Source organism: Carex rostrata, chromosome 7 (assembly GCF_964058835.1).
Source record: "Carex rostrata chromosome 7, lpCarRost1.2, whole genome shotgun sequence".
Taxonomy (NCBI): Eukaryota; Viridiplantae; Streptophyta; class Magnoliopsida; order Poales; family Cyperaceae; genus Carex; species Carex rostrata.
Genome location: NC_135924.1, coordinates 241,266 through 385,444, shown reverse-complemented (window position 1 = coordinate 385,444; position 144,179 = coordinate 241,266). Strand labels below are relative to the sequence as shown.

The window sequence follows — 144,179 nt, the reverse complement described above, 5'->3', positions numbered from 1 at the left end:
ATTACACCCTTACCTTTATATAAATACTATTTTATTAATATGCCAATAGATCATTTTTATTTATAGAAAAGTTTAGAGCTTTTATATATACAAAGTTTGATTTTTAATATTTTATTTATTTTCAATATATACAAATAATTTTTTTGTAATATATACATACTAAAAAAATTTTGGGGCCCTTTGAATCCTGGGGCTCGGGGCCATCGCCCTGGGTGCCCTGCCCCAGGACCGGCCATGGGTGCAATTATGGAGAAGCCACTGCAGGAGTTGCGATAGCAGGTTCCATAGCAGAATTTGCATATTGGTGTGGGGTAAGGCGTCGCTGGTGGGGAAGAGTATTGTGCAATGCGTTGTTGCTTGTATTGTTATTTAAATTTTAATTCACCATTTGAAGGGTGTGATTGTACTACAGCAAAACGATCCATCTGTGACTGATTTTTGGGACCAGTCTGATCGTCAGTCACAGAAGATTCAAAAAAATCAAAAAAGAGAAAACAAAAATAGCAACGGGGACAGATTTAACTGACAGCCTTCTGGGACCGGTGCCCACACCCTTGTGGGACCGATTTGGCCGGTCCCAAAGGTGACCTAAAATACATCTATGGAGATGCGTTATTCTCCTCTCCCACACTGTGTTAGGTTAGCCGCGAAAAAAAAAAAAAAAAAAAAAAAAAAACGGCGCCACGAAATCGACGCGCGCCTCCTTCTGATCGACGACCGATCATCTCCTCCTCTCCACCGACCACCTCATCTCCGTTCTCCACCAACCTTCTCCTCTCCGTTCGAGCACCGACCACCTCCTCTCCGTTCTCGATCTCCTCCTCTCCATCGACCACCGACCACTGGCTCTGATCCCCTTTTCCCAAAGGTAATATTTTTAATTTTTTATCTTCTTTTTTTTTTCTTAGTACTGAGGGGACTGAGAGGAGATTACTGTGATTTTGTGATTTTTTTTTTCCTGTGATTTAGGGGTTCTGTGTACTCTGTCCGGTACCGAGATGCTTGTACCAGTACCAGTCTGGTACCGAATTGATAATTTAGTATCTGTTCATAACGGTGTAATATTCATGCTGATCAATATATAAACTTTTTGAGCGCCTAAAATCAGTGTTTTTTTTTATCCATCTTGATCTTTTTTTCATCTTTCAATGAATGATGTAAAAGGTAGTCATCTGGATTTTGTATTGCTGTACCAATTGTTAACTGTACAAGACTGAAAGTGTTAGTTTATAATAATCTAGAAGTTAATAATACGATAATTTATTATAAAGCTTTGTTCCTGAATTGAATGTTTATTTATATATCATTTTGTTGCCTTGAGTATTATTGAATTTATGGATCATTTCGAGTTCATGACTGAAATTGTGAAACTCCATAATATAGATGATATATACTCTTAAAAGGTCACTGACCAAGGTAATTAGCAGGAACACTAATTACCGCAATAAGGTTAGTATGTGGATTAAAAGATGGTTAAGTTTTACAAACCACCTGACACGAGATGTCATTTTAATCACATAGATACGTGTTCTAGAAACATGGTATTTGATAGACCCCGAATGAAACATTAAATAGAATTGTGTTCGTGTCATTTATGTTTTCATTCAGTGTCAAGTTCTACAGTATGAGGTATTTATCGTTCCCACTAAGAAATATGTATGTGTAATTGTTATCTACCGCTGTCCGTAAAAAGCAGTCATAACGGTAGCTTTTCCATATGTATAGCTTAGCTGAGGAAGTGATAGTTTACCAAGAATACTATTTGTCCCTCGTATCTCTATACGAGCTATAGCATCACTGGGCCCCTTGGTAGAGTTAGATTATCTGCTAGCGGTATAATTACAAGAGTAATTATATTTGATAATCTGCTCAAGATCAAGAAAAGATTCAGTTAGCAAGGATGACACACATCTACCTTGAAACTGATCTGATAGCTATGAGACAGAAGAACAGACACAAGTAAATTGTTTACTGGATCGTGATATTGTACAGTACAGCATCATCTGTGTAATTGGATGGTCATGATGTGTTGCCAGATGCCACCCATGATTATAGAAGTTAAAACAGTTTTAACTCTATTTACCAACATAACACAGATCCTATTGGGTCACACCATATAGGAGTTAATCGGAGAATCTTATTGTAATTGATTATAAATTGGTTATGATCAATAGTAAGATGGTTATAATTAATTATACGTGTTATAATTAAATTATAAATGTTATGTAAAAATAACAAGCAAAAACATTGGTTAATTTATAAACGTGTGTGACACGTTGTATAAAAGTTAACCGGTTAATTTATAAATGTGCAGGACACGTTGTATAAATTACCGAAACAATAAACCGCAAGAAAAATATATATATAATTATTCAGAATAATTATACGAATATTATTTGTGTTCGGGCCGAGGGCATTCGGGTCTTTTCAGATTCGTCCTTATCCGCATGACATGTCATTGATCCTATCCAGATGACATGTCATCAATCCTATCCAGATGACATGTCATCAATCCTATCCACAAGGGAAAAATGGTCATTTTACACCTATGCCACCTTGCATGTGTAGAAACATGGAGAAGAGTGTGGAAGGGTGTGGAAGGGGTATTTTGGTCATTTCACATATAAAAGGATGAGGTGTCAATGGCATACCTTGTAAATAGGCCGAACTTGGAGGGCATTTTGGTCTTTTGCAACCGACCCTAAACACTATAAATAGGGGTGGAGGGGTAGAGAGAAAATAGCTAATTTCATTCGTACCGTTTCGTGTCGAAACGGATCGGTATTTTCTCTCTTTCTCGGTTTCTCTCCCAAATAGTGTTTCGATTGAGAAAAGAAAGTTATACGTAGTTGACGTATAATCTTGCGGGTTGTTGTGGAGTATATTTATGGGATCGATGAATAGTGTTTTACCGAATTTAGCGGTATGTCAGTTTTGCATATTGATGAAACTGAGCAACCGAAAAATTCGTGTTTACGGGTTTTCGTCTTTTCCCCGTGAATAGTGTTTTTACATAATTCCGCGGTTTACGGTATTTCTGGCAGAAGAAATAAACCGCTCTCCGGTTAGTCCTGGTGGATAACCGATAGAGGTATCACACGTGTGATACTCCGAGTCGATTCCTTCCCTGGTGAGGCTCTACTCGCTCGGTCTGCATTCCAACTGTGATTTGGAAACAAGGTATAAATATGCTATATTAATCTATTTAATTGGTAAGTAGATTAAAGTTTTAGAAATCAATAATGGAGTAGATCTGTAAAAAGGATTAAATTGGATTTTGATGCCAAAGAAATACTGAAGGTGGACCGCCTTGGAAAGTTTCCTGACATACCCCGTTTAATCCTGAGCTTAAGTTAGCCGTAGAAATTTTTGTTCTACGGTCATTCCGCAACTTAAGCCTAGACAGGTTTTGGTTACAGCACCCCGAAACCCCAACAGAAAGATGGTACAATTAGGGTAGAGAAGTTTTTATGTTTTTGTGACATATTTTATGTGCTCTATTAAATCAAACAATAAAAGGCTAATATTTCTTCTTTAAAAAAAAAAATTCAGCTATTGAATGGGTCAAAGGAAAACAGATGGAAGAGGTGCTAACCATTAAGAACACGTAAGTGTATACCTTTTTATGCAACATTTTTGTCTTTGTATTTATAATTTGTTTGTCCTTTACTTTTTTACAGTATGATAGTCTAATGGTACTTGTCTCACTCAATTTGTAATTAATGTTTTTGTTTAGCCAATTCGGGAGTTTATTTTTTTTGCCAGAAGCTTGGAGTGGGGACCTGATACCTCGTAGTTTAATTACTGGAGTGTGGTACCAGTAAATAATTTCAGTTGTTTTGGTACTAGTAGTGTTAGATATGGTACCATTCAATTAGTTTTAGAAAAAAGGTATGGTTCTGGTACGAGGGATGGTACATTTATGTCACCTTGTATGTATGTACCGGTCATGATTTTTATGTCACCTTGTATCTATTATTATTTTCTCAATAATCGGTTAGATTTTTATGCCATAGCTATCTGCTATCTTTAGCATAGTTGAGGGTCAGTTAGGTTCTTTAGCATAGTTGACAACTTATACAATTCTGCACTTGTAACTTTTTTAATTTTAAATAGGTATTTCGGTATCTATTAATATTAGTGACTATACACCTTTTTCTTTTTTTTTTGAATTTGTAGACCTGACAATCCAGATCTCTGAAGCAAACAAGTATTAGAGACTGAACCTCTTGTGCAAATTCTTCTTCTGGTTAGAGGTACTCGAAGTTTCTCCTAGTAAATCTTAATTTTTGTTTTCTCATATGGAAGAGATGTAGAAGTTCACTTACTACTGATGAGTCATCAAGTGACTTGATTATTTTAATGATCTATTATGGCAGATCATTATTTCATGGTCCCAACAATTAATGATCTATTATGGAAAGATCAGATTTAAACAATTCTAAGGTTACCCCTTTTACTGTATTGCATTTTTTTTTTTACCAGCAAGTGAACAAGCATGAGATTGAGAATTTTGCATGCATACCCTTTACATTTTTCTCTAGTTGCAATCTTTAGCATAACTTTAAGTTTAGTTTTGACGTCGTGATCTTTAGCATAATCTTTAAGTTGCAATCTTTAGCATAACTTTAAGTTTAGTCAGACAATACCATCAAATGGCTTTTGTATATCAGTTAGGTTTACCAGTACTTTATATTAACATGACTCTGTCATCAAATTGGTACTGTCATCTTGTTCAACTGGTCCATTGCATCAGTCTAAAATTGTTTTGAGTTTCTCATACAATTGAGCCTCTTTTTTTTATTTAGGCTATTGTTTCTCTTTTTTATTTAGAATATTGTTACAGCGAGGCACTTTGAATTTGACTTCTTTGAGAACCAACTGGTACAGATCTAAATGTACCAGTGAATATCCTGACCAGGTTCCCAGGTGCTTTCTTGCTCTTTTATCTATCATCTTCATACAAGTTTGAATGGGAAATAAATTTACTATTTTTGTTCCAATTTGTTATGAACCAGAAAATAAAAATAAATTTATTGTTTATGCTTAGTTGAGATTAATTACTGAAATTTGTTTCCAATTTGTTTGAAATTTGTTTGCAATTTCAGACTTGATGTTGTTAGAGACTAATGAAATTAAGAGATAACTTATGTGTTGTATGAAATTAACTAATTATGGCTTCAAAAGGATTTAAGCAGTGAATGTGATTATGATCTATCACCATATCATAACTTTGAACAAGAAGATGATTAAGCACTTGTTATTTTTGTGCATTGCTATAGCTCTTGTCTTAATTTTAACTTGTATTCTTATCTTAATTTTCAGAAAAAAAAAAACAAACAAACAAACCTGATCATAGACTATTGTTTGGGAGCCCTTATCAACAGTCGGGATAATTGCACGACCTATTTTTCAGGCAAGGTAAGAATGTCATGGAAAAAGATCTTATACAAAAAAGAAAACAATTAATTTGTGTACCATAGAATTAATTTGATTTATTGGTGGATTTGACTTCTGTTTGGTTAATTGTCAAATCACATGCTAGTAAATTGTGTGATATAGAGAAATTAGAGGGACTCATGTGCAAATATTGAGAAACAGAAGGAGTCGTCATTTCTCAACTGGTAATTAACTGCTATTCTTCTAGGATACATGCGTTTGTGTACCGTGCAGTATTCAGTGGTACCAAAGCAAAATATACATACACATGTGCAACTGGTACAAATAGAAATATATTTTTTGTTTTTGCATGTTGACTTTTTGTAAAATTAGAAAAATATTTTCAGCTTTTAAGCACAGATATTTTGTGTTGTTTGACAGTGATGGCACTTCTGTTCAAAATTGTTAATAAAATTTTGATTTAATTTTTTGAATGATTGGTTATTAAGCTAATTAAGGCCAAACTTATAGTTGGTATTATTGTTCCAGCTTTGGATTTGAAAGTATTTCACTTGAAGAGAAACAGAAGGAAATAGCCTTTAGTATAGCTGACAAGTGTTGTTATCACCATAAGCCATAAAAGGATTTGGTTGGTTTTACTTCTGGATTTTATATCATAAATTTGTATGAACATGAACAATTCTCATATAAAGCAAGCTTTAAGTTTTTGTAGGTCACTGCTGGCAAGTAACCATTTCTTTGGAAAAATACTGTTAATTACTTCATTCCCATTTTATGTCAAACTTTGAATATCTTTGAATGTATTCAATAAAGATGAGTTAGTGAATTATTTGATATTTGATGTTAAATTCTTGGTATGTACCAATTACATTGCTTGTGAATTATTTGATATTTAATGTTAAATGCTTGGTATGTATCAATTAAATTGCTTGTGAATCATATGATATTTGATGTTAAATGCTTGTGAATATTACGTTTCGTACCAATTGAGGCGAGAGAAAAATATATGAATTGAATGGGTTTAATATTATATTTGTTTGTTACAGTTCTTACCAATTGGAAATAAAAAAAAAATAAAAAAATAATAATAAGCTTCTGCGACCGATATGGGAATCTTTTGCGACCGCCCAGTCGGTCTCTGATAAGCAGGGGCGGAACCAGAATTTTAGTATAGGGGGTGCTAAATAATATCATTATTATTTTTTGGAATCGATGCTATAATTTATAATATGAAATTGTTGTTTTCAATTTAGGAATTATCTGATTAGTCGGTGCTATAATAAAATACCATTTGTTTATTGTAATTTCTAATTTGGAGAGGATTTTATTTTTGCCATTTTCCAATGCGCAAAGACGAAAAGCTCACTAGTCCAAATAGAAATTAATTTAATTATATTTTTTTTAAATTATATTGAAGCCCTCTAATTTTGAATATTTTTATAGGGGGGGCTTATACATGTAAAATGAACTATATAATATAATCCTATGTACTTGGTAATAAAAAAAATTTAAGTTGGGGTGGCTTAGCACCCCCCAGCTACACCTATGTTTCGCCCCTGCTGATAAGTCTCTAGCCACGTCAGCATGTCACATCAGGGACGGATCTAGTCGGTCGCTGAAGGGGTCATCTGCGACCGGCGTCATAACCTTCAGAGACCGGTGACGTCAGCAGGGCAGTCATCAGTGACGGAGCAACTGCGACCGGGTCATCTGCAACCCATTTTGGTCATCTGGGACCGGTGTCCATCTTCTGCGATCGGCGCAGAAGGATATTTCTGCTGTAGTGTACAATGGATAGGAGAGACGCAGAACTGGGTTTCTAGTTTTATAGAAAAATAAAATATAGTTGAATTGAATAAACACTTGTAAATTATCAAACGCAACCATGCTTGTATAGTAATGATATCTGTTATATTATGTGTCACATGTTGATTGTTTGCTTCTCCATCTTTTAAATAAATCTTTTATATAGTAATAACATTGCATGTATCATTTTTTTTCTCAAGTTCTTACCATTCGAAGAAATTTATATAACATTACTTTTTGTTTGGTCTTTTTCAAAATGTTCATTTGTAAAATAATGACATAAGTATGACTCTATTCTTTTTTTCTTAAGTTGATTGATTTTTATTTTTTATTTTTCTAAAAAGAAAGAAAGTCTTGAGATACTGTTACTAAGAGAATCTCTATTTGTGCAATTAATAAGCAATTTGTAATACATGTGGGAGTAAAAATGATAGACAAATAATATATTAAATACATAGAAACATCCATTACAACATATGAAATGTAGAAAAAAACAACAAAATATAAAAGGCTTCAAATTAAATCACATACAACTAGTCTCAATGAGAAAAAGAAATAAAATAGCAAACAACATACTGCCAAACTCGTACCAGTAATCCTAGTTGCGTACCAGTAGGATCATAACACCATACCAGCCATCACTCCTCTCTACTATTACATCATTTTTCTTTATTTTTGCAATGTCATAACCCTTCTACTTGTCATCAGAACCAGTCAGCCATTGTCTTATGATCACTACTTAAAATTACTGTTCTAAATGAGAGCATGTGAGAAAAGAGTTATACAAAGATACAAGGTCACAATGCAAAAGCAGTATTCTGATAACAGCTGACATCTCCCTTTTGATTTGATGATTTGATCCATGGTCACCAGGTTTGATAAATGGGGTAAACAGTATGCTCCCATGTCAAACAAACCAAGGCCAATCTTGTGCCAGCAAGGAACCCAAACAAAACCAATTGAGGTACCTACTGGTATATATTTATTTCTCCAAGTACTACACCAGCAACTGTCTGCTTCGGGCCCCTATGTGGCAGATCATACCACCTGTATTGAGATTGTATATAGGTAACTGTCCAGAAATGCATGCAATGATGAATTCCTTGCCATTGGATTGAAAAAGAAGAAAATAATCAATGTGGGCAGGAGAATAATACTTCATAAGATCTTATTTATTCTCAATGTTTAAGTCATAAGCTTATATAAAAAAAATTAGAAATTGAAATATCTAACTTTGCATGGTCATTTATTTCTTCTGGTTCATTGCTTCAAAAATTATCAAAGCAAAATTACCCACTAAGCACTAATCAGACTAATGAACCCTTGATCATCCCATTTATAATCCACAAGTACCTATGTGCCATTACGTTTCATCAGATTACCCAATTACTTCAGCCTCCTTACATTTGAGGTACAAAAGAAAACATTTACCAATTAATAAACACAAGCAATACCTCCTTTCTAGAAATCCCTTAATTTCAACTTGAGCAATCTCGTGAGCTCATCGTTGAGCAAATCAAGGACCGCTTGACCCATCAGATCCTTCTCCTAGGGTTTTAGAATCGGAATGCGATATCTGAGTCATCAGTGGCGTTAGTGGTGCTTGGGCTCAGAGAGTGAGACAGCGGGGTAGGTTTGTGCTCAGTGCTTGGGCTAAGAGAGAGAGTGGATTTTGGACATAGTGCTCGGTAGAGAGAGAGAGCGAAAAAAATGGCGGAGAGGGGCAGCGTTTGCTCGGCTGCCCATACAGACAGGAGGAGGGGGTGGGCACGTCCGTTTAAAAACGGCGAAGAGGGAGAGGTGGAGAGGATATGTCTGAGAGTATGAAATACGCGGTTCATTATAAAATGACCAATTTGGCCTTCCGACTAGCATTTCTGTTAAATATAACGAAGAAATACTGTTAAAATTTCTAATAATCACACTTGTTCGATTATAAAATGAAGGGTTATTTTTTTTGCTGTACTACAGCCAAAATCCATATACTGCACTGTAGACAACCCCTTATTTACAAGGTCAAAGCTTTTGATTTTGGAAGCACCTAACTAAGATTTATACTGTTATGTTTTATGTTTTAAGTTTGATTTTTCTTTTTTCTTTTTGGGGTTTCTTTTTCATGAATTCAGATTTCAATCATGAATAAGCACTTTGCATGGCTTGCTGTGTCTGCATGTTGAGTGATGATTGAAGAACAATATTTTATTTTGCTTTTATTATGTTATTTCGATTCACAAAATGTTATCAATCTTTGGTTTATTTTCTTGTTGGATGGAATTATGTAATGATATATTTCCATTTTGTGTTAGCGGATGTGATTGGCGTATTCGTGTAATATGTTTAGTTACTTGTCTATCATTGCACATCACCATTAAAGGTGCGAATCTCTGTTGATGTCCTATTTTATCATTTAATTTCCTATGTAATCAAATTAACTATACACAACTTGAGTAGACGAAGGAGGAGTTTAGACTTTAAACATAGAGATGAAGAAGATGAAATTTCTCTTTTCTTTTTTCTTCTCTTTTATTCAATTTTTCTCATTCACAGGGAGATCTCCATTTAAAATGAAAGGGTCTATTTGTCTAAATTACAAATTTAGTATATTAAAGGGGATAAAAGAAAGGATATTAAGTTTTTATGGGGATATTGGATATTTAGATGTTTTCATGGGAAAATTGGCTATTTTAAAAGTTTACATGGGTACACTAGAAATTTTCTCAAAGAAATATTTTAATTTTTCTTACAGCTGCAAAAAAATCTAGCCTGAAAAAAATGTTGATATGGGTTATTTGTCGCGGTCTTTCTAATAAATTTAATTATATAGTATTTTATATATTATTAAAGAAATATGAAAATATTTTTAATATTTAATAGAAAAATAAAATTATAACATCTTCTATTTAATTAAAATAAAAAAAATAAAAAGATTCTATTTCTGATAAATTATTTACCAGAAATAGGATTTTAAATTTGTTGAATAATTTATCGTACATAGGGCTTATTTCCGGTAAATTAATTACCGAATTGGCAAATTTGAAATTTTATTCAAAACATGTGTAGATTTGAAAATTTTATATTTTTTATATTAAATACAAATTTCGAACAAAACTGCTTTTTTTTCTTGGAGATAAGAATTTGAGGAATATCCGGAAACAACCATTTTCTGATTTATTAATGGACTAGAATTTGCAGGGTAATTTAAGTAATTTTATTTTTAGTTCACATGCAAATCTACTTTGTTAATAAACCTAAAATTAATAGTAAAGCTTACAAAGCCGAGAGGGTGAGGCGAGAGGGAGAGCGGCTTTGAGAGGGAGAGACGGAGACAGAGAGAGAAACACGGAGGAGAGGGAGAGACGGAGATAGAGAAAGAGAGAGACACGGAGGAGAGGGAGGGAGAGAGAGAGAGGGATGAGTTGAGACTCAAATATTTTGGATCAGTACCTCTAGCGCTACATAAGTATTAGGATTGGTTCTCTCTAAAAATCGATCCTGATAGTATCAGGATCGGTTCTAAGCTAAGAACCAATCCTAATTATCATATATTAGGATTGGTTATTAGCTTAGAACCAATCCTAATAGTATCAGGATCGGTTCTCTCTAAACAACCGATCCTAATTCTCAAAAAAAAAAAATTTAGAATCAGTTATTAATAAATAACCGATCCTAAAAGTTTTTTTTTCAGATCCTAATTCTAAAAAAAAAAAATAACTTTTAGGGTCGGTTATTTATTAATAACCGATCCTAAAAGTATATTTTTTTTTTTAGAATTAGGTTATGAAAAAACAAAACTTTTAGGATCGATTATTTTTTAATAACCGATCTTAATTCTAAAAAATAACATTCAATAAAATTCATTTTCCTCAGAATTATATTTCTTAATTTCTCAACACGTACCAGAATTGGCAGACATGTAATTAAGTGCAACTAGTATCAACCAATTAACAGTCGTCAACAATTAATAACTATTGACACTAATAGCAACACTGACATGTATCTGTGTATGATTGGCCATAGCAACCACTATAATAACTACCATGACATGCAACAATTCTAAATAAATCAAGGTTACATTTTGCTTTCTATTTTTATATGTAATTTACTTTTATAACATGAAAAAAAAATTGAAAAATAATATCTGGATCGGTTCTTTATATCATAACCGATCCAGATAACTATCTGGATCAGTTTTTAACAGAGAACCGATCCATATAACTATCTGGATCAGTTTTTAACAGAGAACCGATCCAGATACTTTAAAAAAATAAATTATAAGTTAATTTAGATAATATCATCTGGATCGGTTCTTTATATAATAACCGATCCAGATAACTATTTGGATCGGGTTTTAACAGAAAACCGATCCAGATAGTTATCTGGATCAGTTGTTTAGACAGAACTGATCCAGATACTTTAAAAAAATAAATTCTTCTAATTAATTTTATTATTTCTGTATTGGATGTCCAACTAATGACATCTCCGGTTAATTAAGGTCTCCACCACTAATTTAATATTTTTATTCTCCTTATCCTAACTCGGCTAACCTAATGGTAACTATCTTTCCAGATGCGGCTGTCACATGATAATTCCAGATGCGGCTTAAACTTTTTTTAATTAGTTATAAACAAGCTTCTAAATAGCATTTATAGCGGTGTAGCGGGGAGACAAAAAAAAAAGCTTTAGCGAATAGCGGAGCTATAGCGAAAGCTATTATAAATAGCGTTTTTTTATTTCAAAAATTATATTTTATATTTCTACTAATAGTAAAAACTAAAAAGAGTGATGCTTCTATGGACATAAGGGCCTATTTGTAAAATGAATATATTTTTATTTTCAAAGTTCAAACAGCCGATCCGAACCGTTCATCTTGTTCTCCATATTAATATATCTTTGGAGACCAAATTTTACATTTTTCTGAATTTATTTACTATTTATTAAGATGGGTATAAAAAATATCAAATTCAGACCATTGAATTTTGTACCCATCTTAATAAATAGTAAAAAATATCAGAAAAATGTAAAATTTGGTCTCCAAGCACATATTAATATGGAGAACAAGATGAACGGTTCGGATCGACTGTTTGAACTTTAAAATAAAAATATGTTCATTTTACAAATAGGTCCTTATGTCCATAGAAGGCTTTGCCTAGTAAAAATGTCTCATCAAGAAAAAAAATATCAAATTAATTAAGTTCTGATATTATTCATATTAAACCAATACAAAGTTCAAAATGTCATTCAAAATATCCCTAATTCAAAAACTATCGATATATTTTATATTCAAAATATACCACTACCATATATTAATGCATGATACAAAATTTAATTGATATAGCGGTATAGCCCGCACATGTTCCATTGTATTGATATAGCTTAATAAAGTAAAAAAAAAAACTAATATAGATATTAAGGCCCATTAAAATTGCAAAATCATGTTTTCAGAAAAAAAAATTTGCAAAATCATAACCCATGTAGCATAGCGGACCGCTATTACCGCTATAGCGGTCGTAGCTTGATTAGCGCAGTTTTAGCCCGTAGCTTAGCTTTCTGGGTCCAAAACCGCTATAGCTAGCTATTTAGAAGCTTGGTTATAAACCATTAATAAAGAGCAATTAAAATGTATTCTAATATATAAATATATATGGAAATTCATATCTTAGCACATGATACTTAATTGAAAATTTCAATACACTCGAAACCTTTAATTCAATTGGAAATTGAAAATTTACGTTAATAATTAAATATAATTGATTATAATGAAGAAAATAAATTAACCGACCACACGAACGACAATATTGCCTGATCCACATCTATTCCTTTTATTTCATTTCTAAATTATTTTCCAGTGGACCCTACCTAGGGCTGTAAACCGATCCGAATCCGAATCTGTGTAATTCAATCGGAGTGGATAATTCCTAAATTACGGATCCGGATTTCTGGATATATCCCCCAGTTTCAAGAGTTCAGCTTGGGTCCGATGCCCATTGGATCCAAAGTGGTTTGAATGGGTTCGCTCACCATCGGATCTGCTTTAGCATTCGCGCTCACACTTTTGTATATGCTTTAAAATTCGTGCGCATGAATCTTAAAACAGATCCGATGGTGAGCGAACCACTTTGGGTCCCATGGACCTCGGACCCAAGCTGAAGTCCAGTTTCAAATCAAAAAATTAAATTCCGTTTTATTCTTACTCTACGTACTCGGGTCATTTGATTATTTAGGCCTCGGACCCAAGCTGAAGTCCCATGGGCCTTACTCGGGTCATTTAATTTATCTAAGTTGCGGGCCATCAATTCTCTCTCTACGTACTCGGGTCTATTTAATTATTTAGGCCTCTAAGGCCTTATATACTCTCTATTATTCTTACCGCAAAATTTGTGGGACTAAATTCATTCTGACATCCGGATATTTTTTATGAATCGAACAGCTGTAATTTTTTTCAAAACCGTCAAAACTGCTTCTCGCGGATCCTCACAATCCATATCCAACCAACAGAGATAAGAGACGTATTTGTTCACAAATTACATGAAAGTGAGATGTTTGATAGTTTAAAATCTTGAATTTGTAAATTCTTATAGACATGTTTTTTTATTATTATTATTTTCAAGATTCCATATTTTCTTAATGTTACAGATGTATCCAACTAAATATATATAAATTATGAGGATTCAAATGCTTTCATTTTTTATGCCCTCATCATGCCTTTATTTTTAAAAAACTTTAATAACTCAAAATTTAAAACTTAAAAGTCAAAATAAAACTATTGGATATGATCTACATCATTTTATATATTCACATGTAAAAAATCATGACATTTCAATCTTGTTTTGGTTGTTATCAAGAGCTTGTATAAACGTACTAATGTGGACAATTTCAAGGCGTTGATTTTCATCTTATTGTTTCACATATAAATAACGAAACTCAAATGTAATAATTTTTTATGAGCACATAAAGAAAATAACATAGATCTCATCTAACAGTTTTATTTTGATGTTTGTGATTTAAATTTTGAGTTATGAGCGTCTTAAAAATAAAGGCATAATGGAGGCGCAAAAAATTGAGGCATTTGAACCCTCCTCATAAATTATATGTATTTTTGTTAATATCATATAGACTCTTTTCTTTTGACGCTTTGATCAGACAGTTAGACAACGGAAACAAAAATATTTTAGAAAGTTAAGAGATACGATATGGACTAGCAATTATGTTCAGAAAATTTTAATCATGTGTTGTTGATTGGCTGGATATAATAATAATCTAAATAAAAATTTACCAATTTAGCTTCAAAAGACAGAAATCCATAGTCATGTTAATAATACTCATGAGTGGAAGGCAGAGTCGAAATGTCAAATCAATTTTATTTTAGAATTTGAATGTACTAGAAGGACCACAATAATTTTCTTATTTATTTGGAAGTGACTTTTAAATCGAGATCAATAACTAAAATCCAAAATATTTTAATTTTTTTTTCAGCAATACACAAAGAAATAGGGAAAAATTCTAGGGTACCCATGTAAAATTTTAAAATAGCCAATTTCTCCGTGAAAACAACTTAATATCCAATATCCCCACAGAAATCTAACATCCTTTCTTTTATCCCCTTTTGTTCATTAAATTTGTTATTTAGACAAATATACTCCTTTATTTCAAATGGAGATCTCCCTTAAATGAACAAAATTGAATAAAAGAGAAAAGAAAAACAAAAAGATGCTTCATCTTCTTCATCTCCACATTTAAACTCCTCCTCGATCCGTTGATCTTGCTATGAAATATCTGGACCGGTCCAGTTTTAAACAAACAAAGAGGCTTCTCTATTTTAATTTATTTCAACTAATAGCGATGGTAACAACATAGTGCTTACTCTATTTAAATGACTGAACCATAGTTAGGATAGACTAGTGATTGATGCAATACGCTTTTAAATATGCTCATTGTACAAATCAGAATAGAAATTATTTTCTTCTCCAATTCCTCTTGTCTACTTACTATAGGTTGATGCAAAATGCTGAAATTTGTGAAAATGACAACAATCAGCGAATATCGGAAAGTGCAATGATTATTTACAAGGTCTAAGCTTTTGATTTTGGAAGCACCTAACTAAGGTTTATACTGTTATGTTTTATGTTTTAAGTTTGATTTTTCTTTTTTTCTTTTAAAGGTTTCTTTTTCATGAATTCAGATTTCAATCATGAATAAGCACTCTGCGTGGCTTGCTGTGTTTGCATGTTGAGTGATGATTGAAGATCAATGTTTTGTTTTGTTTTTATTATGTTATTTCCATTCATGAAATGTTATCAATCTTTGGTTTATTTGGTTGTTGGATGGAATTATGTAATGTGATATATTTCCATTTTGTGTTAGCTGATGTGATTGGCGAAGTATTCGTGTAATATGTTTAGTTACTTGTCTATGATTGCACATCACCATCAAAGGTGTGAATCTCTATTGATGTCCTATTTTGTTATTTAATTTCCTATTTAATCAAATTAACCATCCACAACTGGAGTAGACGAGGGAGGAGTTTATACTTTAAACATAGAGATGATGAAGATGAAATCTTTGTTTTCTTTTTGCTTCTCGTTTATTCAATTTTGCTTATTCAAAGGGAGATATCCATTTAAAATGAAGAGGTATATTTGTCTAAATTACAAGTTTAGTGAATTAAAAGGGATAAAAGAAACGATATTAAGTTTTTATGTGGATATTGAATATTAAGATGTTTTCATGGAAAAATTGGCTATTTTAAAAGTTTACATGGGTACACTAGAAATTTTCCCAAAGAAATATTTTAATTTTTCTTACAGGTGCAAAAAATCCGGCCTGAAAAAAATATTGATATGGGTTATTTGTCGCAGTCTTTTTAATAAATTCAATTATATAGTATTTTATCAATTATTAAAGAAATATGAAAATATTTGTAATATTTTAATAGAAAAATAAAATTATAACATCTTCTGTTTAATTGAAATAAAAAAATCAGAAAATTCTATTTCTGATAAAGTATTTACCAGACATAGGATTTTAAATTTGTTAAATAATTTACCGTACATAGGGCTTATTTCAGGTAAATTATTTACCGGAATTGGAAGATTTGAAATTTTATTCAAAATGTGTGTAGATTTGAAAATTTTATATTTTTTATATTAAATAAAAATTTCGGACCAAAATGCTTTTTTTTTTCTTAGAGATAAGAATTTGAGGAATATCTGGAAGCAACCATTTTCTAATTTATTAATGGACTAGAATTTGCAAGGTTATTTAAGTAATTTTATTTTTTAGTAGATAATTAAATGGTCAAATTTAACTTAACTTGTTGTTTTATAATTATATATTGGTCTGGCAATTCATTAATATCTATGGAGGCGCGTATATAAAGATTAAAGGTGACGAAGCAGGAAAACTTTATTTAGAAAAAAGTGAACAACAAGCAATTACAATGAAGATCCAAGTTAGTTATTTTCTTCTATACCTATAAATTAAATCACTCACTCTCCTTCAACCAAACTCCATCAATTTGTTTCTGTTTTTAAAACTTCAAAACAACCACTTGAATTTCTTAAAGCCTTTTAGTTGTTTTAAGATACATTAATATATATATATATATGGCTATCCTTTTCTTCTTCATGCTACAACTGTCGTTCTCTGTGGCTCAACCAATATCTCAACCCCCTGCCGGATGTCCGACACATTGTGGAGACACCGAGGTACGTTCCATATATATTACTAAAGAAAAGGGCATACTCATGATTCATAACTTGTCAATTATATAAAAAAAAAGTGTCAAAATTGCAATCATACATAGAATTACAAAAGGTTAACTGTTATTTACATGATTAACATTAAAAAGTTGCATATAATTACAGGTTACCTATCCATTTGGGATAGGTAAAAATTGTTCCAGATCTGAAGAGTTCGACATATTGTGTAATAAGACGATCGACGGTAGCTACAAGGCAATATCTGTGCCTGCTTCAAACGGATCGGAATCCGTATTACAAAGCATATCCGTGTCCCAAGGCCAAGCTCGGTTTGAGGTCGTTGTTTCTTGGTTGTGTCATATTAACTCAAGCTTTAGTCGTGGGAGTCTGTCTACTGTTGATTTGACCGATTCGCCATTTTGGTTATCAAATACTGAAAATAGGTTCATGGTACTAGGTAGTGAGACATCTGCATATGTCAGACTTACGAGTAAATCTATCTGGGACACAATATTCAACCCACCAAGGAGTCGACCTATCTGGTACGAAACAGGGTGTACATCTGTGAGCTTGAGTGAGCAGGGACTTGTGAATGGCTCATGCTCTGGTATGGGTTGCTGCCAGATTGCCATTCCGTTTGGAATGAAGGGTTATGATATTACATTCGATCTTAGCTTCGACAGTTCTAATACCTCAAGCTTCAGCCCTTGTGGGTATGCGATGCTAATAGAAAAAAATTTCAAATTTAGCACCACATATCTCACCAAACCTGACTCCTTTAACAAGGATGCCAATACATTTTCGGCTAAGGATGCCAAGAAATTTTCGGTTGTTTTTGATTGGGTTGCAGGGAACGAGACATGCAAAATAGCAAAACAAAATAGAACCAATTATGCATGTGTTAGCACTAACAGCCAATGTGTTGACCGCGCCACTGGTCAAGGTTATATATGCAATTGCGCACCAGGGTACCACGGAAACCCCTATCTCCTTAATGGTTGTCAAGGTACGTACGTTTTATATATATATGTACATACTACAAATGATATGCTCCACTTTCTTTGTTATAATATTATGCCTGCTTTTATTGACCTCGGGAATCTTAGAGGAAAAAAAAATTGCTCTTCCTTCAGTTCAAAGAAAAAAGTCTTGTTTATTGTTGTAAATTTAATCAAAATTAAGTATACTCTCACAGTTGATGCATAATATTGTCTAACTCTCCTATATAATTTTTCTTTCTTATTGTAAGGCCCCCTTCGGCATGGTGGATTAAGAGGTTAAGGAGCGCTAAAGAGTTCATGTTCGGCAAATATAACAGATTAAGAAAGTAGCATGTATTTGAATAAAAATATATATGTAATAAGAGAAAGACTATATATGGTGAGCGGATAATAATTCTACACAGCGAGCTTTACTCTAGAAGGCTAATGTAGCTAATAGTGCCAGACCTCCTAGAGTTTTACGATTCAAAAAGTAAATATCCTATTAGAGTTTTTATAGACTGCCCTATGTTAGGGGCATCTGAATCTTTAGTTCTTTCAAATATTTTGAAATGCAGCCCGGGTCTGATATATACCACTCTGATAGGTCCTGTGGGATTAGGAGCCGCTTTTATTCTCGCAGGAGGAACACAGGGGAAACGGGCTGCATTTCCGAACTCTATGATATCTTTTAAGATTTGGAACTTCGTTGATCTAGTTGTTCAAAATCATTCGTCGATTTTGAAAAACTTACGAGATAAACGCAAACTGGTTGATAAATTTTTAAGTGTTTGTGCCAAAAGCACAAGCTACTCGGAACATGAGCTACTATCCTTTATGGAAAGTGAGCCCATACGCTCATATTATTATTGTCATATAACATAATTATAATATAATTGATGAATATAATTGTATTACATCTTTAATTAAATATATTTCATTAGAGTAAATTGTGTTAACAAAGTTTGAACAAGGCACCGAGCATCCAGTTAACTAAGTGTCGTTAACTTAAGTAATTAACAAGTCAATTGGTTAAGCGATTCAGAGTACTTGAAAAGTTTTGAATGCAGTTTGAATTTAAATTGATACCTGCACTGGTACCGACTCAACCAATTAGTGATATTCTATGCAAAATTTTGTATTTCATTTTTAATTGAAACCTATCACAACTTTTCAATCAAAATGAAAAGAAAAATGAGAAAAAGAAAAATTGTGACAATACTATATATAACAAATATGAAAAGGACCTGATATGATTCAAAACAGTTTGAAATAACTAAAATTGGAGAAACGGAAATATAGCTGGCATGAACTATATAATCAATTAAAGCAGCACTACCAAAATGCACAACGATAAATATGCAGCTCCTTCATAAGTATCAAAATGACCAATATAAGTATCGGTACCAGTGGTATCAAGTACCATAACCTTAACAAAATCTCATCTTCACAACTCATTGAGACAAAATGAATCCATATTAGATACTAAAACAAAAGCTTGATATCACTAATTTCACGTCCTCTTTGATTTCACTTTGATTTCTTGCATATTCAACAAGATCTAATTTCACGTCCTCTTTAATTTCTTGCACGGCTTGGCATATTCTCCCACAAATTATTTCTAATGCCCATTCGGAGTAAGGCTCCCACAAAATAATTAGTTTAATTTAACAACCATTCAAATAGGTCGGATTAATCCACACAAATACACATCAAATTATGAAGGTATATTTAACCAGCAATAACACTTCAGTCTAGGTTATTCATAAAATCAGTCACATCATATTCGGAGTGGATAATTGTGTGGATCCGAATCCGAATCCGTGTAATTCGGAGTGGATAATTGCTAAAATACGGATCCGGATTTCTGGATATATCCCCCAGTTTCAAACTAAAAAATTAACTTCCGCTTTCGAATCCATTTATCAAAGTAGCGACGCATCAATTCTCTCTCCACACTCGGCGCTTTCAATTATTTAGGCCTCTTAGGCCTTATATACTCTCGATTATTCTTACCGCAAAGTTTGTGGGACTAAATTCATTCTGACATCCGGACATTCGTTATGAATCAAATAGTTGTATTTTTTTTCAAAACCATCAAAACTTCTACTCACGGATCCGCACAATCTATATCCAACCAATGGAGACAAGAGACATATTTGTTTACAAATTATATGAAAGTGAGATATTTGATAGTTTAAAATCTTGAATTTGTAAATTTTGTTAGACATGTTTTTTTTTTATTATTAATATTTTCAAGATTCCATATTTTCTTAATGTTACAGATGTATCTAACTAAATATATATAAATTATGAGGAGGATTCAAATGCCTCCATATTTTATGCCCTCATCATGCCTCTATTTTTTAAAAACTTTAATAACTCAAAATTTAAAAACTTAAAATTCAAAATAAAACCGTTAGATATGATCTACATCATTTTATATATTAATGTGTAAAAAATTATGACATTTAAATTTTATTTTGGTTGTCATCAAGAGCTTGTATAAACGTACTAATGTGGACAATTTATGGACATTCAATTTTCCTCTAAATGCTTCACATATAAACAAAACCAAAATGTAATAAATTTTTATGAGCACATAAAGAAAATAACATAGATCACATCTAACGGTTTTATTTTGACGTTTATGATTTAAATTTTGAGTTATTAGCATTTTAAAAATAAAGACATGATGGAGGCACAAAAAATTGAGGCATTTGAACTCTCCTCATAAATTATATGTATTTTTGTTAATAGCATATAGACTCTTTTCTTTTGATGATGTGATCAGACAGTCAGACAACGGAAACAAAAATATTTCGAACGTTAAGAGATACGATACGGACTAGCAATTATGTTCAGAAAATTTTAATCATGTGTTGTTGATTTACCGGATATAATAATAAACTAAAAATTTTTTTACCAATTTAGCTTCAAAAGACAGAAATCCGTACTCATGAGTGGAAGGCAGAGTCGAAGTGTCAAATCAATTTTATTTTAGAATTTGAATGTATTAGGACCACAATAATTTTCTTATTTATTCGGAAGTGACTTTTGAATCGAGATCAATAACTGAAATCCAAAACATTTTAATTTTTTTCAATAACACACGAAGAAATAGAGAAAATTTCTAGTGTACCCATGTAAACTTTTAAAATAGCCAATTTCTCCATGAAAACACCTTAATATCTAATATCTCCATAGAAATCTAACATCCTTTCTTTTATTCCCTTTTGTGCATTAAATTTCTTATTTAGACAAATATACCCTTTATTTCAAATGAAGATCTCCCTTTAAATGAGCAAAATTGAATAAAAGAGAAGAGAAAAGAAAAACGATGCTTGATCTTCTTCATCTCCATATCTAAATTCCTCCTCCGATGATCTTGCTATGAAATAACTGGACCGATCCAGTTTTTAGCAAACAAAGAGGCTTCTTGACGTAACTGAGACAGAATGATCCTTTTAATTTGTTTCAACTAATAGTGATGGTAACAACATAGCGCTTACTCTAGTCAAATGACTAAACCATAGTTAGGATAGACTAGTGATTGATGCAATACGCTTATAAATATGCTCATTGTACAAATCAAAATAGAAATTATTTTCTTCTCCAATTCCTCTTGTATACTTACTATAGATGCAAAATGCTGGAATTTGTGAAAATGACAACAATCAGCGAATATCGGAAAGTGCAATGATTATTTACAAGGTCTAAGCTTTTGATTTTGGAAGCACCTAACAAAGATTTATACTTTTATGTTTTATGTTTTAAGTTTGATTTTTCTTTTTCTATTTGGGGTTTCTTTTTCATAAATTCAGATTTCAATCATGAATAAGAACTCTCCGTGGCCTGATGTGTCTGCATGTTGAGTGATGATTGAAGAACAATGTTTTATTTTTCTTTTATTATGTTATTTTGATTCATGAAATGTTATCAATCTTTGGTTTATTTGGTTGTTGGATGGAATTATGTAATGTGATATATTTCCATTTTGTGTTAGCTGATGTGATTGGCGAAGTATTCGTGTAATATATTTAGTTACTTGTCTATGATTGCACATCACCAGCAAAGGTGCGAATCTCTGTTGATGTCCTATTTTGTAATTTAATTTCCTATTTTATCAAATTAATTAACTATACACAATTGGAGTAGACGAAGGAGGAGTTTAGAGTTTAAACATAGAGATGAAGAAGAAGAAGTCTCTCTTTTCTTTTTTCTTCTCTTTTATTCAATTTTGCTCATTCATTGGGAGATCTCCATTTAAAATGAAGGGTTATATTTGTCTAAATTATAAATTAGTGAATTAAAGGGTATAAAGGAAAGGATATTAAGTTTTTATGGGGATATTGGATATTAAAATATTTTCATGGGGAAATTGGCTATTTTAAAAGTTTACATGGGTATACACTAGAAATTTTTTCAAAGAAATATTTTAATTTTTCTTACAGCTGCAAAAAATCCGGCCTAAAAAAATATTGATATAGGTTATTTGTCGCGGCCTTTCTAATAAATTCAATTATATAGTATTTTATCTATTATTATAGAAATATAAAAATATTTCTAATATTTTAATAGAAAAATAAAATTATAAGATCTTCTATTTAATTAAAATAAAAAATCAGAAAATTCTATTTTTGATCAATTATTTACCAGAAATAGGATTTTAAATTTGTTGAATAATTTACAGTACATAGGGCTTATTTCTGGTAAATTATTTACCGGAATTGGCAGATTTAAAACTTTATTCAAAACGTGTGTAGATTTGAAAATTTTATATTTTTTATATTAAATAAAAATTTTGGACCAAAGTACCTTTTTTTTCTTGGAAATAAGAATTTGAGGAATATCTGGAAATTGCCATTTTCTAATTTATTAGTGGACTAGAATTTTGCAGGGTTATTTAAGTAATTTTATTTTTAGTAGATAATTAAATGATCAAATTTAACTTAACTTGTTGTTTTATAATTATATATTGGTCTGGCAATTCATTAATATCTATGGAGGCGCGCATGTAAAGATTAAAGGTGACAAATAACAGGAAAACTTTATTTAGAAAAAAAAAAAAGAGAACAAGATAACACTATAAATATTTGTTCAAACTCACAACAATTTTTGAATTAATAGAGCACAGCAAGCAATTACAATGAAGATTCAAGTTAGTTATTTTTCTTCTATGCCTATAAATTAAGTAAATCACTCACTCTTCTTCAACCAAACTCCATCAATTTGTTTCTGTTTTTCAAATTTCAAAACAACCTCCTGAATTTTTTAAAGCATTTTAGATGTTTTATGATACATTAATATATATATATATATATATATGGCTATCCTTTTCTTCTTCATGCTACTATTGTCGTTCTCTGTGGCTCAACCAATATTTCAACCCCCTGCCGGATGTCCGACACATTGTGGAGACACCAAGGTACGTACTACATTCCATATATATTACTAAAGAAAAGGGCATACTCATGATTCATAAGTTGTAAATCATAATAAAAAAAATTGTTTAAAATTGCAATCATACATAGAATTAAAAAAAGTTAACTGTTATTTACATACAACATCTTAATTATTTAACATTAAAAAGTTGCATATAATTACAGGTTACCTATCCATTTGGGATAGGTAAAAATTGTTCCAGATCTGAAGAGTTCAACCTCCTGTGTAATAAGACGAAAGACGGTAGCACCAAGGCAATATCTCTGCCTGCTGCAGAGGTATCTGAGTTATTAGTATTAAACAGCATATCCGTGTCCCAAGGCCAAGCTCGGATTGAGGTCGTTGTTTCTTGGCTATGTTATCTTAACTCAAGCTTAATTCGTGGGGGTACGTATACTGTTGATTTGACCAATACGCCATTTTGGTTATCAAATACCGAAAATATGTTCATGGTATTAGGTAGTGAGACATCTGCATATGTCAAACTTAAAGGGAGTCAATCTATCTGGTACACAACAGGGTGTACATCTGTGAGCTTGAGTGAGCAAGGACTGGTGAATGGCTCATGCTCTGGTATCGGTTGCTGCCAGACTGCCATTCCGTTTGGAATGAAGTATTATAATATTAAATTTGATAGAAGCTTCAACAGTTCTAATACCATAAGCTTCAGCCCTTGTGGGTATGCGATGCTAATAGAAACAAAAAATTTCAAATTTAGCACCACATATCTCACCACACCTGACTCCTTTAACAAGGATGCCAAGAGATTTTCGACTAAGGATGCCAAGAAATTTTCGGTTGTTCTTGATTGGGTTGTAGGTAACGAGACCTGCAAAATAGCAAAACAAAATAGAACCCATTATGCATGTGTTAGCACTAACAGTAAATGTGTTGACCACGCCACTGGTCAAGGTTATATATGCAATTGCGCACCAGGATACCACGGAAACCCCTATCTCCTTAATGGTTGCCAAGGTACGTTATATATATATGTACATACTACAAATGATATGCTCCACTTTCTTAGTTATAAATATAATTATGCTTGCTTTTATTGACCTCGGCAATCTTAGAGAAAAAAAAATTGCTCCTCTTTCAGTTGAAAGAAAAAGTCTTGTTTATTGTTGTAAATTTAATCAAAATTAAGTATACTCTAACAGTTTATGCATAATATTGTCTAATTCTCCTATATATTTTTCTTTCTTACTATAAGGCCCCCTTCGGCATGGTGGATTAAGAAGTTAAGGGGCGCTAAAGAGTTCATATTCGGCAAATAAAAAAGATTAAGAAAGTAGCATGTATTTGAATAAAATATATATGTAATAAGAGAAAGACTAGAAAGACTATATTACCCTCATATTATTGTTGTCATATAACATAATTATAATATAATTGATGAATCTAAGTTTGAACTAGGCACAGAGCATCCAGTTGACTAAGTGTCGTTAACTTAAACAATTAACAAGTCAACCGTAATCAACTCAATTGGTTAAGCCATTATGAGTACTTGAAAAGTTTTGAATGCAATTTGAATCTAAATTGATACCTGCACTGGTACCAACTCAACCAATTAGTGATATTCTATGCAAAATTTTGTATCTCATTTTTAATTGAAATCTGTCACAACTTTTCAATCAAAATGAAAAGAAAAATGAGAAAAAGAAAAATTGTGACAATACTATATATAAAATAAATGAAAAGGACCTGATATGATTCAAAACAGTTCGAAACAAGTAAAATTGGAGAAACGGAAATATAGCTAGCATGAACTATATAATCAATTAAAGCAGCACTACCAATCAAAAGCACACAGATAAACATGCAGCTCCTTCATAAGCAATATCAAATGACCAAAAAAATTATCGGTACCCGTGGTATCAAGTACCGTAACCTTAACAAAGTCTCATTTTCACAACTCATTGAGACAAAATGTAATCCATATTAGATACTAAAACGAAAACAGGATTTCACTACAGACACAGTTTGGCATATTCAACAAGATCTAATTTCTACGTCCTTTTTGATTTCTTGCACGGCATGGCACATTCTCCCACAAATTATTTCTAATGCCCGTTCGGAATAAGTCCCCAAGCTGTGTTTCATTGAGACCATTGATAATTCCAGATTGCTCAACATCTTCATCATCATCTTCCTCGTCTATTGCCCGCTCCTCATCCAAGAGTTGGTATTTTGTCACTTGTTCTTATGCCCTTTTCTGGTTCTTTTTGAAATCCCTCATTTTACCCTTTCTTTGTGCTAATTGATATGTGCTTTGCTTGGTTCCAGTACCATATAGTGGCTATGAATGCAAGGTATAAGATTCAAATTCAATTGCATAGACAATCAAGCTTATTTCGGTACATGCTGAATATATTGCAAATTAGAGAAAAACTGTACCATACTCTTACTGGTATGGTATTAATTCTGACAGATACAATTAAGTCAGAGACAAAATTACTTCCAAATATCCAACACATGCATTCACTTATATGGACAATTTCTTCCGAAAGTCCAACATAGACTTTATCCAACAGAAGCTTAACTTTGCAATTAAGCATTTATTTAACCAAATTGAGTGCTCTACAGGTGCAATCAAGCATTTAATTACCAATCAATTACAATTTTCCACATAGCTCTCTTAAGAGAAAAATTGCATCTCGAGATATATAATAAAAATTACTCAAGAAAATACATAGTGGTTTGCACCCGTCTATTTACACAGAGCTCTCGAGTAGAATTCTTTTGTACTTGTAGGTCAAAACAAAAGAATGAAAAGAAGTGAAATTTCTTAAGTGTTGTTTGAAAAAATCCAAAGAACGTTGGAAATCATATCAAGGATAACTTATAAGTATGTGATATAGACCACTCCGCAGAGCAGAGTCGCATACCAGTACTATTATTCCCTACGGATGCTTGGATTCGGTTCTATGCGTATTTGAAAGGTTCTCCGACTCTAAGGTCGGCTTGTGGGGGACAATACAGATTATCACATGATATAATGTAATTAAATCACTCACACTAACCTAATTAATTATATTCTTCTATTACTCGCTAAGTAATAACCCTAAACCCTATTTATCACAAGTAATAAATAAATTTCTAATTAAATCTCGAGATGCATCTAATCTATGTCCTGCCAAGGGAGCCCACTGGGTTCTAATCCTAGTCTTTAAACCGCTGCCAAGCCTCGTTAGCCGAAGTGTTTAAAGTACTTACTTGTATCCCCTTTCACACCGAGATACAATGACTTAACACCTATAGGTATGTGGAGGACATTGGCATATAGTAAATAGAACTATGTATGCAATGACATATTTCAATAACATTCTAAGTATAACGAAATATCAAATAAATATAAAAGAAAAATAAATATTATAGTAAAGAGATAAATTAGAATTCATTATATCCATCTCTAGAAAGGAGGAGCTTAGTTACTCAAAGCCATGACTATATAAAAGAAGTAATAAAAGAAATACATAACCTATAACCTAGAACACTTCTTCCGCCTTGGACTTTAAGCGCCTCTTCTTCTCCAAACTCCAGAAATTACATGCAATATTCTGCTCTAAACTATGAATTTACACAACTAAAACATGCACACTAATTCTTATTACATGAGGGGTTTATATAGTCTTCCTAAAGGGTGTGGAATCATGGAGATCATTAGAGAACATGGGTGCCAAATATAGTTTTTCATGCTATATTTTGAGTGTTAAAAATATACTTCAATGCGTAGCAAGGCCTACCACATCTGGAGATTCGTCCTTCTAGAAGGTTGCTCATCAATGGCCGAGATTTCATCCAAACTAGACAATCCACAGATTCAATATGTGTGCCCTTGACGCATAGACCTTTATATCGCATGCGGTATACCTAAGGCCGTAAGGCACTGTACTTAGCCGAATTTTAGTGAATTTTGCCATGTTATGTTGTGCACTTCGTGTGAGGTGTTTGCATACTCCATGTGTTGTCCTATTTTGACACTTCCTTCATAATCGGTCTAAATATGATAATTTTGCCATGTTTTCGGCATAAATTCGCAACTTTCTCCAAAACCTGCCAAAATAGCCTAAAAACATGTTTGCGGTGAATAATTAGGAAAAATAGATACTTTGCATATGCTTTTTTACCAATTTTCATACTTATAAGTAGTGATTTTCGCTATATGTTTTGGCGTTATCATCATACTAGCTGGACTCATTATTTCCTATGCTCTATTGACGTGTTTCTCTCCAATAAACAAATCTATACTAATCTATGATGTCACCTGAACTTTAATTTTTTTTTAATAAAATATGGTTGCAACAAAAACATATCTGTGAGATCATTTTTAGTCTTTTTATTGTAACAAAAAAATATTATGTCAAGTAAAAAAAAATTAGTTTTAGTTCATGAACTATTTTAATCTAAACTAATTTTGTCCGAATATTTTTTTTTTGCTATATATTTTATACATAAAAAAATATCAGTAAATGCCAATATTAAAATTGTTGAATATCTATTAGTTGATGTTTTTAATGATAACAAATGTAAGGTTATTGTAAATAAATATTTAAATTGATCATAATTTAAATACTAAGAATATTTTTTTTGCATTTCAAAATTAATTTATATGCTACTTGACGTGATATCTTTATTTTAAATAAGTGAGAAAATTAAAATAGGAACACATTCTTAAAATAAATCAAAACTTCCAACAACTAATTTCACGATACAACCGAACACTCATTCTATAATCAATTCCATGCATATTCATACCCGTGGGTTTCCACTTTTTTAAAAGTGATTTTCCATTCCCGTCAAATCACATCCCGTATAATCCCGTGACATTTGAACAAGCCTAAGACATGGTGGCACCGGCATGCATGCAGCTCTTTCTTTTTTTTTTTGTGTATGATGGATCGGATGTAATAAGTGGTGGGCCCCCTTAATTGTGACTAGATTGCCAGCTTTAATTATCTAAGCAAATACAGGTGTAATTATTTGAACATGTCCGTTTTACTACCAGCTAGCTAGCTAGCATTTACCTGTGCATGATATGATACCTCATACAGCTCTCCTCTTGTTGCCAGTATATAAAATGTATTGCATGTGCCAGTATATAAAGAGGAAAATTAACTAATTAACAATGTTATTTACTTTTTCTATTTCTGTACATATATATATAATTGCAAACATTTGTAAAAGAGATTTTACAAACATTTGAAAATAGCAGAATTTAATTATTGGTCATCTACATGCTGTTCAAGAAATCGAACAAGTGCGAGACCAGCAGCCCATACGTCATCCTCCATTACAAATTCATCCGGCGAATGACTAATACCACCACGGCACCTTACAAACAGCATACCAATCTTGGTTAATTTAGCCATCGCCATTGCATCATGTCCAGCACCACTCATTAAAACAGGCATCTCACCTAAAACATCACTTGGCAATTCTCTTATACTTGAATCCGCTGCATTCTTCAATTGTGACCTCAACTCTTTGTCACAATGTGTTGCCTCAGCGCTATGCTGAAAACATAAGTATATATATATAATTGCTTCATTCAACAATTCTTGCTCAACTCAACAATCAAACTAATTAATTAATTACCTTTTGTTCAACTGCACAATTCACCAGCCGACCATCACATTTTTCTGAAATTTGCTTGGAGAATTCAGACACAATTGCTTCCTTGGCCTTGTCATCCATTGCTCTTATATCTACTGTAAAATTCACCTGTCCTGGTATGACATTGCTTGCGCTGGGCCAGCAAAATAGCTCACCTACTGTGCATACCAGTCCGGCAAAGTCAAAGGAATTATGCAAATCATCAGTCTTTAAGTACTTGTCAGGATTTCTACAGAGAGATTCCAATGTTACTATGAGATCTGCTGAAGCAACCATTGGGTCCTGATGCAACAGCATTGGTACCGTTCCTGCATGCCCTTGGGTCCCACCCACTGTAACCTACATATCACATATGATATAGTATAGAGTGAATAGGATTTAATATCAGCTATCAATAAATTAAGCACTTAATTAGATATTCTGTGCCTGGCCTGCTGGTTTTGCAGCAGTGCCAGTACTAGGAATGGTTCTTTCTGGTAAGGATGCAATTAATAATGGAAGCATCAAAATTGAAAAATAAAAAATATAAAACACTCACTGTCAACATAGCTGAATAACTAAATAACAATACTACTAAACATGACTGACTGGGTGGGACAGTATGTTGGTACCAGACCTGGCTGGTACAACATAATATATAAGGGTTGATTAAGTGTACCAGACCAGACCTGGTCAGATAAGAAAAGGCTGCCTGTTTTGTTTTGTAGGACCGATATACATACCTTCAATCGTATTTGAGCCACAATTCCTTTCACCACACCTAGAGGATAATTAAGTGTTTCTAGCACTGGACCTTGTTCAATATGTACCTACAAATAAAATTAAAATTCAAAGCATTTTACACAAGTCCTTACATTGGATAATTCACAATTGATCCTGCAAAAGCTTATATATATATTTCATTTTCCTGATATTAAGTCCTCTCAAGAAAAACTACCTCGATATAACCACAAACAGACTCTGGATTTCATCGGTAGCTTCTACAGAGTTCTCCTTTAAAACATCTTGCAACGTAAATCCACTGAAGGAAGAATTTTAGACAACCGAATATATTAATTAGTATCATATATAGTTTAATTTTTTGAACAAATTAAATTAAATAGCTAGGTTAAAATATTAACCTCTTGTCAGATACTTATAGAATAGATGTTGGCAGAATACCATCTATAGCAGCACTACTTCCTAGAAAAGTAGACTGGAACCTAATACCCTCCTCATCACTAAATGCAATTACCTAAATAAAAAACATAAAAAAATTTAACAACTTCTACAGAAAACAAAAATATAGAAGACCAAAAATTGTTTTGTGGTATCATCATCATATCATTTATACAAATATGAAGTAGGTACTTACTGAGGTATCAGTTTTGTCAATTAACAAATATTGCCTTTTGACATATTTACCCATGGGCCACTGTACAAAGAGGAATCGTAATTGCATTACAAATGAACCATGCATGATAAAAGTAATATATACCTCAATTGGTCTTTGCAATTTCTCTAATTTTCCGCTCATCTTTAAAGCCTTCACAGCAGATATTGCACAAATTATACCAAGTGTACCATCATGCATACCGGCATCTACGACTGTATCCTGCATAATCACAGAAAATTAATATACCAGTAGTCAACACCATTTACTTAATAGTCATCTTTATGGCGATTGGTACCAAGTTTTCTCTGGAGCTGGAGACAGGAATGGAAAGGGGTATAATAGTCATCTTTTATTAATTAATACTGTTTAATAAATTTGAAATGTTAAAATTTATTATTTTATTGTTTTTGAGTAAATATGTGAATTTCTATAATTTGGAAGGGTTGAAAACTTTCTACCTATCTTAAAAAGTTTAAAGTGATATTATAATAGTCGTCTTCAGATCAAGTGATTTTTTATCTATATAAAAAAATAGTAAAAAATTTTAAAAAATGTCAAATTTGGTTTGCAAGTACATATTCATATGGAGATCATGTTGAATGGTTCGTATCAACCGTTAGGATTTTGAAAACTAAAATATTGAGTCCTTGCACAAAGGCCCTCTATACTATGCGTAGCGATTTTCAATAAATCTAAAAAAATAGTAAAAACTTTCCAAAAGATATAAAATTTGGTCCAAAAACATTAATATGAAAAATAAGATGAACGGTTTGGATATGTTATTTCGACTTTGAATTCGGTGAGTTATAGTCCAATGTACAAAAATAGCTATACATTGCAATGTACCATAGCCCCCATCTCTCTCTCTCTCTCTCTCTCTCTATATATATATATATATATATATATATATATATATATATATATATATTCTCTCAATCTCCAGAAATTTAATATTGGAATGACAGCAATATATGTTGTGGTTTCAATCCATGCAAGAGGAAAAAATCACCAGCTAATTAACTATATTTAATTCTTGCAGTTATCTTCTTTGCCGGCCTCTTACTAGCTAGATCAAGATTTTTCTTTGTGAACTCAATTTTAAAATTTATCAGATTGACTTCAAATAACGAATCTAAATCGTTGAAACCTATTTACATTATGAGTGATGTGTCTACATATAAAATATTTAAAATTTTGAGTTAATTTGAAATAAAATCAAGTGGTCAAAATTAAAAAGTTTATAAATTAATTTTAATGCATATATATATATATATATATATAGAGGTTGGCTAAGATCAAAGTGGTAGTTTCTGAACTTTGGTGCTACCAATTTATTTTTTAATTTTCAAAGTTCAAAACGCCGATCCGAACCGTTCAAGTTGATCTCTATATTCAAATATGCTTGGAGACCAAATTTTACATTTTTCTGAATTTTTTTACTATTTATTAAGCCACTTTGAAAATCGCTGATCCAACGGTGGCTTAACAAAATAGTAAAATCAGAAGCCACCGTTGGATCATCAATTTTCAAAGTGGCTTAATAAATAGTAAAAAAATTCAGAAAAATGTAAAATTTGTCTCCAAGCACATATTAGTATGGAGAACAAGATGAACGGTTCGGATCAACGTTTTGAACTTTGAAAATTGAAAAATGAATTGGTAGCACCAAAGCTCAGGAACTACCACTTTGATCTTAGCCAACCTCTATATATATATATATATATATATATATATATATATATATATATATGAGGAGGGTTCAAATGCACCCTATCTTTCAAATTCTTTTTCTCCATTTTCAAAGTTCAAATAGTCAATCCGAACCGTTAGATGCGATCTATATATTAAGATGTGCTTGGAGACCAAATTTTACATTTTTTGAAATTTTTTTACTATTTATTAAACCACTTTGAAAATCGTTGATCCAATGTGTTACGTTGCGAAATTTTTACAATTAAATTCAAATGAATTAAAGCAAGAATCAAGTTAATTGTGCTAACAAAATGGAAGTTAAAACCTTAATTTAGGTGCACAAAAATTTGGATGTATTTGAACCCTCCTATATATATATATATATATATATTTCTCTAATATGGTTAGTCATGTACTAGTTGGCAATTAACACAACCCAGTCAGCCCCTGGTGCAAAATGGAGAGCTCACTCGAAGAGAAAGCCAGCTGTTGCATATCACAATTACAACTTCGTAATCATAAAGAGCCTTGCCACCTCCTACGTACTAGAACAGTTACCATATTTGGTGAAAGCCTCTGGAATCTACTACAATCTACTAGAATCTATATGCATGTATAACTTTGAAGCAATTATTTTTCTTTTTTCTTTTTCAAGCTGGATCACTTCAGAGTTCAGATACATCCACAGCTAGGCCAGCATTAGAAATTACTTGTTTATTATTTTTTCAAAAATAATAAATATACATATATCTCAATTTCTCAATTCTATTATTAAGCATGTTGGGTATCCGATCCGTCAACGGCTACGATTGAAAGATGAAACTTCGGATTTGATCTCAGCCCTCCAATTACATAATTTGTCTTTTTTTGATTAAATACATATGTTTTATGTATAGAAGTCTAAATTTAGTTAAAACATACTCACCACATGTGCTGCCACACGATACGTTACAATTAAAATTGAACAAATTCTGAAATTTAGCGATATATTTATCTGTTTCCTTATTTCTTTGTTTCCATATTTCTCCTCTTTAATTGAGAAGACTTCACTTTTTGTTTTTTTTTTATTTCTTTGTTTTCTTAATTCTTCTTCGTTTCTATATGGATCACAATGAAAATTATTATTTTTTATTTCCTTATTTTTCTTTTTCTTTGTTTCTATATATATATATTGGTGTGGACAATTTAGAATATATCAATGTGTGTGTGTGTATTCTAAATTTGAAACAAAGAAGATTATAAACTGGAACGTGTGTGTGAATATATATTTCTTTTATAATATGTGTGTGTCTGTATATATCATATACATACACACGATAACACTTTTTATTTATGTTTTTTGATATCATATTATATGTTGATATTGAATTATTGTATGATATTTGATATTGGATTTGAATTGAGCTATTATTTGATATCATTGGTAATTAAAAATAAAGAATCATCACATCATCAAATTGTTATCAGAGATCACGATTAAAGTTAATTAAAAATACATAATCATATAAATTTTCTATTAACATGTGTCTTAATTTTTAGATAATTATTATTTTCATTGATATATTTGTTTCTTATAATATGTCCCTGTTGCAACGCACGGGTATGATATACATACATACTTTTATATATATATATATATATGAGGTGGGCTACGGTGAGTTGCGAAGTAAAGCGACTATTTTACTTCACGCTCATATTTTGCGATTTTTAAGTTCAAAACGTCGATCCGAACCGTTCATCTTGTTCTTCATATTGAAATGTGCTTGGAGACCAAATTTTATATTTTTTGGAATTTTTTTACTATTTATTAATCAATTTTGAAAGTCGCTGATCTGATGGTCCAGAAAAATTTACTGTTTCTTACTGTTCACAGCAAAACAGCAATTTTCAAAAATGGTTAATAAATAGTAAAAAAATTCCAAAAAATGTAAAATTTGGTCTCCAAGCACATTTCAATATGGATTAAACATCTAACGGTTCGGATCGGTCGTTTGGGCTTTCAAAATAAAATACGGCGTGAAGTAGAAATGTGTTTTACTTCGCAACTCACCGTAGCCCACCTCTATATATATATGAGTTAGGCTGGGGTGCTATGGATAGCATAGTGGCCTCTATGCTACGGCTCAATATTCGAGTTTTCAAAATCCAAACGGTCGATCCGAACCGTTCATCTTATTCTCCATATTAATATCTGCTTGGAGACCAAATTTTATAATTTTCTGAATTTTTTTACTATTTATTAAGCCACTTTGAAAATCGCTAATCCAACGGTTTTACTGTTTTGTGCAGCCACCGTTGGATCAACAATTTTGTAAAATACTTAATAAATAGTAAAAAAATTCAGAAAAATGTAAAATTTGGTCTCCGAGTAGATATTAATATGGAGAATAAGATGAACGGTTCGGATCGACCGTTTGGATTTTGAAAACTCGAATATTGAGCCGTAGCATAGAGGCCACTATGCTATCCATAGCACCCCAGCCTAACTATATATATATATATATATAGAGAGAGAGAGAGAGAGAGAGAGAGAGAGAGAGAGAGAGAGATGGGCTGCTATGGTGAGTTGAGAAGTAAAGCGACTATTTTACTTCACACTCATATTTTACGATTTGAAAATTCAAACGACCGATCTGAACCGCTCAACATGATCTCCATATAGAAATGTACTTAGAGACCAAATTTTATATTTTTTGGAATTTTTTTATTATTTATTAAGCAATTTTGAAAATCGCTGATCCGATGGTCCAGAAATTTTTACTGTTTCTAGTGTTCACAGCAAAACAGCAGGTTGGATTAGCGATTTATTAAGAAATGATTAACCTACAAACTTTTTGAGTCATTGAGAATGCACACATTGTATTAATTATTTATTTTCACTTTAAAACATTAATTGAGAATATAGATATACCGCTCTTGCTCTACAAATAAATAGTAGGTTGTAATTAGTACGTACGGCAAGCTTGAAATTTTTATTCATAGGGCTTGCCATCCCATCCCCCTACTAGATATTGTAAACAATAGGTTCTAATTAGTAAGTGAAGCTTGAATTGTTTCCTGATAGAGTTTTTCATTCCATCACTCTATTACATATTAAAAACAGCAGGTTCTAGTTAGTTATTTTCTTCTATGTCTATAAATTAAGTAAATCACTCACTTTTCTTCAACCAATTAACTCCATCAATCTGTCTCTGTTTTTCAAACTTGAAAACCAACACCTGAATTTCCTAAAGCCTTTTAGTTGTTTTAAGATACATAAATATATATACATGGCTATCATTTTCTTCTTCATGCTACTACTGTCATTATGTGTAGCTCAACTAATATTTCAACCCCCTGCTGGATGTCCGACACATTGTGGAGACACCGAGGTACATTCCATGTATATTACTAAAGAAAAGGGCAAACTCATGATTCATAACTTGTAAATTATAAAAAAGAAAAAGAAAAGGTGTTTAAAATTGCAATCATACATAGAATTAAAAAAAAAGTAAACTGTTATTTACATACAACATCTTAATTATTTAACATTAAAAAGTTGCATATAATTACAGGTCACCTATCCATTTGGGATAGGTAAAAATTGTTCCAGATCTGAAGAGTTCAACCTCATGTGTAATAAGACGATCGACGGTAGCTACAAGGCAATATCTATGCCTGCTTCAAGCGCAGAGGTATCTGTATTACACAGCATATCCGTTTCCCAAAGCCAAGCTCGGATTGAGGTCTTTGTTTCTTGGCTGTGTTATCTTAGCTCAAGCAAACAAATTCGTGGGGCTGAGTATGCTGTTGATTTGACCAATACACCATTTTGGTTATCAAATACCGAAAATAGGTTCATGGTAGTAGGTAGTGAGACATCTGCATATGTCAAACTTTCAAGGAATCAATCTATTTGGTACACAACAGGGTGTACATCTATGAGCTTGAGTGAGCAGGAACTGGTGAATGGCTCATGCTCTGGTATCGGTTGCTGCCAGACTGCCATTCCGTTTGGAATGAAGTATTATGATATTACATTTGATAAAAGGTACAACAGTTCTCATACCGCAAGCTTCAGCCCTTGTGGGTATGCGATGCTAATAGAAACAAAAAACTTCAAATTTAGCACCACATATCTCACCACACCTGACTCCTTCTACAAGGATGCCAAGAAATTTTTGGTTGTTCTTGATTGGGTTGTAGGGAACGAGACCTGCAAAATAGCAAAACAAAATAGAACCCATTATGCATGTGTTAGCACTAACAGCAAATGTGTTGACCACGCCACTGGTCAAGGTTATATATGCAATTGCGCACCAGGGTACCACGGAAACCCCTATCTCCTTAATGGTTGCCAAGGTACGTTATATACATATGTACATACTACAAATGATATGCTCAACTTTTATTGACCTCAGCAATCTTAGAGAGAAAAAAAAAATTGCTCTTCTTTCAGTTGAAAGAAAAAGTCTTGTTTATTATTGTAAATTTAATCAAAATTAACTATACTCTCACAGTTGATGCATAATATTGTCTAACTCTCCTATATATTTTTCTTTCTTACTATATATATAGATACAGATGAGTGCCAGATTAGTTCGAATTGCTATGGTATTTGTACAAACACTCCGGGATCATTCAAATGTGAATGTCCCCCAGGCACACATGGAAATAGTACAGTCCCTGGTGGATGTTACAAGAATGGGCCGAAAATCTTAGCTTAAGGAGCGCTAAGGAGTTCATGTTCGGCAAATAAAAATGAATAAGAAAGTAGCATGTATTTGAATAAAATATATATGTAATAAGAAAAAGACTATATTGCCCTGATATTATTGTTGTCATATAACATAATTATAATATAATTGATGAATCTAATTGTATTACAATTTTAATTAAATATATTTCATTAAAGTAAACTGTGTTAACAAAGTTTGAACAAGGCACCGAGCATCCAGTTAACTAAATGTCGTTAACTTAAACAATTAATAAGTCAACCGTAATCAACTCAATTTGTTAAGCGATTCAGAGTACTTACTTTTGAATGCAATTTGAATATAAATTGATACCTGCACTGGTACCAACTCAACCAATTATTGACATTCTATGCAAAATTTTGTATCTCATTTTTAATTGAAACCTGTCACAACTTTTCAATCAAAATGAAAAGAAAAATGAAAAAATTGTGACAATACTATATATAACAAATATGAAAAGGACCTGATATGATTCAAAACAGTTCGAAATAACTAAAATTGGAGAAACGGAAATATAGCTAGCATGAAATATATAATCAATTAAAGCAGCACTACCAAAAAGCACACAGATAAACATGCAGCTCCTTCATAAGCAATATCAAAATGACCAAAAAAATTTATCGGTACCAGTGGTACCAAGTACCATAACCTTAACAAAGTCTCATCTTCACAACTCATTGAGACAAAATGTAATCCATATTAGATACTAAAACAAAAACAACTAGCTACAGACACAGTTTAGCATATTCAACAAGATCCAATTTCTACATCCTCTTTGATTTCTTGCATGGCTTGCCATATTCTCCCACAAATTATTTCTAATGTCCGTTCGGAGCAAGTCTCCGAGCTGTGTTTCATTAAGACCAGTGATAATTCCATATTGCTCAATGTCTTTATCACCATCTTCCTCGTCTATTGCCCGCTCCTCATCCAAGAGTTGATATTTTGTCACTTGTTCTTATGTCCTTTTCTGGTTTTTTTTTAAATCCTTCATTTTACCCTTTCTTTGTGCTAATTGATATGTGCTTTGCTTGGTTCCAGTACCATATAGTGGCTATGAATGCAAGGTAAAAGATTCAAATTGTTGTTTCCTTGTTTTTGACAAATTCAATTGCATATATAATCAAGCTTATTTCGGTACATGCTAAATATATTGCAAATTAGAGAAAAACTGTACCATACTCTTACTGGTACGGTATTAATTCTGACAGATACAATTAAGTCGGAGACAGAAAATTACTTCCAAATATCCAACACATGCATTCACGGACAATTTCTTTCGAAAGTCCAACATAGACTTTATCCAACAGAAGCTTAACTTTGCAATTAAGCATTTATTTAACCAAATTGAATGCTCTACGGGTGCAATCAAGCATTTAATTGCCAATCAATTACAACTTTCCACATAGCTCTCTTCAGAGAAAAATTGCATCTCGAGATATATAATAAAAATTACTCAAGAAAATACATAGTGGTTTGCACCCGTCTATTTACACATAGCTCTCGAGTAGAATTATTTTGTACTTGTAGGTCAAAACAAAAGAATGAAAAAAAAGTGAAATTTCTTAAGTGCTGTTTGAAAAAATCCAAAGAACGTTGGAAATCATATCAAGGATAACTTATAGGTATGTGATATAGACCACTCCGCAGAGCAGAGTCGCATACCAGTACTATTATTCCCTACGGATGCTTGGATTCGGTTCTATGCGTATTTAAAAGGTTCTCCGACTCTAAGGTCGGCTTGTGGGGGGACAATACAGATTATCACAGGATATAATGTAATTAAATCACTCACACTAACCTAATTAATTATATTCTCCTATTACTCTCTAAGTAATAACCCTAAACCCTATTTATCACAAGTAATAAATAAATTTCTAATTAAATCTCGAGATGCTATCTAATCTATGCTCTGCCAAGGGAGCCCACTAGGTTCTAACCCTAGTCTTTAAACCGCTGCCAAGTCTCATTAGCTAAAGTGTTTAAAGTACTTGTATCCATTTTCACACCGAGATACAATGACTTAACACCTATAGGTATGTGGAGGACATTGGCATATAGTAGACAGAACTATGTATGCAATGGCATATTTCAATAATATTCTAAGTATAACGAAATCTCAAATAGACATAAAAGAAAAATAAATATTATAGTAAAGAGATAAATTAGAATTCATTATATCCATCTTTAGAAAGGATGAGCTTAGCTACTCAAAGCCATGACTAAATAAAAGAAGTAATAAAAGAAATATATAATCTAGAACCTAGAACACTTCTTCCTTAGATAACTCCTTCTTCCGCCTTGGACTTCAAGCGCCTCTTTTTCTCCAAACTACAAAAATTACATGCAATATTCTTCTCTAAACTATGAACTTACACAACTAAAACATGCACACTAATTCTTATTACATGAGGGGTTTATATAGTCTTTCTAAAGGGTGTGGAATCATGGAGATCATTAGAGAACATGGGTGCCGAATATAGCTTTTCATGCTATATTTGGAGCGCTAAAAATAGACTTCAATGCGTAGCAAGGCCTACCACATATGGAGATTCGTCCTTCTAGAAGGTTGCTCTCCAATGGCCGAGATTTTATCCAAACTAGACAATCCACAAATTCAATCCCTGTGCCCTTTAGGCATAGACCTTTATACCGCATGCGGTATAGCTGAGGCCGTAAGGCACTGTACTGAGTCGAATTTTAGTGAATTTTGCCATGTTGCATGTTGTGCACTTCTGTGAGGTGTTTGCATACTCCATGTGTTGCCCTATTTTGATGTTTCCTTCAAAATCGGTCTAAATATGAAAATTTTGCCCTTTTTTTGGCCTAAATTCGCAACTTTCTTCAAAACCTGCCAAAATAACCTAAAAACATCTTTGCGGTGAATAATTCAGAAAAATAGATACTTTGCATATGCTTTTTTACCATTTTCCGTACTAAAAAGTAGTAATTTTCGCTATATATTTTGACGTTATCATCATACTAGCCGGACTCATTATTTCCTATGCTCTATTGACGTGTTTCTCTCCAATAAACAAATCTATACTAATCTATGATGTCACCTGAACTTTATTTTTTTTAAATAAAATATGGTTGCTACAAAAACATATAGTGAGATCATTTTTAGTCTTTTTATTGTAACAAAATAATATTATGTCAAGTAAAAAATATTAGTTTTAGTTCATGAACTATTTTAATCTAAATTAATTTGTCCGAATATTTTTTTTGCTATATATTTTATACATAAAAAATATCAGTAAATGCCAATATTAAAATTGTTGAATATCTATTAGTTGATGTTTTTAATGATAACAAATGTAAGGTTATTGTAAATAAATATTTAAATTGATCATAATTTAAATACTAAGAATAATTTTTTTGCATCTCAAAATTAATTTATATGCTACTTGACGTGATAGTTTTATTTTAAATAAGTGAGAAAATTTAAATAGGAACACATATTCTTAAAATAAATCGAGACTTTCGACAACTAATTTCACGGTACAACCGAACACTCATTCTGTAATCAATTTTATGCATATTCATACCCGTGGGTTTCCACTTTTTTAAAAGTGATTTTCCATTCCCGTCAAATCGCATCTCGTATAATCCCGTAACATCTGAACAAGCCCTAAGACATGGTGGCACCGGCATGCATGCAGCTATTTTTTTAATTTTTGTGTATGATGGATCGGATGTAATAAGTGGTGGGCCCCCTTAATTGTGACTAGATTGCCAGCTTTAATTATCTAAGCAAATACAGGTGTAATTATTTGAACATGTCCGTTTTAGTACCAGCTAGCTAGCTAGCATTTACCTGTGCATGATATGATACCTCATACAGCTCTCCTCTTGTTGCCAGTATATAAAATGTATTGCATGTGCCAGTATATAAAGAGGAAAATGAACTAATTAACAATGTTATTTACTTTTCTATTTCTGTACATATATATATAATTGCAAACATTTGTAAAAGAGATTTTACAAACATTTGAAAATAAGCAGAATTTAATTATTGGTCGTCTACATGCTGCTCAAGAAATCGAACAAGTGCGAGACCAGCAGCCCATACATCATCCTCCATCACAAATTCATCCGGTGAATGACTAATACCGCCACGGCACCGTACAAACAGCATACCAATCTTGGTTAATTTAGCCATGGCCATTGCATCATGTCCAGCACCACTCATTAAAACAGGCATCTCACCTAAAACATCACTTGACAATTGTCTTATACTTGAATCCGCTGCATTCTTCAATTGTGACCTCAACTCTTTGTCACAATGTGTTGCCTCAGCGCTATGCTGAAAACATAAGTATATATATATATAATTGCTTCATTCAACAATTCTTGCTCAACTCAACAATCAAACTAATTAATTAATTACCTTTTGTTCAACTGCACAATTCACCAGCCGACCATCACATTTTTCTGAAATTTGCTTGGAGAATTCAGACACAATTGCTTCCTTGGCCTTGTCATCCATTGCTCTTATATCTACTGTAAAATTCACCTGTCCTGGTATGACATTGCTTGCGCTGGGCCAGCAAAATAGCTCACCTACTGTGCATACCAGTCCGGCAAAGTCAAAGGAATTATGCAAATCATCTGTCTTTAAGTACTTGTCAGGATTTCTACAGAGAGATTCCAATGTTACTATGAGATCTGCTGAAGCAACCATTGGGTCCTGACGCAACAGCATTGGTACCGTTCCTGCATGCCCTTGGGTCCCACTCACTGTAACCTACATATCACATATGATATAGCATAGAGTGAATAGGATTTAATATCAGCTATCAATAAATTAAGCACTTAATTAGATATTCTGTGCCTGGCCTGCTGGTTTTGCAGCAGTGCCAGTACTAGGAATGGTTCTTTCTGGTAAGGATGCAATTAATAATGGAAGCATCAAAATTGAAAAATAAAAAATATAAAACACTCACTATCAACATAGCTGAATAACTAAATAACAATACTACTAAACATGACTGACTGGGTGGGACAGTATGTTGGTACCAGACCAAACCTGGTCAGATAAGAAAAGGCTGCCTGTTTTGTAGGACTCATATACATACCTTCAATCGTGTTTGACCCGCAATTCCTTTCACCACACCTAGAGGATAATTAAGTGTTTCTAGCACTGGACCTTGTTCAATATGTACCTACAAATAAAATTAAAATTCAAAGCATTTCACACAAGTCCTTACATTGGATAATTCACAATTGATCCTGCAAAAGCTTATATATATATTTCATTTTCTGAAAATTAAGAATGCTTATCAAACTCTTCTAATTTCTTAATTCCTGGTCTATAACCAGCTTTCCCATCACCACATTTTAGGAGCATACTTTTTTTCATCTCTATTTTAAAGGGGTAAATATTATCTTTCATAAAATTAAGTCCTCCCAAGAAAAATTACCTCGATATAACCCCAAACAGACTCTGAATTATACCGAACTTGAGAAAGGATTTCATCAGTAGCTTCTACGGAGTTCTCCTTCAAAACATCTTGCAACGTAAATCCACTGAAGGAAGAATTTTAGACAACCAAACATATTAATTAGTATTATATATAGTTTAATTTGTTGAACAAATTAAATTAAATAGCTAGGTTGAAATATTAACCTTTTGTCAGATACTTGTAGAATAGATGTTGGTAGAATACCAGCTATAGCAGCACTTCCTAGAAAAGTAGACTGGAACCTAATACCCTCCTCATCACTAAATGCTATTACCTAAATAAAAATATATATATATATATATTAACTTCTTCTACAGAAAACAAAAATATAGAAGACCAAAAATTGTGATTTGTGATTTCATCACCATATCATATATACAGATATGAAGTAGCTACTTACCGAGGTACCAGTTTTGTCAGTAAATAAATATTGCCTTTTGACCTATTTACCCGTGGGCCACGGTACAAAGAGGAATCGTAATTGCATTAGAAATGAACCATGCATGATAAAACTAATATATACCTCAATTGGTCTTTGCAATTTCTCTAATTTTCCGCTCATCTTTAAAGCCTTCACAGCAGATATTGCACAAATTATACCAAGTGTACCATCATACATACCGGCATCTACGACTGTATCCTGCATAATCACAGAAAATTAATATACCAGTAGTCAACACCATTTACTTAATTTTATTTTTTCTTTAGCATTCTCTAAATTGAACAACAACAAAGAAAAAGAGGTTAATTATAATTAATGAATGGATTACCATATGGGATCCAATAAGCAATGCCATGGGTGATGGTGTTATTGACTCGGTACGGCCATGGATGTTGCCCATTTTATCAATCCATCTGTTTTAACAAAATAACAGATAAATATTTACAATAAAAAGTTTGTAGTATGTCCACTTAGGCTTTTAGCAACTCTAAAGATAATTAATTGTTCCTTAATTAGATACCAACTAATTAAGTTGAGGGGCTTTATATAAGAATCAATTATGCAAAATAATAATTGACAGTTGTCAGGGGCCAGGTTAAATTACGTTTTTAATCCAGCATCATGCATCCAGCTAATGATAAGATCTGCGGCTCTTAGTGAAGCTGGGCTTAAGAAGGTTCTTTCAAGATAGCCTTCGCGATCAGATACCTAATTAAATAAAACAATTAAAATATTAATTTGAGAGAATAATATTACTTGAAAGTGACAATAATTATTTCCCATTAATTATACAATTAAAAATGTTTTGTCTTCTAGATACCTAGCTAGGTTGATGTAACTCTCATTTTAAGTACAAGTGGTCAGGATATAATTAGATCTTACTTGACAAGTGATAATTTATAGCATGCATACATGCATGCATATTATGATATAGCTAGCTTTCTTGTAATTTAAAATTTTGACATGATAATGACCGACTATATAATATAATTGCCAAAATGCACACAGATCTATTATGACAGCTTCAACAAAAAGAGTATAATTAGTTACTGGTTACTGAATCAGAAAAAGTGTGTGTGTGTGTGTGTGTGTGTGTGGTAGATAAAGAAAAGGTTAATTAAAAGTATGCCATCCGAAAAAGTTGCAAAAATGAAGCCATCAGGCTAGAACAGTCTATTATATATATTTAAAATTAACAGGATTTCAATAGTATTTCCAAATTCTTTTTTTAAGCTTAAAAAAACAAAAAAAACAAAAAACAAAAAACAGAGTTTGAGTTCTAATGAATTGAACTACACAGCAATCCTTCTCTTTAATTAGTTAATTAAAACACAAATTAAAATTGGAGAAATGAAATTGGTTGAATTACTTTAGAAAAGAATTAATTAAAGTACTGTGATACTTAATTACCTTGCCCAATTGTTGAAGTCGTAATACAGCCTCATCTCTTAGAATTTCTTTAAAAATCTCATGATTTCCTCCACTTTCTTTACCTCCCACCTCCAAAGCCTCTAGATCAATTGTTCAAAATTATATGAAATATTAATTAATGATCAATCAATTAAAGACTCCATCAGAATTCAAGAATCAGAATTAATTAGAAGAACAAATTAAGTACCCAAAATGTTGATAAGCGCAAGGAGGATTGAAATTGCTAAAATAAGAGGCCTAAAATTAATGGCGTGAAAATGGAGAAAAGCCATGGCCTCTTCTCTTCTCTTCTCTTCTCTTCTCTTCTCTTGTGAATTAATGCTTGCTCCCTTTCTTTCACATGAGGTGAGATGAGATGAGATGAGACTATTATGAGAGGTGGCTGTTTGCTTTATATAGCCTTCACGGGCTTGTATTTTCTTTTCTTTCTTTTCTTTCTCTTCTTTTCTTTTCTTTTCTTTTCTTTTTTATAATTAATTAGTTCCTCTTTTTCCTCCATTTTTCAAAGGAAGAGGAATGTTTGGATACGATGTTCAAGAATGATCGATCAATAACAATATTTAAATAAAATTAGATGCATGTGTCATATGATAATTAGATTCAGTAAAATAAATATTTGGCAACAGTAATTAGATCTTTTGGAAGTTACAGAATTATAGAATTAAATAATAATGATTTAGAAATCTAGATACATGGCATCTTTATTAAATATTCCTAGAATTTTGTAAATACAGATATTTATTTATAAATATATTTACAAATCAACTTTTGGAAATGATCGAGTGAAGTTATGATAATATTCATTACATATTACATTATGGTCTGTGTTATGAACTCATATTTTTATTTTTAAACTTTAAACAGTTGATCTGAATCATTTAACATGATTTTTATATGAAAATTTACCTGCAAACTAATTTTTATATTTTTTTTTATATTTGTTTACTATTTTTTAGATAGGTTGAATATCACTTGATTTAATAATTATGCACCATAAAAAAAAATAACCTTTTACTTATCCAACAAAATAGCAAAAAATATTCTAAAAAATATAAAATTTAATCTAATATAAAAATTATATTTAATGCATGATTAAGATCAACTGTTTGAAGTTTACAAATGAAAATATGAGTCGATAGCACATGTTGATCCGTAACATACATATTAAAATTACTAAACATTAATAGTATGTGGTCGTCGGACGGATAGAGTACCGCCAAACAATTAATCGGTATGCAACCGATTAATCGGAATTTTTCAATTCATGATAATAGATTATGCATGTTACTAAACTTTAAATACTATTTATCTAGATTATGTTGCTTTTTTATATTTACATTAAAACAACCATGCGTGAGAAGCTAAAGTTTTTGTTTGCGATCGACGAGCACTATTTTGGAATTTCTCAATTGATGAAAATAGCTAGAGATGTAGCTAGGACGAGGAGAGAGAACTAAAAAAGTAACGCGTGGCCATAAAATAAAAATGCAACACATTTAAGTTGTGGCCAGTGGTACATAATATTATACCGCATTCATTTCGTTTCCGTGGAAAAATTAAATAAAATACAAGAAGAAGAGAAGAAGAAGAAAAGAAGAAAAGAAGAAGAAGAAGAAGAGTCGCGATGATCAAGTTCGTTCGTTTGTTCGTTCGTTTATGTACGTACTCGCTCTGGCCCCAGATCTATTCTAATCTAATCCAATCAAATCATTTTTTTTAAAACCATCATCAAATTATGAAAAATTCGAAAATCAAATTGATTACAATTTTTTTACAAAACACAACACCACAGAAAATTATTCTCTGTTTTGAATTTTGAAAACCGGACTTCATAATCGGTATAGAATTTGAATTTTTATTTTTTTATTTTTTTTTCTTACTATAATGCCACATAAAATCTAGAAGGAACAAAACTGAATATGAAGTTCAGTTTAAAAATAAAAATAAAAAAACGGACATCAAACTTGGTTTGGGAGAATTAGAAGAGAGAATAAAAAAAACTAATAGCAAAAAGATTGATAGCAAATTCTCAGTATGACAAAAAGTAAAAATAAAAAATCAACAAAACCGTAGACCATTTACGGTTTGACAAAAAGAAGAATAAAAGAAAATAAATTAAACCGAAAATGGCCTTGGGTTTGACAAATAAAACAACCGAATATGGTTGTCGATATGTTTTCAAATTGAAATGATCGAGTTTGTGTCTGTGTGACCATTGTGTAGCATGCAATATTGAGGATAATATTTGGTTTTGAAAATGTAAAAAAAATGTAATCAAGTGGGTTTAGGAATTTTTAATTGTTTAGTGATTAGTGATGATTTAAAAAAAGATTCTGCCAATAGGCTACGTACAGACCGAATCAAGTGGTATCTGGCTCTGGTGGGCCTGAGTCTGAGTCTGAATCTGAGTCTGAGAGAGACCTGGGACCTGTGACCCACAGGTCCTGCGTGTGTATGTGGGAGCTGGAGGGGATCTCTCATCACTCATCACTCATCTCTCTCTTGGGAATATTTCTATATTTTAAAATAATAATAATATTCAGACTTTTGAAATTTGGAATCTAGGAAGTGGATAGTTACGTTACCTATCAAATTGCTGTCACCTATGGAATCCACACTCCCTCTCTCTCCTCTCTCCTCTCTCCTCTCTCCTTTCAAAAAGGGGAACCAATTGCATCACCAATTCCACATTGACTGTTTGCTTTAATTTCTGACAATAATTAGGTAATTAAAGATACCTAGCTAGCTAGTTAATTGATTGCTTTTATTAAGCATGCAAATAACAAAACTTAGAGTGGGAAAAATGGAACGGTGGGGCCGGTTCCGCCACGGAACGGTACGGTTACGACACGGAATAGTACAGCACGTGTTACTGTTTCATACCGTGACTATTCGTGTGTCGTGACCAGCTTATAGAAAATTTGTCATAACATGGCACATCACACGAAAGATCCGATCACAGCACGTAATCACGCTAGTCACGTGTAATTAGGACCGTGGATCTTAATCAAATGGTGAATTTTAAATAAACTAACTTAAATTATGAAAAAATAGTTAAACGTGAGAAACTTGACTAATTACGTTTGAACACGGCACTCGAGTCACTCGCGTGCCTTAACTACCCTCAACATTTTAGTCACGGCACGTTTTTTTCCACTCTAACAAAACTTAGCTAAATTTGCTTCTATATGTTGAAATGTAGTAATGTGGAAAAATTGACAAAGCTAAATGATTCAATTGGCTGAAACTAAATTCCTCTTAAATAGTCATATACTCACTTTTTTCTTCTTCTTGTTGTCACAATCACAAACTTTAGATGCAGATGTTTAGATGAATCTTATTTTATTACGTGTATAACAAGAATATATTATAAATTAATTAGTTATGTGTTCAATTCAAACATATAACCAAATTCATCAACTTAAATATATATATTAATTGGCTAGCTACAATAATATGGAAACTCAAATAAATAATAAATAATCAAACTCAAATACTCACTTTTGGAAGTTATACAGAAATATAGAATTAAATAATAATGATTTAGAATTCTAGATACATAGCATGCATCTTTATTAAATATTCAAAGAATTTTGTAAATACAGATTTATTTATAAGTATATTTACGGATCAACTTTTGAAAATGAGGAAGGTTATGGTATTACACTATGTTCGTGCTATGAATTCATATCTTCATTTTTACACTTTAAACAGTTAATTTGAACCGTTCAACATAATTTGTATATAAAAATATACTTACAAAATCTTTTTTTGGATTTTTTTTGTTTTACTATTTTTTTAGATAGATTGAAAATCACTTAATTTAATAATTTTGGACCATAAAAAAACAACAACTTTCTACTTATCCAACAAAATAGTAAAAGAAATTCTAAAAAATACAAAAATTGATTTGCAAGTATATTTCCATATAAAAATTATATTTAATGCATGGTTAAGATCAACTGTTTGAAGTTTAAAAATAAAGATATGAAGTTTAGAAATAAAGATATAAGTTCATAGCACATATCGATCCGTAATATACAAAGAGTGAAGCTATGGTAATATACATATTAAAATTACTAAACTTTATTATTTATCTAGATTATGTTCCTTTTTTATATTTACATTAAATGACTATGCATGACAAGCCCAATGTTTGTTTGCGATGAGCACTATTTGGAATTTTTCAATTCATGATAATAGAGATAATCAATGCGGATTTAGGATTTTCGTCGAAGGACAAAAAATATCCAATCGAATTTAAATAACTAATAAGGTATAAATTCATTAACTAATTGAATACTCGATAAACAAAATAATATTTTGACTGATACTTTTCAATGCTCTGACTTGTAATTTCTAATTCTTTATTTATAATTCTAATTAGCAATCATAATTTAAAAAAATTATTTTAATTTTAACCGTAAAAATGATACCGCATTCATTCCGTTTCCGTTTGCGTTTGCGTTTGCGTGGAAAAATAAAATAGAAGAAGAAGAAGAAGTGAAGAAGAGTCGCAATGCTCGATCACGTTCGTTGGTTGGTTGATGCACTAGCACTACTGGTCACTAGCAGAGCAGTGGGCCTGAGAGAGACGTGGGACCTATGGCCCACTGGTCCTGCGTGTCATGTGGGAGGATCTCTCATCTCTCTCTTCTCTTGGGAATATTTCTATATTTTAAAATAATAATATTCAGACTTTTGGAATCTACCAAGCATTGCTGTCACCTGTGGAAGCCATACTCTCTCTCTCTCTCTCCCCTTTCTCCTTTCTCCTTTCTCCTTTCAAAAAGGTGAATTAATGTGATGACCAATACGGCAATACCACATCGACTCTTTGCTTTAAATTCATTTCTGATAATAATAATTAGGTAATTAAGGATACCTAGCTATATAGCTAGTGATTGCTTATTAAGCATGCAAATAACAAAATAACTTATAGCTAAATTTGCTTCTGTATGTTGAAATGAAGTAATCTGCAAAAATTGACAAGACTAAATGATTCAATTGGCTGAAACTTCCTCTTAATTAACTAGTCATATTATCATTTTTTTCTTCTTCTTGCTGTCACAATCACAAACTTAATTAGATGCACATGTCTAGATGAATCTAATTTTATTACGTGTATAACAAGAATTAATATATCATAAATTAATTAGTTATCTGTTTAATTCAAATTTTAACAAAATACATCAACTATATATATAGAGAGAGAGAGTAACCATACATTGCAATGTATATGTATTTTTTACATTTGATTATAAATCAACAGATTTAAAGTCCAAATAACTAATCCAAACCATTCATCTTTTTCTCTATATTAATATGTGATAGGAGACCTAATTTTATATTTTTTTGGAAATTTTTTACTATTTTTTTAGATTTACGAAAAACCGTTGTTTATTATGGTCCAGATTTGTCTGAAAAATAACGATTTTCAATAAATCTAAAAAAAAGTAAAAAAATTCCAAAAAAATGTAAAATTTGGTCTCCAAACACATTAATATGGAGAACAAGATAAACGGCTTGGATCGGTTATTTGAACTTTGAATCCGGTGATTTATAGTCCAATGTACAAAAATGCCTATGCATTGCAATGTATGAGAGCCTTACTTTCTCTCTCTCTCTCTCTATATATATATATATAGAGAGAGAGAGAGATGGGCTATGGTGCATTGCAATGCATGGAGGGGTTTGTGCATTGGACCATAAATCTAAAATTCAAAATCCAAATGACTGATCCAAACCGTTCATCTTGTTCTCCATATTAATATGTGCTTGGAGACCAAATTTTACATTTTTCTGAATTTTTTTTACAATTTATTAAGTATTTTACAAAATTGTTGATCTAACGGTGGCTGCTGATTTTACTGTTTTGTTAAGCCACAGTTGGATCAATAATTTTGTAAAATACTTAATAAATAGTAAAAAAATTCAGAAAAATGTAAAATTTGGTCTCCAAGCACATATTAATATAGAGAACAAGATGAACGATTTGGATCGGTCATTTGAATTTTAGATTTATGGTCTAATGCACAAACCCCCTCCATGCATTGCAATGCACCATAGCCCATCTGTATATATATTCTTGTGAAAAACAACAATTTCAAACCATCTTAATAAATAGTAAAAAAAAAATCAAAAAATGTAAAATTTGGTCTCCAAGCACATTTTAATATAAATTGAACATCTAACGGTTTGAGTTGACTGTTTGGACTTTAAAAATTGAAAAATCGAGTAGTTTGTTCCGGAGACTAGAAAAAAATATTTTGAACTTAACCAACACCTCTCTCTATATATATATATTAATTGGTTAGCTATAATAATATGGAAACTCAAATAAATAATAAACAATTATACATGCATCTATGATATGGTATCTTTACTTGTGTCTTCATTTGTTTTAAACTTTAGCATGCATGAAAAGATGCTTTAAGATGCACAGTATGCCTCTTCATAGTTTGAAATAATGCATATACAATGTGTGGGGCCCATGGGGACACACAGATCCAAAGAATCTGAATCTCTTTTAGTAGGCAATGGCAGCTTACAGAATTCATAAATGTATCGCGAATCATGATCCATTAACACTCAGACTCAAATGCAATTAACGCTAGCTGATGATGACTCGTTACAAAGTGTGCGTGGATGCGGCGCGTATTAGAGAATTATAATGGGTGGGATTCCAGATCCAGTGACAAGTGACAAGGCACCAAACCAAAACAAAGCAAGCAAAGAAAGGGAGAAGGAGAAGACAAAGAAAACTTGTTCACTCATCTCATGATCCCTGCGCTTTGCTTTGCTTTGCTTTGGCAGTTGCCACCAAATTAAAAAGCTCGTTGAATTGATGGATAATATGCAGACGTCATTTATTCCTTCCACTTAGCACCACTTACCTACCTTTATTGAATGAATGAGAGATGGAGAACACAAGTCTACAGTGGAATCTTATCATATTACATATACATATAGCTATCTACACACGGAATCCAAAGCTCGTTCAAAGGCTACAAGATTCCGAATCATTTCCCGATTTCCCTGTCTCTCTATATTCCGAATCATTTCCCGATTCTGATCAGCGACAGATGCATCTTCATTAGGATAAGGCAAAACATTATTGAATCAGATTCAAACCTATATATATATTAGATAATCAAATACCGCATTGGGTAAAGTGCCCAGTTAGCACGCTGTCATTTTAGATTCCATTAACCTTCTCATAAAACACTAATTAAAGGTAAGTGGGTCCCTTCATTCCGGCGGAGATCTATATATTTGTGCTCGGTGTCATATGCATATACCCATGATGCCCGATTATTATTTTATTAATAGAAAAAAAAACAAAAAAACAAAAAATAATAATAATAACGACAAAAGAGTACGAATTCATGAAATCTCGAAATATTGAAAATTTGTTATGATTTATAATGTCCAACGGACGTTATGGTTTATAATGTCCAGCTAATTTAATCTTAATTAATTCAGTCTAGTAATTAACTAAAAAAAACAGAACGTGTTCATAATGTCCAGATAGCAAGGGAAAAAAAAATACTATAGCTGAACGTTATGAAATTCATCTGACCTGATATTTTTTTAGTTAATTAGCAAGCTAGGTTAAGATCAAATTAGTTAAACGTTATGTTCCATAACGATTTTTCTATATTCGTTCAGTTTTATTGATATTTTTTTTTAATTTTCCTATTAATTAAAAAATTCCCAGAATTGTAGGTTAGACGTTGACATATATAGCAAAAGTGTGCTTGTTGTTTTGCAGTCATTACCCTCTATATATATTGGGTAGTGGCCAGTGGGACTACATACGTAATCAATCAATAAATAAATTAATTAATTAATTAGAAACAAAATAATGAAGAGAAGTACAGAAGCCATTTTACAAGATATTCTGACAAATTTTAACAAAACAGGTCACCTTTTTTTTCTTTTCAATAATGGGTTCACCTGACCTGAGTGCTACTTTTGTTTTTGTTTTATTAGGCCTTTGCTCCGGCCCATGCAACCACTGTTTAAATGCACTAATAATTTGACTGGGCCCTTAGTTTCATCAGATGATACGGATAACAATTAATTAATTAATTAATTAATTAATTAAGTAGTCTTTTTGAGAGAATTTGGGAGAATTTGGTCTCTATAGATAAATCAATAATCCACTGAAAATTAAGGTGACATGAGCAAATTCCATCCACTTTGAGGACAGGACAACCTTCTATTGCGGAACAAATCATACATCACTAATTATATTTACTATAATTAATTAATTAATTACTTTTGTGATGAACAATTAATTAAGTTTGTTTGCTGCTTCCTTCCTTCCTGTATCAATTGCCTAATGCAAGTGGTTGGTCTCTCCTGGTGCCAAATACTGATCAACTGCCACTGACACGACCCCGTCCACCTCCTCTGTTGCCTCCACTACCACCGTGTTATTCTTGATGGAAGTGATGGCATGTGCTGGCACCGTCACCGTCACGTTATTCTTATTCTTATTCTTCACGTATAATGAGTAATCAACATGAGTAACCAAGTCATGAAACACCAACAACGATTCAAAATCAACTCTCCATTTCTTTCCTTTTCCGGCCACACTTTTCCGTGCTTTTGTTGCCTTCAACACCATCTTGCTTACCACGTTATTATCAATCGTAACTTGTCCCACCTATATATATATTCAATAAATTCATATATATTCTCTTAATTCTCATAATTAATATATCTAGCTAGTTAATTAATTAATTAATATATTACCTTTTGAAACTTTGTGTGCGACTGGTCAAGTTTGACGATGGAGACCTCGGCATCGTTACCAGAGAAGATGTTGTTAACAATTGTGAGCCCGTGCACTTCTCCCTCTACCGCCTTGAGCTTCACATTACCATCACCTAAGAAGAAGGTGTTGGTGATGAGCATCTCCTTTGGGTCTTCTAACACTATGCTGTTGTAATCCATGTAACAGTTGTCGATCCTTGTCTGTGCACACGGTGTCTTTCCCAGGATCCCCACCCCACCAAAAGTTGTTGCTTTGTTGTAGCAGTGCACGCCCGTCAGAATATTCGCCTGCACATTAATTATATATATATTCAAAAATTTACTTGTATCAAACAAAAATGTATAATCTATATATATAGTTATTAATTAGTTACCTGTCCAAGTAAAAGGATACCAACAGCCGCAGAGAAAATTGCGACATCAGTAACAGCATGATCATTACCAGCAAGACTGATGGCGGTGCCAGAGAAGTCCTTCTCCTTTTTGTCACCTCCAATGGTCTCGATTTGTCCCAAAAAAGAAGAGGAGATGAATACCTCATGGCCTCTCTCGACAAGTATTCCAACTGTTGTGAACCCTTTGAAGTAACAATTATCTATGCGTATACGCACAGCATTGACTGCAAGGATACCGCCGCCACGGTGCTTTGAGTCGAAGAGGATGTCACGAAAGGTGATGTCTTCATAGTAAACATCAAGACTATTGTTTTTCGTGACATTCTCGTGACTTTTGCAGGGGCTGTTTTCGTGTCCCTCACGCGGTGTGGCAGGTGACCATAGCTGAACCAAAGAACATTGATTTGGGAATTTATCTGATGCTCTCAGAGACCCTCCCTGTATCTGAATTAATTGATGAAAAAAATAATATTAGGTCGGTTTTTGGCTAGTTAATAATTAATTTGGTCGTGTGTGTGTGTGTGTGTGTGTGTGTGTGTGTGTGTACATACCACAACATTGGCACCACCATTGGCAGGGAATGAAATAGGGTTGTTAATTTTGTAGTCTCCTCCTTGCAAATCAATGATGACACCTCCCAAATCATTTACACCCTGAAGCATGTGCTTGTTGTGTTGCACCTTAAATGCATCTTCAATTGCCTTTCTTATTGCATCACTGCTATCACTTCCTCCTTTTGGGTCTGCTCCATACTTTATTGGGTAGAACACTCTCCCAATCTAATTAATTATATACATATATACATATTACAGCACCACCACAAAAAAATTAAATAAATAAATAATTAGCATGGAACTCTTTTCATGGGCTTTAATTTAATTCTAGGCTCATTTTTTTGGGCTCAGGTTTTTGATGAAAAAAAACCCCTTATTTTTTTTTTTTATAATTTAAGTTTTTGAATAGGCCGTTCACTAACTTAACAGATATAAGAATGTTTCAAACGGCTAAAAAAAAAGTCTCAAACGGTCTCTGGTGCAAGACCAAGCACTAAATTAAGAAGGCCAGCTAAAATGTAACAATACGAGAGAAGAGATTGTTCATGAAACTATCAATCAATCAAGAAAATAGCACCTCTTTTTTTTTAGAAAATTGAAGAAAAAAACACTTCAATTCAAGAAAATAGCACCTCTTTTTTGCTTTAGAAAATTGAAGAAAAAAGCACTATAATTCAAAAAAAATGTTCTTAAAAAAAAGGAAAAACTCACATTTTCTTCGAGTCGTCGAGACGCAGCCCGTTCCTTGAATCTTGCATAATGTTGGTCAGGACTTAGCTTTTGAAAGCCGATTACGTCCTTCGCACAACACAAAATTGTTAGTAGAAGAAAGAGGCCAGCAGTTTTCATGTAGGCACAGGATAGAATCATTAATTCAAAATTGTTCTTCAATGTGAAGAAAAAGGGGATGAATTTGTTCTTCAATTTGAAAAAAAAAGGGTAGGTAATTTGGTCTCTCTTAAAATTAGATTTATAATTTGTAGGTGTTTGTGGTTGTGGTTATATCTATAAATAGGTGAAATCGGAAATGGAACTCTAAATTGGTGTCTCTCAAAACTGGTTTGTGATTCTGATTGACGACAAATGGACATATAAAATTATAAATAGGTGAAATTACATTTTATTAATTTTATATCATACTAAATTTGGAATATGAAAACAATGCCGGTTGTTTTATCATTCTTCTTCTTTTAAGTTAAAAAAATTATGGAAATATCACTTTAATTTCTTTCCTCATTTTACTTTTCTTATAGTTATATATTAAGACAAGTACGAAACCAGTAGTGGTTAATAAAATCTATTACTTATTAATATATATCGATGGCGTTTCAAAAAAAAAGAAAAAAAAAAGAGGATTATTATGGATTTAAAAAATATTAACAAAATTATGTCCCAACTCACGTGTTAAGAAATTTTGATTGAACTTATATATATATAGGTGCTCACATTAATTTTAACAAAAAAGTAATAGAAAAAAATTACTCATGATAAAACACACAATTATTCATGCTACTTAGTTCACACTTAATATATTGATATTTTTGAAACATTTTTTTTCAATATTATTTCTTTATATTTTTTTTTTCTACATATCTTTTCTTAAAAAAAATATTTTTTTAAATAAACTAACTTAAATTACTAAACATTAGTTAAATGTGACTAGTAACGTCACGTGTGCTCATGATGTGACTTGATCACGGCATAAATAATGTATTGTGATCGTTCTCGCACTGTGACCATTCCTTCCTCAATCATTGTAATATGACATATTACGTAAAAATTTGACTTAGTCACGTCACGTCATACGAATCATAGCGGACTAGCCATGTAACGACGAACTAATGTTATAATTAAACCATGGTCCGAATTTCGTGTAGCGATCTGTATAATTTTACCACGTGCAAGTAAATAATAAGAATGACACAAATTGTGTAGACTCACTTTCTCTACAATTACAAATTATATATATTTTGTAGAACATAGAAAATACTATTATAGAAATATGTTTTATTTTTATTGTCAATAACGAAAATTGTACTACTCTACTTAACAATGGTAGCACTCATTAATATTATTAAGTGCAGATAAATATAAGAATATTAATTAAGTTTATACCTGTTCAAGTTAAAAACATGCAGGTGTCAGCATAAATTTATATATATCCTGATGCTGATGCTGATACAGCAGCAGAGGTGGAGGGTAGAGCTCCTTTGACAGTGACAGTAATAGCATACAGACCCAAGAAAAGAATATAATTTACCATGAACAGGATACAACAACATACCATCAACATCCCAACAACTAGCAATAGCATCTATTTTTTATCACAGAAAGATTAATCAAAAGGCAGACAAATTACCATTTTGACCTGCTCTGCTCAAATATTGGTATAATGGTGAATTTGCTCACAAAATCTTGAAATATTTACAGGCTTTACTGGCATAAGCAACAAAATACAAAATCCATAAGATCCAAAGATTGAAACCTAGAATAGAATCACATGGAAGGAACTAAGAAAACAAGAAATGAAGGACATGTGCAGCAGCAAAGTTTAGCCATACATACCAATTACCACTGTGTATTGTATTATTAATAATACATCATAAACTACGTACAGATAGGAATGATGGGCGTTTCAATCAAGGATCACTTCCCTTGATTACTTTCTTTTCTGCATTATCCTCCTTTTCGTTTTCATTTTCGTTTTCATTCTCATATTGTTGTTCATCAGCATCCTCAAATTGATCATCATCGTCGTCGTCATCATCATCATCATCAACATAAGGAACATAATCATAGTCATAATCATCATACTGAATGAGGGTGAATTTACCAGATTGGCCTGTGAAGCTCCCTCGTATTTTCTCTGCTATGGATGTTCCCTAATGTAATGTAATGTAAAAGAAGAAGAACAATGACTGAATGCAATGACAGTGATGAATGAATAAAATTTAACTGAATTGAGTTTAGTTTAGTTAAATATATATACCATTGAATGACATCCCTCTTCAAATTTCTCAAGGAAGCCAGCAACCCAGCGATCAGCATTCTCTACCCATTCCTCTTGCAATTTGGCAACAGTATTCAACTTTTCATTTACTTTTTCCTGATGTTCTTTGACTTTGTTACGCAGATTCTTCAATCCCATGTTAACCATGATTCGTTTCTCCCTGACGTAACTGACGCCAAGTTCTTTACGAGTATAGCCTCTCGCCAAATTGCGCATTACATATTCATTATAGTCCTTGACAATTCTCATAATGATATCAGATGTTGAAATGCCTTCTGTACGCTTTGTCTCTTTGAATTTGCCAACCTTCTTAACAAATTCATACACATCCTTACCAGCTCCACTGGTATCAGCATATCTTCACAAGCAAGCAGTGGCCCAATTAGATATCAGAGCATACAAATTCAGAAATTGAGAACATAAAGAAGAAATTCTTACGGGAGAGAGTCATGCGCGACATAATCGATTTTGTGTTTATCAAGAAATTCTTGGTTAATAACCCAGGGAGCATCTGGTATGACCTCATCAACCCATTTGCAATGGCGTAGAGACTCGTAGCGTTCTTCCGCAGTCATCACAGTCCTACCTTTGTACTTGTGTGTCACTTCATCATTGCAACATCCAACCAACAGGTAAGCATTAGGAAACCTAACAAATTCACAAATTCATTCATGAAGAACTCAAGCAATTCATTATCCAAATCAAATATGCAATGCAATACAATACAATACAATACAATACGAGGAATACATAACATACGATTTCTTTGCTTGTTCAAGAGATCTGGCATGGCCGAAGTGGAAGAGATCGTAAATACCATCCGCATAAACTCTCACAGGTCGATCTAGATCTACTTCTACATCTGATTCCTTCTTCTTCTCCTCTTCCAACTCACCCATCGATTTCAGATCCGCTGCTGCCATCGATTTGATTTGATTTTTGCGATCGATCGATTGATTTGATTCCTTTGTGGAATTTCGTTCTTTTTCCTCTTCAAAGGAAAAAAGGGAAAAGGGATGCTCGAATTGAAGAATTCGTATCCTCTGAGATATCTCAAACTTTGGGTGACTTTATGGAAAATCCAAACCGTTTAAATACGTTCTGCACGAATCTCAAAGCACATAATACTGATCCTTTATCATCCCCGAATAGGAACCTGACACGTCGGTCACGCAAAAGTTGAGTTATCTCAGAGGATGCGCACTCTGAATTGAATTGTGTGACGGTGACAGTGACACAGACACGACACGTAGACACGTGGGATCTGGTTCGAGAGATTCTACTTCATTTGGACTGTCAATCGAACGGCTCAGATCGAGAGATTTAATCTGTGGGGGAAGGGCAGGGGACTGGCCGACCAAAAATAACGGTCCAGATTTACTCTCTCAATGTTAAGACTGTAGGGTCCTGGTGCCATGTTAAAAGAACGGTCCAGATCCACTCATTACAATTGTAATGAGGAGAGTAAGCGTGTCCTCTGAGATATCTCATATTTTGCGTGACCGACGTGTCCGGTGCCTATTCGGGGGTGACGTAGGGGGCCGTATTATTTGAGCTTTGAGATTCGCGCAGAACGTATTGCAACGGTTAAGAGTTTCGAAAAAGTCACGGAAAATATGAGATATCTCAGAGGATGCGAATTGGTAAATTGACGGATGTAATTAATAAACAGGAACAGAACAATAGGACATCTATCTATCTCCATTTCAAATTAAAAAACAAAAGACCAGTCCGTTTGGGATTGGCCCAAGGGCCCATATTGACCCAATGTAGGTACTAGCCTACTAGGTAGGTATCCAAATTTTAATTAGCTACTACATTCATATTCACTCACCTTCATCTTCATGGCATGGGCCTTGTAATTAATTTGTAGCACCACCTAATTCTAAATGCCTTAAAAAAAATATTAATTATTGTCTGTAAACAAATCATTTATCTCGCGCTCACTACCAAAGTTCATTTATTTTGCTTTCAAATTCATCAAGTATTCTTAAAAATATATTTACATAATTCATCCTTTTTCATGCATTACAAATCCTATTATTAGTACAACCAAGTGCCCAATTTTTTGTTTCTTCTCAAAATCATATTTTGGTGAAGGTAAAAAGTTAAAAATGATTTCCGTAGAAATTTTTTGAAAAATATAAGATACTTAATTAAACCACTAAACTAAATGATAGATACTTGTTGAAAAGATATATCGACTATAATTGTATTCTCTTTTTCAGACAAAGCATTTATCTAATTTCTAATTTTTCTAATTTGAACTTGGAATTTGGACGAGAGAATTTTCTTCAGTCAGCGCACTTTTCCAAGCACGGGCACCAACAATCTTAATTATATTCCCAAGATGGAAAGAACAAATTAATTTAGATGAATGGTTAGGAGGAGATAATAAAATAAATAAAATATGTTTGGAGGTTGGTGGTGGATGCCGTTGAGGTTGGGTTTGGTTAAGTCGTCAATTTTTGGAATCATATATAGTTCTGACTGGATCCCCTTTTTGTTTTGTTTCAGCAACAAAAACAAAAAACCAAAGTTTAATTGGTGTACAGTGAAGGAGAGTAAGGAAGGAGAAGGATATATTTGTCAATTTTATTTTTAAAATAATTAAATAAAAAAAAAGTTAAATAAATCAAAGGGTATAGCTAGAAGAAAGAATTGAAATTATAATGAGGATGTTGGATATTATCATGTTTTTATGGGGAAATTGGTTATTTTAAAAATTCAATGGACAGTTGATCCTACTCCGTTACGTTGTCCTCTCTGAGTCCTTTTCACAAGCATTTTATTATATGTATGTGCAGAAACTGCACTTTCAACTAATTAATTAATTTGAAAGTTCAACAAAGCATTTTATTCGTTGTTTGTTTGAAATTAAAGAACTTAATTGGTTGAATTGTTCAGAGCTTGGATGCATGTCAATTCTTTTTTGGACTCCCATATTAATTAATTACTCTGTAATTTATCAAAATATATATTGTTTCTCAAATCTTAATGGGACTGTTCCGCCAAATTTATAATAGATGAAGATTAATGTAAAATTATATTGATACACTAGTCGTTGAACGCAAGTGAAATTGGATGTAATTTGTGAAAAATGTCAAATTGAAATGAAAACATCTACTTAATTAGATCTTTTCCTTTAACTCTTTTTCTTTTTTCTTTTTTCTTTTTTCTTTTAATTTTATTCCACCATTCCGTAGATAGATATATGAGGTCAAATTGTACAAGTGCGACCTTAATTTTGGGATGGAATTAGGCCTCCTTTTTACTAGGACTGTTCATTGGATCGGTTTAATCGGATTTAAACTGAAACGAGAGATCTAGTTCCATAAACGGTTCGGTTTTTCAGTCAAATGGTATATATAGTTTCGTTCATTTCTAAATCGGTATAATAGTTCAGTTTGATTTGTAAATTTTAAAACTGGTTAGATGGAATTGACTGAAATTTTTAAACTCATCCCTATCCGAATCCGATATTTGAAAAAATTTAAAAAATTACAACATAATGTATATTGATTAGTTCGGTTTAAAACTGGTTAAACCGAACCAAACAAAAAATAAATCCATCTTTAAAAAAATAAAAATAAACTAACAAAAATTAATATCTTTTTTTTTTTGTTTCAATCGAACAAACCGAAATTTATTTATGTTTGTTCAGTTCGGTTCTTATCCTATTTCGGTTCGGTTCGATTTGACTTTTAAAAATCAAATAAAACTTTAGTTTATTTATTTTTAATTTGGTTTGGACTGAAACGAACCGCCATGCAAATAGTCCTACATTTTACTCTTTTACAATTTCAAACTTGCTCAAACAAGCAAAATTGTGCAAAATAGAACCATATTTTTCTTTTTGACCTTTTCACTATTTCATGCGTTTGCGGAACACCCCGAAGAGTTAATATAAATTTGTGGTAATGTATCTAGAAAATATTTCCAGCTTAATTTACACTTGAAGAGTTTGTTCATTTCCAAGAAAAAAAGTTATCTTTGCGTTTTATTTATATTAGAAATGAAATATACATTGATTTCTCTATAAATTTGATAATCATAGGGTTCTATTTGCAAAAAAAAATTGTAGGAAAACAGTTCTAGATTCTAGAACCACAAATTAAAGAGTGAAAGCGAAAATAAATAAGATAATTTATGGACCAATCGATTGTGTCACGTTCTCTTGATTGACACTTAGTCAAGATTCTCAACTCCTAAAACGTGCCTATATTAATTTATGCTTGCATAGCGTTAGCTTAGCTTAGGTTAGGTAGTTTACTTTTACGCAGTTATCGGAAAGATCAACTAAATATAATGTTCTCTGTATATATATATATATATATATCAGTTGAGAAGGGATTCACTTGTAACTTTTTTTTAGTGATACTGAATTACACTCTATATTTTCAAAATTTTGAAAGTTTAAACAGTCGATTCAAACCGTTCAACATAATGAATATATTGAAATATGCTTGCAGATCAAATTTTATATTTTTCTTGAATTTTTTTAATATTTATTAAGTATTTTTATAATGAAAAATGCAGAGTCAGAAACAAACTTAGGGTATGTTTAGTTGGATTAAGAATAAGTTATTCTTAGAGTTATACTACTCGTAGTCTATTCGGTGTTTGTTTGTGTTAAAATGGTTAGAATAGTGAATAGTAAATATTTTAATTGAGATTGAACTATTTTAATAAGAGAAACAATTAATAGCTATTATTAATTTTGACTAGTGTAGCTATTTTTAATTTTCAACCAAACATACCCTTAATTAATTAATTAATACCTAGGAACTATTTAAAAAGTACAAGCAAACTAATTTTCTCCATTCTCACACATTAATTGGGGAGATAGTATTTCGCTTAGTACCACTAAAGAATAAAAAGAGAGAGAGTTCTAGAAAAGATATATTGACTATGTATTATCTTTTTCAGACAAATTAAAAGCATTTCATCTCTAATTTCTATTTTGGACCAGAGAATTTTCTTCGGTCAGGTCAGCACTTTTCCAAGTAAGACTGGCACGTGCACCAACAATCTTTATTCCCATTTCCCAACAACGAAACAACAAAATTTAATATTAATTATTAATACATATATGTGTGTATATAATAATAATAATAATAATAATAATAATAAGAGATAGGTTACGGTGAGTTGCGAAGTAAAACGCGTTTCTACTTCATGCCGTATTTTTATTTTGAAAGTCCAAACGACCGATCCGAACCGTTAGATGTTTAATCCATATTGAAATGTGCTTGGAGACCAAATTTTACATTTTTTAGAATTTTTTTACTATTTATTAAGCATTTTTGAAAATTGCTGTTTTGCTGTGAACAGTGAAAAACAGTAAAATTTTCTGGACCATCAGATCAGAGACTTTCAAAATTGATTAATAAATAGTAAAAAAATTCCAAAAAATGTAAAATTTGGTCTCCAAGCACATTTCAATATGAAGAACAAGATGAACGGTTCGGATCGACGTTTTGAAATTTAAAATCGCAAAATATTAGCGTAAAGTAAAATAGTCGCTTTACTTCGCAACTCACCGTAGCCCAGCTCATAATAATAATAATAATATCAGATCAAAATTTTATATACTTGAGAATGAGAGTAGGTGTGATGTCCATTGGATCTATTTTGTTTTGAAGGGCTCAATCACCATCCGATTCACTTTAAAATATGTGAGCTTTGTTTTAAAAATGGTGTATATCTGTTTCAATTTTCGTGCATACAGACCTGAAAGCTTATCAGACAGCTTTGGAACTCATTAGACCTAAAAATAGATCCGAATAAGCCAAATTAAATAAAATTATATACATAAGCAAAATTTGATGATATGTCGGACCATAGCGAAGACTTTAATTGGCCTGTGTGTATATATATATATATATATATATATATATATATATATATATATAGGACGTGGCTACGGTGCTATGGGTAGCTAAGAGGCCTCCGTGCTACGGCTCGGATTTTGAGTTTTCAAAATCCTAACGGTCGATCCGAATCGTTCATCTTGTTCTCCATATTAATATGTGCTTGGAGACCAAATTTTATATTTTTATGAATTTTTTTACTATTTATTAAGCTACTTTGAAAACCCCTGATCCAACGGTGGCTTAACCCAACAGTAAAACCAGAAACTACCGTTGGATCAGCGGTTTTCAAAGTGGCTTAATAAATAGTAAAAAAATTCATAAAAATGTAAAATTTGGTCTCCAAGCACATATTAATATGGAGAACAAGATGAACGGTTCGGATCGACCGTTAGGATTTTGAAAACTCGAAATCCGAGCCGTAGCACAGAGGCCTCTTAGCTACCCATAGCATATTAGCCAAAACCTATATATATATATATATATAGCTTGAATGGCCAACCTCCCATTGAATTTAATTAATTTCAAAGTTCAACAAATATTCGTTATTTTAAAAAATAGGAGGCCGGCTCAAATATCCCGTTGCTTAATTTCATGCGCCATCCCAAAGCAATTAATATTGATTATTTTTTTGTTCATCCAAAGCAAAAGTTACTCGAGAATTTTTTTGTTTTTATGTTAATTACTTGAAATATATATTTGACAGATTTGATAATCTAGACCGCAAAAGTAAATTGTTTTAAGTTTAATTTGTAATGAAAAATGCAGAGTCAGAAACAAACTTACTTAATACCTATATATATATATATATATATATATATATATATATATAGATAGGAACTATTTAAAGAGGTTGACCCGAACTTATTTGACTCTGCTATTAATTTCCTTCAGTTATATATATATAATATATATAGACTAATGTGCATTCGTATGCATATGGCCCGATATGCATACGATCTAAATTTGAAATTTCAAAAATTCAAAACGTCGATCCGAACCGTTCATCTTGTTCTCCATATTAATATGTGCTTGGAGACAAATTTTACATTTTTTTTATTTTTGTTTACTAATTATTAAGCCATTTTGAAAATTGCTGATCCAACGATGGCTGCTGATTTTAGTGTTTTGTTAAGCCACCGTTGGATCAACAATTTTGAAAGTGGCTTAATAAATAGTAAAAAAATTCAGAAAAATATAAAATTTAGTCTTGAAACACATATTAATATGGAGAACAAGATGAATAGTTCGGATCAACGTTTTAGATTTTAAAATTTCAAATTTGCACCGTATGTATACAAATGCACATTAGTCACTCTCTCTCTCTCTCTTTATATATATATATATATTTAAAAACATAAACTACAAAGGAGTCAAGACTTTTTACGCCCCAAACATTAATAATTAGTCAGTAAATTTAAGTGGAATTTTCTGACGGAGTCCGTATCCTATATTATATATATATATATATATGAGATATATATCTCAGACTTTGAGTAGATTCAACAAGCCGGCCGGTGTTAATTTTTTTTTCGGTGTTTGTTTGAAATTAAACAACTTGTTAATTTGAATTAATTGTTCAGATTTTGTACGTACAGAGTCGCTAGCTCCAAGTTTGAGACATCTCAGTTCTCAGATGATGCATGCATGCATGTGAATTCTTTTTTGAACTCCCGTATTAATTACTCTGTAATTAATTTATCAAGATAAATACGCTTAATATTGTGTGTCAAAACTTAATGGGACTATATATGACGACAACAAGTTTCAAATTCTAGTTAGATCAAATTGACTGAAATTTTTAAACCTATCTCCTGCCGAACTAAACATTTTTTAAAATAAAAGATTACAACATAATGTATATTCAACCTATCTCTCTTTAATAAAAACAAAAACAAAAAAAACCTATCTCCTGTCTAACTAAACATTTTTAAAAATAAAAAATTACACCATAATGTATATTGCTTGGTTCGGTTTAAAAATGATTAAGCCGAACTAAAAGAAATTTAAATCCATCTTTAATTTTTTTTTTAAATTAACAATTTTTTTATGATTAATATCCTATTTTTAATTCAATGGAATAAACCAAAATTTACTTCAGTTTGTTCGGTTCGATTCTTATTCTATTTCGGTTCAATTCGATTTGAATTTTGAAAATCAAATAAAAATTTAGTTTGTCTATTTTAATTCGGTTTAGACCGAACCGAACCTACGAACACTCCTACATTAATTTTACTCTTATACTATTTCAAACTTGCTCAATACAAGCGAAATTGTGCAATATAGAACCATATTTTCTTTTTCACTTTTTACTATTTCATGCATTTGCAGAACATCTCGAATAGTCAATATATATATATATATATTTGTGATAATGTATCTTGTATTGTAAAATTAAATAAAGTTACAACAAATGTAAAATAAATAATAAGAGAGATAGAAAGAGCAATAACAAAAAAATTATTCTCTTCTAATTGTGTCAATTGTCTCTATGTACAAAGACTATATTTATAAGCTAGAAATTGTATATAAAGAACCATGCATTACAATAATAAATGAGATAATAAATACCAATAGCAGGAGAATGATGAGGTAATATATTGAGAATTAATATTGAGAGTTAGATAATAAACATCTACATAAATAATATTGTAATTTGAATAATTATAACATTAAAAAATATTTCCAGCTTTACACTTAAAAGAGTTTGTTCATTTGCAAGAAAAAGTTATCTTTTTAAGTTTTGTCGTTATTAGGAATGAAATATATATACATTGATTTCCATATAAAGTTGATAATTAATCATAGGGTTCTATTTGCAAAAGTTGTAGGGAAACAGTTCTACAACACAAATTAAAGAGTCAAATCGAAAATAAATAAGATAATTAATGGACCAATCGTTTGTGTCACGTTATCTTGATTGACTTAGTCAAGATTCTCAACTCCTAAGTCCTAAAACGTGCCTATATTAATTTATGCGTGGGACCAGATCCATTATCATCTATGCATGCATTAGGTTAGGTACAATGATTTAAATAGCGATTATAGCATGACAATTAAAAAGAATAAGCGATTGCACTAAGTAGTTGTTTAGATCAACCAAATATAGTGTTCTAAATATATAGGTTATATATATAGAGAGGGATGAGCTACGGTGAGCCATGAAGTAAAACGTATTGGTGCTCCATGGCACTATATTGTCATTTTGAAAATCCAAACGACCGATTCGAACCGCTCAACACGGCCTCCATATTGAAATGTGCTTGGAGACCAAATTTTACATTTTTTGAAATATTTTTACTATTTATTAAGCAATTTTGAAAATCGCTGATCTGATGGTTCAGAAAATTTTACTGTTTTTTTACTGTTCACTGTAAAACAACAATTTTCAAAAATGCTTAATAAATAGTAAAAAAAATTCAAAAAATGGAAAATTTGGTCTCCAAGCACATTTCAATATGGATTAAACATCTAACTATTCGGATCGGTCGTTTGGATTTTCAAAATGAAAATATGGCGTGGAGTACAAACGCGTTTTACTTCATGGCTCACCATAGCTCATCTCTCTCTCTCTATATATATATATATAGTTGGGCTATAGTGCATTGCAATGTATAGCCTCTTTTGTACATTGAACTATAAATCACCGGATTTAAAGTCCAAATAACCAATCCAAACCGTTCATCTTGTTCTTCATATTAATATGTGTTTGGAGACCAAATTTTATATTTTTTGAATTTTGTTTACTATTTATTAAGATGGTTTGAAAATCTTTTTTTTTTTTCAATGGTACATAATTTTAATAAAAACTACAATTTTCAAATCATCTTAATAAATATTAAAAAAGTTCCAAAAAATATGAAATTTGCTCTCCAAGCACATTTTAGTATATATTAAACATTTAACGGTTTGAATCGACTGTTTGGACTTTCAAAATCAGAAAATCGAATCGTTTGTTCCGAAGGCTAGAAAAAAAAAACGTTTTGAGTTTAGCCCTTCTCTCTCTCTCTCTCTCTCTCTCTCTATATATATATATATATATATATATATATATATATATATATAGAAGTAGGCCAATATACAATCAATTGTTCTTGAGGTCCCGTACAACTAAGTCATTTTCCGATTTTTAAAGTCCAAATGATCGATCCAAACCGTTCATCTTGTTCTCCATATTAATATGTGCTTGGAGACCAAATTTTATATTTTTCTGAATTTTTTTACCATTTATTAAGCCATTTTGAAAACTGCTGATCCAACGGTGGCTTACAAAACAGTAAAACCAGAAGCTACCGTTGGATCAGCGATTTTCAAAGTGGCTTAATAAATAGTAAAAAAATTCAGAAAAATGTAAAATTTGGTCTCCAATCACATATTAATATGGAGAACAAGATGAACGATTTGGATCGATCATTTGGACTTTAAAAATCAGAAAATGACTTGGTTGTACGGGACCTCAGGAACAATCGATTGTATATTAGCCTACCTCTATATATATATAGGGTCTGTCTAAATTGCTGCTGGCAGCATTTCAGCAGAGGTGTTGCTGGGGCTATATTTAGCCGTGTGATGTCCAAACAACAAATCCAAACCGTTAGATGTTTAATCTATATTATAATCTACTTGGAGACCAAATTTTACATTTTTTGGAAATTTTTTACTATATATTAAGCTGGTTTGAAAACCGCTGATTTCAGTAAATTTCTGCAGCATTGAAATCAGCGGTTTTCAAACCAGCTTAATATATAGTAAAAAAATTTCAAAAAATTTAAAATTTTGTCTCCAAGTAGATTATAATATAGATTAAATATCTAATGGTTTGGATTTTTTGTTTGGATATCACAAAATAAAAAAAACAGCGACAGCACTGCCGGCAGCAAATTAGCCACAGCCTATATATATATATATATATATAGAGGTTGGCTAAGATCAAAGTGGTAGTTCCTGAGATTTGGTGCTACCAATTTATTTTTCAATTTTCAAAGTTCAAAACATCGATCCGAACCGTTCAAGTTGTTCTCCATATTAAATTGTGCTTGGAGACCAAATTTTATATTTTTTCTGAATTTTTTTACTATTTATTAAGCCACTTTGAAAAGAGCTGATCCAACGGTGGCTTAACAAAACTGCCATAACTATTTATTAAGCCACATATTATATATATATATATATAGAGAGAGAGAGAGAGAGAAAAGGTAATGTCCCCCGTGCTACAGTCCCCCGAAAATCCCCGTGTATAAAAGTCTTCCTTTTTTAGCTTAGTTCTGATGCGCTTTCAACTGCCACAATTGCCATAATTTGAACTGTCATAATTTCAAGTACAATATGTATGTTTATAGGATAATATGTGTATATTTACAGGATAATATGTGTATGTTCACAGAATAATATGTGTATGTTGACAGAATAATATGTGTATGTTTACAGGATAATATGTGTATGTTCACAGAATAATATGTGTATGTTTACAGGATACTATGTGTATGTTCATAGAAGGCGGTCCTCAACAGCTGTCACACGTTTTCAACAGCTGTCACGCGTTTTTAACAGTTTTCACGCGTTTTTAACAGCTGTCATGCGTTTTTATGTTGACATGATTTGTTGAATTAGTTTATAGGATTTAGTATTGATGTTTACAGAATTAGTTGAAAATATCCGGGAATTTTTAGGGGACTGAAGTTGGGGGACTGTTAGCTGCTTCCATATATATATATATATATATATATATATATATAATGCTGTTAATTTGTTTACATATATAGTGAATTTGATTAATTATTTTATTAATTTCCAGTCCGTCCATCACTAAAAAATAATGATACATCACCTGGTCAAGCTACAATTTTGATTAATTATGTCAATTTTATATACACATATAGTTGATATTAATTTGACACAAACAAATCAGAGACTAAATTAAAAGGTATTCGATCCCCATTCAAAAACATCCTAATTCACAATATTTATAAGAAAATAAACGCGAATTGACAAAAATCTTAATTCAAAATATATATTTATACACGGTTATCTCTACTGAACCATGTACGATATGTATTTGTTTAAAAAAAAAAATTGTTTTCATATTTGCTAGCCATTAATTAAAGAATGTTAAAATAATCAAATGTGTACATATACATATTTTACAGTACATATAGAGATTTACATATATGGAACATATTGAATCAAATAATTAATATATACATACTGATTTAACAAACAATAAACATAATTTATATATATTGTCAATTTATCATTAAAGATATTCACTAGTTAGTGAATTGATGATGGACAAAAAAAAGAAGGAAAAAGACAGTCATTCGCAAATTTAAGCAACTAAATATATGGTGATCTAAACCCTTCTCGACTTCTCGTAGTTGGTCTTAATTTGTGGGTCTTTGGCTCTTTAAACATAGATATCATCGAGATTATTCTTCCTATATATGACTATGGGCACCATCGATCTATATCGATCGTACGTGTTACTTAACCTTGATGGTACCCAGAGTCAAAAGGAGATAAATCTCCCTATCATGAGATATGAGAAGGATATATATATAAGAGAGAAATTAAATACTAGAAAATGAAGAGGGCTTAGTGAGTAATGAACTTAATATTGAGAAAATGAAAAGGACATGACTTAAATTGATTGAAGACGGGAAGGTGATGAAGAGGCATGTACATGTGCGTATAACGAGGGGGTGACTCACTAGTGGAAAATAAGGAATCAGGATCGGTTATATAAGCCTATTAGTATCGGAATATAACCGATCTTGATAAAGGCGATACTGATACTATTAGAATCGGTTTTGTATTTTGTACCCAACCGATCTTAATAAGTACTTATCTAGATCGGTTATATCGGAGAACCGATCCTAATATTTTTTTCCCCGTTTTTTAATACCAATTAAAAAAACACAATTAGTATCGGATTTCATTAAAACCGATCCAGATGAGACTATCAGGATCGGTTCTACATAAAAACCGATCTTGATAGTTAAGTATCTGGATCGGTTTTTCTTGTAAAACCGATCTTGATATAATTCTCTAAAAAAAAAAAAACTTTTAGGATCGGTTATAAAAATAACCAATCCTAAAAGTTTTTTTTATTTTTTTATTTTAGAATTAGGATCTGAAAAAAAAAACTTTTAGGATCGGTTATTTTTTAATAACAGATCCTAAAAGGTTTTTTTTTTTTTTTTAGAATTAGGATCGGTTATTGTAAACAACCGATCCTAATAGTAGTAATCTGGATCGGTTGTTTAAAATAACCGATCCTGATGTTTTATTGAATCTAAAAAAAAATATTTTTATTTATTTGACTAGCTTCCATATATATTTTGCTAGCCAACACCCTAAATTTTTTTTTTTTTTTGCACAATAAGAAGTAATAATCAAATATAATATACACATCCTAAATTAATTATCATACACATCTTAAACTATTACAAAAAATTCATGTTCATACAAAGTTTTGTGAAGCATTACATATTATAACAAGAAATTTAAATCCAAAAAAAAATTAATTAACAAACATACAAGTGACTAATTGGGCTATTTCTTCAATTAACACACATTTATGCAATTAATGTAAAGCACAACAATAAAAAAATCAATAATTACCTCTTTTGCAATCACATCACTTGAGATTAAAAAAAGACCCTAAAAACAAAAATAACAATTAGATGGAAAAACATTTTCCAATAAAAAATACAAAAAAATGTGTTTTAAAAGTATAATAATGAGAAAATTAGATAAAGCTAGTACCATGATAGTTGATCGGCCGGATGATTAAGTAACTTGAGAGAGATGTCCTCAAGACTGTAAAATAATATACAAACACCATTAATTAATTTTTGAAACAATAAAAAAAAATTAAAAACTGACACAATTGAGCCGGAGGTGCGAGATGCTCGGCTTTGAGAGGAAGAGACGGAGAGAAAGAGAGAGAGACACAGAGGAGAGGGAGAGACGGAGACAGAGAGAGAGAGACAAAGAGTACTGAGGATTTGAGAGGGAGATACAGAGACACAGAGATAGAGACGCTAAGTTGAAAATGAGAGACGTGAAATAAAAATAAGAAGAATCCTAAGCAGGTTATATAGGGAGTTATCGTTATGACCGGTTGTTTATAAAAAACCGATCCTGATAATATTTTTTTTTACCAACTTTGAAAAAAATAGTATCAGGATCGGTTTTTTATAAAAAACCGATCCTGATACTATTTTTTTTTCAAAGTTGGTTCTGCCAAAAAAAAAAAGTATTAGGGTCGGTTTTTTATAAAAAAAACCGATCCTAATAGTATTTTTTTTTTGCAGAACCAACTTTGAAAAAAAAATAGTATCAGGATTGGTTTTTTATAAAAAATCGATCATGATACTATTTTTTTTTCAAAGTTGGTTCTGCCAAAAAAAAATTAGTAGCAGGATCGGTTTTTTATAAAAAACCGATCCTGATACTATATATGAGAAAAATCACTGAGGTAAACCCCACTCATATTGATGGTCTATCAACCATCAAACAGCTACCATTTATTTTCTTTTTTGTTTGGTAATGCATGTACACGGATAAATATTAAGAAAAATGTGAAAAATATAAAAATTATTTATTTGTGTTTGTATGGCCAAATCAACTCTACCATGATTAATTTTGTACAATTTTATTATTATTAATGGCATCAAATTGTTAAATGGAATGCAGACCATTCATTTCTGCATGATCATCCAACGGTGGGTCTGTAATTAAATGACATGTAATAATTTTTAAAATGATCAAGATATAACATGGAACATTAATAACGTAAAAGTGCCGAAGGCCCGACAACTATAAGTCTTGATCTAATGTAAACTATTTACGGCCGTGCGATGTTGCTATATTGTTTTGCTTTGATGAACTAGTAAATGAATCCCGAATTGTATCAAATTTTATCAGTGTTCTAAATAGCGCGCTATAGCGTTTTTGGAGACCAAACGCTATGCTATGGCATTAAAACACGCTATTTGCGCTACAGACGCTATAGCGGTAATAGCGGTCCGCTATAGCGTATAGCGTGTAGCGCAAATAGCGCGCGCTATGCAACATTTGTTGTTTTTTTTTTTCAATTTATATGAGCTTTAAAATAAATAAATGGTGAAGATATTGTTTAATTTTGATGAATATTACATTATATCAAATTCAAGTCCGTTATAATAATTTTTTCATTTTGCTCTTGATTTTTTTTAACTGATGATAAATCAAATAAATAATTGCTAAATTATGAAAATTTTAGGGACTAACAAGAATTTCTTCAAGGATCATCTGTTTATTTTACTAGAAGTATGATTTTTTTTTTCTTTTCAATTTCTAGGTTACTTTGAAATTTAAATAGAAAAAAGATAAATTATGTTATGATGTTGAAGATATTTTAAATAGAAAAAGATCGATAGTTTATGATATTAGTATTACTATAGATATTTTGAGTCGCAATTTGGACTTTGTATTGGTTCAATATGAATATTATAATTTTTTAATCAATTTGATATTATTTATTGTTCTATGAGACTAAATAATGTTGATATTTAGTACAAATATATAATATAATTTTTATAAAAATAAAAAATGCTATTTGGAATAGCTTTCGCTATAGCGTCGCTATTCGCTATAGCTTTTTTTGGAGGCTCCCCGCTATGACGCGATAAACGCTATTTAGAACCTTGAATTTTATAATGGTGAAATTAATATGACATTCTTTCATTTTAACGGTTCCGATTGACCAAATGCTGATGTTCATATCCGTTCCTTCACAACCCCACACAACAAGGGTTCAAGTCATATGTATATTATTATATGGCACAAGTCATTGATGCATCAGGCATGATTGTATAAAAAAATTCAATAGTCAAAATGACTTCAAAATGAAATATCAATGTCAAATAATTAATTATATTATCACATAAATTTTAATAATATAAATTACATTAATTTTCATCAAAAAAAATTAATGTAACAATTGATTGGTTCTGCAAAAAAAAAAGAATATAGACTACATACAGCGCACCACACAAAGTTGGTTCTGCCAAAAAAAAAAAAATAGTATTAGGATTGGTTATTTGAAACAAATGATTCTAATACTATTTTTTTTTTCAAAGTTGGTTCTGCAAAAAAAAAAAAAAAATAGTATCAAGATCGGTTTTTTATAAAAAAACCGATCCTGATATAATTTTTTTTTTTTTGCAGAACCAACTTTGAAAAAAAAAGTATCAGGATCGGTTTTTTATAAAAAAACCGATCCTGATACTATTAGGATCGGTTGTTTATAAACAACCGATCCTGATACTATTAGGATCGGTGGTTTATAAACAACCGATCCTAATACTATTTTTTTCCTTTTTTTTTGCTTTGCAGAACCAACTTTGAAAAAAAAAAGTATTAGGATCGGTTGTTTCAAATAACCGATCCTAATAGTATCAGGATCGGTTTTTTATAAACAACCGATCCTAATATATGCTAATTATGATCGGTTGTTTGTTAGAATCGATCCTGATACTATCAGGATCGATTTTTAATAAGAACCGATACTAAAAGTTCATAAATTAGGATCGGTTGACAAAAAAAATCCGATCTTATTAGTTTTTAGGATCGGTTTTATTAATAAAAACGATCCAGATAGGTATTAGTATCAGTTGTTTCTTATAGCCGATCCAGATAGGCCGATCCTGATTCCAGTTTTTCCACTAGTGACTAGATCTCCAAGAAATTATTTTTTTACAAGGGTTAATTTGGTTTGACAAAACGTAAATGATACGTACGTATTTATAATGTAATTTGAATGAGAAATGAAGCTACTGTAATTTAAATTAGAAAAAAAAATTAAGTTGTACTCTTGAGTCATTATTTATCTATTTACTTTGTCACTGTATGCATGCAAATTAAAATACAAAACATGTTACCATATATGCAACCACAAATTAACTTGAGATATCATAACAACCACAATAAATAAAATTAAGAAAAATAATGAAATTAAAAGATATGTGACGGTGACTGGGGATGACCAGTAAATTAAAGGTGCCTTGGTGACCTTCCTTGATGCTTCCATCTCATTCTCAGACACGTTTCAATTTAGCAAAAGACAAAACTAATAAATAAAATAAAATAAAATATATATATTTATATTTATATGCGGCCAGACAGCCAACCTTAGGTAACTTTACTACCTCTCAATTAATTGATTAAAACACAGTGCTTCTAGAAAGATTCCATGTCAATTTTAATTAATTATAAGAAAAAAGTAATTAACAAAAAAAAGGGCCAAAGTAAAACAATATTCACAAGGAAAAAAGTTGCATAATTGCCTCTCTTGAAAGCAAGCAAGGGGCACCTCAAATTCACCCAATTAATTAATTATTAAAGAGTCTGTAGCTACTACTCTCTCTATAGTCTATACCTAATTAATAATTACATCAATGAGTTGGTGTAATTTCCTGTAGCGCTCCAAGTGTGGTAATAATAATATATATTCATAATGGAATAATTAATTATCCAAAATAGCGATGATCATGAGCTCTTAAGTGAATGTTAGTAGCAGAATGAGCAGCATGATTAGTATTGTTATTGTCACCAAAAATGCCTTCATTAATAACATGCATATGATCATGATATCCTCCGGCTCCGGCTCCGGCTCCAGCTCCATCGATAAACATGTTGTTGTTCTTGTTGTTGTTGTTGTTCTCTCCAGCACCATACTCATCATGTTGCTGCTGTCTTGAATGATAAATTTGCTCTTGAAAAGGCGGCTGGCGGCTCTGGTACTGGTACTGGTACTGTTGCGGTTGTCCACCTCCACCAAATGACATCACCCCTCCTCCTCCTCCTCCTCCTCCTCCGCTTGGACGCATAGTATTAATATTAGGAGCGCTGAAAGAGATGGTGGGCCCTCCGCTTCCACTAATTCCACCGGTATATGCACCTGATGATGATGATGATGATGGTATTCCAGTGAACTGTTGCACCATAGCACGGAAGTTACTTGTGTCGGTGTTGAGTAGCGTTACAGGAGCCCGTCTGGAGGCCCTGGATCTACGTCTCGGAGACTTCCCAATTCGGCCTGGGGGACTACCGCTGCCGGAAGTAGCTGTCAAATCTGGCATGGACATGGATGTCATGGATGAGATATTGATACCAGCAGCAGCAGCAGAAGCAGAAGCTTGGTTGTGGCCGTAGAGGTCGGTCCAGCCGGGGAGGCTGGAATTGGGGTCGCTAGTGGCCATATATGAAGGGAAAGGGGAAGGGGAAGAGGTAGAGGTAGAGCTAGTAATGGAATGGAATGGAGGAAGGTTGGAGGAAGAGAGGCAGATATTAGGTAAGAGTTATATAGAAAGACTAATAATATTATGTAGTCAACATTATTGACCAATAAGAGATATTTGACGTACTGTTTGATGCTACGTGTCCTTCTGGAAGGAAGGAAGGAAGGAAGGAAAGGGACCGCATCCACATCCATCCATCATCATTCATCCATGTTATGTGAAAGGAAAGGAAAAGGAAAAGGAAAGTTCCTTCTTCTTTCAGAATGGATATATAATAATAATATATATGACGATGACGTGCTGTTGAGATGATCGATCTTCATATATTATGTGAATTGATTTGATGGAAATTAAGAAATTAACTTCGGGAGGTGAGACGAAACGACTTTTGACTTGTCTTACTTGGCGTACCTAGCTAACATTTCTAGTGACTTTTGTTTAATTAATTCATCGCCATGGCTAATTAATTAATATCATATATATGTTATACATACGAAAGTACGAAACCAATATGTACTTGGACTACGTAACGTTAAGTAGACAGGAAGCTAGGTATAGGTGTACGTCTTCTTAATTAATTCTCTTCCGTATATATATATATATCCATCTGAAGCTTCTAAAACGCCAAAAAAACATTAATCGTTAATAAATTTATTAATATTGCGTGCCAAAGCGACATCGATCGAGAATATATTTAAAAAGGCAGTAAAAAGTTTTCAGGTTTTATCTTAATTCTCTTCCTTGTAATATACTTAATTTAATCTATAGTTTCAAAGTTCAAAACGTCGATTCAAATTGTTCAAGTTGATATCCTTATTAAATTGTGTTTGGAGATCAAATTTTATATATATTTTTTTTAATTTTTTACTATTTTTAAAAAAAAATTCAAAATTAGTGTTTTTCAGAAAATTCTAGACCATCAAAAATAGTGATTTTAAAAAAAATTTAAAAATAATAAAAATTTCCAAAAATTATAAAATTTGGTCTCCAACCACAATTTAATATAGATATCAACTTAAACAGTTCGGATTGACATTTTGAACTTTATAACTAGAGATATAAGCGTAAATTAAAACACACTTTAATTTTCAAAGTATGTAGCGTTACTCTAAATGAGTATATATATATATATATATACATGTCCAATTATATATTTTTGTTGTTCAACCTCTATCAGTGTCAGATGTCCTGAACACAGCTTGGCTTTAATTAATTTCTGATGTGAAAGATCCTAATAAAAGCAGCTACTTATTCTTGCTAAGTTAGGAGAAAATACATCAAGGGACATAATTGTAAAGTAGCCGGTTCGTTGTGTTTTCTTGCATTGTGTTTGTGTAGTCCCTGTCCGGCTGTCCCTGTTCCGCCGCTAGAATACAGAGGTGACGATATGGATGATGTTACGTTACGATAGAGTCAACAATTTGACCCAATTCGATTAATTAATTCCTATATATTTATATTTATATTTATATTTATATTTATATTTATATATGGCCCAAGATGGCACAGTCCATCCCCTGCATTGCTATATATGGGTCATTATTGGGCTTGATTGTCTCAACCTTATCTGAAAAAGAAATTGGATCCCAGATAATAAGGATAAGGAGGCCACATGTTCCCCGTATCTACTTTGGGGAAGAGACTTGACAAGTTACTTTGGGGAAGAGACAACCATTCCTTTATTTTCTTTCTTCTCCCAGGCTAGGCCTCCCCTTCTCTAGATCTCTGCTGTGTTTCTTCTTCAAACTCCACTTACACTTAATTTCCATTGATACCTTCCTGGTTGAGATTGAAGAAAACCGTCACCATCCACAGAATAGAATAGAATAGAATAGAAGATGGTACAGTAAAATTCCGATTCCGATTCCGATGAAGCTGAAGCTTCGAATCGACTTGGGAATTACAGATCTTGGTCAGCCCCAACTGTCTTTTAGGCCGACAAAACCTTTTGATTTTGATGACTCACAAGAGGTTGATAGAAGCATTTCAAGGCGCATGGTGCTCTCGACTGTGGGTACCGGCGGCGTAGGCAAGACCACCCTCGCTCAAAAAATAAAAATATACAAAAGGTACGTACGGCATGGCTATTCTATTGTCGTCGATACTCATTCATTTTGCTAGTACCGATATGCTCGGAAATAGCAATTTTTAGTGGCCTATTCCATTCCATGTTTTTATATCAATTCAGAGAATTATTGCTAAATCTGAAACCAACTGGTTGTTTAGATTTCTTCCTTCTCAACAAGTCATGAAATCTAATCTGGTAAACTTAGGGAGAAATTATCATGAATTCTTCATTACTATTAGCAATCAATACCTTGTATGATGGTAAGAATGGCTCCAATTTTTTTGAGAGCTTCGCAGAAAGCTGAAAAGTCGTGAGAGGGGCTTCAACTCTCGACCTTTGGGTAACCACATTCCTAGGACCTTTTCTTCTAGCCAACTATACTACGGCCCCATCTTATTTCGTAATGACATATAAATAATCAATCAATCAACTTATTATAGATCAGATCTCCAATGAAAATTTCTATTGCTGAATCTTTTTTTTTTTTTTTTTTAACACATTCATTTCTTTTATCCACAGTGTGGAGTTGGAGGGCCAATTCGATTGTCTTGCATGGCTGTCCATTTCCCAAAAGTTCAATTTAAATGATCTCTTCATAGAAATCCTTTACTCAATCGAACCTGAAATGAGAAGACAAAATCCACCTCTGACAGATGATGATATACCGGTGAAAATTAAGAGCACCTTGAGAGACAAAAGGTTCTTAATTATTCTAGATGATGTGTGGACGGCTGATCTTTGGAAGCAACTGAAAATAGCAATACCTGATTCAAATAATATGAGTCGCATAATAATTACCAGCAGATTCAAAGATGTTGCTAATGCGGCAGATTGCAATACAAAACCGTATCAACTCAATTACCTAAATTCCAACGAGAGTCTAGCTCTCCTCTTCAGAAGGCTTTCCAACAACCTATAAAACCTGAGAATTACCCTCTTGTTCTCTTGGAAGTTGCCAAAAAATTAACAAAAAAAAGTGGTGGGCTACCCTTAGCATTAGTTGTGCTAGCCGGTATCCTATCAAGGAGAAAGCGCAACTACATCGCCTAGAGAACAATGAAGGAAACCATGGATTGGCACGACGAAGATGGAAAGAAGTGCTCGCAGGTCCTAGCCATGAGTTGTGAAAACTTGCCTTATGAACTCAAACCATGTTTTCTTTATTTTGCTTCTTTTCCAGAAGATTATAAGATTGCATGACAGCACGTTACAAGAATGTGGATGGCTGAAGGATTTGTACCAAAAGATAGAGCTGGAACAATAGAGGACAGAGCTGAGAAATGCCTTGAAGAACTAGTGCAAAGGTACATCTCATCTCAATTCTATTTTTTTATGGTACTTACCATTCTAAACTCTAAAGGCTCTCCCTAAATTCAATCAATTCCCGGTACAGACATGATCTCCATTTTAAAAAGTAATTTCCAATGATAAGATAAAATTAATTTTGCTTCACATCTATTGTACAAAAAATAATAACTCAATTTATTGCAGTCAATATAATTTTAAAAATGACCATTAAAATATTTTATTTGTAACCAAAGCTAATATTGTAATTTCTTATTATTGCAAATAATGCTTTTGTCGATTTAATTCTCTATCCTCTGCCAACATAGTAAAAAAACTTGTTTTTGCTTTGATTGGATCAGATTATCTTTTTGTTTTTTTTTTTTTTTGTTTGAGTGAACTGGATCAAATTGTCAAACATGTAAATTTAACTATACTTACCTACAAAACTTCAATATATAAAAAAAAAAAAATAATACCTACTTATTAATAAACAAATATTTCCCTTCTTTTTTGATGCCAATTTGTATGAAAAATACAGTTGTAGGTGCTTGATTCAAGTTACTAAAAAATCTTGGAACGTCTATTGCAAATACTGTAGTATGCATGATCTTCTACGGGACCTAGCTATCTACAAAGCTAAGGATGAGAACTTTTTCACTATATTCTCAAAACAAGATGTTAACAACCTAGCTGCCAGCAAGCCACACCGTGCGGCACTGTAATTTTGCACTCCCACGGAGGATGGCATTTATTCAGAAAACACTCGTTCTTTACTCTGTTTTGGTTTTGAGAGAAGTTCATATGATAATAGTGGCTTTAGGTTACTTATAGTGCTAACCTTGGAGAGTATCGATATGGCCACATTTACTCGGAGACAGTGGCTGAAGGGCTTGTTACACTTGAGGTACTTGGGGTAAAGGAGCTGCATTATTCCACAAGATATATTTAAGAACTTTTCCTTCTATAATCTAGAAACCATTGATTTTAATGGTTCAAAATAGTTGATGGAAGAGAAACACTAGATACAAAAACTAGTTCTCGAGGGATATTGGGAAAGAAATATATGTGTTCCAAGTGTTGAGATGTTCCCAACAAACCTCACCACATTGAAGCTCGTGCGTTATGGGCTCTAGGAAGATTCAACGCCCATATTGGAGAGGTTGCAAAAGGCTCCAGGAAGCTTGACTTTATACTAAATTAATTCGAATGTTTAAAATTTTCACATGTAGACACATCACTCGTGAGATGGGCGGGTTTCAACGGTTCGGATTCGTCATTTGAAGCCGATTTGACGGGTTTTAGACTTGAGCTCACCAAGAGGTTTGATGAACTTAAGAACACCCTGATTCTACTCTTATAAGTTCTCTTTTTTTAGTTTGTTGTTTCCGGGCCATTCAACTTTTCATACTTGCCCGTTGTCATGGTAATTGGTAGGTTTAATTTTCTATTGTTATGTACTTTTGGTTTTTATAATTGTAATTGTACTCAATGCAAAGGAGTTCATTTTTTATGATTATTTATCTGATTATTATAAGTAAAAATATGATAAATGTTTAATAATTAATTTGTATGTTTCGTTAGCTTCTGTATATGTAGTTTCTTCCATTATTTTCTTAATTTCAATCTCTGTAAATCTAAGTATATTTTTAGAAATCATCGAAAAATATATGTATACCATTTTGAATTCCAGTAATATTTGTTGACAGGATTTTAAAAAGATTTCTTTACTATTTTTTTCACTATTTTTCCAATTATGAAGTTATCAGCAATTAATGCATGCCTCTTGGGACATAATTTGTATTTCTTATCTTTAAGATGCAAAATATATTGTTTAATCAAATGGGGTTTAAAAAAATATTACAATCATATTTTTTTTTTTTAAACTATGTACATATAGGTTAAGTTCTTTGTTTTATTACTTCCTGCATAATTGAAACTTAATTACAAAAATATACTAAATTAGTGTTGTTCGCTATAAATTAAATTAGTTGTTTTGATTATATTGATAAATCATAATTTTTATTTTTATGCTGAACTGAACTGAACTATCAAGAATTATAAGAAAATATTCTCAATTTCTATTGTTTTACAAGAATAATTTGAAATTAGTGAAATTAAATGATTTTTTCAGTGAATTAAATAATGTTTGGGGTTCTGACGCCAATGCCAATAATTTTATTCAAACTGGAAGCCGGTCCACTTGAGCCCAAATCAATTAAAATCGGTACTCGTAGAGGTCAATGTATGAATTACGAAATACATGGGGTGTTAAGAGAAAAAAAAGATATCCCATGGCTTTCTTCTATTATATGCATCATGCCGTGACTAAAGGCAAAAGTTGTTCATATATTGCTGCGTAATAGAAATTTGCCATGTTCTTCTAATACATTACATACATTACATATAGAAATTTGCCATGTTTATATGCTTTGGTACGAATATTAAAGGCCCCCTTTGCCACGATGTTTGCCCACATTGTTTCGGATGGTCTCATTAAATCGGAATCATATAAGATAATATTTTTTATATGGAGTACGATGCTATGCATCATAGTGCACTTCAGTCCATACTACAGTCTACAGATTCATATTTTCACTTTCAAAATCTAAATAGTCGATCCAATTCAAACAATAAATCATGATCTTCATATAAAAATATTCTTCATGCGAAAAATATATATACTTGGAATCCAAATTTTATTGCATGTTATGATATATTCTTTATATTTATAGGGTCCTTGTATAACTTTTACAAAATATTTACCTACAGTTTTGTAATTAAGCAAACAATAGGAAACGTGTTCTTTTTTCCTCTATTTTCTACATTAAAACCCTTGAAATTTATCACAGTTTATATCAAAAGAAACAAGAATCCTGTCTCTCTTGGTATTTTTTATGAGACCGAATTCTCTGTTCCCCGGGGAACAAAAAATTCCTGCCCCCAAAGTTACGTAGTTACTATCGGTGGACCTCCAATTCAAAAATTAATAATAACCGGCCTCATCCGGCAGTTACTGAGGGGGCAGGATTTTCCTGCACCTGGAAGCAGGTGATCTCCTTCCATTTTTGAGACGCATTACTGGCCAGTTATGTATATATTTACAAATGAAATGATTGATCAGATGGTGACTTGAAACGCACAGGAAATTAAACAGGAAAATACTTTCTTAATTTTTTTATTTTTAATCAGGTACGAAATAAAACCAAAAAGAAACCTTAAAATAAAAATTGCTAATATTACAGAATGGGTCTGAGATCATATCATACAAATAACAAGGCACTAATTGTTACACTTAAAAATTTAAATCAATCAATCTATCTATCTATGTTAATAAGTTAATCTAATATCTATCAAGTTCATAGGCGCCAGGCACATCATGCAAAGGGTGGCCCTTTTGGTTGCGCTCGATGATCCTGCCAGCAAGGGAGACCTGCTTGCCGACAGCAAAAATGTACGCCTTTCCTGCACCCCCGGCCCCACGAGCTGTTCTTCCCACACGCCGCACGTACTCACTTGGCTCCCGTGGAAAGTCGAACAGAACCACGTGATCCACCTTCTCAAAATCTATTCCTCGTGATGCCCTGCCATTTTACCAACAATTTTACATCCAAATCACTTACAATTCTATACTTAGTGCTAGGGGTGTTCATCACGTCCGGTTATCGGCCTTATACCAAACCAATAGAGTTCGGATTAAACAGTTCGGTTTCTCCGGTTAAATGGATCAGTTCGGTTTATTTTTTAAAACCGGTTTAATAGTTCAGTTCTATTTAGAAATTTTTAAACCAACTAGACCGAACCGGCTGAAATTTTTAAACCCGTCCCCCTGTTATAACCAAACATTTTAAAAAATTCAAAAATTACGACATCATGTATATTGCTTAGTTTAGTTTAATTACGATTAAGACCGAACCAAACAAAAATTTTAAACCCATCTTAAAAAAAAATTCAAAAAATTAATAAAAAAAGTTTATTTTTTATGATTAATATTCTTATTTCGGTTCAACCAAATTTGGTAGATAAGTTTATTTCAGTTGGTTCAGTTGTACTTTTTAAAACCGAATAAAATTTTGGTTTGCCTATCTTATTTTGGTTTTAACCGAACCATACCGACGAACACCCCTACTTAGTGCATATATATTTGTTTGTACCGATCTGTGCAGACAAGGAACATGGAGTCAGCTGACTGTGACTTGAGAAACTCCTTGAGGTTGGTGAGGCGCGCATCTTGTGCCAATGCGGCATGGAAGGGAAGCACTCTGATGCGTGCTTCTCTTCTATCCACCCTTTTCAAGACATTTTCCACTCTTCTGCACGTCTCAATCTGCACAAACAAATATCCGTACTACTAAATTCACAGAGAATCGACTCACAACTACTCAAACAAGGACCACAAATTTCTAAAAGTGAGACCCAATCATGAATCATCTGAGAATTTTATAAGGCAAAGTAACCTAAACCAGGACTGACACAACCCGACTGGACCTCAAATATGACATGTTGTTTACCAATAAGCTAAAGAGTTCTGGGTGCAATCTCAAAAGAAGAATCTTCATAATTCTTTAAACTACAAGGAAGATTATAATCCAACAACAGCTATTTCTATACTAAAAAAGAACAATCAGAATCACTATCAGATGTGAAGTGCCAAACATATTTAAACAATTCAAAGATAAGATGCTCACAAGAAAGGCCTAGAATTGATAGCTCATTGATGAGTGCACACGCGCGAATGAGAGAGAGAGAGAAAGACCTTATTACAAAAGACGATAGTCTTGCGAACTGGAGACTCTTGAACAAGCTTTAGTAGAGCATTTTTCTTATTTGTAAAAGCAGTCTCTGGATTCTTCTCCTCATTTGCATCTCCACTGCAGTCGACCAGCACCTGAAATTATCCACATCTCACCATACTGGTAGAAAAGATAGAACTCAGAAAAGAGAAAAAGTAAATCTATCGAGAAAACCACCTCTTCAAGACCAGAACTTGTGCGGTGCACCCCGGGTCCCATTATTACTTCACAATCTGGAAAGAACTCAACCACCTTGTTGTATATCTCTAAAGGTAAAGTTGCAGTCACGAAAACATACTGTGCTGACACTGGCGCTGCACCAACCAAGCTCTGCAGAACTTGTTCAAAACCCTCCTCACCATACAGTATATCCACCTCGTCCAATACAACACTACAAGGACACATTTAACACATTTAATAAAGTTATTTTCATACCCTATAAGCAAGGTCTCAAGCGCACTGAAAAACTGAAATAACAGGAAGCTGGAATAATATTGTTTTGAAAGGGGAAAAAAAATAGAAGTAAATTTAATACAATTAAATGGAGAATATTTATGTGTGCATACATACCATTGAAGATGTGATAACTGCACAAAACCCTGCTGATATAAGTAAAGGAAGCGACCGGGCGTGGCTATGAGCACGTCTAAACCTTGGTCAAGGGTGTCTAATTGAGTCTTTTGTTTGAAGCCACCTGTTGCAACCATGGACCTAAAGGGGATGCCTGATTTTGATATCATCCTACAATTATTGAGGACCTGAGAGGCAAGCTCAGCAGTAGGTGCAAGGACAATGACTCGGGGGCACCTGGGGCTGGTTACTGATTTTGCAGATTTGCCATCCGCTAGAGCCACTTCTTCATCTTGTCTCAGGCGCTGGATGATGGGGCAAAGGTATGCCAATGTCTTGCCAGACCCGCTCTGATCTGCAATTATGCAACTCTTGCCTTGTAAAACTGCCCGGAATGCCATTGCCTGAATTTCCCAACATAATATAAAATAAAATCAGTACTGTACATATTAATATGTAATCTAAGACAAAAAACAGCAGCAAAAGAGACCTGAATATGGGACGGGCGAAGGAATGCCAAGCTCCTGAGAGCAGTGATCATGAGATCGGTGCATCCGAGATTCTTGAAAGATGTTTTGCTGAAGAAACCACCTCGGGCATTGGCAAATGATTTCCTAGGAAGTTTCTTGTGATCATAAGAATAGGAATAATAATCTGCTGAGGAAACACCTCCCCATCCTCTTAAAGAAGAAGCTCCGGCTCGACCTCCTCTTCCTCTTTGTTGTTCAGTTCTTGTTCCAGTTGAGAATAACGCAGTATCACCTGAAGAAGTCGAATGATCAGCGGAAGAATTTCTGTCATTTATGGTCGGAGAATCATCTTCATTTGAAGATATACTACTATGTTCATACCCATTCTGATTCTCATCATCATCGTCGTTGTCATCATCATCATCGTCAACATCAACATCATCGACAAGGGTTTTATTCCCACGGATTGGTTTGCTGACCCCTGACTTGACTTGGATTTGGGATCGTGATGGGGACTGGGATTGGGATTTGGGGTGGGATGAAGAAGAAGATCTGCGCATCATGAGGGATTTGACCTTTTGGGCCTTCAATTTGGCAAAACCAGTGGAAATGACAGACGGGGCGCTTGGGGGACCTTCATTCCCTGCAGGCATTGATTACATTACATGGTGAGTTTGTAATATTTAGAGTAAATGAAAATGGAAAAATGGAAATCAAAAGGGGATGGGATGGGATAACCTGGGGCGTGAGGGGGCTGGGGCATAGAGAGAAGGTGTAAAGGAATAGGGGAGTCGGGGTCATAGGGCCCGCCCCAGACAATGACTTGTTGGCCGGTGTGACGGTCGATGAGGCGGTAGGCACCGGCGTTCTCCATATCCACCCTCTGGAAGCGCTCTTCGGCTTGACTTGGAGCTATTGTACTCTTACTATCATTGCTAGCACCAGTACAAAAAGTAGCAAGACGTTTCCCTCTCTCAAATCTCTGTTTCCTATAACAAAGAAAGCAAGATGGTGATGCTGATGCTGGCGCCGGTGCTGGCAAGAGATGGCAAAGAGGAGCGAAACTCATGCTGTGGCCACTGTTATAAATAATCAATCAGCATCAGCATCAATGCATCATCAATTCATCATATAATAATATTGGCATGGTAAACTGAGGGGATGTATTAGTATTACCCCCTTTTACTTAATCGCAGTAAAGAATTGAGATACTAGGTTGGAATTTGTAGAGTAATTGAAAGCAATACATGTAATATATAGGTGAGAGAGAGAGAGAGAGAGATAGAGATAGAGAGAGAGAGAAGGAACCTGTAATGGAAGGGAAGAGAGGAGGAAAGGACGGCTTCTCTCGTCGACGGGAGGGAAGAAGAAGAAGGATAGAGTGAGGTGTGGGAAAGGTGTGAGGTGAGAGCCGAAGTGAGATTTTACTCATTTTAGAGAGAGTTTGGATTCCTCCCTCCGGGTGCTCAATGGGCCGACTTCTGAGCCCAACTTAGAAACAAATTATTATTGCTTTGATTAAGGGCCCGTCGGCCCGGCTCCTTAATCAATTGGGAATTGGCTAATTTGGCGAATTCGTATCCCCTCAGGTTACCTGACTGAATAGAATTGAATCGGACGGTCCGAAAATGGATTGGCACGCATCTCACAGCACAAATAATCCTGCCCTCTGTGTCATCCCGAATCCCGACTGGCTGAGAATAAATCTGAGCCGTCCGTTTCAATTGTGTTGAGTCAGGTCTAATTTGGCTATCCTCCCCTCTGAGCTCTCTCCCGCTTATCCTCAACCTGAGGAATCAGGAACAAAGAATAGCAAGTAGCTAGCTGCTATTTCAAGGTACTATTCTATTCTTACCATACTCTCTTTTATTTTGCTGGACTTCTCCAGATTGTTTTGTACCACTACTGTACTGTCTCTGTCTCTGTCTCTGTCTTGGCAAATTGAGGAATTAATGGATCCATTCATTATTGGTTCCTAAACTGGATCAATCCATAAATAAAACTTCTACCAACCTTGAGTAACACGATAAGTTTATTATGTCTACAATCTTTACATATATAATATTGTTGCAATCATTTATTTGTCTTTGCTTCTTTCAGGCTGTGTCATAAATATCAAGTTATATCATACTGGTGCATCTACTCAAAAAGGAACTTTTTCTGGTACAGGGCCAGCCAACAGGTATAATTTTCCCTTACTATGTATAGTATGTATACATTTCCCTCAACCCATCCAGTGGTATTACCTAATTACCAGTATATTTTACTGATACGCAGCTATATTCCTTCAATTCTTTTTTTAATTAAGAGTAGCTGCATTCCCATCAACAAGTGACTAATAAAAATAAAAGACATGCAGCAACTAGTAGAAAATTGTGAAAAAAAAATTAAAAGAGCCACAAAGAAATTCAAGTACCCACCACAAAAAATGAACATGAAATTTGCTTAAATTATTAGCGGATCAGTTCAGTAGCTGCGTGCTGGCAACTGTGGAAAAGAAACTGAAGATACAAACAGTAATAATCGACATCAAATTAAACTTTTAACCCAGGCATTCATTCATTTTGTGTCTACAAGAAGGTCCTAATGGGTTGGGGCTTGTAGATTTTTGGGGGAGCAGTAGCAGCAGCAGGAGCAGCAGAAGCGAGCTCGAGCGACAGAATGAAGGCTGATTTGGAGGCATCTCTCAGATAACGCACATTTCCGTTCATCAACATGAGAAGCTTGCGGCATACCAGCAGACCCAGCCCCTCCTCTGATGCCTCCTCCCAGCTCCCAAACATTTGAGACACTAATTCCTCTGCGCTTCCACTCCCTGTCTGCGTGTGCGTATGCTTTATCCTGAGTTTAACAGTAAACGACATATAATCAATTTTATATATATTATATTATATTGGGTACTGCAAAGAGATGAATGAAACTAATGGGAGGGAGTATTCATTCTAGTTACGTGATCTCAAGATTAATGAGATGAAGTGTTTCTCCGACAGGTTGCTTGACAAGGGCAGAAGCAAGCTCAACAAGGCCTCCGCTGGGACAGAACTTGACAGAGACGGCCAAGAAGTCAGCTATTATCTGCTGCAGCCTCAGTCTGTCTCCGTAAACTCCCTCTGACATGAACTGGTTCCCCTCATTATCATTAATGTCGTACACTAGCCTCACCCCCTTCTCCTGGCTTTCCAGAACCACCTGACTCACCGCTATCATTATCACATCCCGTAGCTCAAACTCCACCATCTCCAGCTCCAGGCAACTACATTGATTGATTTCATTTAGTAATACTAATGAAATTAAGATAGAAAGGTAAAAACAAACAAACAAACAAACAAATTATAGAGTTATAGGAGCCAAAGCCACATACCTATCCATGATGGAATCAAGATCTAGGTCATCTAGTATCCTGCTGAGTTGGCGCTGACATCTTGAACCAATATCAACCAGCTTCCTTTGCTCTTCATTCAATCCCGCACTATCTATCATCCTCCGACAGTACAACATACCTGATAATGGGTTTCGGGTCTCTTGCCGAATATATGCCAAGGTCTTCAACCTCTTCAGAGCTGTCTGCTCTGTTAATTTCTCGACTTGTATCAAATGTTGCAAGTTGGGACTCGGGATGTGCAAAAAGCAAAAAACACCAGTATTTCTTCCTTCTCCATCCACCTTGTTGGTAACTGATAAGAGGCACTCAACAAATTTGTTGTTTCTAGTGTAAAATCCAAATGGAACCTTCTCCTTATCCTGACCTGTCATGGCCGTGTTTATTATAATATTCATGTTGACAAAGGCATCCTGGTTTTTCATACGACAACGAGCCAACTGTCCCCCAAAGACTTCCCCAAGAAGCATTTTATCAAGAATCTCATCACGAGGATAGCCTGACAAACGGGCCATGGCAACATTCCACTCTGTACACCAGCCAAACTCATCAGCACCGAATATTGGGGGGATTAGCGGGTTAGGGTTTTGAATTATGGTCTTGTAATCACCCTCAATGCGAGTGAAGCGGTCCATGACCATCTTATGGCCCGTCATGTCTTGGGCCACGAAGCACACACCCACGATGACTTCATCTATGTCACGGCTGGAACAAGCATTTACTATTAGCACCACCGGGCCATCTTCCCTGCGTGCGCCATGGGTCTTCAGCTGAAATTGCACGTTCTTTTCCTCCTTCCCTGTTCAAAAAATAAAGGCAATCAAATTCGAACTTATCTTTTTTTTCTCCCTAGTAAAAGTTGGTATGTCAAACTCCCGCCTCATTTAGCAGTTGTAAATTCATGTCTTTAAATTAATGAGGCATTTTTTTGTCTGAACTTTAGTAGGCAAGTAGTTGATACATTTTAGGATCTATTTCTCCTAAAAGTTTGGAAAGAAAGTTTCCACCTGAAAAAAAAAATATTGATAAAAAAAGATTTATTGAAGGACAAATTAGTCAAATCAAGGAATTATTAATTACAAGCATTATTTTCTTTCCTTTCTTTGAATCCTCAAACAATTAATAAAAATCGAAGAAGAAAAAGGAAATTTGCTAGAACAAAGTAAGAGAGGGTAAGCCTGAAGGGGGCGTTTGATCGATTATACTAATACAACTCAATATTATAACACATATGGGTATGGCACTTTTTTTTATTTTTTTGAATTTTTTTCTGATCAATATTAAAATGATATTTTTATAAAGGTGCCTATATACTATGCAAATAATTATATGTGAATCGGGTCAAAATTTAGGCCAAATTGGTAAATTAAAATCATACATTATCAGCAATATCAAATCAATATATTATTCGTATTGAAATTAAATTTACAACATAGGAGAGAGATACTGTCAACCCATAGCACAGTGGATATTTGTGCCATGGGTAGTTCAAGATCCTTATTCTATTTAATTTTGATTTTTTATCTTTATGAAAATGTATATGATATATTTAAGTTCATGTATGCCTAAACTCATGCACACAGCAATGATATTTCTTATCTATTTCATCAAATTTATGTTTATGCAAGGGGTAGTTTTGGGTAAATTGAGCATGTGTTTTTGTCAATTTTGTACAGAACAAACCATAGCTCCTTTTTGAATGTTTTCAGTTTCTAACAGGCTTCTAAATAGCTAGCTATAGCTACGCTATAGCTAGTTCGGACCATAAACGCTAAGCTATGAGATAAAATTGTGCTAACTCAGCTACGACCGCTATAGCTATAATAGCTGACCGCTATTACCGCTATATGAGACCCGCTATAGCTACTGCTATGCTACATGGTTTTTTTTTTTTGCAATTTATATGGACTTCTGTACTTCTATTCTTATTTCTAATGCTACATGGTCTTCTACGATAAGTATACTAAACCAAACTATATGCTTCTATTTTTATTTGTGATTTATTCTATCATTCTATATCGAGAAATATTCAAATACTAATTATTCATTTTGATTACTCTTTTTATAGTATTCGTTTGTAAAATTATTATCGTTCGTTTCAATTGAAAGCTGATTTTGATTATTATTATAATTTTAAAATGTTTAAATATGTATATTGACTTCATTTACCTTATAAAATTAATTGCTCTTTGTCTATTATAATATGTAATACCATGAAGTATAAACTATTAAATAATGTTATTTTTTAGATTTTTTTTCATTCTTATTTGCGTAATTGATAAAAAGTATAGACTTAGATTAGTTGTCATTTAGTTGTTACATCAATTCTCTAATATTGATTATGTTGATAATTAGTAGAAATATAGAATATAAAGTTTAAAAAGGGAAAATCGCTATGTGTGATAGCTTCCGCTATAGCTACGCTATTCGTAATAGCTTTTTTTTTTGGTCTCCCCGCTATGCCGCTATAATCGCTATTTAGAACCTTGGTTTCTAAAATTCCCAGACATCAAGACCTTCATCTGTGACTTATTTCATAATTTTTTTAATTTTCTATGTTTATTGAACAGTGACTTTGGTGTTGACAGTTTCTGCATGCCAGTCAAGCACTGTACCAGTGCTGGATTTTGTAGTATGAGATCCAGACCCTCACCATTAATTACAAAAAAAATCAGGAAAATATGAGGTTTGTTTTTCTATGCACTCATAAGGGTGTTGTTTATCTGCCTGCAAGAGGATTTGGAGTGTAAATACCCTTCTTATTTTTATTTGTGACAGGGGGTATTTTGGTGCAGTTTCTGTACCAGTGGTGTCTTAATCACCTTGGTTTATTTCTAAAGCCTTGGTACAACATTGGTTTGGACTGGTACAAGGTATAGAAGGATGGTACAGTATTTTTTTTTTTTCAATTGTTTCACATATATTTAGAACCATGGAATTGAGATAAAATGTTAGAACAAAACATGTTTATAGATTTTATCAAAATATTTAAGCTATTATTTACTGTTTTTGTATATTTTTTTATTTGAAAAGAGAATCTGACAAGAGAGATAAACTTTCGAATTGAACCCTATTATTTTAATATTTGAAAATAAGCATACTATGCGTTGTGTGTATATGACAAAATCTCTTGAATCTATGAACGTAAATTAGCAAAAATTATAGGTACAGAAAATATATGACAAAATATCTTGTTTTGTACTAGCAGCCATGAGCAAGAAACGGTTCAATTATTTGTTTCAGAAAAGAAAAGATAATGTTAGGAGATGGTGAGGTGTCAAAGTATGGGTCTGCTTTGCAATCACAATAATTGAATTTAGCATGGATTGGATAAACACAGATCGACTGATTTGCATTTGATTGGGTAAAAACAATTTACGAATTCAATTATGAGAAGATAAACATAAACATCAGAGTATACTCTCAATTGACAACTAAAAATAGTTTGGTGTACTCAAGTCAATCGCTATCAAGGGAAAAAAAATCGACCATGAGAAGAGATTGGTTTTTCTCGTACCTGAAGAATGAGAATCGATAGAAGAGCAAAGGCCTTTCTTTCTCTGTGGAGTGTGAAGTTTTCAATTGAGAAGTGATTTAATAGAGAAAGGATGGTGCTCCGTGAAAATGAAATAAAAATATTGGCGCCGATCGGAATAGGAGCGATTACCGTGAGACAGGAATTAGAAAAAATCCATCCTCAGCGTGGCTATCGTAACAGCCATAAACGATGGAATTGAAATGGCAGGGAATCACTCATTACCATTTTCATGCCCTTGTCCTTTTCGCCAAACATGGTAATGGCATCAGGATAGCAGGGAATCAATCTCCAAAAACACAAACCAAATATTAAAAGAATAGGGTTCAATTCGAAAGTTTCTCTCTCTTGTCAGATTCATCTCAATATAATTATTTTGTAAGCTCTCACTTCCAAATTATTTTGAAATTTCATATATTATAAGAATGTATCCTAGAATTGACTTTATATATTATAAGAATGTATCCTGCAGCTTTAAAAATGAATATTGATAGATTTTACCTTGCAGAGCCAAGCCAAGCATCCTCTTGACAGTAGTGAGTGAGTCATCCTCAACAAGTGAAAGAAAATGCTTGCCGACAGCATCATCAACAGCAAGTCCCGTCAGCTCAGCAATCTTCTGATTCCAACCATTAACCAGCCCACTGCTGTCCACTGCCAGGATCGGCACCGTGGCTGTCTCGATCAGCCTCACCATCTCGCTTGTAACTGCCTGCAGCTCCACCTTGCTCTGCAATCTCAGCTCATCAATCCTACTCTCCAGTGCTGCTGTCCCAGTCTCAGAACTGGCAATAAGCGCATCCTTATTCCCTATCTCATTGTTTAGAGTTCCCCTCAGGATCAATTGCAAGGAATGAACAGCATCCATCTCGTAATCTTTCCATGGCATGCTCCGCATCTTCACAACCTCCAAAAAGGCTTTGAAAGATGACCTTGGGTGCATCTTCCTCCCATCGTCTTCCTGGGATGGGTCATGCTTCGCACCGCCCCATCGCATTTCAGCTGCAGTGTGTGACCGGAACCAGAATAGCACATCCCGAGAATTGATCCGTGCAGCCGCCATGCCACAGACTGTGTCCCCAAGTGCAATGGCTCCTGGATAGCCTGCCTCATGGAGACTGTCAGCGCTGAGACCAGTCGAGTCCATGTGGTTCTCTGTCAGCCAGAAAGCGAGTTGGTGAATCTGGCTATCAGTTGGTGCTCGGCCCAGTCGCCACACCTTGTTCTGGTATAGCAGTGCGGCACCATCACACTTCACTAAATCCATGATGTTGGGGCTCCCGGAAATGATGCTCAGGGGCCCCGCTTGTTTCAGCAGCATGTCACTGAGCAGGGTCTGGGTGCGTAGAATGTTCTTCTCCCGGATTTGGTTATCCAGCTCGAATTCTTTATTGACATGTATGGCAAACACTTGGGCTAAGAACTCACATGCGTAGCGCAGCGGGAAAGGCACAAAACGAGGGCTCTCATTATGGCAAACAATGAGGCCCCAAAGCCTCTTCCTGGTCTGTTGCCCCTCGGGACCTGCCTCATCATCCCCTCTATCTGAGGGCTCGTTGACAACAACAGCCATGACAAGAGACGCAATGGAGTTCATGTTCTCCATGTACTGGAGATGACAGCTGTGCGGGGAGCGCAGTGTGGAGCCACAGAAAGTGATGTCGAAGCCGAGAGAATCATCCTGGAGGATCTCAACAGGTTTTGCTCGGCAATCGCAGATCATTCTGACCTTATTCTTCATGAAGAGAAAGCGGGCAGCCTGAGGAATGTCGGTGGCCGGGTAGTGCAGACCCATGTAAGGGTCGAGGCCTGGTTTGGTGACCTCGGCAAAGACCTCGCCATGGTCATCATCATGGAAGCGGTAGGTCATGACACGATCATAGCCGGTGAGCTCGAAGACCTCTTCAACAACAGCATTACAGAGGCTCTGGAGGTTGCTGCCAGGCAAGGACTGGAGACGGGCAATAGCTTTGGCAGCAAGTTTGTAGGACTGAAGAGCTCCGGCAGCACTCATAGGGAGTTCAGTGGGCTTGACAGGCTCAAAATCGACAATGAGACAGCGAGTGACACGGTGGAGGATGGCGTAGAAAGGTCTGCCGGAGGCACGGGAATGGACAAGAACAGGGTTTAGGATGGAGACATCGGTAGCAGGGGAGGAGAGGGCAGCTTTGTGGAGAGCAGCCGCACTAGGGGCAGTGAAGAGGGAGCGAACATCACAACCAAAAGTGAGCACCTGAGACTGGTAAGGTTGGTTGCTTTGGTCGATGTCGATGTCGAGGTCAAGAGATGGTACAGCAGCATTAGGGAGACTGGTAAGCATGTCAGGTGCATTGGCACTGAAAGCGAGCACGCGTAGGGACTTGTCATCAAGGGCCAATAGGCAACCGAAGGGCTGAATCATCCGGCCACGCTGGATGTGTTGTAGGTAGGCCATGACCTTCTCTCGGCGTTGCTGAGCAGGAGCAGGAGCAGCATGTGATCCTCTAATTTCCTGTGCTTGCACCGACCTCGAGTAGTCGAATGACTCTCCTCCGAATTCCTCAAACTCGGCATCCAGCTTGGCATCTATGCTTGTTTGTGCTACGATGCGGACACTGTGCCGGCTTCGGCTGTGGCTTGAAGCCGCAGACGATTGAGCTGCTGCCCCGACTCGGCCTTCCCCTCCTGTTGGTGTTCTCCCTCCTCCTCCTCCTCCTCTTGGGGATGATGACATTATTATTTAATTATTTCTCTCTATCACACACACAAACTGAGTCAGAGTGTTTTGTTGATAGAGCAGACACAGAGTCTCTGTGAAAGGAAATTTTTTAATATTTGAGTGAAAACTCTGCTGAGCCTGAGCCTGAGCCTGAGAGTGAGCTCAACCTCAACTGGACAAGGACAAACTATAAGCTTAGCTATCAAGGGAAATTAAAAGGGAAGGTGACCACTGACCAGTGTGTGTGTGTGAATAATTTAATAACAAAAAATGTTGGCGCACCCACCCACCCACCCACCCACAGATATAAATAGTAGTCTAGTCTAGTGACTCTGGTGATCTGGTCTAAGGGAGCAGGAGAGCATGAGTCTATGATATGACACGTGACAAGGTATGGCTCGTCTATGGGTCCATGTCAGACGGCTTCTCTTTATCTTCTCTCCTCTTCTCGCCTTCTCGGTGCAAATGCAATAAATACATTATTATATTCATTATTAAAACAAACCCAAAATTGTACTGAACACTGAACAGGGCCGCGTGGCTTCACGTGCCATCCATGCTCACATCAGCTGCCACGATGGCATCACATTCATTTTTTTTATTTTTTTTGTTTTTATAACATCCCATCCTCCTCGCTGCTCTTCTTCGTTTTTTTCTTATTAAATCTTAACCATTCATTCTTCCCTTTCAGATGCGACGAAACTGCAAATTATTCTATAGTGACACATTTTGACATTATATTTTTATAAATTATTTTTGTAATTTAAAATTTAAATAGTCGATCTTAATCGTTTAACGTGATATCCATATTAAAATGTGTTTGGACATCAAATTTTATATTTTTTTGAAAATTTATTACTATTTATTTACAATTTTATAAAATTGTTGTTTTTTTCAATGGTTCAAAATTATCTGAAAACAACAATTTTGTACATATCTTAATAAATACTAAAAAAAAATCCAAAAAATATAAAATTTGGTCTCCAAGCACATTTTAGTATGGAGATCATGTTGAACGGTTCGGATCGTCTGTTTGGATTTTAAAATTGCAAAAATGACTTATAAATATGGTGTCAAGATGTGTCACCATAAAATGGTGTAATTGGATCTCTCTTTATATAATATATATAGAGGAGGGATCCACTTACCATATTTGTAAGTTACATCTTACACCAATTCAATTTTGTAATTTTAAAAGTTTAAATAGTCGATCCAAATCGTTTAACATGATATCTATATTAAAATGCGCTTGAAGATCAAATTTTATATTTTTTTTGAATTTTTTACTATTTATTATGTATTTTACAAAAAAGAAAAAAAAAATTAGTGGTCCAAATTTGTCTAAAAACAGCAATTTTGTAAAATACTTAATAAATATTAAAAAAAAAAAAAATGTAAAATTTGATCTACAAACACATTTTAATATAAAGATCGTGCTTAATGGTTTGAATCGACTGTTTGAAATTTGAAAATTACAAAACTGAATTGTTACATAACTTACAAATGTTGTAAGTGGATTTCTCTATTTTTAATATGTGTGTAATTGTCAATTGGTACCTATATAAATAATACATGCGCATTTGAATTATGAAAAACAAATTACGAGCTGTTTAGAAATTTTTAATAAAAAAATACTAACAATCTTAAATTTATAAAATTATAAATATTATTATCACCTTTATATACTTAACTTGATGAAAATTTTAAAAATATTACAATTTCATACTGACTTTGTACTATTGCATGTGCGATTAAAAAAAAAAAAAACTCACCTATGACTAGTGAGGTAAAAATATTACATTTTTTTTTATTAAAGTGAGGTAAAAAAAAAAACTCACCAGCTTTCATCAAAATTATAATGTTTTCAAAACCGACACCAAACTGGGGATTTTCTTTTTAGGAGGGCACAAATGGCCCATTGCTTCATGTTTCAATTGTCTTTATAATTAATTTTTAAAGTTCAAACAGATGATCCGAAACCACTCAACATAATATTCAAGTTAAAATATGATTAGAGACCAAATTTTAGATTTTTTAGATTTTTTTTACTATTTTTAAGATAAATAAAAAATCATTGTTTTTAGATGGTCCACAATTTTCTGAAAAACATTGATTTTGTATCTATTTTTAAAATAGTAAAAGATTTTTAAAAAATATAAAATTTGGTCTCCAATTATATTTTAATGTGGATATCATGTTGATCGGTTTGGATCATTTGTTTGAATTTTGAAATTAAAAATAAAGATGTAGTGGTACGATTGAAACATGAAGTAATGAGACATTTGAGCCGTCGTTTTTTTTTAATAAAAATAAACAAAATAGTTTAAAACAAATCAAGACAGCTGGTTCTATTTTTACAGAAAAAAACAGCTCCATTATGGAGACAGAGAAGACGATCTTTCACTGAACCAATAATTCGGTACTTCGGTGGAAGGAGATTTTGGCCCATTTCAAATTTCAAATGCTTTTGACATAAAAAAAATATTTTTGTATTTTAAAAAATAGTAGAAAATTTGATTTTTTTTATTGAAACATTAAAAATTTGCTTATTAGATAGAGTATTATAAAATTTGAATTGATTAGAAAACTGTGATAAATAAAACAGATTAATATTTTTCGGACCAGATTTTTAACAGCTGTAAAAAAAAGTTTCTTAATGTGTTGTTAGAAATATATATTTTTGGAACCGAGTTATTGATTCTGGTTCAAAAATCAATTATAGATAGAAAAAATATTGTTATTCTTCTAATAAATTCAAATTCTAAAGTACTCCATCTTATATAAATATTAGTTTAAAAATATTAAAAATATAAAAAATGACTTTTACCAGTTACCTTATTTATATTATTATAAACAGTAGTACTTTCAGCATTAATAGTTTTTCATTTCAAAAGAATGAATATTCCAGATTCCTTGTTCCTTGTTCCTATGATCTTGAAATTTTATCTACCATTTGAAAAAAAAAAAATCTTATATATAAATAATATTTTAATTGGAATCTAACTAGAGGAGTGTTCAAATGCCTCTATTTTTTGTGTCTCCACTATGCCTCTATTTTTTAAAACTTTAATAACTCAAAATTTGAAACTTAAAAGTCAAAATAAAATCGTCAAATGTGATCTATGTTATTTTCTCTATGTGCTCATAAAAAATTATCACATTTCAATTTTGTTTTTATGTGAATCAATAAGTTCAAAAATCAACGTCTAGAAATTATTCACATTAGTGTGTTTTTTTACAAGCTCTTGATGACAATTAAAATAAAATTGAAATGTCATATTTTTTTACACGTGCATAGATAAAATGATGTAAATTATATACAACAGTTTTATTTTGACTTTTAAATTTTAAATTATTAAAGTTTTAAAAAATAGAGCTATGGTGGAGGCATAAAAAATGAAGGCATTTGAACAGGACAATATATAATTTTACTAATCTTATCTCTAATGTGCTACTGATTAGGACATTACTGCCATTCCTTTGAAGATCTAAATTTTACACAATCAAATAAAGATACTGGGGAGGGCCTACATTAGATGGGCAGTGCTCATTTGGGCTTAGACATATACTGTACCATCATATTATTATTTCTCTGCTCCTAGGTTTTCTTCAAATTAAAATATGTTTGTTCAAGCATCAGCCAGGAACAGCTATGTTTTGTCTAAAAACAAGATGTTTTGACTCTTGTTTTTGCATGGAACATTCTGTTTTGGACTTTTCAGAACCAAGTATTTTTTTCTGCATTCCCAGTAACAGCCAGGAACAACCAGGAATAGATTTGTTTTGGCCAGAAACAGAATGTTTCGGCTCCTGTTTCTGTCAGGAACATTTTGTTTTGGCCTTTATCAGAACTAGGCACTTTTTCTGCATTTCCCAGAAACAAATATGTTTCAGCCAGGAACATACTCTGTTTTGCCCGGGGTCTAATTATGCTACTTTCAAAGTTAGGCTTCGCATCTTAGCGGTTTGCAATGAATAATATGATCTTCTCTCCTTGCTATCCAGGTTTGTTGTTCTCGGTTGTAGCATATTTTGTTTTTCATTGCAGCCATGTAACATGCCTTACATACTCACTTACTCTCATGCTTTAATTAATGAAAACCTATAGGATTCTAAGAGCATCTACGTCCTTGAAACTATTAGAATTTCTAATCTAGTTTCAGGGATGTGAGAGAGTTTCTTATTTATAAACTATGCAGGAAAGTTTATTATTAAGAAACTGTTTATAAACTCTATGTTGGCCAAATGATTGGCTCAAATTGTTTCTCCTTTTTTAATTTGTTGCTGACGTGACTTAATAGAAACTCTAAAATGAGTTTCAGAGATGTGAGAGTTAGAAACTTTAAAGACCATAATTTCTAAAAAGTAGTTAACAGTTATTTAGAAATTCTTTTGAGTTTTAGGGATGTAGATGCTCTAATGCAAAAAAAAAAAAAATTAAAAATTAAAATATGTTAAGAGATCAAATTTTATATTTTTTTAAAATTATTTTACTATTGTTAAATAGGTATAAAATTATTGTTTTTAGATGACTCATAAACAGTGAATTTGTACTTATTTAAAAAAATAATAAATTATTTTCAAAGAACAATTAATTAATATTAATATTTACACCTGCCATTGCAAACATCTTAATTAAGGAATTGGCCAGGGCTTGGAAGTTGGAATTCCATTCCTGTGTTTGGCAAAAACAGTCGGGAATAGAAATGGGAATATAGGATTCCCTCTGTAATCACAATTCCCTGCTTAATGGCTATCCCGATAGCAAAAAAAAAGGGTGGATTTTCTTGATTCCCGTTGGAAGGAAATCGCGTTAGCGCTCTTTCTTCGCTCTCTGTTATTACAACTCTCTCCTCTCCGTCTCCAACATCTCTCCTCTCCGTGTCTCCAACTTCTCTGTGCTCTCCTCTTCGTCTCCGTCTCCGTCTCCGACTTCACAGGTTTTCTCTCTCTCTTCTTTGATCTGTCTCTTGCTTAACTCTTCTCTCTAGTATTGGTAAAGTCACGCCATTGTTCTAGTTTAATGCTAGTGGTTCCTTCAATTTCTAATTTTTGGTTGATCTCTAGCGGTATATAACTTATTTCTCTCATCAATTTGCCATCCGTCAAGGTCCCTTTTGATTGTGCACGCACAATCTGTAGTTTCTCTAAATGGGCTTGAATTTGCATGCACAAGGTCCATCAATTTCCTGTCTCATCAATTTCTAATTTTGTAGAGACTGTAGTTTGGACATGGACACATGGTTGATATATTTCTTTGTTTGTAGTTTTCAATCAATGGACGAACCGACAAATCTTTACACAATTCCTGTGACAGTTTCTGTTACCGCTTCACTTAGGAATAAATCAGGTAGCACAATCTAGCTACTTTGACCACTAATACTCTACTGTTATGGTTCGGTAATGTTCATGAATAGGTATCTATTCTTGTATTCGGTACTGTTCTGATTCAATACTGTTCTAAGATATGTATGTATTTGGTACTATTCTGATTCTGGTATTTGGTACTGTTCTAAGTATGTATGTATTCGATATTGTTCTGATTCTGGTATTCGGACTGTTTTGATTTGGTACTGTTCTAAGATTTGTATGTGTCGGTATTATTCTAAGTTATGTATGTATTCAGTACTTTTTTATTCTGGTATTCGGTACTGTTCTGAATTGGCACAAGCTAGTACAATCTAGCTACTTTGACCACTAATACTTTTTTTTTGTCTAACATATATGTATTCTGGTGCACGAAAAGATTTCTATATATAATACTGATTTTGGAAGTAAATTTCCTTTGTACATACAATAGCAGAATAGCTCATTTATCTAAGATATATATTGTCTTTGTGGTATTATATCCCTCTTATGTTAATTGTTTAGATTTGCAAAAAATTGAACTTATTATAACACTGAATTTGTTAATTGTTTATATCTCTCCCTTTTTGAGGTATGTTACCAGTAAGTTGGGCTCCTAAAATTTTGATAATTTTTCTGGGCATATATGTAAAAGTGCCACTGACCATGTAGTGCTTCCTTGAATAATTGTACTTAAATTCGTTTTGAGGCTAGATGTTTTGACACAAGCTATTGATGAAGCGCACAATTAAAGCATGGTATGTTGATTAACTTAATTATCATGATTTTGTTTTATTCTTTCTTGTAGGAGGCCCCGGCTTTGGTACCCTTACACAGCTTGCCACCTGGATTTTCACTGGATGATGAAGAGATTGAATTTAAAGTCTCAAAATTAGTTAGTATACTGTAATAAAAATATACTGTTGTGTGTAAACAATTAAACATTAATATGCTAGTTTAGGAATTAGTATTTTTCTTAAGCTTGTGTCATTAGTAAGATATGTATAATTTTACTGGTAAATGAAAGGGCTATCTGGTATGAGATTTTAGTATTTTTCTTAGATTTAAATAGACCATATATAGATATCAGTAATGCATCAGATATAGATTTAACTTTATGGTCTAAATTTTGACTCGTGTCGATTACTGTATAATTATTCATATAGTATGTACTATGTAGGCACATTTATAATCTTGTTATACATAATCTTCTAAAATTAAAATAACTTCTAAATTAAATTAATCTTTAAATAATACATAAGCTTTCACGTTATGTGATTTTTTTACATTAATTTAATTTATAATTTATAATTTATCTTTAACAATATATAAAATTTTTGGTAATGTAACGTTATTTAGTTAATAATTAATAAATAGTGAAGTTATGTCTATAGCCATTGTAATAGCTATGCGCGAATCAAACATGAAAATGACTCATTTCAGGAAATGTTGAAACAATAGTTATGTGCGAATCAAATATGATAATGACACATGTCCTGGCATCTCAATTCCCTGGCATTACATTATCTGAAATCCTTCTATTTTCTGGAATGACCTATAGCGCGAACTAAACACTCCCTAATTGATTTCCTTAGTTTCCTAGTAATTAGGGATTGGTTGCTTAATTTCCTTGCAACAGCTTAATTAGAATCGAAGAAGATCATTAATTAAAGCACTAATTAAAAGAAAAGTTCTCATCAGGCAACAAAACAAAATGAGAAGTACTAGCTAGCTAGTAGCTATATATATATTACAAACACATGCACTACGTCCGTACATATCACATAACTATATCATTCCTCGCATAATTAGAAAGGCCTGATCATAATTAATTTACACAAGCCACCAACGTCTACGCATGGCTTAATTTGCTTATTCATTGTTTCACTTCACTTGCCGGGCACAAAGTTGGTGGCGTAAGCCCACGCGTTGTTCACCGTTGGATCTGCAATATGGTCGACAAGGTTCTCAATAGGTCCCTTGCCGGTCACAATCGCTTGGACAAAGAAACCGAACATGGAGAACATTGCGAGACGACCATTCTTGATCTCCTTCACCTTCAGCTCAGCAAATGCCTCGGGGTCGTCTGCCAAGCCAAGAGGGTCGAAGGACCCACCGGGGTATACCTTGTCAAGACCCTCTCCCAGAGGCCCACCGCCCACACGGTAGCCCTCGATAAAGCCCATGAGCACGACCTGCACGGCCCAAATGGCCAAAATGCTCTGTGCATGGATAAGATTGGGGTTGCCGAGGTAGTCGAGTCCCCCCTCAGAGAAGATCTGAGAGCCAGCCTTGAACCACACGGCTTCCCCGAACTTGACGCCGTTCTTGGAGAGGAGCTCGGGGAAGACGCAACCTAGGGCTCCCAACATAGCCCATCTGCAGTGAATCACCTCCAGCTCCCTGTTGCGTGCAAAGGTTTCCGGGTCAGCGGACAGCCCGGCTGTGTCCCACCCGTAGTCACCGGGGAACTCACCTGTCAGGTATGACGGCGTCTGCTCTGAGAATGGGCCCAAGTACTTGGGTCTATCCGGTCCGTACCTGATTGCGAGACAAATATTAATTTATTAATTTAACTATATATTAGTGCTAGCTTAATTAGTTAATTAAATGATCAATTAAATGAATAATTTATTAATTTAACTATATATTTATACCAGATGCTCTGGGGAGCACTCTTGATAGTGCGGCGCATGGTGATGCGGCTACTGCCGATTTGGCGGTAGAGATCATCTGACTTGCTGATCACATTTTGGCCAAAGAATGAGGAGTTTTGCAGAGCAGAAGTTGCCATTTGTATTGTATTAAATGCCTCCTGCAGATGGAGAAATTAAGGAGGAATAATGAAATATGTTAACTGCTGTGGTGATAACTGAAGGCAGAGAGAGAGAGAGAGAGAGACAGAGTTTTAACAAGTAGCTAGAGTAGAGGAGGTGGATATGTCCACGTCACTGGCTTTCTATTGGCTGGCTAGCTTGCCTGCCTTGATCTCCTATCCTCTAGATTGATTCTGTTTGGCTATCACCAATTGTGTTGCGCCACATGGTGGTAGAGATCTTCCTGTCTCATCAGTCAAAAATAGTGCCTATGGCATGGGCTTCTCATTAAAAAAGAAAATGCAAAAATAGAAAAGCCCAATATAATATAATATAATATAGACTTGGAGATAAGCCCAATATAGAATACTAGACTCGGCGCGTCTCAGACCATATTTGGGCCCAGCTCGGAGATAATACAGTTTAATTCCTTGCTAGTTCCGTATCTTGACAACTTGTATCATTATCGATCTTTACTCAAAACAGAAACTAGTTGACTTTATTAATGTACATATTAAAGCCAGTTGCTTTTTCAGCTAGTGGCTCATAATTGACTTGTCCAAGTAAGCTAAATTATTCGCAATACTGACTACTGATGCAATGCATAGCAAACACCAAATATTAGGATGTACATATTATGTTAGTTAGCACATATAAGGTCAGCTCGGAAAAGAAAAAAATAAAAAAATCTGAAATGTACCTGGCTGGTACAAGCATGGTACCGGCCTCAAATATTAGGATGTACAGTGTTGTCTCTAGCAACATGTAAGCATTAATCAGGTTCAGGTGATTCCTTTCATTAAATATTTTAAATTTCTTAACTTCTTTAGATTAGAGATTTGCTAGCCTAAAAATGAATCAAGGTCCAGCTTTTTGTTTATTTATGGTTTCATTTATTGTGTTAGAGAGAAATAAAAGCTGGATTTAGTCAATGATTGCGAAAAAGAGGATCGATTGAGACTTAAGCATACCTTAATTTTACTACAAAGAGTAAACTCACAAACAATTTCAGATTCATTATGAATTGAGAAGACATGTACCAAACTGTACCGTATAAGTAAAATCTGCAATAATTTCACAGCCATTTCAGGCTTCAGTATCGCAAAAATAGAAATCTGTTGGGCTGATTGAACCCCATTTTACCAACTTAAGTTTTGAGTATGACTCATGAATTGCTAGGATGAAATACAATTATCTCATAGGTGTAGAAATGTAATACCGGCCTACTCAGTGTCTAAGCCTCATAGAAAAAAAATGTGTACCAGTAGCAACATTTGTAATTTTTGGTACCAGTTAGCACATTTTTTGGTGGCCCTTGGCCTGTGGAAGCCTAGAGACTGATGCTATTATTTCCATGGTGAACTAAGAATGCTACTGTTGGTTTTTACCAGAATTTACAAACACAATTTATACAATCAGTTGCAGATGCAAAAATTAAAAACAGTGAGAAATTGTTATTGTGCATACTAATAGCAGTTTAGCTTGAAGTTGTGTAATACAATGACTGGTATTATGAGAAATTGCGTGATTGTTTCCTGGATCACTAAGAAATTGCACAACCCACATAATTTCTTAGTGGGTTGTGAGAAATAGTTATTGTGCATATTATGGTAGTAATACAGTGATACACTTGTCCTTTATTTATTTATTTCAACTTTTTCTGGCTAGGCTGGATTTTTGTTGCACTATTGAGGAGGGTAACTGAAGGTTAAATCAGTTTAGCTTGAAGTTTCATTGGGATAAATTTGACTCAATTAACACCTTGGAGTTGAAATTTAAATATGAACAAGCTATCTTCTTCACTAGTGTTTTTGAATTGACAGTATGGTCAAACTGGGATCTATTTGGGTAATAACAATATATTAAGAGGAACAACAGCATACTGCCAATGACATGCCAGAAAGATAAATTCTAATAAGGGGTTCTGTAAGCCTTCACATGTGACAAAAGAGTACCTTTGGAGAAAAACCTGTCATATGCAATTTCTCATAATACCAGTCACTGTATTACTACCATAATATGCACAACCCACTAAGAAATTGTTATTGTGCATACTGATCCAAGTAACAATCACGCAATACCCACAAAATAAAAACAGTACCAGTGATAAAACAGTACCAATTTACTGCAACTCAAAGATTTTGATTTAACCTAAATACAAACAACATTGCAACTGAGAGAGAAAGAGAGAGCGCACCTGAGCGAGAGGACTGAGCCAGAAGGATTGAGAGCGAGGTGAGAGAGCAACAGAATGAAAGAGGAGACTCGATGGGCTCATGAGCCGGCCTGGCTCGGATTTGGCTCTGTTCAAGCATAAAATTTGAGTCGAGTCAAGTTCGGGCTTTTTCCAGTTTAGAGCCCGACTCAATATAACATATTGAGCTGTCCAAATCATTGGCTCATGAGCTGGCCCGGCTCATTAGCAGCCCTGCGTCTCCATATGAATATAATACAATTTTATATGTGCTCCATTGATTTTACATTTAGCTAGCTGAGAACACAAGGTTAATTTATAAAAAGTCAAGATATCAGTCCTCCATCTCAGGTTTTATTTAAGTGTACAGCATGCAGTTATTGTTAAAAAAAATTCATTTCCTGCACTGTGTGTGTATACTGACGATTTACTGTACAAATACAATTACAAACAAAATCCACAAATTCTACAATAAAAAAGGGGAGAAATTAAGATATATATATGAGAATTATGCACACAAGAAGAAAGCCAAGAGCCTCAGACCTTGATGCATCCATCATGTATATACCTTAATTAATTTATCCTACTATATCTAAGGAAAGGACCCAAAGGCCAAAACTAAAAATAAAATTACATCATTTAAATTCAATAATCATATGGTAAGATTCTCTTGTATAGCCAAAAACGCACCGCCTATTTCCCCTCCTAAATCGGGGAAAGTCTTACAGCCTGGCAGGGATGTTACCTTGCCCCTTCGGTCGATGTTTAGAGGATACTTTAGGAGGTGGCCTCTCATCTCGGTTACTTCATCTGCAACAAACTGCTTCCAGTTGAGTTCACCCATGGTGCGTACCCTTTGTACACATTCAAGGCTCTGCGGTTGGTTGAATATTTCCTCACTGGTACCGGTGTGCTCTGCCCATAATGACATTCTGTACCCATATATCTGCATTTAATATATTTAATCAGATTTATTATTATATGTTATATATATAAGTTCAGGTATGCATATATCTCTGCCCATATTGCCCTTACCTGACCATGAGGAGCATGTTGGTTTTGGTTTCTAGCCCAAGTGTGTTGTGGCTGGTACGCACCCATTGCAATCTCTGTATCTCTGGTTCCTTCAAGTGATCGCTGGTTTATGTTGGCTGATCCAATTATCACATACTCATCATCCACTATCATACCTTTAGAGTGAACATATATCATAAACCTCCTATTTTTCCTTGCATTTTCCTGTAGGAACATGTCATGTCAGCATATATATATATGGAGGAATTTCATGTATATCCCTCAAAAGTTTTAATATTACGTATTTATCCCTCTAAAAACAGTAATAACATATTTATCCTTGAAAATTGTAGAAACTCACATATTTGTCCAATCTAACTCTATAATATATCAAATATCTCCAAAAATAGTTAAATAATAATTTTTACAACTTTAAAATTTATTTTACACTATTAATTAATAATATGTTGACCATTATACCCTTCCTTCCTCTCTCTTTATCTGTTGAGTTCTCTCCAAGGCAGCCCCAAACCTCCTGCCTCTTCTCTCCCAAACACGCCAAATCACATATTTAAGGGCGTCCTTTTATAGGCAACAAAATTTAATTATGTAATTATGTGACTTAAAATCAAGTCAAGGTAATCCTAACTTTCTGCTATTTAACCCTGAGCAGCAGCATAGTATTCTATATTTGCCCCTGAATTCCGATTGAACCAATTTCTGTATTCTGTTGTGATTTCTATGGTGATAATTGTTGACGTCTCCGATTCTTCCAAAAATATTCTCTTACTGATGAGTAATAACAAAATTTTAATACCTCTTGAATAGACTTAAACTTACTGATGAGCACCTAATTTGTTTGAGAGCACATGATTTGTTATAATTTGGGGAGCACCTGATTTGCCTAATTTTGTGAATTAAGTGGTACAATTGTTTAATGTTTATTATATTTATCTGTAACTTTGAATGTTTATACAGTTGTAGTTGCATCATTTTCATTTTTTTTATGCAAACATGAATTGCATCACTTACATAACCAGTGACTCCAATGCAACGTTAGACAACTACTGAAATTGGCATGTTCAATTTTTGAAAGCTATTAAAAGTTTAAGAGGTGATGAAGCATTATCTATCAAGGAGCGATCTGTTTCTCTCCATCATCTTTGTTGACAAGAATGCCAAACAACAATCTTTCATTGAACTTGATTCTGAGACAACTTTTTGGTCAGTGAGTACCAGCGTTTTTAGAAGGAAATGAAAGGAAAACATGGAGTTGAGAGGATCGGCGCAGTTTGTTTTTCAGCCGTTCAGATCAGCGGGTACCAGCATTTTTAGAGGGAAACAAACCATAGAAAATAAAATAAAGCTGAAACAAGAAGGAATGAGGCCTGGTACAAAATGGGCACAGTACTGGTACATTAGCATGGAGAAATACAGTACTGGACTAGTACGGGTCAGTGGCATACTGGACTGGTACAACAGAATGAAGACATACTGTAATAACTGGTACTGGTACAGCTATGTACTGGTACTGATACGGTTCAATACTGGTAGACCAGCATGAAGAAAATACCATACCGAACTTGTACTGGTAGGCTATGGTGGGCAACAGAGCAAAACTAGATCACTGACTTCAATCAAAAGTTTACATCTGTGCAATGAAGAATAGCTACTGCAGAAGAGAAATAGTGAAATACAGAGGCATGCAAAGATGCTCCAGAGAATTGACTTTAATGATAATCAGTTTCAGTGCTTCCTTTTATTTACTTTTTTTTTTTTTTTTTAAATTTCTAACACACCGGCCTTAGAAGGGTAAAATGGGAATACATAGAAAATCAATGTTAAATATGATTGATTGGACAAATATGTGAGTTTCTACAATTTTCAAGATAAATATGTAATTACTGATTTTGGAGGGATAAATACGTAATATTGAAACTTTTGAGGGATATACATGAAATTCCCCCTTATATATATATATATATATTCTTGGTAACTGAGTGTTATCAAATCAAATATGAAATACACATATAAATACCTGGGGGGTATTTGAATTAGATGTTTTTGATGGTGGTGCTCGGTCTGGAGACTCACGGTTACCAAGGCAAAAGAAATTGAGGTAATCTTGTGGCTCATACTTGTCCTCTAAGCCAGCTTCCTTTAGAGCCCTGTAGATTGTCTCATACATCATCTGCATTGTCTTCTTCTGCAATCAATTAAAAAAAAGATTATTGTAAATACTTGCAAAATTGTCTCCACCAAATATTCATACAACATAAAATATACAATGCTAACCTGCCAATATAAAATTCTCTGTGTAGTCGCACTTGTTGGATTGCCCTCTGGCCACATTGGAATTACAATGTATGCAGCAAAGCTCTCATTTGCTTTTATCTTGTTTGCAATTTTTAAGGCAATCTCAATTGGTATCAGATTATTGGCACCTGCAGTTCAATGCAGTGATATCAATGCACAATTTACATACTAACATCTCTGTGTATTGCATCAAGTGATATCAAAATTTACCTAAATCTTTGTTGGAATCCCAGTTGAAGGAAGAACCGAGAAAATACTGATTTTCAATGTAAATGAAGTGCTGGGCTGCACGGATGGCATTTACATAAGCAGCATGTATGCTCATATCAATCAAAACATTCTTCCCACACACAAGGTTCTGTTGTTCAATACAAAGTTTGGAAATGCCTTTTAGAAGAATAAAAAAAGAAATATGTAGCCCAATTAAGCCGAAAACACCACAAATGAAAAAATAAATTATGTACCCTTAGGCTTGCTTCCCTTGGATCCTTGGGGAAATCTTTAGCCGAGTTTGAGTCAATAGATCTGAACACCTAATTTGGCAATAATCATCAAAGCAAACAACATATAATATACAATTAAATAACAGGTGTTTGTATGCTACATACCATATCAATCAGGGCCTGTACTGAACTTGTATATAAATGTTCTGGCATGTACCATTTATATATAGTATGACCACATGCATAATATAATACCTGTACGTGCCAAGATTCTGGATCATTGTCACTCGCGTAAGGTGTATCATCAAGGCATATCTCAGGAATTCTCTTAAGATTTAGCAACGTGTCATCGTAAGACTTGCCCATTTTCTTAAGCCCGTGACGTTTTGCCGCTTTTAACCAGCGCTCTTCAAAATTTCTCAGCACATCATAGGCTGCTGGGCCATCAATTTTAGAGTGCAAGTCATGCCATGGCTCTCTTGGACCACGACTATCCACCTCCTGCAGATGCAAAGAAAAAATAACATACATACGAGCATATATATTATTTTATTTATGAAGGTCAAATTAGGATTCAACAAAAAGCAAAAAAGTAATTAATTACCGCAAAGTTGGGGTTGTGATAGTCATCCTTGTGAACTGTGTCTAAAGTCCTAAATAAAGAATGTGTTGGGGTATCATATCGGCCTCCACATAGATCAAGCCCTCCTACAAATGCAATTATTTTTCTTCTATAGTTCCCAGCATCAGCATCCACAACAATAGTTTTCTGATGATGTGTGAAGATAGTTCCGGTTTCCTGCACTCGAACATATATATAAATATATATTTAATGCATGAACCAGTGCCATTATCATTCAAGTCATTAACATAACTTTCTTTAACTATATATCATAAAAGGTTAAGTCAGATCACCTGACCTGTTGTTTAACAATGCCGCTCTTTTTGCCAGCAGCACGAGGGCAAAGCAACACATTGACTGAAGAATGCTTAAAAAACCGTCGTGTCTCCTCATCATTAGTGCCCATGATCCCGGCCTGCCAAGAATTTTTGTGTAGACAAACTAAGACACGTGCGCACACAATGATTTGTGATTATAAGGAACATCATTCCAAATGAAAAACAACGAAATTAACTTACAGTTTTGATACCCAGAAAGCTGCGAGATGTTGGGTCATCCCAAATGAGAAGGCAAACCCTAGCCCCTTCTTGTGACTTGCGCTTGAGGAGTTCACCCAACGTAATCATATTCCCTTTTCCTCCATCACGAACCAGAGTGACTGTATGAAAAACCGACCAACCAACAATATAAATCAACCTAGTAGCACCACTAATCGCATCAAACACATCTCTCCAACACTGCCCATGCTTATACTGCATTCCATTTTGAAGCCAGAAGTCTGGCAAGCAATTGTCGGGCACATGTGCGTCTTGGTACAAAGTCACCTTACCTCCCCTTCTAAGAGAAAAATACGTATTGGGCACTCCTTTGCAATCCGATCCCACAGTAACACCATGGTGGTACATTGTAAGCCTCGCAACTGGTATGTATTGTATTGAGAAACTCAGAACAGCTCCTTTGTTGCATGGCTTTCCATTTGGCCCGAGAACTGGAAATACGTCATCAATCATCTCCCCTGTGTAGATCCTTTCAGCCGGGATTGACACAGTACCAATAATCTGTGCGCCAAACACATCATCATCTTTTACTGTGAACAACACCTCAGCAGCCTCATGGGCCACTGGAACATAGAAATGCTGGTCCCATATGGGGTTCTCATTGTTGTCAATCACATATGTTCGTGCTATTACAGCGTAAGAAGCAGAGACAGTTACATATGGGTCACTAGTCATGGGTCCCCCCACCTTCTGGATGCCTCCACTGACGGAGTTGGTTATGCGGGGCCCAAGAAGATCTCCAATTCTCTTGTGAAACATATCCTTATTGGGCAAATTTTTGGCAAATTTGATAAATATCTCCAGACTTCCATGAAGGAGGAGAACCTTAAGTGATGACTTCCCTTTGCTGCTTGGAGATCCAGTAGTATATGGTACAATCTGATTGGTACCGCCGTGCTGTGAACCAGAAAAAGTGCCACCATGTTGTGATCCAGAAAAAGAAAAAGAGGAGGCCGGTGCTGGTGGGGCTGATACCGGAGAATTAGAATAGCTGCCAAATGAATCATACCTCTGGTGTTGGTACTGCGGCGATGACGAGGCGACTGTATCTGAGATGTGAATATTGGCCAATCCATCATGAACTGAGGAAATGCTGTCAGAATGGGAGGGAGGAGGAGGGGGATAAGACAAATGGTTGGGCGTGTCATAGCGATCACTGCCGGTATGATGGAAGCTAGACAGGTTGGGCGTGCCATACTGATCAGTGCCGGTATGATGGAAGCTAGACGGACTTGAATGCAGGTTGGGGTTGTCATAATCATAATGGCCACTTCCAGTGTGGTGGAAGCTGGATGGTTGCGGATGCGGATGCGGGTAGAGATTTAGATTGGGATTGGGATCGGGACTGTGGGGGTAAGTAGCGGAAGTAGGAGGATAGGGATTATAGTAGGGGGGATTAGGTGGGTAAGCAGGTGGAGGGTATTGCAATGGACCGGAATGGTTGTATTGCGGTGGGGCAGGGGCTAGGTTATGAGGAGGATGTGAGGGGAAAGAAGCAGAGGGGCTGAGGTAGGGGGAGGGGGAGGGGATGCCATCATTAGGTGGTGGTGGTGGGTATCCGTATGGTGCATATGGTGGATATGGATTCCCATGATTATCCATTTCTCTTCTCCTTAATTGCTTTTGCTCAAATTAAACCCTGCTCAACTCCATAGTTAGTTAATTAATTAGGTATACTTTGGCTCAAACCTTGAGATTTAGACTATACTCTAAGATAAGATGAGTTGAATTCAACCAATTAATTGACTAGATGCACATTTCTACCCTAGCTAGTGTTAGTTGGGAAATAAAATAAATCCATAAAATTAAGCCATCTTACCGAGAGGAGAGTAGATAGATGAGGTTCAGTGAATCGAGATGACGCACGGCGGCACAGGAGGAGGAGGAGGAGGCGCTATCTATGTATTTATCTATTGACTGCCCTCTGCGCCTCATACGAGGCTATGACTTGCGAGGAAGGAAAGAGAGAGAGAGAAGAAGAGAGCGATCTGTTGGTTTCGTTAATTTTGAATTAGATCTGGTTGGTTGGTTGGTTGGTTGGTTGGTTATTTGATTCTCGTCGAGATGGGACAAAAGCCAAAATGACGACTTCAGAGCAGAAATTCATGAGAAATTAAAGACTCTTCGTTCCATTCCAGAAGATAGAAGACTAGAACACGCTTCTCAATAATAAAATAATTGATTCCGGAAAAGAAGTCGTTATGGGCCGGGTCAAAGGTTCATTACTGGCCCATTTGTAGCTACGGGCTAAACATCAAGAAATTACAAATTTCTATTTTAAACCCATTATAGTCAAATATTGTTATACATATTGAGTTGTACATTGAATTTGTTCAAGCAAATAAAAAAAAAATATATATTATTTTTAGTGAAAGCGGATGATGTGTTTTTATCTTTCAAAAATAGATAAGTGTCAGATAAAATTTCCGATACACCCTCCAATGTACTGAAAATTACATCTGGTACATCCCATGTGACATATTCACAGCAACAAAGCTACAGGAGATCCAAAAAAGGACCTCCTAGACAGAATATAATTTTTGGTACAATCCTACTAGACAAGTATAATTTTCGGTGCACTCTTTTTTTAGTTTTCTTGTTATTTTTTAGGTTGATATATATATAAAGAAATTGTAAAAATAAATAATTATATTATTTTCACTTCTATTTTTTATTAGTATAATTCATAATTTGAATTTTATTTGTATATCTGTGTGTATTAGTATTATTAATCAAATTAATTAATTTTTGAGGCATCAGTATAGTATCAAATATGTAATGGTTTGCTATCGAGCGCAGAGTCTGCTCTGCCTTTGAGATTCGTGCTTTGCATATCTACGCCTACGCTTGGACCAATGGGCTGGTCAAAGCTTAAAATTTAATGAAGAAGAATAAGAAATGAATATCAATTAGAACTGTCATAGTTAATCTTGGGTTGTAATACTATTATATTCAACAATTAATTTTATGAAGATTTTTGTAATTTTATAAATTTAGTTTGACTATAGTAAATGGATTACATTGCTACATTATAAGGATATATGATTAATTCGGAAAGTAAATCCAATAATCAAAACTTCCTCCCTTCTGCCTCTATTTCTTTGTTAAAAGATTTTTTTTTCTTTTGTTCATAATCAATACCAAAAAATTCTAATTTATGTATATGCTGTAATTTAAGACAATATCTCCAAACTTTTTTTGTAGATACTAATTGTAGACCAACAAATATCCGTGTATGTTAAAATACCTTCCAAACCTTTTGTAGATATTAGTTGTAGATATTAATGTGATTTTTGAATCGAAATTTTTAATTTAGATTCAAAATATTTTTATTTTTTTCAATAACACACAATTTTTTTTACATCTGTAAAAGAATCGGTCTGAAAAATATTGATTTGGATTATTTATATCAATCTTTCTAATAAATTTAATTATATAGTATTCTATCTATTTTCAAAGAAATATAAAAAAATATTTCTAATATTTTAATATTAAAAATAAATAAATAAATAAATAAATCATAATATTTTCTATTTTAATTAAAAGGAATACAAATCAGGAGAATTATTCTTCGAAAATCTAAATCTCTTTCCGAAAAATAATTTTCTGGAAAAAAGATTTGGAGCTGGAGAATTATTCTCCGAATTGGACAGATTTCAAATTTTCTCGAATTTGGGTGCAGAATATTAAATTTTATATTTTTTAATATTAATAAAAAGTTCGGATTTCTTTAACCAGACATTGATCATGAATTAATAGCACAAGAAATAACTATTGACTAGTGCTGCTTAATCCTTAAAATATTTATTTTTTCTAGGATATGAATAGAAATTTCGGCATAAAGGAATTATTATTTTTTTTTACGAAAAAAGAATTGAAAATTGATTAACAATATTATTAGTGCGCTCCAGAAGAAGTGCAGCTTTGCCGATTTTTTTTAAAATATCCAAAAAAAATTATTTTATTAAAAATAACTATGTTTTGAGTGAAATTTTAAAAATACTCAGGGCACAGATTATTTCTGTGCTCCGGAATTTTTATTCCGGGCCGCGAAAAAAATTTCCGCCCCGAATTTTTTTTTTTTTAGAATTTTTTATTCCGAGAGCAGATTTTTTTTGCGGACCGGATTTTTTTTTTTTTAGAGTTTGGAGAAAGAAAAATATCCATGGTTTGATTTTTTTTTATAAACTCATTTTTTTAAATAATATATGTGTATGTATATATAATATAATATAATATATGTATATGTATATGTATATGTATATGTATATGTATATGTATATGTATATGTATATGTATATGTATATGTATATGTATATGTATATGTAGAGTACAGCTAACGCGCTTCCTCTAGCATATGGGCCGAAATGCTTCCGGTGAAAATTTAAAATTTCAAAATCCAAAAAGTCGATCTGAACCGTTCATCTTCTTCTCCATATTAATATCTGCTTGGAGACCAAATTTTACATTTTTCTGAAATTTTTTACTATTTATTAAGCCATTTTGAAAATCGCTGATCCAACGGTAGCTTCTGATTTTTACTGTTTGGTAAGCCACCGTTGGATCAGCGATTTTCAAAATGGCTTAATAAATAGTAAAAAATTTCAGAAAAATGTAAAATTTGGTTTCCAAGCAGATATTAATATGGAGAAGAAGATGAACGGTTCAGATCGACTTTTTGGATTTTGAAATTTTAAATTTCCACCGGAAGCATTTCGGCCCATATGCTAGAGGAAGCACGTTAGCCGTACTCTGTATATGTATATGTATATGTATATGTATATGTATATGTATATGTATATGTATATGTATATGTATATGTATATGTATATGTATATGTATATGTATATGTATATGCATATGTATATGCATATGCATATGCATATGCATATGCATATGTATATGTATATGTATAGAGGCCACTATGCTATCCATAGCACCCCAGCCTAACTCTACATATACATATATTATACATATATTATATTATATATACATACACATATATTATTAAAAAAATGAGTTTATAAAAAAAAAATCAAACCATGGATATTTTCTTTCTCTAAACTCTAAAAAAAAAAAAAAAATATATACATATACATATATATATACATAAACATAAATATTATATACATATACATATCTATACATATGCATATACATATACATAAATATTATATATACATATATATGTATATTTAGATATACATATACATATACATATATAGAGATGGGCTACGGTGAGTTGCGAAGTAAAGCGACTATTTTACTTCACGCTTATATTTTGAGATTTTAAAGTTCAAAACGTCGATCCGAACCGTTCATCTTGTTCTCCATATTGAAATGTGCTTGGAGACCAAATTTTACATTTTTTGAAATTTTTTTACTATTTATTAAGCAATTTTGAAAGTCGCTGATCTGATGGTCCAGAAAATTTTACTGTTCACAGCAAAACAGCAATTTTCAAAAATGCTTAATAAATAGTAAAAAAATTCCAAAAAATGTAAAATTTGGTCTCCAAGCACATTTCAATATGGATTAAATATCTAACGGTTCGGATCGATCGTTTAGACTTTCAAAATAAAAATACGGCGTGAAGTAGAAACGCATTTTACTTCGCAACTCACCGTAGCCCATCTCTTACATATATATACATATACATATACTAGTATCATACCTGTGCGTTGCAACGGGGACATATTATAAGAAACAAATATATCAATGAAAATAATAATTATCTAAAAATTAAAACACATGTTAATAGAAAATTTATATGATTATGTATTTTTAATTAACATTAATCGTGATCTCTGATAACAATTTGATGATGTGATGATTCTTTATTTTTAAGTACCAATGATATCAAATAATAGCTCGATTCGAATCTAATATCAAATATCATACAACAATTCAATATCAACATATAATATGATATCAAAAAACATAAATAAAAAGTGTTATCGTTTGTATGTATAGGACACACACACACACACACACACACACACACACATATTATAAGAAAAATATATATTCACACATACGTTCCAATTTATATTCTTCTTTGTTTCCAATTTAGAATACACACACACACACACATTGATATATTATATATTGGAAATATATTCTAAATTGTCCACACCAATATGTATAGAAACAAAGAAATAAAAATATGGAAATTAAAAAAAAAATGATTTCCATTGTGATTCGTATAAAAATGAAGAAGTAAGGAAACAATAAATAAGAAAATGGAAGGTTGAGTCTTCTCAATTGAAGAGGAAAAATATGGAAATAAAGGAATAAGGAAACAAATAAATATATAGCTAAATTTCATAATTTGTTCATTTTAAATTGTAACGTATCGTGTGGCAGCACTTGTGGTGGGTATGCTTTTAACTAAATTTAGACTTCTATACATAAAAGAGATGCATTTAATCAAAAGAAGACAAATTATGTAATTGGAGAGCTGAGATCAAATCTGAAGTTTCATCTCTCAATCGTAGCCGTTGGCGGATCGGACACCCAATGTGCTTAATAAATAATAATAGAATGGAGATTATACATATATTATAAAAAAATGATTTATACATATAATATTATATATACATGTACATATATATATACATATACATATATTATACATATATTATATTATATATACATACACATATATTATTAAAAAAATGAGTTTATAAAAAAAAATCAAACCATGAATATTTTTTCTCTCCAAACTCCAAACTCTAAAAAAAAAAAAAAAAAAAATCTGGGCCGCAGAAAAAATCTACGCTCGGAATAAAAAATTCTAAAAAAAAAAATAAAAAAAAAATTCGGGGCGCAAATTTTTTTCGTGGTCCGGAATAAAAATTCCGGAGCGCAGAAAAAAATCTGCGACCTGGATATTTTTAATAAAATAATTTTTTTTTTTTTTTGGATATTTTTAAAAAAAACGGCCGCTTTGGGGATTTTTACTTTTCCGAGGTAAAAGAAGAATCTGTATGCATGATTCTATCCAAACTTATTCGTTTGATCGTTTCCCTTGTAACCTTCCGACTCATATCTTATCCGTTGGATTCCTATCCACCGACCAATGGAATACACTCGCTGCATCGCCTTCAGTACCGCACGCACATAAACTAAATTCAATATCTTCTTCTTCTCTTCCAACTTCCAAGCGACCGTTTGGATAGCATGCAAGATCTCTCTCTGGACTTGGTCTACATTCCTTAACAATTGTTCTAGACACTGACATCTGCCTTCATTTATCGAATCCAAATGTGCTCTAAGAGTAAACGACATGATATACTACAGTTTCCCTTTCTGAATGGGGCCGAGCAAGTAGTATGAATGGACGGGTTTCTTCATTTAGCATCCTGACATCAAGTCACTGAAATGTGGGCCCAGTTAAGTGGTCTATATTGTACAGTAATGTTCCTTTCTAATTTCTTCTCTAGTCTCTCTAGAGGCACTGTACTGAGTTTCCCAAAAAAGAAAAGAGGGATTTTAGGAGGGTTTTAGCAACGAAAGAAAGAAAGAAAGAAAGAGAGCGATTGATGAAATCTGAAGCCATGGATTAGGAGAAGTGTAGGGAGGAAAGGATCAAATCGAACATGGAGAGAATGCAGCAGCTTGGCATCCTCAATCTCTCTCGCCATGTCAATACTGCTTTCAAAACCCCTGATTCTAATTCAAGGCGGGTTCTTTTGCCGACAGATGGAACGAAGAAGAAGAAGGTTGATTTAATAAATAACAATAACCCCTCCTTTGCCTTCTAGGCGCTCATCCAGGTATCTATATTATGATTTTTTAGACTTATTTCTATCAAACCCCTGAAAGATAGAGTAATTATAAGTAAAAACTACATGTGCCAGTTAAATGTTAATAGGAAAATTAAAAACTTAATTGGACTAATAGAGGATATATATCACTATCATATGTAAATGTGAATATCTTATATAAAACAACATTTCTAGGTTGCAAAATGTGGCGCCGGTAAATTACATAGATGCCCATGGTAAGAAAAGCAATGATCTTACTGAATCAGATGTAGCATTGCTTGAAGAAGGCAGGAAAAAGGAATTGTACACTGAAGAGCATGACAAATTGCTTGGTTCATGCGAGGCGCCATGGACCCTGTTTGTGGATGGACATGGTAATGATAACAAGCGCATTTATGACCCGGTCAAAGGGAAAACATGTCACCAATGCAGGTAATTATATGTATATATATATTTATGGTTCAATTCAATTGATATAGGAGACTTTTGTTGGTTTAAAAAGATGTAATTATTATTTTCAGGCAGAAGACAATGGGTTATCGTACCAGCTGTTACAAATGTCAAATTGTGCAGGGTCAATTCTGTGGAGACTGTCTTTATATGAGGTCAATTGTTGTAAATTTGTAATTGGTTTATTTTATAAGCTTCTAAATTATATTTTAATTGTATTCTCTTGTTAATGCAATTAATACAGATATGGTGAGAATGTTCTAGAAGCAATTAAGGACCCTGACTGGATGTGTCCAGTTTGTAGGGGCATTTGCAATTGCAGCCTATGTAGGCTTAAAAAAGGATGGAATCCCACTGGAGCTCTCTATAAGAAGGTAATCTTTTTTCTTTTCTTTTCTTTTCATAGAAATTTTGGTCCCTTACTGAGATGTCGTAAATATCATAAATGCCCCTGCAAAACTTCAGATATTGTAAATACCCCTATAAATAGTAATTTGCTTGGTTGGTATTTACATATTAGGAAAGAATTGTTTGTCTTGAAAATAATTAACATCTTATTTAGAATAGTATTAGCTTGGTCGCACTGGAGTAGGAATGAAATTTTCCTTTGAGAATTTGTAAAGGGATGTGCTATTTACCTGAGAAGTTTTCAATCTTTCAAATAAGTTCCTGTTTGTCATAATTTATTGTAATTGCAAATGTAGGTTGTGAAACTTGGATACAAATCAGTGGAACATTATATGATCCAAACTCGTCGGAAGCCAGCCAATTCTAATTCTGATTCTGAAATCAAAGGTGCCTTGTCAGATAACACAGAAGCTTCCAAAGAAAATGAACCAAGACCTAAAATGATTATATCAGAGAAAACTGATGAGAGCATGATAGTGGTTAGTACAATTAATGATGGAGAAAATATGGGAAAACGTCGTCGTCATGTGAAGAGAAAGAAAGGAGGAGAGGGGAATACTGGTAATTTATCTCCATCTCCTGGCCCAATTGCAACTAGGCTTAGAAGACGTCTTTACGGTATTTAAGTTGCTAGATGACTAACAATTAGGGGGCAAAATTGACAACCAAATGGTGGATTTTTTTTTTTTTTTTTTTGATATATAGTGGAGCGGGGTTGATCTTGTTTATGAAATCAAGTGACAAAATGAAAACCAAGTGTTAATGGAACAGTTTTTTTCTCTGTTATGAAATCAACTACATCTTGATATAAGTTGCTGTTAATGGTTTTTGTTGGGTTCATTTTGTGGTTGTTTTTGCTTGGATTATATGCTGATGTTGAAACTTTTTCCTATTCTACTTTTCTGATGTTAAAGGAGGTTCCTTCTCTAATTATTAAGATCCAAGGGTATATAATTATAATGTACATTTGCCACACTGGGTTCCTTTTAGTGATATAAAATACCAGAAGGGTAAGTTAAGGTATCAATGTTTGCATTACAATCCTTTCTCTTGCTCTTGTTAAGCTTATTCGGGGCACTATCTTTCCTCTTCCTCCTTCCAGGGGTGAAAACAGAATGGGATATGAGCGCACAATGCTTAATCAACATCGATCATATGTATTTTATTTAAACTTATAATTTCTTGATTCTAACTTATATGATATGGTTCACTACTGATTCCTTTCTACGGGGAAAAAAGAAGTCATACCTTTGCTGTCATTTTGATGGCCATCTTGAAATATAAGGATATGCATGTTATTTGTGGATATGAGAGCATTGGGTGCTATTTGCAAATAATACAGGGTGTTCTTTGGAAAACACTGCACAATTTTTTTGACTTGGTTAATTGTATGATCAACACATGAACAATGTCTAATTTGTTTTGAAAAAAAAAATTACAGTCAAGGGACAAAATTAAAATATGTAGTACTAATTTAAAAGTAGGACAGAAATACAAGGAATTAAGGTACAAATTTCCCCTGACCATATTCAAAGGCTGAGAAACCAAAGCGAAGAGCTTCTTACCAGAATTTCTTTTACCATGAATAAATTTACAAACGTGCTCCTGGGTCATATGCAAAGGCTGAGGATTCAAAGAGAAGAATTTCTCAGTCGTCATGTAATTTGCTTCTGTCATGTAGGCAAGTAGGTTGGTTGATCAATCTCCATAGCACATGTTTAACAGCTTAAATCGACTTTTTGAACTTTAAAAATAGAGATATGAATCCATAGCACGGGTTGATCGGTAATATGCATATACCATAGCCTCACTCTACAGTAATAATCAAACATAATAAGAAAGAAAGTTCAATTGCTATTTACAGTTCAACCTTAAGCCTATGTAGAATATTGCAATTGCAAGATCTTCTCTCCAATTGGGTCTGTTTTGGGCCATCCTTCAAAATTATACATCTCATCTTCAAATAAGTAGAATTCACATACAGTATGATTCGTGACAATTCAATTTGTAAAAGGAGCTTAGAAGAGTACGTAATATTTGAGTACTCATTAGTGTAATATATAGTTAAATGCCCTCATTTTATTCGATAAATTATGCCCTCAAAGTTTTCTTTTGCAATTACAGTTTTATTATCATGGTGCGTTAATTAGTCATGCTTTGTGATATAATTAATGTGGAGAGCTTCCAAGTTTTGTGAAATAATCGGTTCCCCAACTGATGTTGAATGGAGATAGGAGTGCAAATTGATCGGATATGGATCGGATAGTAGTAAAGCCATATCCGTATCCACTTTTATTTTTCGGATACAGATACGGATATATATATACAGATCGGATATTAACGGATATAAATTCGATATTGGATATCCATAAATATTTTAATAATATATATATTAAATTATACGGTATATCTACTATTTGAATACAAATACTTAAAATTCAAAACCATATCTGTATTTATATCCGTATCCACACAAATATTCAGATATCGAATATGCTTATATAATTTTCAAATACAAATTCAGATACAGATGGATAATTAATATCCGAGCCGTTGGCACTCCTAAATGGATAGCGTTCAAGGAATCTAAATTTTTTATTTGTGATAAATTGATCTCCCAATTTTTTATCAATCACATAAACAAATTATGTGATCAGCTATAATAATTTTGTGAAAGAACTAGAATATCCTTGATAAATTTATCTTTGTTTACAATTATAAAATAATAACAATAATAGTTTGATGACATTTTAGTAGAAAAATTATTAATTTAAAATTGATATTGAAAATTGCAAAGTATATATAATAATTGACTAAAATATTTAAACAAAGATATTCTAAACATTTTATATTTCATGATGTTTTCTATTTTACATGTATAGTTAAAAAATAGTTTTAATTATTTGTGATATTATATCTTACATATATAAAAATAAGAGAAAACACATGTGATAAAAATAATTGACTCGATAACTAGAGAGCGAGTGAATATTAAGATTTTTAATGTAAAAGAAAATTGTAATTAATTTTGGCATGAATATTGATATTCAATTAATTTCTCATTTAATATCCCTCCAACGCATTACGCATATGGGAAGAAAATTGGCATTGGAACGTGAAGACAAAACTATTGAAAAGAAGAAGTAGAACTAATATACCAGCCGGAGATGCTATTCTTGGGGACACATATCAAAGAGTGGAAATTTTATGATTACACCTCTTTTCTTTTCTTTTCGTGTAATGATACATATGTGGTATACCGTATACGGAGAGATAATTTGGTTCCAATAGGAAATCTCACTTTTCGCGAAAGTTGATCGGATTTAGATAGCTAGGTTTAGAGCTAAGTTGGCGTGAGTTGGAACACCGACCTCTTTTCTTCCTCCGATCAGATTCTCCAATCAGTAGACGAAACAAGAGAAGGAAGAAGAAAAGAAGAAAACGGGTATATAGTACTAGCTCTCTGTAAGCAGTGCTTTAACTCCTCAAACTGAAATACTATGTTTTTTTTTTAACATTTTTTTATCCTTAATTTGAAATACTATGTTTGTCACTTTGATTGTTGCAATTCCATGCCATGCCATGCCATCAGTCGGCTGTTTAGTGGCTTTTGCAAGGTCGGTAAAGTAAGAGCATCTGAGGTGTTTGTGAAAATTACTACAAGGATTTGCTAATTTTAGTTTATCGATCGGTTTATTTATATATATATATATATATATATATATATATATATAGAGTTAGGCTGGGGTGCTATGGATAGCATAGTGGCCTCCCGTGCTACGGCTCAATATTCAAGTTTTCAAAATCCAAACAGTCGATCCGAACCGTTCATTGTTTAATCCATATTGAAATGTGCTTGGAGACCAAATTTTACATTTTTTGGAATTTTTTTGCTATTTATTAAGATGGTTTGAAATCGCTGTTTTCCAGTGGTGCAGAATTTTAATAAAAACAGCGATTTTGAAACCATCTTAATAAATAGCAAAAAAATTCCAAAAAATTTAAAATTTGGTCTCCAAGCACATTTCAATATGGATTAAACAATGAACGGTTCGGATCGACCGTTTGAATTTTGAAAACTTGAATATTGAGCCGTAGCACGGGAGGCCACTATGCTATCCATAGCACCCCAGCCTAACTCTATATATATATATATATATATACTTGTCGACGAATGTAGAATGGCCCATATTTCATATTCCAGTTAATTAGTTTGTCGGTTCTTGCTCAGTAATTAATTCCAATTCTTTCCTTAGTTAGTTCAAATGGTTATATTGCCCAAATGTACATGTTTAAATAAAATAGCTTTGTACAGTGTAATTGATGAACTAATGATCCATAAAACCCGTAAAATCTTTTGCTTACTGTAGCCAACCAAATTATATAGGTCATGGCTGGGAGAAGTGGGACTATTGCGATTGGAATCGACCTCGGCACCACATACTCCTGCGTTGGGGTTTGGCAGCATAATCGAGTGGAGATCATTCCCAATGTATATGTATATGTATATGGAGAATAATCGAGTGGAAGCCGTACCACATCTTCTTACGTGGCCTTCGAAGGAGCCCAGATACTCGTTGGTTATGCTGCTAAGAATGCGGCCACCATCAACCCTACCAATACTGTCTTTGGTGCGTTTCGCTCTTCTAATATATTATTTTTCCTCGTTTGTTAATAACTCAAATGTCCAGTTTTTATTCCTAGTACTGCCTCTTATTATGGTTTTTGTGATCAAGTGACTCATGCACAAAGTTTTCGTATTTATTTCTCGCATAAATTTCGATATTCTTTAGTTTATCACTAGACTTGCTAGATGTTGTATACTATGTGGAGGCATCACTCAGTACACAAAAGTAAAAGCAAAAGCACCAAATTTATTATAATAGGTACCCTTCTCCTTTCATTTTATCACTTGGCACGTTGGACCATAAATCGTGTCATTTTCTGATCAATTGGATGTTCTGCCACTCAAATAAAACTCTTAGTACTTTATCAATTTTCTCTTTTATCATTATTTATTTGTTTTATTTGGTGCTCCTGCTTGATGCTTCTTTAGATAACATCAAACTTCATATTTTGACTTAAATTGAGTCTTAGTTCTTTTAAGTTTCCTTATAACTAATTCTTTGTATTGTTCTGCTGTTCAAAACAGTGCGGGCTTATCTTGATTATTGCTCTAAACTTTTTAAGTGCCAAGAATTTGTTTTTTTTTTTTTAAACTTGGAAGAGGCTCCCAAGTGCTGTATTGATAAATAAACAGTTCTTTACAACACACTCTGTTATTACATTCTAGCCTCAAAGTCTATGCCAAATCACATCCCTAGTAACATCTATGCCTTACCATAATCCTGGTAGAGTCTAAGCCACCATTCCCACTACGCCAAAATAAGGTTTACCAATATGTCAGGCGGTTTCTTCCTGACCGATCTGAATATGACACTATTCCTTTGGTTCCATATATACCAGCATACACACAGTATAAGTACAGGCCCCTCTGTTTTCCATTTCTCTGGTTTACCTCTTGTATCTTTGATCGATTTTTTTCCCAAATGGATAAAACATCGTCTTGATTTAGAACACACTGAAACCCCATTCTCCTATTTAATTCATCCCAAACTGAGGCTGCACATTCACACCTGAAAAGTAAATGGCTAGCAGTCTCCATCCCACAATTGAGGCACATCACACAGTTCATCTGACAATGGATTTTTCGCTTTGAAAGGACATCCCGGGTTAGAATTTTTACCCCTGAGTAACAGGTAACTAAAAATCCTAACTGTTGGTGGGGTCTTAGTTTTCCAAATTTGTACATTGGCATCCTTTATTTTCCCTCCTCACAGTTTTTCATAAGCCGATTTTGCTGTGTACTGTTTTTTTTCTGTCCATCTCCACTCAATTAAATCGCATTCCTTTGTCAGGGTAGGCAAGGGTTGTATAGCTCTATCTGGTGCCAGGTCATGTATAAGAGGTAGTGCATGCATTGTCAGATGAACTGATTTATTGCTTCTGTGATATAGATCCATGCATTGTAGTTGACTAGCAATTAATTACTTACTAGCATTGTAGTTGACTAGCAATTAATTAATTACTTGCTTGTTTTCAATTTCTTTTAGATGCCAAGCGGTTGATTGGTAGATGCTTTTCTGATCCATGTGTCCAAAGTGACAAGAAGCTGTGGCCTTTCAAGGTAATTGAGGGCAATGGGGATCGGCCCCGCATCATTGTCAATTATCAAGGTGAGGAGAAGCAATTTGCTGCTGAGGAGATATCTGCAATGATTCTTACAAAGATGAAGCAAGTGGCGGAGGAATTTCTCGGTTGCACGGTAACAGATGCCGTAGTCACTGTCCCTGCATACTTTAATGATGCCCAGCGTCAGGCCACCAAAAATGCTGGTCTTATTGCTGGCCTAAATGTTATGCGTATCATGGACGAGCCGACTGCAGCTGCTGTGGCTTACGGCTTTAATACAAATGAAGTTAACTCTCCTGTGAAGAAGAATTTGCTTATATTTGACCTTGGTGGTGGCACTTTTGATGTCTCTGTGCTTAGTATCAGTAATGGTGTAATTGAGATGAAGGCCACTGCTGGTGACACTCATCTCGGAGGGGAAGACTTTGACAATCGCATGTTAAATTTTTTTGTGGAAGAGTTTAAAAAGGCGCATAGGAAGGACATCAGCAGCAATCCAAGGGCTTTGATGCGCCTTAAGACCGCATGTGAAAAGGCGAAGAGAATCCTCTCCAGCACCACCCAAGCTACTGTCATCCTTGATTATCTCCACGAGGGTATTGACTTTAATTCCTCAATCACTCGTGCTTGTTTTGAACAGCTTAATGTGGACCTTTTCAAGAAATGTATTGAGACTGTGGCAAATTGTCTCAAGGATGCTGAAATTCAAAAGGACAACATTGATGGGGTGGTTCTCGTTGGCGGTTCTACCCGGATTCCGAAAGTCCAACAACTCTTGAAGAATTATTTTAATGGTAAGGAGCTGTGTAAAAGCATCCACGCAGATGAAGCTGTTGCATATGGTGCTGCCATACATGCTGCAAAATTAAAGGGGCATGGTCCTGAGGATATCAAAAGTTTGGTGCTCATTGATGTTACCCCACTTTCTCTTGGCACCGATTCCATCCATCATAATTCCAAAGAACACGTCAATACCAACACAGATGTCGAAAGAGTATATCACAACAGTTGATTACCAATCTGAGTTCACAATTGGAATATATGAGGGAGAGCGTGTGAAATGTGAAGATAACCATCTGCTTGGGCGGTTTATACTTTCTGGGATCCATTTGGCACCAAGAGGTGAAACCGAGATGAAGGTCACCTTTAAAATTGACAGTGATGGCATATTGCATGTGTCTGCTGAGGAGCCAATAAGTGGTAAAAAAAAGGAAGTGACCATTTACAGAGAGGGCAGTCTCAGCAAGGCAGAGGTAGAGAGAATGGTTCATGAAGCAGAAAGGTACAGGATGGAGGATGAGCGACTCAAGGAAGCTGCTGATTACGAGACATTTAGATTTTGATTATTGGGGAATTTTTTTTTTTTCCCTTTGGTTGGGTTAGAGTAAATAAAAAGCCGGTCAGAAACATTTCACTCACATACTTTCTAATTAAAATATTACATCTACTTATCATAGCTTTTTTCTAGGGAGACTACTGTAATTTCAGTAATATCATAGCTTTTTTTTTTTATGAGATCTCTAATCTCTGGATTCAGGGTTGCATATTTGCATGATGAACCTTTTTTTTGCAAAAGTGATGAGAATATTATATACATGGCTGTTCACAGTTCATACTTCATACCCAGCTGGTTGTGTTGGGAAGTCAAAATCAGACTCATTTATTTTTTTGGTTTCTTTCATTTACTATTTATTATCTATCCCATTATTCTCATACCTAGTTGGATTTTAGCTGTCATTCAGTAGGCATCCATTATTGTCACTTTCCCTTAGACTTTAATTATAACCTTTCCAAAATTTTATTAAATCCCACTCTACTCATTTTTAATATTCTATATTAATTTATATTAATTCCTATAAATAAAAAAAATCTGCAAAAACACACTTCATGTCTTCATTTCATTTTCTCTCTCTCAAATAATAATAAATAATAACATATTACATAAACTTAGATTCTTTTTGTGTTCTTTTACACAAATACATAGCATACATTTCACTCGTAAACTTTCTAATTAAAATATTACATCTACTTTTTGCTATGGAGACTACTGTAATTTCGGCAATATCTTATTGTTTGTTGATTAGTTCAAGTAACCGGTTAGCGAGTGTGAAGTGATCACTAAAAGAATTTGGAAAACACAATTCTAAAAGTATATTAAATCAATTTTAAACGAAAAATTCAAATCATTGAAATTCATGTATTTCATGAGTGATGCATGCATGTACATGCAAAATTTTGAAAGTTTCGAATTTATACTACAAGATCAAGCGGTCAAAAAAATAATATTTTATATGTTATTTTATAAGTTGTCTTATATATTTATTTTTTATCATTTTTTTAGAATAAATATGATCCCAATGTCAAAATCTCTCTTGTGTCTTTGCAATACATCTCCCAAAGTTAATTTATTTATCCCTTAATTATATCTCTCTCTTTGGTGTCAATTTATTTACGCAAAGAGAGAGGAAAAAAAGGGTAGGCCAAGGGGTTGGCGCAGAGCTCGAGGTTTATATGTCTTGTACATGCAGTATTATTGCTGTTTTAAATGTTTGAATATACATTAGTGTTTGAAATGGAAGTTAGATAATATTGGAAGTTTTTCTAATAAATTATTTGGGAGATGCTCTCGAAAATTTTGTTTGAGATACAATTATTAGGATAAAAACAATTATGAAAATAGTATCTTCCGAATAAAATTTACCTAAAGAGAATTCCAGCAAAAACAATTAGGAAAATAGTACTATCCATAATCAATTTAAAACTATAGTATACCAGCCAAGACAATTTTGAAAATAGTATTAGACTAATAAATTTACGAAAATAGTATTCAATAGAAAACAATTAGGAAAATTGTATCATCCTAGTGAAATTTACCCAAAGAGAATTACAGCTAAAATAATTTTGAAAATAGTTTCATGCGAATAAAATTTATAAAAAATAGGATTCACTCGAAAACAATTAGGAAAATAGTAGTACGCAGACAAAATTTTAGAAAATAGATTTAAAGGGAAAGCTATTATTAAAATAGTATAATCCGAACAAAATTTAGCTAAAGAGAATTCCAGCAAAAATAATTAGGAAATTAAATAGTAGTATCGATAAAGAAATATGATTAGAGAGTAAATGATTATTCGCCTCTACATATATAATATAATATAATATAATATAATGTCTAACCAGAGACGATACAATAAATATGATTTAGGGAGTAAATTAAAATAATTGGTCAAGAGGGACAAACAGGTTGGTTGAGGCAAATGTTAATTTTCATGTGGTTTTTAAAAGCTGATCTAGCTACTTAATTACTGTTCTGTTCCTCAATTTCTGACCCATTAATTCCATGAATATATAATTACACTGAAGCGGCCACTGTGATTTCTAACTTCATTAATTACCGATGGAGAAACGGTGCTTAACCAATAACCATCACAGTGGCCGACTCGTGGGCTCCGTTGGTCAGATATGCGCGCGGTTTGCGCTCGCAACTTGCATCCTGAGTTGTTTCTGACCGACTTTTGCTAAGTATATGCCAAATGCCATATGTTGAACCTAGCTATAATGGGTCGGGACTCATTTGTGTTTTGTCTTCGCATCAACATACCGATCGAAATCTTCTCCATCGGTCGTAGCTCATAATGTAATGTACTTGGTACTTACACTACATGCACTATGTAATTAAAGAACCGCAAATCATTGTTATGGTATAACCACCAAAATACATGCCCAACAAAATATCAGAAGAAATCAGTATGCAACTTGGAGAAAAAATGGTTGTGGATATATAGATCTCTTGGATAAAAACAACCATAGCTTTTAACAAAAATAAAAATAAAACATTAAAAATACTTTATTGTGTTTACAAATATACATTTCAGTTTTAATTCTTATACTGGTGAATAAGCCACTTATAAGATATATTATTCGATGGGCAATAAATTAAAATCTTGCCATCGACATCCATCGAAAGAGACATTGGTATGTTATTCTCCTCTCAATTATGCTTTTGAAGATGCTCACACAGAAAGTCGTGCAACTAGTATTCAAACGTGTTTTTTTTTTTCTTGGTTTGATGCCCGTAGTATATGATATATATAGAATTTTTTTCTTAAACCATAATTAATAAATATATTTTTACTAAACCAGCATGATTATTTTTTTTTTCCATAAACCACAAAAACTGAATTGCCAATTTGATCTCTCAGTTTTTTTTTTCCATACCGAATTAGCAATTCGGTCTAGCCCTTTTTTCACTTTTTCACAACTGCGGCCACAGAAGATCCCATTTTCATAGACACCGAAATGAGGATTCGGTCTTGTGCAATTTTTTTCCCAGACCGAAAGCGGGATTCGCTCTACTGATTTGTTTTACCCACGGCAGCAGACCCTTCTTCCTCATTTTCTTCTTCCCTCTCTTCTTCTCCATTTTCTTCTTCCTCTTTCTTTCTTCCTTCATCCAATTTTTTTTTTTTAACTCTCAAAGTTTGTGTAATTTTTATTCTAATTGCATAAGTTTGTATAATTTTGAAAGGAGATCAAGAAGAGCTTCAGATCTACAAATTTCATTAGGTATGTGTTTAATTCTTTTATTTTTGATAAATAATCCGAAATTATGAATAAATGGTTAGAATAAATAGTTTATGTAGTAATTGTAGTATAAATAAATGATTTATGTGTAATTTTTTTTTTGTAGTATAAATCAACAATAGCTAACTCCCTCCCTCTCCAAATCTTGTTGTATGCAGGCTGCACCATTTTGTATGCATTTATAACTGCAAATCGACATGCTTTAATTGACATCTCCAGGTCCTCCTGTAGATCAGGTTTGATTATATCTGCAATCATCCTGGCAGTCAGCTGACGACTGTCTACTTTACAAGCAATACTGTAACAATTGTGCTCGTATGGGTTTGTTGCAATTGTCCAATTTCCCGTCTCAGTAGTTTTTGCATATAACCTCCATAGACACTCCTTTGCTTTACATATAATAATATAGCCAGTACGTTGGTATGGATTTGTTGTAATTCTAAGTTATGATTTAGGGCAAATCCACCAAACTGGGATTTAAGATTGGCTTTGGATTCAAACATCTGTCCCACTGAAAATTGACCGTCAATTATGGGTGGATAACCAAAAAATGCTTCATCCTTGTACGGCATCGGCACATCGTCATTAAATGTCGAAAAAGGATGCTGCAATCCTCGATTAATAAAGGAAATAGACATTTCTCACTCCTTCATTACATCTTGTATTCTAATTTGATCCTCTATTTCAGCTATGTCATCTTCCCCGATAACTCGGTCACTAAGGTCAGAGTTTGTGTCTGAGCTAGTATCATTATTCAACTCATGAAAATGATTTACCATATCATCCATTATCGGTATTTCGGGGGGGGGGGGTCATCAAAATATATGGGTGAATCAGACACCGTTGTGTGTCTACTACTTCCAGGTACACTACCCGGATATGGGTCATAATTGGTATGACTAACAACTGGTACTGACTCAACCACTAATTCAAGAAGTTTAAAATTCAGTACCGGAGTGGCATGTCCAAGCACCATATGCCATATGTCTTCGCAATCTATGTTAAATAATTGTTATTGTTCTGCTGAGCCACGTGGTGCCGTGTTCAAACGAGCCCTGATTGTCATATTGAATTGGCTAGGGAGCAAACAAATGTCAACATATATGTGTTTTCTTTGCTCATCAAAACTTGTTAAGTTAGTAACAGAAAATGTGCAGGTCGGTGCGTTTGAAATTTCGAGTCTATGATAAACATTTATTATTACTCCAGACATTATCTGAAAAAAAAATTAACAATCAATCATCAATATCATTTTGAATTTTAAAACTACTGCATAGATACTGTAAAACAGACTTCTCGACACTATAATACTTTAAAACCTAAACATATCAAAAGAAACAAATAAAAAGATACTAAAATTTTGTATTTTACAATTTTACAGAGTGATCAAATCCATACCTTAACTGATATCTCCATATTATATCTAAATTACAGCCCTGATTTACACTAAAACCTGTGTTTTAAAGCCTATAAAAGTGGACTTTGTACTTGTATTTCGATGAAATGTGGTACTGCTATGCTTTGTTTGGTATTTTGTAGGAAAAATGACGAAAAACTGGATCTGACAATTTTTCATACGGCCCGTATGATATTCCCTACGAGCCGTACAAGATCTGCCCAACCACACAGAAGGTTCCACAACAGAGGCACAAAGTCTCCAAGACAAAGCATAGGCATATGGCCCGTACGGGGCCCCCTACGGCCCGTAGGGCGATAATTCGGAAAATCCAGCTGGAATATGAAATGAGCATAATTTAAGGAGGCCGAAAAGGAAGCCTCTGGGGGCGCGATCTGGGGCATTAAATGAGATATTTCCTCACCAAAAAAAGGAGGATTCACCACTGGAACTTGGACAAGCTTTCTTGGAGCAAAAGACAAGAGGAGGAGAAGAGGAAGAGAAGTGAAAAACGCGAGTTTGCAACGGATCTTTGGATTTTCCACTATTTTGTCATGAACTCTTTCATCTCTTGTTATTTGTGTTATCTTATGAACATGAGTAGCTAATTTACTTTGTTTCTAGGGTTAAGATGTAGTTTCTAGTTTGGTTTTGTTTGCATGCTACTTGGATTTTGTGTTGAATGCTTTGTTTTTACCTTTTTTGATTGCTTTATTTGTGCTTGCTTGAATTGATTAGTCATCCCGTTAGATGAATGTGCACATCTAAGTGTTAGGAGCCAAGTCTATGACATTTAATCCAACCAAATAAAGTATATGAAGTAGGGTGAAACCAAGGAGTACCCGAAAGGTGAAACTTTCCTTGAGGCGAAAGTCCTTGGATACTTTTAGTAAACCAACAAGTAACTTGGATAAATTAGACCAAAATGCGAAAGTTGAGGTTTAACGCTTCTAAGAGGGAAGTATTTGAGTCCGGTAATCGGGTACTAGGTCAAAATGCGAAAGTTGAGGTTAGGTATCTAGATCTGGTCGATAGAAACCCTAAACATTAGCATCAACGCAGAAAACAGTAGCTGCAGCATTAACTCGGGGTCCCCTACGGGCCGTATGCCTCGGGGCTGAACAGAAATGAAATCTGAGCCCTGGAAACGCCTTTTTATTAATTGAAAACAACTTTAATTCTCTTTATTGTCTTTTAAACTTGTCATAAATCATTAGAATTGTCAGAACCAAACCAAACCAATTTTCTCTTACTTCTAGAATCTCAAGTAATTTTAGGATAATTCCGGTCATTTTCTTCCGTCCATGTGGATTGATACCTGAGCATACTCATCGATAGGATAATACACTTGCTATCTGATTTGACAGAGTATAACAAAGGTTTAAAAGGTATAGCTTGCTATACCGAAACTTTGTAAGCATATATTCTGTGCGAACATTAACACTACTACATACAAATTGTAAACAAAACTCATCCACATTGTAAAACCTAACATATCAAATCCATACCATCCAAAGTAATTAAATTTAGCCATTTTAGTAGCTAATTTTTAATTTTACAACCTTATGACTGTAATTGAAAAAAAAAAAACTTACTGCAATTTTTAGATGAAAGCTACCAACACAATGAAGAGACCGATCTGTAAAAACACAATATTTTGATGGAGCTTGATTTTCAACTGAAAATAGTGGAAATGACAGAGAAGAAGAATTTGATTTATGTTGGACGTCGGGAGGGAGAAGAAGAACATATTTAAAAAAAAAATAACAAGGAGACCAAATAGCCATTTCGGTCTGGGGGAAAAAAGGAAGAGTCTGAAATGGCCATTCGGTCCAGAGGAAAAAATAACTAAGACCGAAACCCCCATTAGGTCTGGACAAAGAAAAAAACCACACTATCGGCCACACAAAAAATTGAAAAAAAGGGCTAGACCGAATTGCCAATTCAGTATGGAAAAAAAAAATAGGAGACCGAATTGGCAATTCGATTTTTGTGGTTTTTGGGAAAAAAAAAGTAATCATGTTGGTTTAGTAAAAATCTATTTATTAATTATGATTTATGAAAAAAATTTATATATATATCTGTCACTGTAATTTTAACATAGAGTACAAAATTACAATATCTGACATATATTTTCCTCTAACGAAAGTCCAAACAACTGATGGAATTGGAATATTGTTTAGCAGAGCAAATTCGAATATTGCTCTAACATCGATAGATTCTCTTTGAAGCTCTAGAAAGACAGACACATGCATATTTGTCATATCTAGTGATGCATATGATCAGTGCCTTGAGGATATATAGTAGTTAATTAATAGCCCAATATATTATTAATTTGACCAATTCGGAATTTTGGTGAGGTGCATGATCCTCGCATCGATGCTCATGGCTTTAGTTTTTTAGTGATTGATTTTGAACTTGTAGCTTCCTCTAGCTAGCTGCCACACCATGCTGAAAGAATTCATGACTTCTAAGCAAAAAGAATTGAGTGAGATCTCATAAGAATAAAAAGGATTAATTATATATTAAGTATAGATCATATATAATTCTGCACTTGTATGGACAAACTCTAATTAACTTTTAATTCAGTACAGTACAATGTAACGTACTAATGTCATCTTCTCATATATTCCCTATGTGAATAGTAAAATCAGTAAAATGTGACTTAACAAAACAGTAAAATTAGCAGCCACCGTTGGATCAACAATTTTGTAAAATACTTAATAAATAGTAAAAAAATTCAGAAAAATGTAAAATTTGGTCTCCAAGCACATATTAATATGGAGAACAAGATGAACGGTTTGGATCGGCCATTTGGATTTTGAATTTTAGATTTATGGTCCAATTCACAAATCCCTCAATGCATTGCAATGCACCATAGCCCATCTCTCTCTCTCTCTCTATATATATAGTAGAACTAGGGTGCTCTTAAGCTCACCAAAGTTTTGGTGAGCTTAACTCTAAAACTCATCAAATCAATTTCAAATGACGAATCCAAACCGTTGAAACCCGCCTACCTTACGTGTGATGCATCTACATGTGAAATTTTTAAACATTCAAATTAATTTAGTATAAAGTCAAGCTGTCAAAATTAGAAGGTTAATAAATTAATTTTAGTGCATTCATTTTTTGAACGTTTTTGACCGCTTGACTTTATACTAAATTAATTCGAATGTTTTAAAATTTCACATGTAGATGCATCACACGTAAGGTAGACGGGTTTCAACGGTTCGGATTCGTCATTTGAAATTGATTTGATGAGTTTTAGAGTTAAGCTCACCAAAACTTTGGTAAGCTTAAGAGCACCCTAGTTCTACTCATATATATATATATATATATATATATATATATATAGAGAGAGAGAGAGAGGAGGGTTCAAATGCACCCAAATTTGTGTGCACCCAAATGCACTCTATCTTTCAAATCATTTCTCTTCGTTTTCAAAGTCCGAATAGTCAATCCGAACCGTTAGATGCGATCTATATATTAAGATGTGCTTGGAGACCAAATTTTACATTTTTTGAAATTTTTTTACTATTTATTAAGCCACTTTGAAAATCGCTGATTTTACATTTTCTAGACCATTGGATCAGCGATTTTCAAAGTGACTTAATAAATAGTAAAAAAATTCCAAAAATGTAAAATTTGGTCTCCAAACACATCTTAATATATAGATCACATCTAACGGTTCAAATTGACTATTCAGACTTTGAAAACGGAGAAAAATGATAGTGCATTTGGATGCACAAAAATTTGAGTGCATTTGAACCGTCCTCATATATATAAGATAGCGCCTATTATCGAGTCAAGTGGATTGCAACTTACTTTTTATCTAATTCCCAAGAGTGATCATTCAACGATGACAGATAGTACGTAAATTAATTTATTATTTGAGCAACTATTCAGTGGACTGTAACTTTTAATCTTCCCATATCCATTTGGCAACATTAATTTAAGACGACATGCATGCATGAAAACTTGAAACTGATATATACGAAGAACAATTAAATAATAGAATAACAATATCTCCTCAATTTATGTTAATATGAAAGAACTAGTTTTTCCTCTAATAACAAAAGGCAAATGGTCTCTGTATGAAAGATCATGAGTTCGAAATTCAAATTAAAGTTGGATAGGTTGACCTCCAACCTTTACTCAAAAAATTTATGTTAACATGAAAAGTCCCATCGATTTCGTAGCCCACCGATCAATGTCAGGAGCAAATTATTTTTTAAAGATTTAAGTTTCAAATCTTCCAATTTCATTTTTTATTTATTTATTATGATCGGATGACTATTTTTTTTCTTTCGTGCTCTCTTTTCTACTTTAGAGATGATATATGTATCTATTATTATTTTCATTAATTTCATACACTGTCATATGGTGTTATTTTATAATATAAATATTTAGAGTTTTAAGAAAGTTATTTATTTAAGGTAGCTCTAGTATACATCGTCGCTTTAATTGATATTTTCACCTTAATTATTATTATTAAATTTATTAAATTTTATGCTATCTGATTTTAGTAATCATATTTAGTAGAAGAGAACATGCTGCATGCAAATTCAGGGCTATATAATATTGTAGCAAATTCATATTTAGTAAAAGAAATGAGATTTTAGAGTCCAGCCTAACAGGCACGTAGATTTTTATGGGTAAAGTTGGTAATTGGTATTTTTCTCTTGTAGGTATTCGACACCAAGTTTAAAAATTTCACATAAATTTTTCATATGCTATTTATATATTATCGAAGATATTTATAGAACTGTTTTTTTAATCTTATTTACATTAATTTAAAACCTATTACTAATATTATCAGCAGCAAAAAATTATCTCTGTCAATTTTATTCACAATGATAACTTCACATATATCTTTTTTTTTAGATGAGATTGTATATTCAAGAAACAAATGGCTTTTGAAAAATTATTGCAAGACCAATGAACACTAATTAAATTTTACGTCTTCGCCTGATGTATATGTAACCTCAAATTTATTTTGGCAAAACTTATGACCGAAATTTTTATAAATATCCAAATCAAATAACAAATTACGGAATCTACCCTGCTTTGCAATGAAATTTGAAAAATACCCAATCCGGTTATCCAATAACCGGATTTGATACAAATGTCCGGTTACCCACTCCCCGGACTAAAAAAAAAACAAATCCGGTTAATGGTTAACCGGATTTGTGAATTTTGCCTTTTTTTATTTTTTGTATTAAAATATTAGAAATGTTGAATATATTTCTTTGAAAATAGATGGAATACAATATAATTTGATTTATTAGAAAGACTGCAACAAATAACCCGGATCAATATTTTTCAGATCAAATTTTTCGCGGCTGTAAGAAAAACTAATATATTTCTTTATGTGTTATTGGAAAAAAATAAAAATAATTAGATTATGAGTTATTGATCCCGGTTCAAAAGTCACTTCTAGGTAATCCAGAAAATATTATGATCCTTCTAGTACATTTAATTTATAAAAAGTTGTATCTATTTTTGAAAAAAATCAAAAACTTTAATTTATTTAATTATTGTTTTTCAAAAAGAATTATCAAAATAGATACAACTTTTTATAAATTAAATGTACTAGAAAAGTCACAATATTTTCTGGATTACCTAGAAGTGACTTTTGAACCGGGATCAATAACTCAGAATCTAATTATTTTTATTTTTTTCCAATAATACATAAAGAAATATATTAATTTTTCTTACAGCCGCGAAAAATCCGATCTGAAAAATATTGATCCGGGTTATTTGTTGCAGTCTTTCTAATAAATTAAATTATATTGTATTCCATCTATTTTCAAAGAAATATATTCAATATTTCTAATATTTTAATATAAAAAAAGTAAAATTCACAAATCCGGTTAACCATTAACCGGATTTGTTTTTTTTGAGTCCGGGGAGTGGGTAACCGGACATTTGTATCAAATCCGGTTATTGGATAACCGGATTGGGTATTTTTTGAATTTCATTGCAAAACAGGGTAGATTCCGTAATTTGTTATTTGATTTGGATATTTATAAAAATTTCGGAACTTATGATGTTAAAATTATTATACTTTTATGTGTTTGATACGAGTCCAAAATTTTTATGACCCAAGAATAAAAGTAAATATGAAGAACTCAAATATCATATCAATTGGTGCACAGTTTGTTCTAGAGAAAATCATACATACGCAATCAAAGACATATTTCTTGAAATTTTAAATTGGTCCGAATTCAGTTTTTGTTCATTAATATTTCCTAAATCGTTAAGTTTAAATTTGGTCCGAACTCAAGTCAACTAATTCAATTTTAAACAAATTCAAAATTTAATTTACTGCAGAAGATCGACATTCACTCAAGTTCGATCTTACATGCCTTATATTTGTTGCCCGAAAAATGCTACAAAAAAAGGGATACTTCTAATTCTTGATCCTGGCACATAACTCTGAAAAATATAATTAGAATACACGTAGTATAGTCTTGTTTGGTTAATACATTTTTGTTTGATAGTTTACTAGTTAACACGTGATAGTTATTTATGACAGGAAGTAACACATTAAACAGGGTATTATGTCAAGGTCAAAAGGATAAAATTCAAGTCAAACATTTAATACTAAATAGAAGGTTGCTAACTATTGACAAATAATACTAAATAGAAGGATAAATTGAATGGAGTTCAACAATCATAAAATGTATTAGTAGGATAATTCATTAAATAAACTAAATTTTGGGTAGTAATTAAGTTACTTTTTGGTGTTAGTACATGCATGGTAATGGAATTCTGCAGATGCCTAAGAGGGACCAGTATTCTCTTTGGTACTTATAGTGAGGCTCGTCATTTTAAGATTCGGACTAGTGCAAGAACAATATTATTTGTGCTTTGAGTTTCATGCGAAGTTAAAATAACGGTCCGGATCGATCCACTAATTAGAAAGGAAGCGTCTAATTGTCCACAGCCTTTTGTCCACCATTTGTCCACAGCTTTGACTTGCGCGAATACTGTAAAATTACTTCTACATGCTGTATAATTATACAATATATCACATAAAAAATATCAGTTAATCACAAAACATCCAGCAACTATTTGAAGTGGTCCCATGATAGTTAGAAAAAGATTCCAACTTGCACAACATGACAAAATAAATGTACTTTCAAACTGTACTTTCGGAAATTGCAGTTATAGGAAGTTATTGGCAGTTAGAGTTAGTTATTAGCGGTTATTGGCAGTTAGAGTTATTAGCGTCTGCACTGGGTTGAATCTTGTATACTGTAAAATTGAATTTTGTATACTGTAAAATTGAATCTTGTATACTGTAAAATTGAATCTTGTATACAGTAAAATTTTCAATTGAATCTTGTATACTGTAAAATTGAATCTTCTACATAGTAAAATTTACAATTGAATCTTGTATATTGTAAAATTGAATCTTGTATACTGTAAAATTGAATCTTGTATACAGTAGAATTTTCAATTGAATCTTGTATACTGTAAAATATATATTGTAAAATTGAATCTTGTATACTGTAAATTTTCAATTGAATTGTCTATACTGTAAAATGTAAAAAATGTAAAAAATGCTACATTTCAGTTTAAACTACAACCTGCAAACAATCATGTATACTGTAAAATTGCAAAATATAAACCATAAAATAATACCATGTATACTATAAAATTGCTAAATCTATACATACATCCATCATCACACAAAATCTGTTCACCACAAACAACATCTGTTCAACACAAGATAAAAATATTCACCGCAACATTCAGAATAGCATAATAGCAACAAAAAAAAACTATGGACAAATAACTTTTACATTAAAAACCTCATGTGTTCATTGTTCGGATGAATAAGAAGCCTCATCACAAGAACAACACGTTCTTTTGAGATGTCATTCTGCATAATAATAAAATAAACAATGAAACAAATTCGATTTATAACAAATAAGAATTACAAAATAATCTTACAAGTTATTTACCTAACTGAAAAGCATATGCAGTGTAATCATGCATACAAACCTGTATCATACAAAATAAAACGCATTAAAGAGTACTCAAGTATTTCAACAGCAAAAATAAAAAGATACTTACAGACAAATAAGGATTAATGAAGAACCATTTATCCTTGACAGGCGTCTCAAATTGCATGACACTCAGAACCATTTCAACCAACTACAAAACAAACTATCAAAAACATTCAAATCAAAATCAATGATGTATCAAGTAAAGTAAAATTACTTCATATATCCAGTAAAATTACTTCATATATCAAATTACTTCCTGTATACTGTAAAATTACTTCATGTATCCAGTAAAGTAAAATTGCTTCATATATCCTATAAAATTACTTATATATCCAGTAAAATTACTTCATATATCAAATTACTTAATGTATCCTGCAAAATTACTTCATATATCTAGTAAAATTACTTCATATATCTAGTAAAATTACTTAATATATCAAATTACTTCATGTATCCAGTAAATTTACTTCACGTATCCTGTAAAATTACTTCATATATCCAGTAAAGTAAAATTACTTCATGTATCAAATTACTCCATGTATCATGTAAAATTACCATAGACAATTGAGCTGCTACTACTTGAAAATTACCAGAGACGATTGTGCAATGTAATCAAACTTGAAAATCTTTCGAAATTTGTAGTAAATTTACCAGACACGATTAAAAATAGATCTCCAATCCCATTGAACTCAAAAATTCATGAAGAGCAAAGGTAAAACAAACAACAAATTGATGAAGGGAAATCAATGATTGAGGCTGTTGTTCCTCTTCGTTTGTCACCTATGCATTAATTAGGAAAATCAAAATTCAAAATCGGTTTGATCAAAAGAGAAAAGAACTGCATTTAATTACCTTGAGACATATATAAATCTATCAAAGGACGTGTAGATCAAATCCGGATTCGGATTCAGACCGCGATTTGATCTTTAACGGCAAAATCAAAGCCGTGTAGATCAATTCTACCTCCTTTCTTGCCCCGAAAAGCAACCCTCCAGTTTCAGCCCTAACTTCCCTCTTGTAAGTATTAGTACCAGTAGCAAGAGCAAATCCAGTCTCTGCCCCCACCTGTCATATGCTCGTACTCCGTCGCTGCCACCCGTTTGGCGCTGTTAGGACCTTGCTTGAAAAGGATCAGTGTTAGGACCTTGCTGTTAGGACATTGCTTAAAATAATATAATAACAATTTTCAAAACATAAAGAAAAAATGTCATTTCACTTGCACCAATCTTGTAAAATTCATCATTCAATGCTGTAACTTAAATAACAAATCTTATAAAAAATGTCATTCAAATTTTCAAACATCCAGAAACTTTCAATATGCACCAATACTGTAAAATTCATCATTCAATGCTGTAACTTAAATAACAAATCTTATAAAAAATGTCATTCAAATTTTCAAACATCAAGAAACTTTCAATATGCACCAATACTGTAAAATTCATCATTCAATGTTGTAACTTAAATAACAAATCCTACAAAAAATGTACTTCACATTTTTAAAATATCAAAATCGCAAATCTAAACTGGAAAATCACAAAATCGTAATATTTCAGAAAGAAATTTGTCAAAATATCATAAATCTACATAAAATTATAAGAATAAGTGTAACCTTGAGTATGTGGATATCTATGTGCTCCCAATGATACTGGTAGCTGCTTTATTGATGGAAGTCTTATTCCCATCCATTCCTTTGTCGCTAATGGACTTTAACACCAGCGCCTTCTTCATCTTGTCATAGGCGGTGTCGTGTAGATCTGGATCGAATAAGGGGAATGAGAGATCGGAAAGAGAGATCGAAACTTTTGTTTCTGTGAGAGAAAGAGAGATCAGAAAGAGAGAAAGATATATTCAATTGAAAGAAGAGAGAAAGAGAGAAGAGAGAAAGAGAGATCAGAAAGAGAGAAAGAAGAGAGAAAGAGAGATGAGAAAGAGAGAAAGAAGAGAGAAAGAGAGAAGAGAGAAAGAGAGATCAGAAAGAGAGAAAGGAGAGAGAAAGAGAGATGAGAAAGAGAGAAAGAAGAGAGAAAGAGAGAAGAGAGAAAGAGAGATCAGAAAGAGAGAAAGAGAGAAGAGAGAAAGAGAGATGAGAAAGAGAGAAAGAAGAGAGAAAGAGAGAAGAGAGAAAGAGAGATCAGAAAGAGAGAAAGCAGAGAGAAAGAGAGAAAGAAGAGAGAAAGAGAGCTCGTTAGAAGAAAATGGGGGACCGACAGTTAGAATGGAAGTTGGATAAGGTTGTGGACAGATGGTGGACAAAACTCAGTGGACAGAAACTTTTTCTCAATTAGAAAATCATGCATTCTAAAAGATTCTCTTGTGTTGTACCGTACCGTATTAATTAGATACGAATTCGCCTAAGTACGTAGTATGCATCTTTTGCATTAACACACGTACTATTTGAGTTTAGCTCTGCACCATCTGAATTTGATTGGAATTCATGCTAATTCAACCCGCTATTGTAATTAATGCACAGTCCTTCGTGACTAGCACACTCTGTAATGAACGCATTGGGTCTAAATTCAATCAGTGTGTTAATTAATGAATTCGTGAGACTTGCACAGTTTAATCCCTTTTCCGGTTTTCTCTTCTTCTATTTTTCTTTTCATAAAAAAATACTTATGGTAGTGTTTGTTACGTTAAAAAAATTGACAATTTTACATATGATAAATGTATTATTGACTTATTGTTGTATAACAAACATAACACACATAAACCTTTTCAAATTATAATATTAAGATTACAATACAATTTTTTTTATAATATCTGAAAATATGGATCAATGCTTTTACTGCGTGAGTTGTATATTAGCGAAAATAAATTTACGTACAAATAGTTTGACATTATTTTGAGGATTGCTATTTAGTGTTTGATGAAGCGTGAAACATCTTAATTTAATTTAGATGTCTTATACAATATAATCCATCAATTTAACGATAAATAATATATTTTTTTTGACGTCAACAAAGAGGACAATACAACTTTGATCTTCATCAAAATGTAAATCGTTTAATCCATTTCGCTCATCACATGATCAAATTAAGCTCGCTCGGCACGTCAATAATAACTTTGGCCTTATATATTGTAGAAACATTATTTTAAACAAACTGTTTGACTTAATAAAGAGAAAGCAAACGGAAGCATTAAAGTACTCTGGCTTTATTTCATACGTGAAGTAAATTATATTACTTGTTTTTTCTTATTATAAATCTTAAAGTGCATTCCGCATTGTGCCTTCATGTCTAATCTTATCGTGGTTTTAGATGAATTTGTTGTTTTCCATGATGACAACATTAACACTATTTATAGGGCTACTTTGGCTCAAACTCGACTCGACTCAATGAGAGAAGCAAAAGGATTTGGTTCGTAACTCGGCTTGATTTTGAAAGAAAAAGCTTGGCTCGGCTCATATAACACTTGGCTCGACTCGGCTCGCAAGCTCGAGAGCCAGCTCATATTTTTACATGAAAAAAATGTGATTAAAATGAAGAAAATGTAAAACAATTATTTCCTTATTACCAAATTCTACCCAGAAGCTGTGATTAAAATGAAGAATTTTTTTTCAAATTCCTTATTTTTCAAATTTTAAAGTTCTTTCAAATTTCAAAGTTCTTTCAAAATTTCAAATTTTTTTCAATTTTTTTTCAATTTTTTTCAAATTTCAAATTTTTTGTTCTAGAAATAAAAAAACAAGACAAAAAGAAAGAGAGAAGGAAACAAATTCAAGGCAGCGTAACAGAATATAATATCTAATGGTTGGTAGCTTTTAGTATCATACATTCATACTTTTTCCCCAAACCTTGAGGGAGATATCAGATCGAATATAATATGTGATCGTAAGATATATATTTTTTTACTTATATGGTAATATCTCATGTTACTATTTCTTTTTGTCTTCGGAGATATTTGAGGATTTTTATATTGTCATTGTCAATTCTTATGAAAAGAACAATGATGTCTGTGGAATCTATCTTATAATATTAATCTTGGATGTGGAGTTACTGTTCACCTACAGTAACTCTTCTATTATTAACCGTTGGATCTGAATCCAACGTTTTTAGCGTCCATCTCCTTTCAGCGACACGTATCTGTTGTTTTCCAGGAACACGTATCTTTCTTTTGTCGTCGCCACATTTCGCCGCTTAAAATTTTCAAGAGGTTCTCATTCGTTTCCTCATTTTTTTTCATCCCACACTTCTTTGCTGACAACTCTCTAACGCTCTCTCATGGTCTTCGCATCTCTCTCTACCTGATCCCCTAAAGTTGTTCGTCAAGCTCTTAACGTTTTCGTCTCTCTCCGGTTGTTTCTCTTTTTCTGATTCTTTGATTTTTCTCTTCTGTGCACCTCTTTTTTTTATCTTATTCGGTTCGTTGCAAAATAAAAACCCTAACCTATCTTTCTCTCTCTACAGCCTGCGCTATTTTCTTCCGCTCACTCTCTAAACAAAAGCACCGCTGAAGCTCTTAAGTCTTAACATCTCTGTCTCTCTTCGTTCAAACTGTCAAGGTATGTTTCTCTCTCTTACTGATTCTTAGTTTATCAGTCTGAGTTATGTGTAAATCATTAGAGTAAAAAGGGGAGGACGCACTCCGTGAATTTCTCACTTGAAATTGGGAAATTTACATCTTTCTTGCTTTTGTTTTGGTTAGTGATGTAATACCTTTTTACTACATGTTACTAAATTGATTAATGTTTCATGTATTTCTTTACTTATTTTTCTAATATGGATAAATTAAATCTCTGTATTAGGTTTCTATGGAATTTACCAGAGGAGGTGTATTTCTCGTTTATGCTAACCGATTTTGGTCCCAAACACTTGGGGTTGTTTTGTTTTCAATGATCTACAAAATTGAATTGTACAATCGTGCACTATTATCGACTATTTTTTTCTGAATATCTGCAATATCTATGTTTCAAGAGAACTTGACAAATCCCTTTAATAAACCAAATTACAGCTCAGACTTCAGTAAGGGGTTGGCCACCCCCATGCTTCGTCTCTGGTCACAGTTTTATATTCTTCAATTTGAGAAGTTCATTGAATTGACCAATCTGGACTGTAAGGTATTATTAGGGTTTGTGACTTTGTAACTTATTATAATAGTTAATCTGATTCTAGGGTTTAAGATTATGTAAATGTTCTGACATTTCGTTCATGGAATTAGAGCAGATAGTAAACCAAACAAAGCAATGAATTAATGAACAGCCCGTTGAGCAGATATACGCTGTAGATCTCGACATTAAGCTCATTCCCTTTGAATATCAAGATGTCATCATGAATTTGTTTTTTTCAATCTCATGTGGCATCTTTTGATACTTGAAATTGTTTTTTTTCTATGCGAAGGTTCACTTTCGAAGATGTATCTGCACATAATCAAGCGAAAGACTGGACAAAGCATCGATGTGGTCCTACTTTGAGTTCCATGCACTTTCACTTTTTATAAGTTTCCATTCAACAACTTGGTTTATAATTGAATGCCGAACTGAGGTCCAAATTACCTTCAATTGTGATAAATTCTCCCAAATCAGCGATCGCTATCGCCATGAGGTACTGAAATCTTCTCCCAAATTTGAATGATGCCTATTTAATTATGATCATTTTTATCACCTCTTCAAAACCTATTTGTTGATCTTTTGGCAATTTTTTATTAACTTACCTCTTTCAACAATTTGTACCTATCTCAATGATTTAATCAAGAGGATGTGAAAATTTGTTCATGCAATCTTTTCACTTCCAAATTTTTTCAAGCATAATTAGATGAGTAAAAGCTGTCAATTTATGATTTCTAAATTTTGGGGATTTACAATCCAAAATGGCTTTGCTGCCATTAGTAGGCTCATATTTGTTAACATTGTGAAATAAAATATTTTCGGTGGTGTGCACAAAAGTCAGACAAAGGGGATCAGAGAATAGTAAGGATAAAGGAAGAGAATCGTGAAGGAAGACATGATTATTGTTGATGTTTTGGTGCAATCCAGAGGTAGACTACCTGAGTGTCAGGTAATAAAATTAGTGTGTAAAAGAAAAATTTTGAGACAGTACTTTTAAGCTTTTGTTATTGTTTACATAAATTACCTACTTTCTCAAGGAAAGAAGCAATTACCAATTGGAAATTTACTATGAAGTCGCAAAGGACTATCACTTTGTCCTTATTTTACAGCAACAACCTTCAGCAAACTCCAAATTGGGTTCCTAATTGTCACTTCATATTTAGAACGCGTTGTGTTTAGGGAAGTTCATTATGATCAGTTCCATATACATTAATTAGCACCATTGCG

At 33.2% G+C, this 144,179-nt stretch overlaps 10 protein-coding genes, 3 long non-coding RNA genes and 2 pseudogenes across 18 annotated transcripts in view; 5 read left to right on the top strand and 10 right to left on the bottom strand.

The window, feature by feature from the left end:
- Positions 1-7,624: 7,624 nt before the first annotated feature.
- LOC144557285 (uncharacterized) lies at positions 7,625-8,904 on the bottom strand. Its single transcript, XR_013512595.1, has 2 exons — positions 8,661-8,904; positions 7,625-8,308 (listed from the first exon to the last, which is right to left on the bottom strand). It is a non-coding gene; the product is annotated as an uncharacterized LOC144557285 (long non-coding RNA).
- Positions 8,905-28,550: 19,646 nt separating this feature from the next.
- LOC144556521 (putative allantoate deiminase) lies at positions 28,551-30,571 on the bottom strand (annotated as a pseudogene). Its single transcript, XR_013512468.1, has 6 exons — positions 30,423-30,571; positions 30,067-30,179; positions 29,883-29,966; positions 29,668-29,754; positions 28,928-29,284; positions 28,551-28,845 (listed from the first exon to the last, which is right to left on the bottom strand). The product of XR_013512468.1 is annotated as a putative allantoate deiminase (transcript).
- A 4,634-nt stretch (positions 30,572-35,205) lies between these two features.
- LOC144556520 (uncharacterized) lies at positions 35,206-118,542 on the top strand. Its single transcript, XM_078304900.1, has 7 exons — positions 35,206-35,383; positions 35,567-35,810; positions 116,836-116,869; positions 117,056-117,292; positions 117,382-117,465; positions 117,615-117,684; positions 118,015-118,542. The coding sequence occupies exons 1-7, from the start codon at positions 35,282-35,284 to the stop codon at positions 118,342-118,344; spliced, it is 1,101 nt and encodes a 366-aa protein (XP_078161026.1). The 5' UTR covers positions 35,206-35,281; the 3' UTR covers positions 118,345-118,542.
- Positions 40,653-44,549, bottom strand: LOC144556522 (putative allantoate deiminase). The gene is made up of 10 exons (XM_078304902.1): positions 44,274-44,549; positions 44,066-44,166; positions 43,260-43,363; positions 42,984-43,068; positions 42,737-42,853; positions 42,378-42,487; positions 42,172-42,277; positions 41,827-41,913; positions 41,139-41,495; positions 40,653-41,054 (listed from the first exon to the last, which is right to left on the bottom strand). The coding sequence occupies exons 1-10, from the start codon at positions 44,356-44,358 to the stop codon at positions 40,761-40,763; spliced, it is 1,446 nt and encodes a 481-aa protein (XP_078161028.1). The 5' UTR covers positions 44,359-44,549; the 3' UTR covers positions 40,653-40,760.
- Positions 52,403-54,680, bottom strand: LOC144557266 (polygalacturonase QRT3-like). The gene is made up of 5 exons (XM_078305818.1): positions 54,531-54,680; positions 53,817-54,044; positions 53,245-53,709; positions 52,850-53,158; positions 52,403-52,760 (listed from the first exon to the last, which is right to left on the bottom strand). The coding sequence occupies exons 1-5, from the start codon at positions 54,666-54,668 to the stop codon at positions 52,431-52,433; spliced, it is 1,470 nt and encodes a 489-aa protein (XP_078161944.1). The 5' UTR covers positions 54,669-54,680; the 3' UTR covers positions 52,403-52,430.
- Positions 56,181-57,881, bottom strand: LOC144556766 (choline-phosphate cytidylyltransferase 2-like). The gene is made up of 4 exons (XM_078305198.1): positions 57,589-57,881; positions 57,268-57,477; positions 56,809-57,187; positions 56,181-56,701 (listed from the first exon to the last, which is right to left on the bottom strand). The coding sequence occupies exons 1-4, from the start codon at positions 57,750-57,752 to the stop codon at positions 56,459-56,461; spliced, it is 996 nt and encodes a 331-aa protein (XP_078161324.1). The 5' UTR covers positions 57,753-57,881; the 3' UTR covers positions 56,181-56,458.
- LOC144556879 (uncharacterized) lies at positions 74,005-74,969 on the bottom strand. The gene has a single exon (XM_078305366.1). It carries the CDS (start codon positions 74,945-74,947, stop codon positions 74,216-74,218), a length of 732 nt encoding a protein of 243 aa, XP_078161492.1. The 5' UTR covers positions 74,948-74,969; the 3' UTR covers positions 74,005-74,215.
- On the top strand, positions 76,649-79,857 carry LOC144557571 (putative disease resistance RPP13-like protein 3). Its single transcript, XM_078306158.1, has 3 exons — positions 76,649-77,055; positions 77,574-78,358; positions 78,886-79,857. The coding sequence occupies exons 1-2, from the start codon at positions 76,856-76,858 to the stop codon at positions 77,971-77,973; spliced, it is 600 nt and encodes a 199-aa protein (XP_078162284.1). The 5' UTR covers positions 76,649-76,855; the 3' UTR covers positions 77,974-78,358; positions 78,886-79,857.
- LOC144557442 (DEAD-box ATP-dependent RNA helicase 50-like) lies at positions 81,551-85,626 on the bottom strand. Its single transcript, XM_078306014.1, has 8 exons — positions 85,480-85,626; positions 84,910-85,250; positions 84,192-84,814; positions 83,702-84,105; positions 83,309-83,522; positions 83,095-83,226; positions 82,493-82,665; positions 81,551-81,922 (listed from the first exon to the last, which is right to left on the bottom strand). The coding sequence occupies exons 2-8, from the start codon at positions 85,238-85,240 to the stop codon at positions 81,682-81,684; spliced, it is 2,118 nt and encodes a 705-aa protein (XP_078162140.1). The 5' UTR covers positions 85,241-85,250; positions 85,480-85,626; the 3' UTR covers positions 81,551-81,681.
- Positions 86,606-94,050, bottom strand: LOC144556598 (phytochrome A-like). Its single transcript, XM_078304978.1, has 4 exons — positions 91,587-94,050; positions 87,533-88,349; positions 87,122-87,424; positions 86,606-87,012 (listed from the first exon to the last, which is right to left on the bottom strand). The coding sequence occupies exons 1-4, from the start codon at positions 93,796-93,798 to the stop codon at positions 86,742-86,744; spliced, it is 3,603 nt and encodes a 1,200-aa protein (XP_078161104.1). The 5' UTR covers positions 93,799-94,050; the 3' UTR covers positions 86,606-86,741.
- LOC144557430 (uncharacterized) lies at positions 98,473-100,171 on the top strand. The gene is made up of 2 exons (XR_013512661.1): positions 98,473-98,723; positions 99,938-100,171. It is a non-coding gene; the product is annotated as an uncharacterized LOC144557430 (long non-coding RNA).
- LOC144556755 (chlorophyll a-b binding protein 5, chloroplastic) lies at positions 100,845-102,057 on the bottom strand. Its single transcript, XM_078305174.1, has 2 exons — positions 101,787-102,057; positions 100,845-101,670 (listed from the first exon to the last, which is right to left on the bottom strand). The coding sequence occupies exons 1-2, from the start codon at positions 101,921-101,923 to the stop codon at positions 101,019-101,021; spliced, it is 789 nt and encodes a 262-aa protein (XP_078161300.1). The 5' UTR covers positions 101,924-102,057; the 3' UTR covers positions 100,845-101,018.
- Positions 104,604-111,093, bottom strand: LOC144556541 (phospholipase D gamma 1-like). The gene is made up of 11 exons (XM_078304918.1): positions 110,911-111,093; positions 109,053-110,730; positions 108,833-108,949; positions 108,517-108,711; positions 108,168-108,413; positions 107,934-108,002; positions 107,680-107,827; positions 107,449-107,597; positions 107,192-107,359; positions 105,175-105,378; positions 104,604-105,085 (listed from the first exon to the last, which is right to left on the bottom strand). Exons 2-11 carry the CDS (start codon positions 110,691-110,693, stop codon positions 104,792-104,794), a joined length of 3,231 nt encoding a protein of 1,076 aa, XP_078161044.1. The 5' UTR covers positions 110,694-110,730; positions 110,911-111,093; the 3' UTR covers positions 104,604-104,791.
- Positions 118,543-122,108: 3,566 nt separating the features above from the next.
- Positions 122,109-125,304, top strand: LOC144557369 (heat shock cognate 70 kDa protein-like; annotated as a pseudogene). The gene is made up of 2 exons (XR_013512637.1): positions 122,109-122,349; positions 123,832-125,304. The product of XR_013512637.1 is annotated as a heat shock cognate 70 kDa protein-like (transcript).
- A 16,905-nt stretch (positions 125,305-142,209) lies between these two features.
- Positions 142,210-144,179, top strand: part of LOC144557635 (uncharacterized) — a 4,959-nt gene continuing 2,989 nt past the window's right edge. For all 4 annotated transcript variants that reach the window (XR_013512725.1, XR_013512722.1, XR_013512723.1 and 1 more), the window contains exon 1: positions 142,210-143,901. This is a non-coding gene — a long non-coding RNA (uncharacterized LOC144557635). The remainder of the gene's footprint in view (positions 143,902-144,179) is intronic.

Bases quoted from the DNA above. Each gene is read 5' to 3' on its own strand.
- LOC144556879 (XM_078305366.1), bottom strand. From the start codon at position 74,947: ATGGCCACTAGCGACCCCAATTCCAGCCTCCCCGGCTGGACCGACCTC.
- LOC144557266 (XM_078305818.1), bottom strand. From the start codon at position 54,668: ATGAAAACTGCTGGCCTCTTTCTTCTACTAACAATTTTGTGTTGTGCG. The intron at 53,159-53,244 runs GTAACTAATTAA...ATTAATGTGCAG, and splicing joins GTATCCTTTTACTTGGACAG to GCGAATATTCTGACGGGCGT. The intron at 52,761-52,849 runs GTAATATATTAA...ATATATATATAG, and splicing joins CGCACACAAAGTTTCAAAAG to GTGGGACAAGTTACGATTGA.
- LOC144557442 (XM_078306014.1), bottom strand. From the start codon at position 85,240: ATGAGTTTCGCTCCTCTTTGCCATCTCTTGCCAGCACCGGCGCCAGCA. The intron at 84,106-84,191 runs GTCTCTTTTGCT...TGGGAAATTCAG, and splicing joins TTCGCCCGTCCCATATTCAG to GCAATGGCATTCCGGGCAGT. The intron at 83,227-83,308 runs GTGGTTTTCTCG...GGATAATTTCAG, and splicing joins CAAGTTCTGGTCTTGAAGAG to GTGCTGGTCGACTGCAGTGG.
- LOC144556522 (XM_078304902.1), bottom strand. From the start codon at position 44,358: ATGGCTTTTCTCCATTTTCACGCCATTAATTTTAGGCCTCTTATTTTA. The intron at 43,069-43,259 runs GTAATTTAACCT...TTGTTAAAACAG, and splicing joins CATGATGCTGGATTAAAAAC to ATGGATTGATAAAATGGGCA. The intron at 41,914-42,171 runs GTAATTTTTCTT...TTTTATTTGTAG, and splicing joins CTGTTTGGGGTTATATCGAG to GTACATATTGAACAAGGTCC.
- LOC144556755 (XM_078305174.1), bottom strand. From the start codon at position 101,923: ATGGCAACTTCTGCTCTGCAAAACTCCTCATTCTTTGGCCAAAATGTG. The intron at 101,671-101,786 runs GTATAAATATAT...TCTCGCAATCAG, and splicing joins AGTGCTCCCCAGAGCATCTG to GTACGGACCGGATAGACCCA.
- LOC144556520 (XM_078304900.1), top strand. From the start codon at position 35,282: ATGGCTATCATTTTCTTCTTCATGCTACTACTGTCATTATGTGTAGCT. The intron at 35,384-35,566 runs GTACATTCCATG...ATATAATTACAG, and splicing joins CACATTGTGGAGACACCGAG to GTCACCTATCCATTTGGGAT. The intron at 117,685-118,014 runs GTAATCTTTTTT...TTGCAAATGTAG, and splicing joins CTGGAGCTCTCTATAAGAAG to GTTGTGAAACTTGGATACAA.
- LOC144556541 (XM_078304918.1), bottom strand. From the start codon at position 110,693: ATGGATAATCATGGGAATCCATATCCACCATATGCACCATACGGATAC. The intron at 108,712-108,832 runs GTCAGGTGATCT...GTTCGAGTGCAG, and splicing joins GCGGCATTGTTAAACAACAG to GAAACCGGAACTATCTTCAC. The intron at 105,379-107,191 runs GTATTTATATGT...ATGTTCCTACAG, and splicing joins CTAATTCAAATACCCCCCAG to GAAAATGCAAGGAAAAATAG.
- LOC144556766 (XM_078305198.1), bottom strand. From the start codon at position 57,752: ATGGCAGCAGCGGATCTGAAATCGATGGGTGAGTTGGAAGAGGAGAAG. The intron at 57,188-57,267 runs GTAAGAATTTCT...TTGCTTGTGAAG, and splicing joins GTCGCGCATGACTCTCTCCC to ATATGCTGATACCAGTGGAG. The intron at 56,702-56,808 runs GTATATATATTT...ACATTACATTAG, and splicing joins AAGAGGGATGTCATTCAATG to GGAACATCCATAGCAGAGAA.
- LOC144557571 (XM_078306158.1), top strand. From the start codon at position 76,856: ATGAAGCTGAAGCTTCGAATCGACTTGGGAATTACAGATCTTGGTCAG. The intron at 77,056-77,573 runs GTACGTACGGCA...TTTTATCCACAG, and splicing joins AAAATAAAAATATACAAAAG to TGTGGAGTTGGAGGGCCAAT.
- LOC144556598 (XM_078304978.1), bottom strand. From the start codon at position 93,798: ATGTCATCATCCCCAAGAGGAGGAGGAGGAGGAGGGAGAACACCAACA. The intron at 88,350-91,586 runs GTAAAATCTATC...TTTTTTGAACAG, and splicing joins GCTTGGCTTGGCTCTGCAAG to GGAAGGAGGAAAAGAACGTG. The intron at 87,013-87,121 runs GTAACTAGAATG...TGTTAAACTCAG, and splicing joins CTCATTAATCTTGAGATCAC to GATAAAGCATACGCACACGC.